This window comes from Talpa europaea (genome assembly GCF_964194135.1).
Source record: "Talpa europaea genome assembly, chromosome: 10".
Taxonomy (NCBI): domain Eukaryota; kingdom Metazoa; phylum Chordata; class Mammalia; order Eulipotyphla; family Talpidae; genus Talpa; species Talpa europaea.
The window spans coordinates 8,816,579-8,960,757 of NC_140077.1; the positions used below are offsets into that span (position 1 = coordinate 8,816,579).

At 44.3% G+C, this 144,179-nt stretch overlaps 3 protein-coding genes across 3 annotated transcripts in view; 1 reads left to right on the plus strand and 2 right to left on the minus strand.

The window, feature by feature from the left end:
- Positions 1-27,913: 27,913 nt before the first annotated feature.
- On the plus strand, positions 27,914-89,299 carry PDZD8 (PDZ domain containing 8; the record flags this gene model as incomplete). Its single annotated transcript, XM_084244634.1, has 5 exons — positions 27,914-28,779; positions 51,753-51,878; positions 60,347-60,449; positions 82,663-82,825; positions 87,099-89,299. The coding sequence occupies 5 exons, from the start codon at positions 27,914-27,916 to the stop codon at positions 89,297-89,299; spliced, it is 3,459 nt and encodes a 1,152-aa protein (XP_084100760.1).
- A 5,650-nt stretch (positions 89,300-94,949) lies between these two features.
- SLC18A2 (solute carrier family 18 member A2) lies at positions 94,950-122,875 on the minus strand (the record flags this gene model as incomplete). The annotated part of the gene is made up of 15 exons (XM_084245324.1): positions 94,950-95,054; positions 101,291-101,424; positions 101,544-101,663; positions 103,139-103,202; positions 103,848-103,899; positions 104,367-104,445; positions 111,347-111,442; positions 112,512-112,572; positions 112,641-112,684; positions 112,771-112,860; positions 113,581-113,673; positions 113,925-114,008; positions 114,191-114,249; positions 120,751-121,102; positions 122,755-122,875. 15 exons carry the CDS (start codon positions 122,873-122,875, stop codon positions 94,950-94,952), a joined length of 1,554 nt encoding a protein of 517 aa, XP_084101450.1.
- A 16,247-nt stretch (positions 122,876-139,122) lies between these two features.
- Positions 139,123-144,179, minus strand: part of KCNK18 (potassium two pore domain channel subfamily K member 18) — a gene marked incomplete at its 3' end in the record, with an annotated part of 8,984 nt that continues 3,927 nt past the window's right edge. Inside the window, exons 3-5 of the mRNA XM_084244544.1 lie at positions 139,780-140,543; positions 139,262-139,354; positions 139,123-139,200 (exon numbers count right to left, since the gene is read on the minus strand). Coding sequence (XP_084100670.1) covers positions 139,123-139,200; positions 139,262-139,354; positions 139,780-140,543 — 935 coding nt within the window. The remainder of the gene's footprint in view (positions 139,201-139,261; positions 139,355-139,779; positions 140,544-144,179) is intronic.

A 144,179-nucleotide genomic window follows, 5' to 3' on the forward strand; every position in this document is an offset into this window, starting at 1 on the left:
CCTGTGATCGAACTTGACAACGAAGGCACCTCAAACCAGTTTTCTCTGTCCTTCAACTGAAAGGGAGTGAAACAAGCACCCAGTCAGGGCTGGGATAAAATGCCCACTCAGGGGAGTCCCTCTATGGCAGGGCAGCCACAGCGAAGCCACAAGAGAAAGTCGCAGAGGCCAAAAACAGAGACATTTAAATACCGTGCAAGACAAGCAGGAAGCTCTCTGGGTCTAATTCCACGTTTGCAAGGTAAACATTTGCTTTGGCTGGGATGGAAAAGCAAGGGTCGATGAGCTTTGCGGTGAATCAATCACATCTCTTAAGATAGGGTTGGTGCCCACTTGTTCTCCCGCCTGCCCCAGGAGGATGGAGACCAGGTACTTTTCCCACCTGCATCCCTGACCCTGGGTGAGTCCCCACCCCCTCCCTGAGCCACTTCCCTCCATTCACAGTGAGAGTTTGGATCAAAGGAACACTCAGGTACATTCCAGCCTTGTGAGATTTTAAAATCAACACTGAGACCTGACTTGACTCAGTGTTGGGCCCCAAGTCAGGGCATGAGCTTTTTATGCTTCTAGAGCCTGGCCAGAGACAAATGAGGACATAGGCAAGACAGAAACTTTGGGAAAGGTGTCTGGTAGGCCAAGTCTTCCATAATTTCCAGAGAAGCTAAACATCCAGGTTTTATGCCCAATCTCCTGATCTTCAAATGATAGTAATTAATTCAAACATTGTGTATAAATGCCATGTGAGACTAACCAAAATATCTGTGAACACCATTTAGGACCCTGGGTGGCCAGTTTTAGCCTCCTAAGGGGGGGGCTGGATGAGGCAGGGAGCTTTCTGATCTTTTCAATGCTGGAGTTTTGTGACTCTCTATGGCTCAGAGATCACCGCCTCAAAGTTGGAGGTAAATTTTAATGACAAATACCTCAAGACATGTTTCTGCCATAACCTGTTGTCCAAAACCCGGTGTCACATACAGATGCACGCCGTGTAGGAAAATGAAAGACATGATTCAGAAAATAAAACGCCCCACTACAAGGACTACTCTGAGATCGTCTATTCTTTTTTTATCCTACTACATTTCTTAACATCCTGATGGCAGCCCATTAAGCTGACTTCATGGGTCAGCCTGGGAAAACATTGCTTTAGAATTCACATTCCCTTAATCCCCCCGCTAGGTTCTGCTTCTCACTTTATGAAGCAGGAACCATGGGCATGCCCATTTCACAGAAGAGAAACGTGAGGCTCAAGCATCACACACCAGATCCGATTGTTTTTCTTCTATTCTTTTAATCAAAAAAGGGCAAGAACGGGACTTCAAAGAGCAAGATCAGAAAGGAAAGGTCCCAGAGGCAAAGCAATTGGGAAGGATGTTGGGGAGAATAGAAAAACCAAGCAGGGGAAGGAGGGTCATGTGCAGTGGGACATACCTACAGCTAAAAGCACGCCTCATATATGTAAATCCTAAAGTGATAGGTATGTCTAGTTTTAACCCAGTTGAGATATATGTGAGTTGGTTATAATGCTGACAGTTCAGTTACATGATTTCAAACTTGGTCTTTTTTTCAACTTTCATTCTTAGTAATATGATCTCAGATTTAATATATTGCTCAATTTTTTGTTCATCCATATTTTCTGATTTTCCTATAAGAAATACAATTTTTGTTACATTAGAATGTTGTTTTTAATTTGGAAAAAAAAAAGGGTTTTATAGCTGAGAGTGGCTTTGGAAGCCATCTGGCCTATTGATCTTAGTTTCCAGGCAGGTAAATTAAGACCTAGAAGCTTGAGAAGCCTCCGTGAAGGTCCCCAGGCTACTTGGCAGCAAAGCCATGACAAGTGGCCTGGCCTACAAAAAAATTAATGAAAGACTGACCTCCCTCAAATCTACCACCTCCCAGTTCACCACTTATGAACTGACAAAGTCTCACGTCTTCTCCAGAGGTAAAGATCAGAGTCGACAGGAGACAGAGGTTACCCAGAGGTCAGTGGGAGGGATGGGTTCTTAAGACTAATGAGCTTTGCTCTTTGTTGGGTCAGCCAGCCCAGCCTGGGTGCTATTTCGAGCCAACCTTTGCAACCAACTGGGCCCGCAGTCAGAGGCTGCACTAGGGGCCAGCACACCGCAGCGCGGCCCCTCATGGCCAGCCTCTCTTCAGCTCCTCTGGGCTGTCCAGGCTGGTTGACTCCATCCCCATCTCTTTGTCTCTTTTGTGTCCTCTACCTCCAGATTCCCAGAGAGAACCAGTGGAGACGAGGGCCTCATTAGTAAGCCCAGAGAACAACGATTTCAAGGATGTGCATTGGGTGGCTTTCTGCATTCTCCAAAGTGCACGGTACCAGCACAGTTGCTAGGTAATGTTTAAAGCCAATAAGGCTTAGATTAGCATCATAAAAGTCAATTAACAAGGCAATTTCTTCCCTTGGTCTGTATTTGTATATTATTAATGAACAACAAGGCTGCCTAGTGCAGTAAATTAGCCTAGGTAACTGGGGAGCACAGTACAAACATTTTTTTTCCCCTTAATGGCCTCAAACATTTATCTCATACAGAGAAAACTATACACAAGCACAGAGAGGGCTCCCTGTTCCGGCGGCCGAGGAAGCACACCGGAGCGGCTCTGATAAATATTGATGTTTGTTTATCCAAGTGCCACAGACCATGCTGGCAGCTGCCCCCCTCCCACACTCATGCAGGGCTCATTATGTAAGAAGCATAGACAGGAACCTTAGCCGCCTTTGCTGAAGGACTTTCAGCCTTTGTTTCCTGAATTAAAAATAATGGGGAAACCAGTTGTCCTACAAGAGTTGGTGTCAATCAAATAATTGGTCCTATCTTTACTTGAGGAACAGAAGTATATACCCCTATGCACATACTTGGACGATCTCTGCCTAGCAGAAATGACTCACTTAGGGGGTATCAGAAAGATACCTTAAAGTGTACTTTTGCTGCAAAATCTATCCATGAAGAAATAAATTGTGCTACATAAAGTACCAGTGTGTTAACATGATGACATTTGGCATGAGCCATTCACTGCATCACCATTAATCACCTACTATGTACAGTGCAAACAATACTGTTCATTTAATCCCATTCATCTATTTCTAGGCCACACAGTTCAGTGTCAAAACATTTGGGGACTTACTAGCAGAGTGTCAGCTAATAAAGGCCATTAGGCATTTGTTTAATAAGTATTCATGGATTGTTTGTCATATTCGTGTCCAGTGCAGGCACAGAACAAAAATGGAAAAAGACACAGTCCCTTGAAGATCCAGCAACTAGTGGGGAGCTAGAGAGGTAGGCAGAGCATCCCAAAACATCAAAGAGGTGCCCCCAGACTCCTGGAACACACAAGAAGGAATGGTCCATCAAGAATGGCCAAGGAATTGTTCTGGGGAGAAGCCAAATTTACCCTACTCATGTCCCTTACTTTCCCCATACTGATGTCTGCTCCTGTGGTGACAAAATTACTTCCCCAGGTATCTTAGGTATCTTCTCAGAAGGATTGGCACACTTCAGGTGGGCACACCTCAAGTGGGTATGTCAGGTGGGCAGACCTCAGAGAAGAACACCTCCCAGGGGCACTCCTCAGATAGGCATCCCATATAGACACCTGTCAGGTGAGCTTCTCCTCATGTACCCCCAATTCTATCTTCTCCCTATTGAGACAAAAGAAAATAGCTGCTCTTTTCAGAAATAATTTTCAGACAAAATCCACTCTTTTCTGCCTGGGTCTAGTAGACTGAGCGTTCCTGGATTCATCGTGGACGATGCTGACAGAGGGCGCTCAGCCAAGCCAGGGATCTGGGAGCCTCTTAAAAGGCTCTTGGAACAATCTAGATGGGATCAGGGACCTGCAGCCTCTTGTACCTGCACAGGACAATCAAGCAGAGCTTAACCAGGGGAGTCTGCCTGGGGAGTCTGTGGGTCTGACTGTGTACACATGACCCTAATTTACATTTTATGGGTTTCTACTGGGATGGCTTAATGAAAATCTGCATACAATGTGTCCTTGGCCTGGATGTTCCCTACTCCCCACCCCTGCCAGTTTCTGCAAAACACCTATTTTCTCTTCAGATCTCAGGGAAGCAGGCCTTCCCCAGGGAAGCCTTCCTGACCCCTTGGGCTAACTGCCCCAGTTATTCACTCTCACCCAGGCTTGTACTCCTCCTCCAAGAATCTTCTCATAGCTTGCAGTTATGCATTCATTGGCAATATTTCTCTCTGTCTACCTCTCCCAGAGTTACGCCTCCATGTGGGATACACAATGCACAGTTTCTCATTTCTGTAATCTTAGCTCTCGCTCAATGTCCAGCAGTTAGTACGTGCTCAACACACTCTCCTTATCTGTTCAAAGAATTTCAAGGAATGGGACTAACCCGGGAACCTGTTTCTCCTGTTTTGTCATACTCCTGACTGGCTTGGATTTTTGTTTGGTTTGAGGATTTGCTATGCTGATTAAAAGCATTAAAATCAGGGCCTCCCTAATGGCCCAAGGGATTAAGCACTGTACTATGAAGCAATCCACAGCCTCTGCAGCACGAGTTCAATGCCCAGATAGCCAGAGAGCAACCCACATGGCACAGCAGGCCTCTCCTGTCTTACCCGCTGCTCCCCTCAGCAGTGTGTTTCAGTCAGTCAGCCTGTTCTGTTCCCCACTCTGTCTCTGGTGAATTCTCTCACCCCCCGCGTCTCTGGCCTGTACCCCAGCTCTTGTATGTATAAATAAATCTTTTTTTAAAAAGCATTAAAATCAAAGGCAAAGTTCTTCAACCTCCAAGTATCTTACCCACACTTGACCTGAAGGAGCCCTTTGAAGGCAGTAGGAAGAAATAAGAGGAATTTGTAAAAATTAAGACCTGAGTCTAAAATAAGCAAATATTTTACCAATGATCGCACATATTTGTTGTTCCAGGAGAAGATGATACTAAGTTTAAAAAATCAATAATGTTTTTGTTGCAGTGCTTAACTTCATGTTTAGAACAGGAAAAGAATCTAATGGATGGCTTTCTTCTGCTTCCCACCCCCAACCCACTGGTAATATGATGCAGCTATGCCAGAGAGAGGAGTTTGAGAGGAGTTTAGAAGGCCAAGGACATTGTCTAATGCAGGAAGGCAGATATGAAAAGGTCAGATTCTCTCTGACCTGTCAAGTTGGTAGATGGATATGGAAGGTGTCTGCCCTTGGAAGCTATCTTTGGCATTCAGGTAGAAATCTTCAAGGATAACTGGCAGCAGCCTCCTCACCCCCAAACAGAGGTCTCCAGACACAAGATCCCAACCCTGGGCAAGAGCTGATAGCACCAAGGCAGAGGGATGCCTCTCTCTGGCCACACCATTTGTCGATCTGTTCAGACCTTGAATTCCATATGAAGACAGCGCCTGTTTGCGTCACTTGCATGAGCAACCAGAGAATGGCAACTTGCAGAGAGACAGTAATGAGAGAGACCAAATGACCAAGAACCAGAAATCCATCCCTTGATCCTTATCCCTGTGAGACTAGCCTGAACTTCCTGTCCTCAGAATCCGTGATATTGCCTTGTGTCATCCTCTCCCCCAATTTTAATTTCTGTAACTTGTTTTTTCATTTTCTGGATGAAGTAATTACCACAGACTGGGTGACTTAGAACAAGAGATATTTATTCTCTCATAGTTCTGGGCACAAGAAAGTAGAAATCAAGTTATCTGCAGGGTCCAGCTTTCTCAAAAACCTCTAGGGGGGAATCTTTTCCACATTCTGGTGGTGACTGAAGTCCTTGGCTATGGCTGCATCGCTCAAATTGCTGTGTCCCTCCTCGTATGGACATTTCCTCTTCTCTGTCTTTCCTAAGAACACTGTCATTGTTTTAGGGCCCACCTCATTAATTCAGGACACTCTCATCAAGAGTTTTCACTTATTACATTTGCAAAGACCACATTTTTTTTTTTGCAAATGAAATCACATTTCTTGGAACCATGGATCAGGACTTGCCACCATTTAACTCCCTATACATTGTAGTTCGCCAAGCCCTGCACCGAGTTTACCAAATACCCCTGATTAGCTTTGCAATGTATGAATGACCAGCTGATGCACTGCCCACAACACAAACTGTTCAGAGATTCTAAAGGATGAATAAATGTATCAAAAGCAATTGGCATTCTATGTGGGAAAAGAATTTCATGTCATTTCGTTTTTTGAATATTCTGGGATGAAGTCAAGCCTTGTCTCTTGGATTTGTACAAATACAAGCATTTGTATTAATGATAACATAGTTAAAGGGTGGCTGCCGTGAATTCAGCACTTGCTAGGTAGCCGGCACTGTAGTTGGCTCTTTAACAGGGCAGATCACATTAAATCTTCACAACAATCTTCTGAAGGCAGAATAAGCATTTCCAGTGGTCGCACCCAAGCTGTCTGATAGCAACTCAGTGCTTTTCTCCATTCAGATGGCCTTTTTAGCGATCTGGAACATTTGAGGGCTGTGGACATCAAGAGGAAGAAGAGGATCTAATTTGGGCAGTATCTATGATCCATTCAGTGCTCCACATTTGTGTCTCTTCCATGAGGAAGATGGCACGGAAACTAGTGGAAAGCTGATCACATCTGCCAGGGCTTCCCCTGGACATAACCTCCTGAAGTCAGAGGAATGAATGTTCCCTGATAAGCAGATGCCCCTGCTCATAGTGCCCAGTTTGCTCAGCCCCCCACAGATCCACTCACAATGTCTTAAAGAAACATGACACGGGGAGACACCAGAATGGCAAATGTACGCCTACAGCCAGACAGTTTCTCCTGAGTTAGAATACTCTTGTTTGAGAAGCTGTTAATGTCACCTCCCAAGTTGTGGGCCTCTGTGGGGGAGCAGTTTCCAAGAGCAAGTCCCAAAAAGAAGGCTTCTTTTTGCACTTGTCTTAGGTGGGTGATTTTCCATCCCAAGCCTAGGAAAGAATTTCCTTTTAAAAGCTCACCCCAATCTCATAATCTCCCTCTTCCTCCTTACTGCCAATAATATCTTTCCCCTCCTCTACCCTTGAGAGTTGAGGACACACAGTTCAGCTTAAGATCATAATTGACCCTTCTGCCTCTCCATGTAGCTCCATCCGCATAGTCAACCAAGTCAGTCACAAGGATGTCATCATTAGAGCCTCTGTGCCCAGAGCCACCTGTCACCAAGCCCCTCCTCCCTGTCTGCCCCTCTGTGACTTCCTTTCTCCTTACCAATCATTGCCCTGGACCAGGTCTCCACCATCTCTTTTCTGTACTCAGTCAGGTCTCCCTGCCTCCATCAGCTCTTGATTTACTTTTGTTGTTCCTATAGTCTCAACTCTATCATGAACCCCCCTCCCTAACATACAGCACTGGCTTTTAAAATGTGTCTGGAGGAAGCCTGCTTATAGGTTTTGATGGCCCCAGTCAAAAAATTCTGCCCGAGTATTGAACAAATTGAGAGACCCAGGATTCAGATAGATGCACGTGAAAATATCAATTTTATTACTAAGAAAGCTATATTAGAGATAATAAAGTTAAATTTAGGCTGGGACTTACTAAATGCAGTCTGACCTGGAGGCCTGTCCCACATCACACATCTAAACCCAAGTCAGCTAGCACTGTGGGAATCATCTGTCAAGGACACCCAACATGCACCAGTCACAACACACCAGCTCCACTTCAGCTAGTTTCCCTCACCCCACCAAAGAGGACCTGCTAGCCTTACAAGGAAATCCCTGGCCTTCTGGCCAAATATGCCCTGCTTCTAAGAGGCCCCTTCCAACATACTTTCAAACTCTCTCTTGCCCCAAATACCACAGAGAAGGTGCTCTGCTACTTGTGAGGCACTGTGCTCCCCCAAACCGTGGATTCTTTTCCCTTGAATAAAGGATATCAAGCTTGTTACTAAATTATTTTAGTTCTTTTACTTGTTGGAGGATATAGCTGAGCTCTGGCTGAGCAGAAGGAAATTGAAGGCTGAGGTAATGGAGGATGAGGTAATGGCCACAAGAGCAGCACAGGTAGGATGGTTGGGGGGAGAGGTCACAAGGGAAAGCAGGTAAAAGTTCACTTTATCAGTCCTTTCAAACAGGAGACACTCCTTACTGTCTTCTTGGCATTTTGGTGGTTTGACCCAGTTCAGGGGTCTGGCAGAGTTCAAAGAGGACAGAACAGAGACTTTTCTGTGGTGGTTTTCTCCAGTCCCATTTTAAAATCGCTCCAGTTATGTCAACTTTTCACATATATGATCTCTGAACTCTGAAAGGACATGCAGGGAGGGGAGGAATTCAGGGTTATTTGCATATATATTTACATATTTCAAATCCTTTGTGGCTTTGTGGCTAAAAGTCAAGTCCTGTGAAAGGTCCTTTGTGAAGCAGACAAGCAGAACTGTTCTGAGAAGAAGGTTCCTAACCTTACATTGGAAATAGATGTCATTCTGCTCATTAGAATCCAAGAAGTGAATACTAGGCATTATGGTGGGAAATTGTCCCTGTCAAACACAACTTGGTTCCTCTTCTTTAAGACAGGGATCCTGAGGTGATGGTGCATGGGTGCACTGGGGAAGGAAACTCTATGGGGACTACACCTGAGGGGGTGCGGGGAAGCAAATATTGTTTAAAAATGAACAATGATGTAAAAAATAAAAAAAAATTAATTTAAAAATTTATTGAGAAAAAAAGAAAGAAAGGGGTCCACTCCCCAACCCACCCCCCATAGACCTCTGAGGTCACTGAAGAACATGGATGAAGAAAAGTCTGCACAGTTAGCAATTTTATGGAAAGGATTGTACTCTCATCAGCCTGGGGACACTCTTAATTACTCACTCTGATGGGAAAGACTATAAAAAGGCATGTGGTCTAAAATGGGCAGGATCGATCATCTTAAGTCAGCTCTCCAACTGTCTTCAGTCCAAAGATATTTTGGTCTGAGCCAGGAAGTGAGAGAGAGAGTAAGGGTGGCAACATCTGAAATACATGAGCACCTTTCTCCTATTGATCCAAAGGTATCAGAAGATGTAATGAGCCCAGATGTGATGGGAGGAGAGTAGTTTTAGTGAAGAGGGACAGACTTTCTTGGGGGGTTGAATGAATGTCTAGGTCAATTTCTATAGAATTCCAGGAAAAGTGGGGTTTTGACAACCAGGGATTTACTTAGTCAGTGCATTGAAGCATTCAAGAAAATTCAAGTCCTCAAATGAATTTCTCTTAAATATATATGCAAAAAGCCCCAGAAGGCTCTCAATAAACCAATACCTGCAATGAATCTAATAATTGTCAAAATTCCTCTTCAGGTTATATAAGAAAAACATACCCACATATGTGGTTTCCAGGGTTAATGGTTGTAGAATTTGAGTGTTCTACCCACAGGAGCTCATATATACCAAATACAACCAAAGCATTCATTTAACACACTTTGCATGCCTAGGCCTGGAGTTATACAGACAGATAGGATGTAATCCCTGCCCTCACATAGCCTAGCATGACAAACATATTAGCAAATTAGAAACCCTTTGGAGTGACAAAGTCAAGGAAAGAAATATTTAGTGAGAACAGTGAACTCCAAAGTAAGGACTATCAGAAAGTCTGGGAGGGGAGAGAGAGGCTTCAAGAATGACAGGAGGGAGTTTGGCAAAAAGGTAAGGACACTCCATTATGAGACAACTGCATGTGCAAAGGTCCTGAGGTATAAAGTCATAGTGTTCAGGGAACTGCTAATCATTAGGATGATGAGTATGGAAGAGAGTGGGGAGACATAAAAGATGAAGGCAAAGAAATATAGGGTAAAGCCAATCATTCATTAATTCAGATAGCATTACTGAGAACCTAATATGTACCTAGTGTGAACATACCCAGTATTTACCACTTCTGTACCAATACAGAAGTGAATAAGACAAATGCAATGCCTGCCTTCTTGGAGTTTGCATTCTGATGACAATAAATAAGTCTGTAAACAATTTCCAATAGAGATGAGTGCTAAGAAAGAAATGATCAGGAGATGATGAAACAGAGTAATGGGATTGGGGTACCACAGAAAGTATGGTCTGGGAAGGCTATTCTGAGATGATAGCCTTTGGAGACCTGAAGGATGAAAAAAACAGAGGACTTCAGTCCTTAAGGGACAGAGAAAAGAAGAGACAGCAAAGGAATACAAGAATAAATAATCAGAGATTTTAGACATTATCTAGAAGAGGACAGAACAATAGAATTCAAGGAGAAAGAAAGAATCATGAGGAGAAAACAAGCTTCCACAACATTGATTTGCCTTGCATTTTGTATTTTTAAGATAGATGGCTATCAGGTTCCCAAGGAAATATAGTGGATTGATCCCAAGCATCTAATTTTCCTCCTCTTCAAACTTCACTTAAAACAATATTAAGAGAAATTTTAGTAAGACCTAAATCCACAAAGACAGACAGCATAGGCTAGGAGACAGTATTAAAATTCTGGAAAGCAGCGGAATGAGTGGTAACTGATTTAACGGACACAAAGAAGTCAAATCCTAAACTACCTATGAGGAAAGCGGAGGGCCAACCTCTAGTTGTGGTATGTAGGGAAAATTCTGGAATTGGTGGCACCAAGCTCTTTTAGAAATGAGAATGAAGGTGGGAGACTAAAATCAAGAGAACTGGTTAAAAGTTATTGGAGAAATAGCTAGATTCCTTTTTCCCACTCGAGAAAAGAGGCTGGCCCTTTCTTACCCTGGCTGAAGATTGGAGGTATAATCCCTGGACAGAGTGAAACAGCTGAGGGCTGGGGTACTGTAGGAAAAACACAAGAAGTTAACAAATGTATGTATACCAGTTTCTGAGATTCCTCCTGATTTCTAACTCATTTAGTTCCCAGAATCCCAATATTCTTTCAAAGCAGAAGAATCAAAGAACATTTTCTGTGGAATCTTGACTTGCCCACAGAGAAATGTCTAAAGATACAATTGGAGCAATTGCCTTAAGAATGGCTGAGTCACATCATTCTACAGCAAAATCCAAAATTTACAAGTGCACCAACTTATCCAAAGATCCCATCAGCTTTTGCCCTGTCTCTGGTAAATATATGCAGACAATTAAGGAGGCCTGGCTGCTGAGAAAGAGCTTTCATATGTAAGTAGACACCAAAACAATCAGTAAAATAAACAATGAGAGGAAAGTATGCAGAGAGAAAACTTAAAAAAAAAAAAAAAAAAACCCGAGCCTTACTGGGGACCTCCCTGGTGGCTTAAGGGGTTGAGCACAGCACTGTGAAGCAATCCTCAGCCTCTACAGCACCAGTTCCTTCCCGGGTCAGCCAGGGAGATACCCACATGGCCCAGCAGACCTCTCCTGTCTCACCCACTGCTCCCCTCAGCAGTGTATTTCAGTCAGTCTGCCTGTTCTGCTCCCCACTCTGTCTCTGGTGAATCCTCTCACCCCCTGCATCTCTGGTCTGTACCCCAGCTCTTGTATGCATAAATAAATAATCTTAAAAAAAAATAAAAGTATCAACCCACTAGAAGTGGAGAGGAACTTTCTCAACCTCATGAAAGGCATCTACCAAAAATCCAGAAGTAACACCATTTAGGAAACTAAATGCTTTCCTCCTAATAGGAGAAAGAAAAGGATATCTGTTCTTATCACATCTATTCAACATTGTGCTAGATAGTCTAGCATAGACAACAGGGCAGCAAAAAGAAATAAAAGGCATCAGAATTAGAAAGAAAGAAGTAAAACTATCTCTATTTGCATATAAGACATTATCATATATAGAGACATTATCATATATAGAGAAACTTATAAGGAACTCACTTGAAAAATTTTGAATTAATAAACAATTTCAACAATGTGGTAAGATACAAGAACAATGTATGGGAAATCAGTTGTCTGCCTACACGGAAGTGCTGAATAACCTGGAACTGAAACAAGAAAAACAATCCCATTTACAATAGTGCAAAAAGAATACAACACTTAGGAAAATTTTTAACAAATAAATACAAGACTTGTACACGGAAAAGTACAAAGTATTATCAAAAGAAATCAAAGATGTAATTAATAGGAAGACATTCCCTGTTTCTGGATTGATAGACATTATATCGATAGGATGCAATAAGCCCCCAGTTGATTTACAGATTCAATGAAATCCCTATAAAAATCCCATTGCTTTTTTGACAGAAATTGACAAGTTGATCCTAAAATTCCTATAAAAATGCAGAATAACCAAAACAATCTTGAAAGATATCAAAATTGTAGACCTCACATTTGCTGGTTTCAAAATCTACTACAAAGCTACAGTAATCAGACTGTGTTACTTGCATAAGGATGGACATACAGATCAATAGAATTTAGAGTCCAGAAATAAACTCCCATATTTATGTTCAATTGATTTTTGAAAAGGGTACAAGACAATTCAATGGGTAAATTACAGTCTTTTCAACAAATGATGTAGGACAGTTGGATATAAACATGCAAAAGAATTAAGTTGGACAAAAAAAAGAATTAAGTATGATGTAACAAACACAAAAATTCATTCAAGATGGATTACATACCTAAATGTCAAAGTTCAAACTAAGAAATTTTTCCTGTAGAATACCTAGGAGTAAATCATCATGATCTTGGAGTAGGCAATAGTTTCTTAGATACAATACCAAAAGCACAAATAACAAAAGAAAAAGGCAGATACACTTGATTTCATTAAAATTAAAAACTTTTGTATTTCAAAAGGCACCATCAAGAAAATGAAGAGACAAATCAGAAGGCTGAAAATCATGTATCTGAGAAGGGACTTGTATCCAAAACCAAAAGAATTCTTACAACTTTGTAATAAAAAGTAGCTCCATTTTAAAAATGGGCAAAGGATTTGAATAGACATTTTTCCAAAAAAAGATCATAATTAGACTCTAGGAAACACACATGTAAACCACAATGAAATACTGCTTCACACCTGTTAGGATGACTAAAATGACGATGGCAAGAGATGGCACACAAGTAGAGGAACTGGAATACAAATACACTGCTACTGGGAATAAAAAACAGTGCAACTGCTTTTAAAAAACTCTCAGTTCCTCAAAAGGTTAATTACAGAGTTAACAGTTGACTAAGCAATTATAATCACAGGGATATAGAAATGAAGACATGTTCACACAAAAAGTTGTACACAAATGCTCATAGCAGTATTATTCATCATAGCCAAAGAGTATAAAAACAACCTAAATGTCCAGCAACAGATAAGTGCATAAACAAATTGTACATCTATGGGATGGACTATTTTTTAGCCATAAAACATGAAATGCTATACTACCGATGATGAAAACATTATGCAAAATGCAAGAAATCTGTCACCAAAAATCACATATTATGTGATTCCTTTTATAAGAAATATCCAAATTAAGAAAATGCATAGAGACAGAAAGCAATTATAGTTGCCCTGAGCTGGGGTAAGAGAAAACGGGAAGGAATTGCTAATGGATATAGGGTTTCTTTTTAGGATGTTGAAATGTTCTGAAATCAGATTATAATGATACAACTCTGAATGTACTAAATGTGAAAATATCTCAATAAAACTGTTCAAAATTTCATTCAGAAATACATAAACCAAACATAAAGCCATTGCTAATATTTTTCTTTTTTAAAAAAATTTATTTACTTGTTTATGTATACAAGACCTGGGGTGTAGGCCAGAGGTGCGAGGGGTGAGAAGATTCACCAGAGACAGAGTGGGGAGCAGAACAGGCCGATCTACTGAAATACACTGCTGAGGGGAGCAGTAGGCCAGACAGGAGAGGTTTGCCTCACCATGTGGGTCAGCTCCCTGGCTGGGGATTGAACTCAGGCTCAATGGCTGGCTATAGCTTGATAGTGCTGTGACTTAACCCCTGTGCCATCAGGGAGGCCCCTGTCAATACTTTTCTAACTCTACAATATGTCTCTCCTTATTCGTCAAGGCCCTGTTGGCACTTACTCAACTTGCGGTGACCTGATAAAGATCATTGATCTTCAAAAGTAAGATGAAGCAAGCACTATTTTGCAATGAGAGGGAAGAGGCACTCCAAAGTTCAGCGGTCAGGTTTTTACCCAACAGGAAAGGGATGTCGACAAGAATTGTTTCACAACACCTTACAACCTGTAATTTTAACATGCGTTGACTAACCGTTTGCACAGTGTTAATACTGTTAGAGGACAGAGTGAGGGGCGCCCCAGAATACCCATTCTAAATAGCAACCATATCAAGACAAAACACCATATCAAAATAAAACATACTCTAGATCATAAGGCCTTCAATGGAAAGGAACTTTAATGGAAAGGAACTTCCGTATGCAATATGGAAAAGGGGAAGAATAAAGTTGCCAAATCAAGCACCCAAAGTCACCCACTCCCTCGTGGGTAAACACCCAGCAACAAGTTTGGTTCAAAGCAGGGCCACTGAGCCCCAAAAGCCTGCCTCAAGTCTAAAGCACCTTTTTGTGGGGACCCATAGGAAAGGGGCAGAAGGAGCAATTTATCATTTTTTAATAAATTATGCATTTATGAGGAATATATTTTGATTTTCCCCGATACTAAAAAAGAAAAAATAGTGAAAATAGTGTCTGGGACAGAAGGAGCAAAAGCAAAATCAAGATAAAAGCTGCCATTGTTGACGTCCCCACGGTCTCTCACCCACGTCTGCTTCAACTAGTCCAGGACCAAGAAGCAAGTGCGGCTTCTTCCCATGTCTCTCTGCGCCACGTGCCTCCTCCAGGTCTCCAGGCTCTCCATCTTTGTCCTTCCCACCTCCAGTCTCCTCTCCTCCTTCCCATCCCAGCTCATCGCCACCCTCCATTGGATGGGTCAGGGATCCTGGAACCTCCCCTTTCCCTGGGGACCACCCTGTTATAATACCTTTTATTGTCTTTCAGGAAAACCTGAAGAGAAAGCAGAAGAGGGACACCAAGTCAGGGCTCCTGCTGAGGTTTTCTTAGCTCGCCTTGACAACGTAGGCCCTGATTATTTCGATGTGAGAGGGCAAGGAGCATGAGCCGAGGGACCACGGTGGTGACCAGGTCAGAATCCAGACACAGATGAACCCGACTTGGCTCGTTTTCCTGCCACTAAGAAGCTGTGTGATCTGTGCAAGCTGCTTAACCTCTCTGTGTGTCGTTTTCTCTGTAAAAATGGGAACGTTACACTGATCTCTGTTTTTATTTAAGGGTGTAGCCCATTGTGGAGAGCCCATTTATAGTACCTTTATTTTTTAATAAATTATGCATTCATGAGGAATATGTTTTAATTTTCCCTAATACTAAAAAAATAGTGAAAATAGTGTTAGCACTTTTCTAACCGGTATCTTCTCCTTTCATCGGTCCTGTTTTATTTTGATGTGTGTATTAAGTTACTTGTCCAAGCACTTTCCTGAACCTCTGCTCTCAATCAGGAACTAAAACATGAAAACATTTGACTGTCAAGTATTTTGTGCTTAACAATTGTGCCTGTACTGTTACTTAGCAAAAGCATATGGAGCAAGCCTCCATGAAGAACTCCATTGTTCAAACATCTGGGAGCCAGGGAGAGACAGTGAGGGCTGGACGCCTGTACCCCTTGGCTCACAATTACTTTCTATAACCCCATTCACCCCGGGGGATTCTTTCGTTAAACAGAAGTCTTTGTTCCAATGCAAATGTCCCCAAATGACCTGCCAGTTAACCATCCAAGGACTTCCTTCCCATACTGTCCTTACACCTGTATAAAAGAAGAGCGGCTCCCCATATTATTACACACACACATACATGCACACTCACATAGTCATACACACATGTTCACAGACTTATTAAAGGACATTGGTGTCTCTGTCCCTTGGGTTCCACTAGGCATTGGAATATCACCATCTGTAATCCTAAAATCCCCTCTTAGGGCCAACACAGTTCAGGTGCCAGAGAAAACTTTGCCTTTTCTTCTCAAAACAAAGGCTAGTGGATCTGCATGCCATGAAGGTGTGGGTTTCTGCAGCCAGCTTCAGAGAAGAACACTGCTTCAGAGTTCAGGAAGACATAAGTGGTAGGAGACCTTAGTATCACAAAAGGTAAATTGACTAACTTGTCAATTCCTTCCTCTGAGACAGCAAGAATTAAATAGGTTTTTGTAAAGCACGGTATCATTCCTTCTAATGCTGAGTATCTTATTTTCCTTTGTATTCATTTGTAGTACTTAGGGTACTCCTGAACTAGCATTATCACCAAAAAAAAAAAAATGTACATGGGCAGTGGAGAAAACATATAATAACAAGTGATTCGAATGACCTTTAAGTATATTTTGTAAGTCAAGGCATAACGTGAACGGAAATATGATGTTGATTATATACACTGGCAACAAAATTGAGAATAAAAACTAGAATTGTGGGGCCTCCCTGGTGGCGCAGGCGGTTGAACACAGCCCTGTGAAGCTGTCCACAACCTCTGCAGTGCCAGTTCAATTCCCGCCAGCCGCAGTGTTACCCACATAGCGTTATAGACCTCTCCTGTCTCGCCCGCTGCTCCCCTCAGCTGTGTATTTCGTCAGTCTGCCTGTTCTGTTCCCCACTCTGTCTCTAGTGAATCCTCTCACCCTCCCGCACATCTGGCCTGTACCCCGGTTCTTGTATAAATAAATAAATATTAAAAAATAAATAAATAAAAGCTAGAATTGTGAATAGTTTAAATTTTGTAAAAATATTAGGATTTCATTCTATTTTTGAAAGTTTAAATAAAAACTGCAGTTTTAAAATAATTTTACTTACAATTTTATAGTTTTTTGTAATTCTAATGTTAATATTTTTCATGCTTTAAAAAATAAATTTTCTCGTAAGATATTCAATTCTTACATTTTACATTCATTTTTATTTGTATTTTTTATGGAAAGATATTAAAATGAAATGTTCTGAATATAATTGTATGTTGTCTTTAATTCTTTAGATCATTATTATCAATGGCACATAAACTGCATGTTTATTTTTACTATAAATACATAATTAGTATTTTTTTCTGGCAAGAAAGCAAAAAGTGTTTTATAGAATATATAATTCATAAAATATGCCTTTATTTTATCATTCATCCAAATGTTACAGGGCATGTGCACCATAATTATTAAACTCAGTTGTCTTTGATATTTGCCAACTTTCAGTCCTATAAAATACAGTTTTTTAATTTTTTTTTAAATTGCCATTGTGTGTCATTCTTCAAAGAAATAGAACAATTATTGATGAAATTCATATGGAATCACAAAAAACCCCGAATAGCCAAAGCTCTCCTGAAAAAAAAAGAAGGGAATGGAGGCATCAGACTCCCAGACTTCAAACTATACTACAAAGCCATAATCATCAAAACTGCATGGTATTGGAACAAGAACAGACATACAGACCAATGGAATCGAATAGAAAATCCAGAAATAAACCCACAGATTTATGGTCAACTAATCTTTGACAAAGGAGCAAAGAATATGCATTGGAGCAAAGAAAGTTTGTTCAATAAATGGTGCTGGGAAAACTGGGTCGCTACATGCAAAAGAATGAAGCTTGACCACCACCTCACACCATACACAAAAATCAACTCAAAATGGATTAAAGAACTAGACATAAGACCTGAAACCATAAAATATATAGAAGGAAATATAGGCGAAACACTACGTGATTTGCACATCAAAGACATCTTTACAGACACATCACCCAAAGCAGTGATAGTGAAGGCAAAGATAAACAGCTGGGACTACATCAAATTAAAGAGCTTTTGCACAGCAAAAGAGACAATAACAAAAACAAAGAGAAACCCCACCAACTGGGAGAACATTTTTGCACCCAACACTAATGATAAAGGACTGATCACAAAAATCTGCAAAGAGCTGATGAGACTCAACAACAACAAAGAAAATAATCCAGTCAAAAAATGGGCAGAAGAGCTTAAAAGAAACTTCTCTGAAGAGGAAATGCAAATGGCCAACAGGCATATGAAAAAATGTTCAACATCACTTGTCATCAGGGAAATGCAAATCAAAACTACCATGAGATACCATCTTACACCAGTGAGAATGGCACATATTAAAAAAACTAGCAACAACAAATGTTGGCGAGGGTGTGGAGAAAAAGGAACTCTTCTGCACTGTTGGTGGGAGTGCAAACTGGTCCAACCACTGTGGAAAGCTGTGTGGAGATTTCTGGACCTACTAAACATAGAGCTTCCATAGGATCCAGCAATTCCACTCCTAGGTATTTACCCAAAGGACACAGAAACATCAATTCCAAAGAACACATGCACCCCTATGTTTATAGCAGCACTGTTTACAATAGCTAAGCTTTGGAAACAACCCAAATGCCCAAAAATAGATGACTGGATCAAGAAGATGTGGTACATATATACCATGGAATATTACTCAGCATTCAAAAAAGATAAACACATGTAATTTGCAGCAACATGGATGGCGCTGGAAGGGATCATGCTCAGCGAAATAAGCCAAAAAGAAAAAGAAAAATACCGGATGGTCTCACTCATAGCAGGAATCTAGAAAACTTAAATAAGGGACTAGGAAAATGAATAACTATAAGAAAGTGAAAATCAAAATCAACAAAAAACTATGAACCAGAGACACTTTTAGGGGGGCGGGGGCGGGAGGGGAGGGATTGGGGTCAGAATGGGGGGGCTGCAATTGTATGGGGAATATAACAATAAAATTTATTAAAAAAAATAAAAAAAATAAATTGCCATTGTGAAGCCTGTATTTGTCAATGCAGAGGCAGAAGAAAATTTTATTTAACAGCTTGATTTAGAGTTTTTAAGCATTAAGCCACTTGGTTTTTAGCCTTTACCCCACATATTTTAAAGATGGGCCCAACTGCTTCAATCAGATAATTGGATTGTTCTTTTCCTAAAATTGAACGAAAATAGTTAAATTACCGACACTAAATATGTTCCAGGCTTTATATTAAGAGGTTTGTATATATATCATCTCATTAAATTCTCTCAATAAGCCTCTGTCATAGGCAAATCAACGTGAAATTTACAACCTTAGTACAAAATGCCACCCAGATGCAGCAGAGCACACTAGGAGAGAATGTACTAGGCGAATTTGATCCAGTCTCGGAGTATCAGGGAAGACTTCCCTGAGGAAGTGGCATCTCAGCAGTCACCAGGGTGGTAGTAGGGGTTAATCACACAAAGGTTCAGGAGACAGTGTCAGGCTGGGAGCCTGTGGGTTGGAGCACAAGGATTCTGAATGGAAGCCACTGAGGCTGTATATGTGTGTGATGGTGGGGTGGGGTGTGTGGCGTGGGGTTGGAAGGTTCCACACCTTCCAGACCAGGGGTTGACAAATTACAGCCCACTGCCATTTTTGTAAATTAAATTTTATGGAAGCACAGCCACAGTTGTGTATTTGCTTATTGTCTGACTTCAAGGAGTCACAATAGACAACTTATGGCCCAGAAAAGCCCAAAATGTCTACTCTCTGCCCTTTACAGAAAAAGTTTGCAGACACCTTATCTAGCCCATGGCGGTCAAGCCTTGCAGGTCTGTTGGGGATTATGGCCTTTAGCCTCACAGCCAAGGGAAGGCATTGAAGTGCTTTAAGGGAAGAAGGAAATGGGGAATAATGGGGTCTGATTTTCATGAGGAATATATAGTATATTCAGGAGCCAAATACATACTTCCATTTCTGGGATGTCCTCGTCCCGGCCCTGCAAAGACCCCATTGAGAGAATGTTGGCATTAATCTCTTCAGGAATGGGTTCTGAGTCCTCTCTTTCCTGGGGTGGTGACCCCGTCAGCTTCCTCCTACCTAAACGCCTACAATTAGCCACAGCAGAACAGCTATGTGTTGATTCACATAACAGGAATGGCAGCAGGGAGACTCAAAGAATCCAAGAAAGAAATAAAAAAACAGAGCCTACAGCACTTGGATGAGGGATTCTCCATTTCAAGAAAAATTTTTCATTTACTTCTCATCTTTGCTTGACTCAGCTTAGCTTCCTGAACAAACAAACATTCTCCACTGGCAACTCCAAATTCACTGTCTCCCAAGGTCAGCCACCACAGCGGAACAAAGAGAATTTCCTGTGTGTATATCTTTATGGGTTTGGATTCCAACTGGTCCTATTTGAGTCCAATGTCTCTACCCTTTCTAGAGCAATCCTTGACTTCAAAGGGGTTGGATACTATAAACTGGGCAGACACGGGTCATGTACCTATCCTTAAGGCTTGAAATGGAGAATCCCAGAACAATTTAGAAGGAAGAGTTCCTAAAAGAGAGAAATTCTAGGCAGACATAAAAATTCCAAAAAACCTAGCAGGTCTGCTGTATCTGCCAGGCTGATACCCACCAGCTTTGAAAGGGAAGTCACGAGAGCTGATGACCAAAACAGTCTGAAGTACCTAACAACGGGGCATGGGCAGTGGAGCAGCTTTGAGATGACACATACGAATGTCCAGTGAGTGGCCACAAGCTAACCAATCACAACTTCTCATTTGGAAATATAAATACCAGCTCAGCAGATGACCCCAAAGGAGGGTCATTTGCATTCAGGTTGGTATTGCCAATGATCCTTAGAAACGTGTCCAGCTTTCCATGCAGATGACTCCACAGTTCTGGGTGTCCCACAGTCAGTCTCTTCGATTGAAGTAAGACTGTCCTTCCCTCCTAAGGAATGTGCTTTTCTTGATCAGCAGTCTTATGCCTTGGGACTATCTTCTGCTGCCTTTAAAGGGAAAATGTTGCTGTTAGGGGATTTCACTCAGAAAGAATTAAGCTATCCTTATTATAGACCCAACATAAAGATTCTCCTATTGGAAGGAAATGTTAGCTCTTCAGTAGCAGCCAAGAGAGTTTTAACCACAAAACTTGCCAGGGGAGGAAAAAAAAGTTAAGCAAAACAAAACTAGTGACCTACTGGGGGTTGGGCCAGAGTTCTGGGATCAGGTCTCTGCTGGGGGGTCATGGCCAAGCCACTTCTCCTTTTCTGGAAAATGAAGCATTTCAAATAATTCATTCATTCTACAAAGCCATGTGACTAGAACAGGAGTGACTGAGAAGTGGGCAGAGTGGAAAGCAGGCGATGAGGCCCAAGAGGTGATAGGGACCAGGTCATTTGGAACTTTGGACTTCACTGTTGGACTAATTTTTCCTTGTGTGAGAGAGAGAACTATGTCAGGTTTTTTGGGACTTAAGACAACACAAAGGCATTATCATGTAGCTATGGAGGTAAACAGGCAAACTCCAACAAATCTCACTGAACTGAAATCAACTTGTTGGCAGGGCTGTGTTTCTTCCAGAAATTCTAGGAAAGAATCCATTTGCTTGCCTTTTCTGCAGGCCACCTGCATTCCTTACTCTTAGCCCCCTGGCATCTTGAAAACCAACAATAGTTGAGTTGCCGAGGGCATCATTCTAATCTTTCCATCTGTCTCGATCTTCTACTTTAAAGGACTCTTAATGATTAGACTGGGCAAAGCTTGATAACCCAGAATAATTCCCCTTTCTTAAGGTCAGCTGGTTAGCAAGCTTAATTCCATCTGCAACATTAAATCTCCTTTGCTAAGTAACAATATACTCACAGGTTCTAGGTGTTAGGGCATGCTCATCTTTGGGTGCTAGGACACTTTTCTGTAGACCACGGAAACCAGTGGTGGTTTTGACTACATGGGTGACGTGAGCCTTCTGCTTTAACACAGTCACTGTGGCTATACACCGTGGTTGACAGTGTTTAAACAGCCACTTGCAAGATACTGAGCAACAAGGATGGAGGCAGAGAGATGAGTTAAGAGATTGTGCTGGTAACTCAGGTCCAAGATGGTGCATGAACCAGGATGGTGGATGTGCTAAGAAGTGGTTAAATTCCTAACATATTTTGATTGTAGAGTCAACAAGATTTATTGACAGGGTGTACATAGGTATGAGAGAAAGAGAGGCATCAAGGACAGCACAAGTCTGGGCCTGACCTGGGGGAACAGAGGCGCCATTAACCCAGATGGGGACGGCTGCCGAGGAACTAGTGTGGGGTGATTATCAGCTCAGTTTTGCACACACTAAGTCACTCCACTCAAGCAGAGATATCAGGCAGTTGAATATATGAATTTCAAGGGAGAGATCCAGACTGAATAACTACATTGGGGAGCATAAACATATGGATAATATTTGTAGCTATGAGACTGGATTAGATTACCCAAGGAGTGAAATGCAAATAGAGAAGAGGAGGCGAGTGTACCCTGGGGCCCCAATAGCTTTATTAATCTCCAAACAGTAGATCTGGACCCACTAGTAGGCCTCAAGGACTTACTATCTCCAAGCCTCTTTTGTAGCAGCCTCCTATTCTTCCCCATAGTTATTTTAGCTGCTTTGCTAGGAGAGCACAGCCAATAGCAGTGTCTCCCCTGCCAGTCTGAAAGTGCATGCTGGTGTCAGCTCGCCCCATCTGCAGCCCCAAACAAATGATCTGAAAGCTCCAGGAGGAGGAGGAGGTGACTGGAAGGTAATGAAGGAGAGTTGAAGTTGATACACTCACCAGAAGTGGAGAGTGTAACATGTAATTATACTAATTCATTTAATAAATATCAGTTGAGCACTTCCTAGGTGCCAAAGCCCATGCTTAGGAGGGGAAGCACTGTGGTTTTTACAGGAACACACTGTACAAGTATTGAAAAAAAAGCTCTATGGATACTGTATCAGAATTACATCTGATTGCTGGTATCAGAGACATGAGAAAGAATAACTTGAGCACATAAGGAGTAATTTTCTCTAGTGTAAAAGAAGTCCAGAGCTGGGGATTACAAGGTTGAGTGTAGCTCCATGTCATCTGTGTCCCAAGGTGCTTCTGTCTTTCTGCTTAACCAACTGAATATTTGGGATCTAGCCTCAAGTTTACCAAATAATCATAAGATGGCCACTATAACTCCAACCATCACATCTCTATTCCAGGAGAGGCAAGAACAAAAATGAAATGGAGCATAACAAATCAGGCGACTCTAAAGGGCTCTCACCTAACAATACTTCATGAGCCAGTCTTCTCTGTAAGGGTGGTTAGGAAATACTATATTTTTAAAGCTGAACAATTTTCTACCTTTAAATTATTCTTTGAAATGAAAGGTTAAACAGGATGTTATATGAGCAGATAGCAGAGACCCCAGTCTAGACTAGGGGCAGAGAAAGTCCCCTAGAAAGGAATAGTTTGACTCAAAAGGTAGTGGTTGCCTGCAAAAGAAGAGGAGAGAGTCTCAGATGAACGAAGTAGCATGGGCAAAGGCCTGGAGATAGGAGAAGGAGCAAGACACAGGAGAAATACAAGAAGTTCAGGATGCCTGGTGTTCAGATGGAGTGGAAGAGAGAGCAAGGACTAGATGGAGGAAGGCTGCGGGAATTCCAGTTCAGGAATCAGCCCGTGCTCCACAAGCCTATGGAGAGCTGTTGAAAGATTTTAAGCAGGAAGTAGTATAATATGACTTGGCTGCAGAATGGTGCATAAAGTGAGGAGTAGGTACGTAGGGATGGGTAGACCAAAATAGGAGATGGTGGCAGGAATTTAGACAAGAGAGGACAATGGCCCAGACTGCAGTAGCATAAGAGGACACAAAAAATAAAGGCCTGGAGAATAATTTAGGAGGAATATAAATGTTAATGAAAGCCTCATCTATCTAATAAAGAATCTGATTATAGCCATCTGTCTTAGTAAATCTGGCCTACAACAAAATGCCATAGTTTATAATAAACAGCAGAAATGTATTCTCTTTAGTTCTGGAGGCTGGACATCTGCGATCAGGGTGCCAGCAGGACCAGGGAGGGCCTCTTCTGGGTTGCGGACATCTCGTTTCCCATGCGGTAGAAGGGGCATGTCAGCCCTCTGGGTTCTCATTTATAAGAGCACTAAGCCCACCTACAAGGGCTCTCCCTTCATGAACTAATTACTCCCAAAAGCCCCACCTCTTAATCCCATCACATTGGGCAGTAAATTTAAACATAGGAACTTGGGGAGGGTGGGTTGAGGAGAACACAGACAGATAATTGCAGTGTCCTGGGAAGGACACCAATCAAAATGACCTTCTAAGAAGTCTCACTGCCCTAGTGTTTAGTTCTGTTTCTGAATTGTAATAAAGGAGAGTCAAAATTGGTAGATAGCCTCAAATGAAAGAAGTTTTGAGATTGGTAAGTGCAGTAATTACAGTGTAAAGTAGATAGATTTTAGAGTTTTTGTTAGACACTCCTGAGTGTATTATTAGAAGTAGCTTTTTGTTTCACTTGAGAAAGGAAAAAATAGCCAGTACTTAGAAGTTGAGTATAGAAAAAGGCTAGAGACAGTAAAAAGAGGACAGTAAAAAGTCCTAAAAAGAAGTTAGGACAGCAGACTTATAATCCAGCCTCTGATGCTGTCTTGCTGTGTGGCCAGAGAGAGGCCAAAGAACCCTCCGGATTTCCTGGTCAAGGTCATTTCCATCCATGGGGTCAGAGCCTACTGCTTGGTCCTCCTGTGTTGCCTGTCTTGGTTCATGGAACCCCCCAACTTCCTACTCATCCAATTACAAAACCTCAGTTGCCTTTGAGTTGCTTTCCATCCACTTAATTTCCAACCAAATTCTATTGATTTTTGTTCTCTAAAATGCCTCTTAAATCCAACCGACTGCCACTGCCAGAGTCTAGTCTCTAATCAACTCATGCTTGGGTTCTGGCAAAGTCTCCTCACAACTCTCATCCTCCTTCCAGAGAGACTCCTCTTGCAGTCTGCTGCCAGTTAGATACTAAAGCAAATCTCATTTACTTACCCACACACCCAGATATGTTGGCTTTCTCATCCTGTTTGGTGGTGACCAGGAAGGATTCAGAGTTTAGCAGCAGAAGTCGTCCACGCCTCTCTCTGATGAGAATGCAAATCTTGCAGGGACCCCCATCCTCCAGTAAGTCAACTTCCTTTGCCCTAGAAATGGATATTGCCCACAAAGACTGTTGGGACAGCTAAATTTCAGTGATGTCAGCAGGCAGGTGAAGTACTACTTCTTCCTTCAAAAATGTACTCAGACTCATACATCTTCATGAAATGGAGCAAACCCGGGTGGGGGGGGGGGGGAGAACAGGTTGACCCAGCTGGTAGATCCTCACCCAAACCCTTACAAATGCTGGACACAACCCCAAAGCAGACACATGGCAAGAAACAACAATAACAGAATTTATTTACACGGGGAGTGAGAAAAAGGAGAGTGAGAGGAGTACGTACAGGCTAGCGCCAGGCAAGATGCCATCTGTCCTCACCCAGATAGTCTCCACTGAGTAGAAACCGAGGTCCAAGCCAAAGTTGCTCATGGCAAGCTGGCAGCTTCTCCACAGACACCCCCCTCGCTACCAGTTGAACTGCCAAAGCCCCCACAGCTTAACTGCTAAAAGTCCCAGCATCCAAACTGTGCAATCTCCAGCTCAGTCCCTTTTGCCACATCAGCCCCTACTCAGGGGATAGATCTGGAAAGCTCTACCTTCCACCACGGAGTTGGTTATGAACACCACCCACTAGCTCAGATGTCGCTTCTCGCTGTTCCTCTTACATTCAGACCTGGGACGGATGGTTCTTGGTTCTCAGACTTTTGAGTTTCTTTGAACCAGTATTAATTTTTGTAAAGGTTGCTCAATTTATATTCTTCCAGGGGATGCCATTAAAAATAATAAACATCTGTCAACATAGAATTATATCCTGTTATGCACAGGCCAGTCCCTTCAACAAGAAATTGTCTCTTTCCAAATGGTAATAGTGGCATGGTTAAGAAACCCTGGGTTTGCTGAATGGCCTCGTGACAGGCAAAAGAAAAAGCAAAAGCAGCCAAGTCCCTTATCTTTGCTCAGCCACGTTGGCTTGAAGGAGTCAGCCGGCCGGGAGCCAGACTGATTACTGGAGTAATCAGTCCCGGGTGGGGGAAAAGGACAGCTACGACACTCATAAGCATTTTAAATTTTAAGTGGGATAAGGCACATAAAATTGCTTAACGCTGTGCCTGATACAAAGTTAATTCTCTATACAAATTATTGCTATGATGATGATGATGGCGACAATGATGAAATCAGTACATGTGAACCATTTTAAACACAAGGGGAAATATTTTTATCTTTCCAAAAATTATGCAGAGCTTCATGGCTTTGGAGTATGCCCCTTGGCAGACAAGTTTTACCGGTGAACCATACGACTGCGTAAGTACTGGAGAAGATTTGGAACACGATCAGGTCACCTGAGTAGGGAAGAGGTGGGTGGAGGAAGGCTGTAAGACGGAGTGTGAGAATGAGAACTCACACCTGTGAAGGTCAGTAACTTTCCTTGTGGGGGATGGAGGCGGTTGAGGAACATGTTAAGGTGTGGGGTGGGGTCAGTGTAGGTTTGAGGATTCCTATCTCAGGAATATGAAGAACTACTCCTTGCTCTACCCCACCTCCCGCTCCTGTGACGTTCACTGCAATGAGTAGTGCATGAGTGCTATGAACAAGGTTTTGGGTGGATCTACCCTTCCCATTTGGGTTGAATCAATGTAAAACTGGCACAGGAGCCCAGAAGCACAGGCCAGGATCAGAGGTGACCACAAGAACAGACGTTGCCTGGAGCTCCCAGAAATCCCAGGTGGACTTCCCACTTCCGTAGGATCTGGAATAAAACAGGGTGCCCCTTCTTACATTTTCGTAGTAAGGGAGCCATCTTGGTCTGTCCTGAGCATGAGTTAAGGAAGCTGAGCTGGCCAAGTGGCAGGAGAGACTCAGCACGGATGAAGCAGCAAGCATGCAGCCAGAAGTCATGAAGAGCATCGTCGCTGGGCAGCCTGGCTCCATCAACTCTACTCCTTTGGTCAAGGTGTTATCTAGCACGAAATTCCCTTAACTTTTTCATGAGTCCCCTCCTCAATGCCCCCCACCCTCCCTGCACCAAGGAACCCTAAGCGGGCTCCACCGTGGACCCCAGGCGCCTCCTTCACCTGTCCGCGCCAGTGCTCGAGGCTGCGAAATGGGCGGGTGTTTAACAACTGCCTCCTGGTTGTCCGAAGTGGTAACACCCTGGGGTGGGGGGTGACACCTGGGAGAACCTGACTGTAGGTCACTGCTCCTCTTCAAGCAGCCCCCTGGCAAGCTCATCTCACCTCTTCCCAGGCCTGGCTCTTTTACTTCCTCCCTCCCCACGGCCATCTCGAATACCCGCCCAGCTGGTCAAGTTAGTGCGCCTCTTGGCCTCTCCCCCTCTTTCCCAGGGCCCCCCTCTTTCCCAGGCCCCCCTCTGCGGGCGCAGAGCATCCGTGGCAGCCACCGCGGCCTCTGAGGCCGTCAGTCCTCGCGGGTCCTCGACTTGGGTCATCCCCGCTCAGCTCAACTCCCCGGGGGCAGCCCCGCGGGTCCCGGTCTCGGGGCGCCAGGAGAACCCCCCCCCCCCGCCCCGCTGCAGAGGCGCCAGGCACAGCCAGCGCGGGGGATGGGCGCGCGGAGATAACGGGCAGACGCGATTATCGCGCCGCGCCGCCTCCGCCCGCCTCCTCATCCTCCCGCTGGCGGCCGCGGTCCCCCTCCCGGGGCCCGGCGGCGGCTCGGGAGGCGCCAGCCACGTGGGTCGCGGGGGACGCGCAGGCGGGCGCGGGGGGCGGGGCAGGAAGGCGGCGCGAGGGGATGGCGTCCCGGGCACGCGCGCCGGCGCGGGCTCCACCGCGACGCCGTCGGGCGCGGGCACGCTCGTGACGCCACGTCCGCTCGCCCAATGAGCGGGCGCCGGGGGAGGCGCCGTCCGGCCCCCGCCCCCGCCCCCGCCGCCGCCGAGGCCGCCGCCGCCCGCGCCGCGTCCCCGGGAGCGTCTGACGAGTCGCGGGCCGCGGCCGGCTCGGGCGCCGCACCGCGCCGGCCGCCGCCGCCCGACGAAGCCCGGGAGCCGCTCGCCGCTCGCCGCCGCCCGATGTCCTCAAGATGGAGGCGGCGGGGCCGGCGGCGTGAAGAGAGCAGCGCGGCGGGCGCGGGGGCCCGGGCGGCCCGGGCGGCGGCGGCGCGGGCGGGATGGGGCCGCTGCTGCTGCTCCTGGCGGCCGCCGCGCTCGGCTCCCTCCTCACGCTGCTCGCCCAGGCCCTGCTGCTCTGCCGCCGGCGGCCCGCGCCGCCGCCCGACGAGGCCGCCCGCGCGGGCGACGGCTTCCGCTACCTGCAGCCGGTGCCGGGCCTGGCCCTGAGGGACTATCTCTTCGGCGGCGGCGCCGACGAGCCCGCGGAGGGCGGCGCGGCCCCCGGCCCGGGCCCCGAGGCGCCCGCGCCGCCCGCGCCGCCGACGCGGGAGACCTGCTACTTCCTCAACGCCGCGGTGCTGTTCCTGTTCCGCGAGCTGCGGGACACGGCGCTCGCGCGCCGCTGGGTCACCAAGAAGATCAAGGTGGAGTTCGAGGAGCTGCTGCAGACCAAGACGGCCGGGCGCCTGCTGGAGGGGCTGAGCCTGCGGGACGTGTTCCTGGGCGAGACCGTGCCCTTCATCAAGACCGTGCGCCTGCTGCGGCCCGTGGTGCCCGCGGCCGGCGGCGACCCCGACGGCCCCGAGGGGGAGGCGCCGCCCGCCGCGAGCCCCGAGGAGCTGGCCTTCGAGGCGGAGGTGGAGTACCACGGCGGCTTCCACCTGGCCATCGACGTGGACCTGGTGTTCGGCAAGTCGGCCTACCTGTTCGTCAAGCTGTCCCGGGTGGTGGGGCGGCTGCGCTTCGTGCTGACGCGCGTGCCCTTCACCCACTGGTTCTTCTCCTTCGTGGAGGACCCGCTGATCGACTTCGAGGTGCGCTCCCAGTTCGAGGGGCGGCCCATGCCCCAGCTCACGTCCATCATCGTCAACCAGCTCAAGAAGATCATCAAGCGCAAGCACACGCTCCCGAGTTACAAGATCAGGTGCGGGGGGCGCGGGGTCTCCGCGGGGGGCTGGGCTCGTGCCGAGGCTGCGGTCCGAGATCGGGGCCGGGAGCGCACACCCGCTCCTGGCGCACAGGGCGTCCGTGGGGGCGCGGAGCCGTGGGGGACGCCCCTGGGCTTTCTAGGGACTGCCCGCGCGGGGAGCATCCGCCCCCTGCCGAGCAGCATGTGGAGCGTGGACTGGGCCCCCCCCCCATCTCCCGGGCGTGGGCCCCGAGCCCGGGGAGACGCCCCCCGCGTGTGGGCTGCTGCGGGGGGCGGCCTGGCACCGGCCGCTGGGCCACGTGGAGGGCCCTCCCCGTCCCGAGAGGACGCGGGCCTCGGGCACCGGCTGGGCACCCCAGGGCTGGGATGCGTTGGCAACTTTCAGGGCCACGGTGGCATCGAGGTGAAGCGGAGGGCGGCGTTCCCGCGGCGCGTCCGAAACGGGGTGGGCGCCTCGGTGTCCTGCACGCCCTGTCTTAACGCCGCCTGCCCCACGGGGGAGCTGGTGCAGCCCCGACCCGGACGCGCCCCCCTCCGGGGTGGACGCGAGGCCTCCGGTCCCTCCGCTGTGGTACCTGGAATGGTCCTGCACGGGGGCTTTTCCCGACAGGCAGCGATTTTTAACTTTCTAAACCCTCCTCCAGCTGGTGGCATAATTCACGCAGCGTGCTGTTTTGATTAGCTTACGAGCTTTAGCTTTCACACACAGGCGTGGAAGGGGAGGAAGTTTGTCTGGCTTGATCCATTGGACTGGGAAGGGTTGTGCTTGGCTGTCTCTTGTAAAACAATGAGATTTTTCATCACGTGTTCTGCCTTCCCTTAATTTTGTATCCGTTAAAATGTTTGACCCTTTTGGATTTTGTCCTTTGTTATCGGATAATGTTTCCTGGTGTCTGCCTTCCAGAGTGGAAGCTGTATATTCTGGATCACTAATTTTCTACGAGTCTTAAGCATCAGCGACCCAGATAATCGCAAAATACTTTCTGTGTGAGTTTAGGGTGGATTATTGACTTACAGGTCAATAAGTAAAATGAGATTTACCTTACTAATTATGTTTTGTTTAGGCTAGTAGCACAGATGGACAACTTAAAACTGTCCAGTGGCAGGGGAAATTGACTTTATAATTGAAAGTAGTTTCATAATTTGTGGAGGATGGTTCACTGTGTTTGATTTCCTGTTCTGTGAAATAGAACATACTTTCTGAGACCTACTCTTCAAACTTTGGTGTATAAGTGACTACATTATAAATGAGTTCCAGTGTTTAACCAGTGAGAGGTGGTGGTTTATTTATAGCAGTGTGTTGCTAAGAAAGGCATGAGAAAAAGTTGATCCAGATTTTGATAGTCTGTTACAATTTCAGTTCTGATGTTTTCTAGCTTAAGTTTCAGATCATGCAGTTTGACTAAGTTTTATTTGAGGATTATTTGCAGTTGCATATTTTGAGGTTTGTTTTTTTTTTTAAAATATAGACTTGGAATTCAGTTAAATCTGAAAGAAATTATGAATAGAAGTAATGGAGCCATTAATGGGCTTATTGCTTTGAAGGAACTTTATCAGTGTACTGTTATCAGTGCACATCATCCCATTTTTAATACAGCAGAATTGCTTTTCATTTACTATAAGGAATTTTTTAAAAGCATAGCATGAGTTTGGTTATGTATGATATCAACTTTCAAACTTTATACATTAAGTTATAATTCTAGAAATGTATATATCTTTACTTTACATATATATATATATATTTGAAGGCATGTGGATGATCAGTCAGTAAATACTACACAGAGTGAGCCACTCAATCCACAAATATTTCTTGTACACCTGCTATATGCCTGTCATCACACAGGGACTTTAATACTGAAAAACCTCAACCCTTAATGGAGTCGAAGTAACTAGGAACCTTATTTTAGTTTAATGAAAGAAAATAATAGAAGTAATGGGGATGAAAAGGGCTGCTCGAGGAAGTGTGTTCTCTTCTGTGTGAGCTGTTCTGCCAGTGTTTTCTTTTCCACTGATACTGTGGAGCTGATTTAAGTTTCAGCAAGAGAGCGCATTAAAAGATTCACGATGTATTGTAGTTCTCAAAATGAGAATTAAAGCAGCTAATGTTGATCCTTTTTAATAAATGAGGGAAGAGTGCTCAGAGTAGTTAAATAACTTGGTTTAAGTCACATAGTTGTCAAGTGGTGAAATGCAGCACTTGTTGTTTTGTTGTTGTTTGTTTATTTCTAGTTTGCCATCAATATATGTGTGGGGCTGTATTTTCAGTTAACTGAGAACTCTGTGACTACAAATTTCCCCCCTACCTTAAGTTGGAAATTTTGAGCAAGGAGCCTTTTACGATCAAATCATAAGGTTAAATAAATACTTGCATGCTGCTCCATGTAGCATTTCTTTTTTCAATCCAGCAGATTTTGTTTCTAAATAGAAGGTCTTGCTGCCTTACTCTCTTTAGCCATCTAATCTGCTTAGTAGAGCTAAAGCATTAAAGGAGATGTGTCTTAGGAGCCTTTGGTGCTTTTATTTGTTATATAACAGAAATATCTTGCCAGTTAACATGGTCACTTCTGACCCCTTCATTTGTTTTTCCATTTTTGTGTTGCTAAGGAGCAGCAGCCCATTCATACTGCCAGGTTCTAATCTTTCACCTAGAGACATGCAGGAGCTTCAGGTGGCTGCTTTCTAAGGACTCAGCTGATGGACACTTCATTTTAACCAACTGATAGTTTGATAGTTATAAAATGTTGTATATGTTCTCCACGTATTATAATTTTACTAACATAATTTCAAATTTCCTAATTTATTGAAGTTAGGAATTTCTTAATTCATCCACTTCAATGTTAATAGCTTTGAATTTTTTTCTAAAAATGTATACTCTAAAATCATATATTAAAGTAGTAATTTTTTTAATTAACCCAAAAATTTGCCTTTAAGTGAGAAAGATTAGCAGCTCTCCTGCCCACCTGTGACTGCAGGTGCCTCACTTTTTCTTTCTCCTTTTCCTAATAAACCTGTCCTTTTAAAATGAAGAGAGAGAGAGAGAGAGAGAGAGAGAGAGAGGTTACCACTAAAGTTCTTGACTAATGGAGAATCCATCTTCAGCTTGAAATTTTAGTAATCGTCCTGAGGATTTTAGGTCTTAGAAGTTAAATATTTGAGATTCATACTGATGCTTCTGTTCCTAGAACATTACTGCTGTGTGACTACCACTGATTGCATACTAATGTTAGAACATATGACTGACCTTTGATACTTTGGAGAGTAGAGAAAACATGTATACTACTCTTGGTATTCTGGAATAATGCCGTAATGAGGAGCAGTTTTGTAATCCATTGTGCTTTTTCCTTGTACTGCTGCTCAGATGACAGCATATAAATGTCCTAGAGATAAATAAGTAATTTTAAAATCGTGATTTATTTTCAGAAAATATTTCCTGAAGACTACCATACTTAGTAATGTAGTGATTATGATGAAGGTGATAAAATGTTATACAGAGTTTATGCACTCAAACTAGTTAGTTTTCTGGGGGAAACCAAGAACAGTTAAAGCTCATGCAACGGCATTTGGGTATATATTAGACCTTTAGTTTTGTGAGACTCAGGACGAGATAACTATCTCTACTAAGGCAAACACCCGATTACTTTGGTTGCATAATGTGTTGTAATCTTAGGTTCCTTGTGCCCCTGAGAATAATTCATTTTAGTGCAAGATTGACTAGAAAGTTAGGTTTTCTCAAGTTGATCTGTATTATTGTGATTTAAGAATTTAGAACACTTTGCATGAAAAATAATTGTTACAGTATATCTTTTCTCTGGAAATCTGATTTGCACGTTGAAGGAACAAGACTAATTTTGAGGAGACTATTAGATTCTTATCAGTTTTGCTGATCTCTCGGCTGTCTGGTAAAGCCCCAGTTCCTAGAAATTGCTAAAGCAGATCATCATAAAGTTCACTGTATTAGGGAAGCATGCCTGATCAAATACTTAGTATTGACTTAATAATATTACTAACACTCATATGAGGCAGAGACGAGGATAATAAAATCATTTGGCTCTCTTTTTGCCAATACTGTGTGGACAGTTGTACATTTGCTATCTCCTTAATAGTTAAAACTACTGTGTGGGAGAGGTTGATATCTCATTTTTACAGCCATGAAAACTTGAGACACAGGGGGATTAATGATTTTCACAAAGTACTAAAAAGAGAGTCTTGGACTACCAAAGCTCTTGCCATATTATCTCTGCAACGATAAGCCAACTATTACTCGAATCCAGGGGTTTGGCCCATAAGTTAAATGGTTTTTACATTTTGAAAACTTGACACTTAAGGTTGTTCAAAACAGAAGAATATGCAACAGGCCATTTGCACCTACAAATTCTAAAATATTTACTATGTAGACCTTTACAGGAAAGTTTTACTAACTCCTGCTCTAAACCTTTGAACAGAAAAACCTAAAAAACAAACTGTATTCTTAAATGGCTGTAAAAAGGAATGTGTGCATGCACACACACTCACAAACACTGAAAGGTACTGTCAAATTCTGTCTTAGAGCTTTGGAGTAAGGTGTACTTGCTATAGCATGGAAACTGGAAACGTGTTAGGATTCTTAAACTGCAAGTGGACTAGTTAATCCAGATAGAAAGATGCAGCTTTGTTGCTATAAATAACTAAAACTAACATGCTGAAATAAACATTAAACCGTTTGTAATTTTGCTGACCTTTTTAGAATGTATATGGAATTGGGCTGGCTAAAAAAGGCTGGGGAACGGAGTAATTCTCTCTAGACAAAGTGTGACCAGTCTCTTTTTCCCCCTAAATCTCTTAGTAGGTTCTCCATAGCAGGTTGAGAGGTTCTGAATCGGTTCAACAGGAATATCTGTTTCAAGTTAGAGTTTCTACGAGTAAATACCTTGTCTTGGGGTTAAATAGTGACCCAACATTCCTTCCCATCACCTTCTCCATTTTCTCGGAACAATGTTATCAGGAAACAGGTGCTAGTCCATCGCCTTGTTTCTGCCTCAGACTCATGAGATCTAGCAACTCTTTTGACATGGTCTCGCACTTCACTGGAAAGTCATAAAGCAACTACCTCATCATTAACAGAAGTTTTACAGAGTACTTTCAACTTTCTTTGTTTGCCAAATTGCAAAGACTGGCTAAAACTACAATACTGTGTTTTTAGTAGAGAAAAATGAGGTGTAAGTGTTTAAATTATTTACCTTCAGATGAGTAGAATTGTGGGTGCCAAGTACGGATTGGTACTTAAGTACTATGGAATGATTTGATTCTCGGGGTTGAGCTATAGAGAATTAACCTCAGTTGTTGACTCAACTACATAGAGCTTTGGAGTAAGGTGTACCTGACTACAGACGACACCAAACTAAAAACCTTGGACAAAGCCTTGTCCTTTTCCTTTTCCTCCCTTAGTCTCAGTTTCTATATCTGTAAAATGGGAATAACATCTATCTAATTGGAGATAATAAATGTTACATATATGATACCTACTACATAAGTGTGTCTTTCCTTTCATAACTAATTGAATATGCACATATTTATTGATTATCCTACATTTACCAGACATGTGCGAGAACTGTGTGGGATATTTGCTAAGTGATACATTAAATTTTTCCCTTTCCAATAAGTGATAAGCTCATAAAACTGGATTAGAAAACAGGATATATCAAAATGAATGACAAATCTGTGATGCATTTTCTTAAAGAAAACTTAAATTTGGGGCTTAGTCCATATTTTTCTAAATATATTCTGAATTACAAAATTTACAAAAGCAGGATCACAGTTGGTACCCCATTGTTAGCACCTTTTTGTTGTTTTTACTATATCTGGGATTTTCTTTTTTTTTTTTTTAAGATTTATTTATTTTTAGTCTTTTTTTTTTTTAAGATTTATTTATTTATACAAGCATTGGGTACAGTCAGAAGCGCAGGAGGGTGAGAGAATTCACCAGAGCCAGAGCGGGGAGCAGAACAGGCAGAAGGACCGAAGTACACTGAAGAGGGGAGCAGCGGGCAGCAGGGGAGGTCTGCGCGCCATGTGGGACCCTCGCCTGGCGGCCGGGGATCGAACCCGCACTGCAGAGGCTGCGGGCAGCTTCGCAACCCAGCGCTCAACCGCTGCGCCACCAGGGAGGCCCAATATTGATTGATTTTTATACAAGAACTGGGGTACAGGCCAGATGCGCGGGAGGGTGAGAAGATTCACCAGAGACAGAGTGGGGAACAGAACAGGCAGGCTGAAGAAATACACTGCTGCGGGGAGCAGCAGGCGAGACAGGAGGGGTCTGCCTCGCCAAGTGGGACCCTTGCTGGCTGGCTGGGATTGAACCCTGCCTGCAGAGGCTGTTGACAGCTTCAGGACGCAGTGCTCAACCACCTGCGCCACCAGGGGAGGCCCGCCAGTGTTTTTTTTTTTAACAAACACTCACTTTGTGTTGAGGAACATAAAGAAGTTAAAAATGTTCTCTCCTTTTAAATTTTTGCCCCCTGGTATACCCAGTGTTGAGTTTAAGGTATACACACAAGTCTGTACACATCTCTTTTAGACTCAGGAGGGGCCTCTCTATTTTCTGCCCCTCCCTTTCTCCTTAATAATAAAATGGGGGAGTAAGATGTGAGTGTGGCCCTGCGGATTGGCTTGTGAGTGTAATATGGACATCCTTCCAGCATGGAGAGATGCCTGGGATGGACCTACGGTGCTTTCCCTGCTGTACGCTCTTTCCCTCTGGCCTGGGCTACCCTCTCTAACTCCCTCCCACTACTCTGTTCTCACCCCTTGACTGTTCTTTCTCACACTTCAAGCATGTACCTGTCACAAGGCCTTTGTTAGTCCTTCCTCGGGAAAGTTGTTCCCACTGAAGAGCTCACGTCATCACTTCATCAGGTTCCTGCTTAAGTATCCCCTTTCAAATATCCTTCATAATAAGGCTTGCTAGCCCTTTAAGTGCCAAATTATTTTTTGCATAAACTTTTCATTGAGGTGTATGCAGAAACTGCACACATCCTAAGTGTATGACCTGATAGGTAGCTTTTCATAAAATGAACTCAGCCAGGTAACTGAAGTGTTGGGCTTTGGATTCAATGTGTTTATCTGTGGATTTCTCAGCAGAATGTATGAAATACATTTTAACCTTTTATATTTTTGGTGATGATGATAGCCCCTTTCTGATAAGTAAGCGTTGCAGAGGAGTGCCTCCTCTCCCTACACGCCCCATGCACACCCTTGTGAGGTATGCTTACTGAGGCCCCCGGCCATTGACAGTACTGACTTCAAGCTCTGTGGGGCACCTTATGGACATCGCCTCTTTTTTTACTCCCACGCACAAAGAAAAACAAGACTGGATAACCTTCTCTGACATTCCAGAAGCCTTGGTTTTTAGTTTCACATTCTTAGGAAAAGTCAACATAGATAAGCTATAGTTTATACTTTACCTGGACTGATATAGAATAACAACAAAATTTATTTTCACTGGTCTAATGCATGATTGGCAACTTTTATAAAACCAGCAGAATGTTTTAGAACATTTATTTCTTCTCTGATCAGCACACTGGCTGTTTATGCCCATGAATTCTTCATGTATTATAAGGCGCATGGATAATGATGGGGGGGAGGAGTACTGAAATATCTGTTGATTAACATAATTGATCAAAAAAAAAAAAGCTACAAAATTTCCCACTTCCCAGCATAGTTCTTGAAAGTATGTACTTAAAAACAAATATGCTGGGCCTCCCCGGTGGCGCAGCGGTTGAGCGCTGGGTTGCGAAGCTGCCCGCAGTCTCTGCAGCGCCGGTTCGCTCCCCGGCTGCTCCCCGGCCACCGAAGGAGGGTCCCACATGTGCGCAGACCTCTCCTGCCGCCCGCTGCTCCCCTCAGCAGTGTACTTCGGTCCTTCTGCCTGCTCTGCTCCCCGCTCTGGCTCTGGTGAATTCTCTCACCCTCCCGCGCTTCTGACTGTACCCGGTGCTTGTATGTATGTATGTACGTATGTATAAATAAATAAATAAACAAATAAATAAATAAATAAATAAAAATAAATCTTTTTTAAAAATAAAAAATAAAAACAAAAATGCTATGATTAATACAACAAAGATGTTTTAGTTGTATTTATTCTTTTGTATTAAGTACCTTTTATGTATACTTGGTTCATTGATAAGGCAGACTCCAGTAAGTATGACCTAAATGGATTAGAAAATGGTTTTCCTCTGCAGATCAACTCAGAGTCTGACTTGTATAATCTACACTTATAAGTGACTATCATTTTTGCTGCAAGATCTTAAGCAGTAGTAACAGGGGAGGGGGAGAATATTTCAGTGGAATAGCTGGCTGCAGATGATTCATTTTGAAAAAAATGACTTAGTTCTGTTCTTAGATACACCTTTTATACAGCAGTATGTACTAGACAGTGCACTGGTGTTTGTGTTGTATGCTAACTTGTTGCCCTTTTCTCATAGTAGTCTTTCCTGCATACTAGCTTATACTTACTCATGCTCATTGCTAAGGGTGACTGTGCTTGCTGGTGACATCAACTTGCTACCTTGATGATTTGGTCACACAAGTAAATAGTGCAAAGCTTTTAGCACTGTGAAACTTACCTTATGGCTAAAGTAAGAGCCATTTCGACTAATTTCATTGTATGATAATTTTATATTGATTTTATTATTATATTCTTGCCATTATTAAGAAATTTTCTGTAACATTTAAGACAGGTGATATCTGCTCCATTTTAATATTTGGAAAGCTTATTCGTAGTTCACTTTGGATTTTATCAGGACTAGAATTGTAACTCAGTGTGTGGGAAGATTTAAATGTAGCAAATATATCTTTTTGTTTACTAATATTGGCTTGGTTGATAGTACTGATTGAATTCAGTTATGTTTTGAGATTAGTGATATATGAGGAGAAAAATTTTGATGACCTTAGTCTGTAAATAAAGTTGATAAATGCAGTTTATGTGAACTATAGGCATTTGCTTTTTTAGTAAAGTGCTTACTTAAAACGAGTTAAATTACTTAAAATATTGACTTACAACCAGACTTCTTTGCTATATACTTCATTGTTAGTAACTTTACATAGTAGGGTAATGATGATTTTGCCTTAAGATGATTTCTTTTCTCCCCACCCACTAGCCCTTAGAAGAGATTTCTGTTTACTCAGTAAATGTTTAATACCATCTTTGTCTGGGGTTGTACGCACTGCAAAGAGAATTATGCACGAGGGAATAAATAAAAGTCCTTCATTCAATTTTTAAAAAAAATTATACTGAGAAAGAATGTACTTAAAGTAAGATAATGGGTTACAAAACTTAGAATTTAAGAGACTTTGTCATGACTATGAGTAGTTACTGTCTAACTCAATGATTTTCAAAGTGTGTTTTGGGGATCCCTTTGAATCTCCAGGACTTTTATGGGGATATGGGGGTCTACCAAGTCAAAACTTTTCTAATAATAATACAAAAAATGTTATTTGCCTTTTTCACTCTCATTCTCTAACAAATGTGCAATAGAGTGTTCTAGGAGTTACATAACATCTCTACCCCTGGCAGTTAATAAAATGTGAGCTGTGAGTTCTTAGGTTTAAAAGTCTTACTTTAAAATTTCTAATATGGTAAATCAGTAGATACAACCTATGTAAACAAAAGTTTTTGGAGTCCTTAAACATTTTTTAAAATGCATTGGGGATCCTTTAAGCAAGACACTTTGTAATTAACTGCTTGTCTAATCTGAAGTTGATTTATTTCTACCATTTGTATAATGGGTACTTCTATTGCCTCATTTTTAGAGTAAACTTTAATGACTATTAGATACATACATTATTTTCATTTGATTTGTGTTATTAGTTGTACATCTTGGTGTTGTAAGATGCAAAGGGTGAGTGGCTCTGGTAGTTTGGATTTTGCCATTCATATACATTATTATGTAATGAGAATCAAGTATGTATATTAAAGTATTGTATAATTTACAGAGGTGCTAGACATATATAAAATAATTTTTATATTCTCTTAATCAGAGGCATATGTTGGGGGACCTGGTAGAGAGGAATGGGAGGAGTCTGAATTTGAGGACAGTCCTCATGATTCATACGCTTACCTGTAAGTTTTATGAAAGTTGAGAATTTTTATTTAATTGATCCTAGTCTGTGGTAAGGGACTCTCGCATTGTGCGTTGTGATTATAAGGTATGAGATTTACTAGACACTGTCAAGAGAATTACTTTGGTTCTGGAGCAGCTCATCTCATTTGACACTTTATCTCTTCAGTGCATGGGATATCAGTTAGCCCTTGGAGTCACCAGCTATTGAGTTCTTTTTTTTTTTTTTTAATTATTATTTATTTATTTATTTATTTATACAAGCACTGGGTACAGTCAGAAGCGCGGGAGGGTGAGAGAATTCACCAGAGCCAGAGCTGGGAGCAGAGCAGGCAGAAGGACCAAAGTATACTGCTGAGAGGAGCAGCGGGCGGCAGGAGAGGTCTGCGTGCCATGCGGGTCCCTCCTCCGGTGGCCGGGGAGCAGCCGGGGATCGAACCGGCGCCGCAGAGGCTGAGGGCAGCCTCGCCGCCCAGAGCTCAACCGCTGTGCCACCAGGGGAGGCTATTGAGTTCTTTTATGAGGGAGTTCTGTTATCAGTCCTGTTCAGCGTGTGCATGGTACCACTTCAGAAAATTGTGAGCCATTTTGGATAAAAGTCAGCATTTCTTATTAGGTAGAGAGTATGGGACCAGGGAGGGTGTTTTGGAATAGTATTTGTTATTCTTATTCTTACTGTTTTCATAATTACTCAGGAGTACTTTTTTCTCCTTGAGAGTTCAGAAATTAAAATCATTTTCCCGAGTATGGACTGTTCCAGTATAACGCACAACAAGGAATTCTGTAAATGGAACAGTTCTCTATGGGTTTTCTTAAGTCAGTTTCTTAATATATTCAATTTAATATAAACCTTAGTTACAAAGTTTAGTGACACATGTAGAAAGTTGATACCTAAGGTAGGAAGGCATACTGGTTATTGTTAGTTTGTTTCCTTGCACTTGCAAATTGATATACTTACAAAGTACCCCCTCCCTGTTTTTTTAATTTTACTAGTACAGTAACTGCAATTGTGGCTGTGTGTACTTTGAAGTTGAAGAAGGCAGCCGGTCATCAGCTTAAACATCATTATGGTTAATGCTGATTCCTAAAATGGTTTCTTGTGAAAAGGAGTATGCTATCTGATATGTCTCTAGGAATCTTGCTTTAATATAGATAAATAGAAAGTTTGGTAGGAAATAATTCTAGAGCATCTCACTGTACCAAATAATTTATGTGAAATATAAAATCCTTACAGTAACCTTATATGGAAGGTGCTAATTATTACCTATATACATGGAGAAATCGAGGCTTTTAACATTGAAGAAACTCACCCAAGGTCTCAAAAGCTAGTGTTAGAGCCAACAATCAAAACCAAGTACTGACTTTAAAACCTGTGTGGGCCTCCCTGATGATACAAAGGGTTAAGTTGCAACGCTATGAAGCTATCCCTAACCAGGGAACTACCCACATGGTGCAGCAGGCCTCTCCTGACTCACCCGCTGCTACCCTCAGCAGTGTATTTCAGTCTGCTTTTTCTGTTCCCCACTCTGTCTCTAGTGAATCCTCTCACTACTGCCCCCACATCTCTGTCCTGTGCCCCAGTCCTTGTATGCATAAATAAATAAATCTTTAAAAAAAAAACCAAACCTGTGTGCTTAACACTGTTTTAAATTGCCTTATCCAAAAGAAACTGAGAAGTGAGGGAGAAATAATAGGACATCTATGAGAAGAATAGGAATGATGGGTATTAAAAATGGATGTGGGATGCAGCATTGGGGCTTGAGGTTTAGTAATCAGTACACAGCTACTCTGTAAGCTATGAAAGAAGATGGAGAGAAAATGAAAGGGAAAGAATGGGAACTGAATTTATTAATCTTCTGTTTTGAGCCAGTATTATAACTATGTATTTCTACCTATGTTACCTATTGAGTCCTCACAGTTACACCATAATATTGATATTTTAGTCATAAATAAATATACATTCAAAAAGTTTACATGAATTCTCAAATGAAACCCATGTCTCTTGAGATAGAGATGTTCATGCTTTATACCACATCCAATGTATTATTTAAAAGGGAATTAATATCCTTTTTATATTATAAAAATATTTTATAATAAAATTTTTATTAAAAAATATTTTATAAAAAATTCAAACAATTCAAAGGTAGAAAAAATAGTTGAATCCCTCTGTACTTGTCATCCAGCTTTAACTCAGGTCTAGTTCTGTTTTATCTTTGACGTCCCCTGACCACCACAATCCTAAGGATTATTTTGAAATAAACCCCATATATTTCATTCACAAGTACTAAGTACTAAGTACAAGTACTAAGTATGTGTACCTACAAATGTAAGAACTTGTATTTTCTTCAGACCTAAAATAAATTTTTACAGTAATGTCTAATATAAATGTCTAATATCGTTAAATATCCAGTTAATGTTCAAAATTTCTTGATCCTTTAGGCTTTTTTCAGCATAGACTCCTTCTTTGTTTTATATAGTAGTGATCATACTCTATTCAATAATATATGCTGATTTTCCACATCTCTTTGAAATGCACATTTCCTTATATTTTATTTCAACTTTGTAAGTGGTTTTAGACTTGAATGTTTTTCTCTACCTTCTCTTAAGACCTTAGACTCCTATAGTCTTAGAAAGGAGAAAACACATGCACATTATAGCTTACATTTTTAAAAAATTACAGTTCCTAAAATAGAGCACACAAATGAAAGATTTATGGAATTTCTTTTAGAAACTTGAATTTTAGAAAAATCCAAGTGTTAAAAGTCAAGCAGCATTTCATATCTTTAAATAGCTTCTTTATTTCAATGGCTACATATTAAACACCAATTTTATGTGCCAGGCATTTTAGAAATTTAAGCTGAATATTAATAGTAATATTTATTGTTTGCTGGCATGATGCTAAACGCTTTTCGTGAGTTCATTTAATCCTTTTAACAGCACTGTGAGGTAGGTGTAATTATTATCCTCCCTTTGCATATGAGGAAACTGAACTTAAAAGTCAGTTTGTTCACAGTCATATTGCTAGGAAGTGACAGAATGGGATTGTAAGCCCAGCTGTCTGACTCTGGAGTCTGCTCTTAATAATCACAGTTCTCTATTACCTCTAATGTATGTTAATTTGCCTTAGGCAAATTACAACTTAGTTGGAAGAAGGGGGTTATGTAGGAAGAGGTAGAGACAGACACATAAACAGGGTGATTAGTGGTATAATAGAAGTGTGTATAAAACTCTTTGGGGGGGGTGGGGCAGAGAGGAGGTGACTTTGAAGTAGAACTTGAATAGAGAAAAGAAGCATACCAGATGAGGCTAGTTTTGGGGTCAGTGTGGTTACTGGCAGTTTCTCAGAAGAAATAATAGGGTAGTGCTTAATTTTGGTAAGTGTGGAGGAAATTAAGTGAATGAATTGTCTTTTTTGATATAATATCAACTGAATCATCTAAGTAAAATTGAAAATTTGATATTTAGGTCATAGTTTATACATACGAAAAGTTACAAGTATTTCCAAACACTTGTATTTTGCTTTCTTTCAAGCTTACAGGTAGTTCTGTACAGGTAGTATGCTATTCTTTGCATAATAATATGTAACATAAAAGGGTTAATTGAGGCTTTGTAAATTATATTTTTTCAAAAGCCTCAGGGGAACTCATTGAAAAGAATACTGAAATACCTCTGTACAACAATAAATGAAGAAACATTTTGAAAATCATCACTCCCACTTTATCTCGTTTAGTGTTATGTTCAGTTTAGGAGAAATTGGACCATACTTTGTTTGCTAGTTCTTAATGTGAGACAGGCAAGACTATCAGACTGATAGGCAAAAACCATGGCAGAACTCCCATTTGCCTGTTAATAGCTACTCTTCTGCTCTCTTTCTTAGGCAGGACAGAGTGTTGTTTGTATTCCTGAATCTGAAATAAGACTAGTCTCTCAGTATCTAACTTTGGTCTCTTTTTCCCAAGTAAGCATGTTTGTTGAAGAAGGAGATGGCATTTGAGCTGTTAAAGATAAGTTAATATTAAACATAGGATATGGAATGGAATTACAGTGAAGAGGACATGGCAGAAGAACAGAATCAGATCGTGGTATTGATAATTTTAAGGATACACTTAAGGAAGCTGGTTTGATAACACTTGAGCATAGAAAAGGAAAGGAAACCAGAATTTACATGCCTATTGCATGGCAAAAATTCTACTAAATTCTAAATCTAATTCTAAATCTTTGCAATAGTCCCTATAAGGTATCTTTTTCCTAAAGAAGTGATAAGATAGGGGCTTTGTTTTTGGTTAAAAGTATTCTTTTTAAAAAGAGGAAACAATTTCAAAAATCACATTCTGAGTAATCAAGGAAAACTTGAACCAGACCAATGATATAACACAGAACAGTAGAAGGGACATTTTGTTTTAGCAATATGATAAAGGCAGAATGCAGATGAAAGTGAGTGGTTGTGAGAAGGGAAAAGTAAAAGATAACTAACCGGTTTTCAAGTGTCTGAAATATATGGTGGCAGTAAGATGAAGCAGGGGAGGAGTAAGTTTTAAGAAATGCTGTTTAGGGCCTCCCTGGTGGCGCAAGGGGTTAAGACACAACCTATAAAGCTGTCCGCAGCCTCTGCAGCACAAGTTCGATCCGCTGGCCAGGGAGCAACCCACATGGCATAGCTGACCTCTCCTGACTCTAGCTGCTACCCTCAGCGGCGTATTTCAGTAGTTCTGCCTGTTCTGTTCCCCACTCTGTCTCTGGTGAATCCTCTCGCCCCCCCCCCACCCCCACACACCTCTGGCCTGTACCCCAGCTCTTGTATGCATAAATGAATCTTTAAAAAAATGATGTTTAATTCACTTAGGCATCAATATATAGAGCTTATAGAAGCAGTGGAGCAAGAGACTTTGCTAAGGAAAGTGTAGGAGAGGAAGGAAACAGGAAAAGAGAATCCAAATTGTTTTAATATACAGAACAAACTTTAATTCTTCATTGTGGAAAATGCCCCCAATTTCTGTAGCCAGGCAATCATTAATATGAGGTCACTATGATCATCTGTTCCCATATTCCAATTTCCTGATTATTTTGAAACAAATCTCTAGGAATTTGGACTATAATTTCTGTTTGTATGATTCTATTTTCTTTCATGTTCTTTTCATAGTACTTTCCCTCCTGGGCAGTCTCCTCCAACTTTCTGCCCAAATATTTCTAGAGATAAAAGACATGCAATGCGTTGAAACAACTGTGTGTGTATGTGGCAGGAGGTGTGGTCGCTGGGGAGGGAAAGAGAGATTTGACTAGTTCTAATTGTTAGAAAGTTTTCCCTTTTATTCAGCTGAAAACTCCCAGCAGATTTATTACTTGGGCACGGAAACAAGCCCATGCTGAAATCAAGAGTAGATTTAGACCTCAGAATATTTTTATATTGGGTTTATAGTAAACCCTTTTCTCTAAAGATCACAGTGTTTGCAAACAGTTTTACTGCTGCCATGTGATGGAGCTGTCACCAGCTGGCATTCAGGGTGTTTTAGAGCTGTCTTGAAGAAACATCTTAGAGAAAAACATATTTAAAAAGTTAAAAAAGATTCTCTCTGATCCACATATGAGAAGAAGGCTTGGCTTCTCTTGTAGGTGCAAAATTTAAATATACATTTTTAAAATGTTAGCAAAGTAATACACATTTTAAAATTAAACATGTTTTTCTTCTATGCTCTTATTAAAATATAACTCACCACTTAAAAAGTGTATTAATCAGAAAAATTCGTGAATTTTTATAAAGTGAACAGAACAGCATTCAGGAAAAGCAATAGAGTATCACCAGCAACCAAGAAGTCCCTCATGACTCTTAGTTACTATTCTTCCCTGCTGTGCCTAGGAGTAACTACTATCCTGACTTAATACTGCTTTTTGTTTTGATACCCCTTTAAAGTTTTATATAGATTGAACCATACTGTGTGTGCTAGTTTCTTTGGCTCAACAGCATGCTACTGAGATTAATCCATGTTATTGGGTATAGCTATAGTATGCCCTATGCCTTTCTAGATTTTCACTTCACTGACGTCATATAATTTGTGCCTTTGGGGGTTTAGGCTGCTTTTTTTTTTTTTTTTTTTTTGATATTTTTCTGCTCTTCTTGAAAGTATGTCACTTTTCTCTGAGGCTTAGTTTATTTTTCTTCATTCTTTTTCTTTTCTTTGACTTGCTTAGTTCTGTTGTTCTATGTCTAATTAACTGATTATTTTCTTCTGCCTGTTTATATCTACTGTTGAGAGCCCCTCTGGTGAATTTTTTATTTCACTACCTGTGTTTCACAATACCAGAATTCCCGTTTGGATCTTTTTTAAAGTAATTTTCTATTTGCTATAATATAGTTAGAATGCCTCCCTTTAGTCACGCTTTAAAAAAAAAAACAAAAAAAAAAACTTTGTGAACATATTTACAATGGTGTAAAAAAAAACAAAATTCAACTGAGTTAATTTTAAAGATCTTACTGACTTTATTTGGTGACTCATAAATTGGACAGCATCCCATCTAGCAAATAGAAGGAAACTCTGAGAGATTGTATAAAATGAAAGACTTAGAGGCAGAAGGAAGCTGGAACAAGGAAGTTAAACTACAAAAAGTGGATTGGTTATAGTAAGGTCACTTTCCTTGAGAAGTCAGGGGTCTATCAGGTAGATTGGTTCTGTGCTGATGAGGTAATTCATGGTGGCTTGGCTTAAGATCCTATTTCCAGGGCCTCCCTGGTGGCACAAGGGGTTAAGCACCACACTATGAAGCGATCACCAGCCTCTACAGCTTGAGTGCTATCCCTGCCTGGCCAGGGAGCTACCCACATGGCGCAGCAGACCTCTCCTGACTTGCCTGCCGCTCCCCTCAGCAGTGTGTTTCAGTCAGTTTGCCTGTTCTGTTCCCCACTCTGTCTCTGGTGAATCCTCTCACCCCCCTCATCTCTGGCCCATGCCCCAGCTCGTGTATGCATAAATAAAAATCTTTAAAAAAAAAAAATCTTATTTCCAGAAGGGATGGAAAAATAAGTCTTCATTTGTTCGAGTGGGTCTTAGCACAAGTCATTCTGTTTGGGGCCTGTTGTCTTGTTTTTAACAAAGGCTTTTTTGAAGTCTGTTTAATCCCTCTCCTGGTCACTCTCATTGGCAGTTTGTGTTGCCTGCTTTCTGAATTATACTTTACTTAGTTTTTTAGACCATTGTATTTTTAATTTTTTTTTTGTTTTATTTTGCCAAAACCCAGAACCAAAAAATGTTTTATTTCTTTTTTTCACCATAATTTTTTCTTGGAAATCAGATATTGCAAATAATACATAGTAGCAACTCTGGGTACTGGCCTCCTTCTCTTAAGACTTATTTGCCTGTTTTTTTAGTGAAGTATTTTAGTGAAGTCTACCCTACTATAGTGTTCAGTCTCTGACACTGGGTGTGTGTTTTCAGTAGTGCCCTCAAGCATAAATTGTTCTACAAACTAACCCAATCGAATTGTGGCTCCTTTGAAGGAATAGTTTCTGAGGTAAATGTTTGCTGTTTGTCCTGACCTCATAGTTCTCCCAGGTGTCATTCCTGGTTGTCTCCTGCAAACTAGGCAGCCTCAGTTTTAGGCTGTATCTTCATTGAATCTGGATCTCCCATTGTCTTCTATCTTTTGCCACAAGTTCCATTGTTCTTGATATTGCCACTAAATTTGAAGTTCTTCATATTTTCTTGTAAATGAAGCTAGTTCTTTTGGGAAGAGTTTCAGAGTTTGATCTGGCTTACTTACAGCCTTCCCTCAAATCAAAATCTCTCAGTCAGAACTCCAGAGCTAGGGTGGGCACAGTGGTTGACTTCTGTGAGGGTGACGTCTCCACTCTAGGAGGTGGGAGGTAGATGGAGTTCAGCTAGGAAGTGACCACAACCTTAGGTCCTCTTTGCTTGCCTCTTGCCATAGAACCACCACCTGTGAGAGAAGGGAAGAGCAGTTAGAACCCCAGTCTCTCAGTGCACCATACCCAAGGGAGAATCTCCACTCCATGAGCGAGGGCTGAGTTTCAAAGAAAGGAGCTCCTGTCCTTGGCCACACTTGCCTGGAACTAGCCTAAGGAGTAGGTACTGAGGGTTGAATGAGAAACACTGAAGTCCTGCTCCTCCAGGAAGAAAGAGGGTGAGGCATCCTATGTTTTTGGCAGCAGTCTGGAGCCCCGCTTAACTTGTGCGGGACAGTCTTTGTCCAAACACAGTGGACTTGTTACAGGGCAGGGAGAGGGGTACCCCAAGACCCCAAACCTGCCTGCTCTAAATAGGTTCTGCCATCTGCTGCATCAAGATAAAGTATTTAATACCTTTAATGGAAAGGAACTTTAATACAATTAGTGTGCAGTACAGAAAAGACAGAAAATATAATTTTTAAATCAGATACCCAAAGTTACCCATCCCCTTGTGGGCAAATGCCCAACCAAACAGGATTGGCCCAAATAGGCCTGAAAGCCTGCCTCAAGTCTAAAACACCTTTCAGCGGGGACCCATAGAAAAGGGTCAGAAGCAGTCAGGCAAGTCTGGGAGGAAAAGAGCAAAATCAAAACCAGTGTAAAAGCTGCCATTGGTAACCACCTCACGGGTCTCTCACCTACGTCTGTTTCAACCAGTCCAGGGCCAAGAAGCAAGCGCACCTTCTTCATGTGTCTCTTGGCTCCACATGGCTTCTCCAGGTCTCCTTGCTCTCCATCCTGCTTCCTTCCTTCTCCAGTGTCCTCTCCAGCTTCTCCTCCCTGCTCAGCTACACTCTCCCTTGGGTGGGGCAGGGAACCTGGAACCTCCCCTTTTCCTGGGGACCACCCTGTTACAGACGCTCATCTTTATTACCAGATTTTTATAGATTCTCTTGAAGTTTTTTAATTTGTTGTTTGCCCTTAGGACTATTTCAAGAGGCTTTAAGTGTTTTGTTTTGTTTTGCTAAAATCCCAGACCACAGTAATGTTTTGCTTTTTTCCACCAGTTTCACTGGGAACAGGTCAGTAGAGCTCCTGTTGCTATCATCTAGAAGTTGATCTTCCTGAGTTGGTTTTCTACTGAAGGAAGTACAAGTAATTTGTTTAAGAAGGCTAGTTTTCTGGGAACCTGATTGAGAAACAATGACATACAGTTGAAAGGTTAACAGGAGGTACTGCACGGCCTTCTCTGCAGTTTTGGTTACACAGTCAGCTGCTACAAACAAGATATTTTGGGAGAGAGAGAGACCCCATTTATATAACTTTTATATAGTATATTATTATAATTTTTCTATGTTATTATTGTTAATCTCTTACTGTGCTTCATTTATAAATTAAACCTTACCATTTTCTGCCATCTTGGACCCCATGGAGACCTGCAGGGAACAGGACTTCTCAAATATAGCTGGAAGGTTGTGGTCCAAGGCTATTTTTGCTGACTAAAAGCGGGCTTTCTGGAACCAGAGAGAGCATGTACCTCATCTTAAAATTGAAAGTGTTTATGCTCAAAATGAAACTGAATTCTGTCTATGAATGAGATGTGCTTACTTGTACAAAATAACACAGTGACTCCTGGTGGCAAATGAAATAAAATTCGAGTAAACTGGGGAAAGGTAATACGAGCTCGTGGAAACAGTGGTATGGTTCCCACCAAATTTTGAAGTAACCTTCCTGCTGAGGTCATAGGACACAATCCATGTGCTGCTATACCTCAAGGATTTAAACTTATTGAAAAGCCAATAAATAAAAGTAGATTTGTCCTCTTATATTTTGTTAGAAATAATTAAACCTTATTATAGGTATGTATGTACAGAAGAAACATAGTTTTGTATGTAGAGTTCAATACTATTTGTGGTTTCCCCAGTTCAGTAAGACTGTTGTAGGGCCTCCCCAGTGGTGCATTGGTTGAGCTCTGGGTTGCGAAGCTGCCCGCAGCCTCTGCAGCACCAGTTCAATCCCTGGTTGCTCCCCGGCCACCGGAGGAGGGTCCCACATGGCGCGCAGACCTCTCCTGCTGCCCGCTGCTCCCCTCAGCAGTGTACTTCGGTCCTTCTGCCTGCTCTGCTCCCCGCTCTGGCTCTGGTGAATTCTCTTAACCCTCCCGCGCTTCTGACTGTGCCCAGTGATTATATACATAAATAAATAAATCTTAAAAAAAAAAAAGACTGTTGTAAATGCTAATGAATTCTGAGGAAGGAGGATGAGGTAGGATGGAAAGTTAAAGGAAGGATGGAAGTAGCCTATTTCATTGTTTATATTCTGTCTGTATGGGCTTAAGACTTGAATGGAGGCTTGGCCTTAAAGGTTTTAAAAATCAGGTACCAAGTGTTCTTAGAGAAATGTGAATGTGTAGAGTATAGTGATTAGCTTGCTGAACAGTTGGCTTTATCTCCCTGTTTAGTGTTTTTTTTTTTAAAGTAAGTAGAGTACATTTTTCTGATTTTAATATATTTCTGCATATAAACCCCTTTAATACACCCCCCCGAAGCATTAATAAGTCCAGATTGACTTTACTACATATAACATTTGAAGTTATACTCCTGAGGTCTCTTTTTTTTTAATTGAATTTTAACCTTATATTTGACAAAAATAGTTGAGCAGCTGTGATTGAGCAAACTTGTATTGTCATATTCAGAGTTGCTAGTGTATATAGTAATATTTGTCATTTTTTACAGAGTAACAGGAGCCACAAGTACCAAGTGTTAAAAATAACTGAGCTATTGCATTATATTCACACCACAGATTCCAGTTTTTTCCTTTGAAAAGTTTGATGTGGGTCTGAGTTAAATGACTTTAAGTGCGCATTAAGAAACTAAAGGGAGTTTTGTCTTCCATCTAATTCAGAAGCAGGAGAAAATGAAATACAAGTCGTTTGCAATGAACACTGTCATTATAGCTACAAGTGCTTCCCATCAAAGGTTTTCTTTTAATCCTGTTCATTGGGAAACTGAAAAACTGTATAATCACTTCTCTCCCATTCCCATCACTATCTTTTAGTACAAACTGTTGTGAACTGTTAATATTTTCTTAATCTTTCTTTGTTTCTTAGTGCCGAGTTCTGATAAATCAGCTCAGTACATACTTGAGTCCTGACAGTGTGTGTCAGGAGTACAGACAACTGTGAGGCCCAGTCACACTTGAGATTTCAGGGCATAAATATACAACAGTCAAAGTGCAATATAAGAAGAATGAAAGCTGAGCAAGTGGTCTGTTATGATCTAAGACCTAAAAGCCAGTTTTGGAAAGTGAGTAGGATTTGGATAAGCTTTGAGAGGTAGAGAGGTGTAGGGAAGACCTCTACATTGTACACAAAGCCTGAAAGCTAGAATATGCATTGTAACTGGATACATGAAGGTGTTTATACGTCCTAGATTGGAAGTTTCTAGCAAGAGAAGTACCATTGATTAATTGTGGTGAACCTTGAATGTGAAACTAAGAACTTTTAACTGTCTTTTTTTGTAGTTAGTGGGAAACCATTAAAGCTTTTTGAGCAGACAAATGTCATCTCTAGTGACAGTGTTGTAGGGTGAATTGAAAATTTTTATAGACACTCAAGCCCAATTTTTTTTAAAGATTTATTTATTTGTTTATTTATTTATACAAGTACTGGGGACAGTCAGAAGTGCAGGAGGGTGAGAGAATTCACCAGAGCCAGAGCGGGGAACAGAACAGGCAGAGTGGCTAAATACATTGCTGAGGGGAGCAGCAGGCGTGGCAAGAGAGGTTTGTCATGCATGTGGGACCCTTGCTGGCAGCCGGGGATCCGAACCTGCACTGCAAAGGCTCCGGGCAGCTTCACAGACCAGAGCTCAACTGCTGCGCCACCAGGAGAGGCCCATCAAGCCCAATTTTCTCTCTTTTTCTTTGTCCTTTGTTTAATGGAGGAGTATGAATTCTGTTTCAAATTAAAGCTTTTTGAAGCCCACAGGTTATAACTCAACACAAGCTTCTCCATAAAAAGCAGGATGTTAAGGATGAGCACATAAAGGACTGAATAATTCATTAACTGAAGGGTTAGGTAGTTTGGCTTTGATGGGGTAATTTAGCTTGAATGTTGGTTTTGCCAATCACTGTAAACATTGAACAAACTTTTTAACATTTCTAAGCCTCATTCTTCATCTGGAGAAAAGAACTAGTAATATACCCCCTCTCAGGATTGTGAGCATAAGATAAAGGCTATAAAGCTCTTAGCATCCTACCTGGCAAATAATAGAAGGTTCTGAGGGACATCTTTGCTACCATTAACTGTTGTTGTTACTGTTGCTTTAATATTATTGTTGTCATTGTCTGTACTGATCTCTATCAATTATATGTCTATATGGAACAGTGTAGTCTGAATTTTGATCTTGGTCCAGAAAAAGTCTCTCAATTGCCCCACCCAAGCTTCAGGACATACTAGTGGCCTCTGGATTTTCCTTCTCTTTTAAGTGCCCTGCCATGTCAATAAGGTTGAGTGCCGTGAGAAGCACCATGTGTTGCCAATTATGAGGGAGCCTATCAGGTTTAGTTTTGTAGGCACATGCAGTATTAGGTGGTGGTTTTGTTTTATGCTTTCCTACAAGTAAATTTTGTTATTATGCTTTTTTTTTAATATTTATTTATTTATACATGCACTGGGTACAGTCAGAAGCGCGGGAGGGTGAGGGAATTCACCAGAGCCAGAGCAGGGATCAGAACAGGCAGAAGGACTGAAGTACACTGCTGAGGGGAGCAGCGGGCGGCAGGAGAGGTCTGTGGGACCCTCCTCCGGTGGCCGGGGAGCAGCCGGGGATTGAACCGGCGCCGCAGAGGCTGAGGGCAGCCTTGCAACCCAGCACTCAACTGCTGCGCCACCGGGGAGGCCCCTAAATTTTGTTATTATGCTTTAAACTGTGTTTTTATTCAGAAATTTAGACATATCTTTACTTTCGTAGGTTTAAGCCATTTTTTCCATTCCAAACCTTGCAAGGATTTGAAGATGATGATGAAGAGCATATCCATATACAGCAATGGGCACTTACTGAAGGCCGCCTTAAAATCACATTGCTAGAATGTAGCAGGTATGTAACTTCTTTGTTAATATCATTACTGCATTATGGGAACAATGTACAGTGCTGATGTACTGTATTTATTCTCCCTTTATGTTTATGTTGTATTATCTGTAAGTTCTTTAATCATAAATTTCATTAAATAGTTCTTTCCAGCTTGCAAAAAATATAAACCATACTTTAGAAAGCATTTGAATGGGCTTGCGGGAGTGGACGGTGGAATCATTTATTCTGCAGTAACTCTCAAACTTTTTAGATGTACCATCCTCTGTGGGCATATTTCTAAATTACTATAGTATAATAGTAATTTATGAGAAAGATTTGTGATTGGGGATACTCTGGCAAGCTGCAAAACTAGGTTTGGAAACCCATGTGGATTCTTAGATTTTTTTCCCTGACATATACCAGGAAAGTCCTACTTCTTTGTTCTAGTGTTACTGGTGGAATTATGGATTGATTTTATGTCAGTTGCTCCTGGTGATTTAACCGCTAGCTATTGGTGTCACCTTTGCGCACCATTATCTTGCTTTATCTGAGATACTACTCACTTAAAGTCTTGCTGTCCGCCTTGATTCAAAGACTGCATGAAAGCATTGAGTAGTTAGGTATTACTTAGGTCATGTTGAATTGAGATAAATGATATAAAGAAAAGTGTTAAAATTTGTGGAGTATTTATATCCTACATTATTTTAATGAGTAAATACATAATGAATTTCTGAAAGAATATGCAGGAGACCCATTCAAATTCTTACGGGGTAAAGGGAGGAGGAGAAAAGTGGGTTAGTGATTCTTTTTACGCAAACTTTTTTTATTGTTTGATTTTTGTGATGTATCACCTGGTTGAAATAAAGACCAGAACTTCTAGAGAGTGCATAATTGAGGTAAAGAGAAAAGCATGGAAAGTACTTCTTTTTTGTTAGTCTTAAATTAATCTGGTAGACTTGGGTTATATTCCCAACACCTATCACCAGGTGACAGCCTAACCTTGGGAACAAGTACACTATCTAAAAGAGTTTTCCGGTTGCTATCTTTAAAAACCAGAATTTGGAAGATTACTTAGTATATGTAACTTAGCATAGTAGCTGTGTTGTTATTCATATAGTTTAAGGACAGCTTAAAGTTGTTTATAGATAAAACAAAGTACTATTATCAATTCATCCTGCTTTTTGTCTTCATATCAAACTCAAAACATTCTTTTCATATTCTTATTAAAATCTTACATTATTGTCTTTCTTGTAAACTTTTTCTCTTAATATGAAAATAGAACTCTCAGCTCAGATAGATTACATGTTTTTTAAGATTCAGACTAAAGAGGACATATTGCTGTAATCCATTGACCATTCTCCTGCTTCTGAATATAAATACATCTTGTGGTTTATTGAAATCTGTAATGGAGAAAGAAAGTGACACCGTAGAAAATGGAAGGCAGGGAGGGTGCAGAAGGAAGGACCAAGAAAAAAGATGATCATTTCAGTTTTGGAAACAACGTAAAGACTTAGGGTTTTTGTTTATTTTTTCCACTGTGACTACTTTACTTAGGTTTGAAAGACATAGAAATTATAGAATGATCAAAATTTTTAAGAAAGTTTAAATCAAAAAGAAAAAAAAGGAAGTTTAAATCAATTAAATGAAACCATTTCTATAACACCATTTGTGTGTAGATAGAATTGTTTTGAATTAGTATACTCTTGGGAGTTGAAGTTACTTGAGCTTTTAGCATTTAGGCACTTTGCACTCTTTATTTCTAGCTCTCAGAACATCTTTATGAGATTTAGTATTCTTTACAATCATTTTATAGATGAAGACTTGAGATCTGTAAGTTACTTGCCCAGGACTCTGTAGTTGGAATTTGATTCTAGGTTATTCGTTCTTTATTATCTTCATATTCTTTCTTTATTTTTAACTTATGGAAGAAAAACATGCTTCTAAAATTTTTCTTTTTATGTTAGAAATACACATATTTTGGGAATGTCTTGTCTATTTGAGGGCAGGTCTTTATTTTTTTAAATAAGTTTTCCAGTCTATAAATTAGGGTAGTAATATTACCTGTTTTAGAGTTATGGTGAAAATTGAGTGAGATAATAAATGTAAAAAGTCTTAAAACTGTCTGACAGTAAATATTAACTGCTGTCACTACTGTTGTTACCACCAGTTCCACCCTCAGTAGGGGAGGCATTTTTATCTTAAGTGTTATGGTGACTATAGAAGTGTGAAGTCTGCCCTCTAGAAACTTAAAATGTAGTTGAAGCTAACAAACTTGCAAATGCAGCACACATAAACAAGTGAACTATGCAGACTGTCTCACTTGAATTGAGAATTGGATATAAATGATATAGAAATTTAGTGCAAGGAAAAATTATTTTGTAGATGAGGCTGGTACGGAACACTTCATGAATAAGAGTTGTATCTTCCAAGACAGTGGTAGCTTTTAGGTAATTGGCAAAAGAGTCAATGCATTAAAAGTGAGAATTTGTTAAGTATTTTTAGGACGTGTCTAGAGTATAATGTTTGATGTAAAAAATCAGTGCCAACTTTTCTAACAAAAGAAGTCAAGATTGTTATCCTTTAATCAGAAGGAAGTTATAAAGGTTTCTGAAGGTAATTTTAAGAAACATTTGTATTCAGAAGATTGTTATTTATTTGATAGATTGCAGAGAGAGAGAGAGAGAGATTGAAGCCCCAGAGAAATTAAGAGGTGGTGTAGGTAAGTGCTTGAAAGACATGACTTAGTAGGTACAGCAAGGAAGGAATTATAAAACAGGGTTTCTTGAGGAACTGAGTATGTGCAAGTGGAGAAAGACTGAGGTTTTTGACTAGGAGGAGAATTATGGCACCAGTGACTTTGATCTGGGCAAGTATTGATTATTTTCTAAATATTGGAAGATACAAAGAGCAGAACACAGCTCTGCCTCTCAGGACTCTTGGGGGAAATGGAGGTGTAGGTGTGTTTGTTTCAGAGGCAGGTTAATTTGATTGTATATGTATTTAGTAGTTGAGTATGGTTACGATTTCCCTATAGAAGTCTTCTGCAAACTTGGGGTTTTAGAAATGAAGCAGGAGTTAGATGAGGACTAAAGGTTAGGTTTAGAGATCTTTGTTCTGTACCAGAGAATTGAGTCCAGGGTGCATATGGTTTCTGAGGGGAGGCGTGCAGAGAGGACGTCATCGTGCGTGGGAGGTCAGCCAAGTGTGATACTTCTCCCAATCAGTGAGCTGATAATTGACTCCCTTCATGTGTGACACTCTCCTTTCAAATTATGTATAAAATTTTTAAATTTTAAAATTTTTTTTTTTGTTTTTCACTTTTGATTATAAAAATGACTTTCTTACACAAGACAGAATGGGAATTACTTTCTTTCCTCAGTGGTTTGATCTTGAGTCATACAAATTCTACTCTTTTCTTAGTTTCTTGATAGGTAGTATTGGTGCTTAATGTTTAACATGAGGTCTCAGTATACCTTTGCTTTTAAAATTAAACAGGTTGAACTTGGAAAGGACTCTCAGAGCTAACAGCTCTTTCAGAACCGGTCTAAAGGCAGTTTGCTTTGTCTTTGTTGTTTAGCAGAATGGCATTCTCCTCCCCTCCTAGGAGATAATAATAGTAAAGTTTGTTTGTACTCATTTCTTAATATTCAATATATATTGTTTATTTTGCTCAAAATATTTTTCAGCCAGTGATTGGTTATCGCCTATTTCTGGTGATTATATAATTTTAGTGAAAAGCCTCTGTTATCTCCAGATTAAACTGTAAATGCATGAGGCATAGAATGAAAATTGATTTTAAATAGTCTGCTCTAAAAACTAAAGCAAATGCCTTCTAAATTTACTTTCTAAATAATGTTTCCAGTGGAACTTCTTTCCAGCATTTCTCTGAAAATTTACATATTTTTTCTAAGTCTCAAGAGATATCATTCATAAAATCAGGAAAATGGGAATGTTATCATTCTTCTAGGAGAATTAAAGCTTGAACAATCATTGTAGAATTCACTACTGATTGAAGGAATTCACTGCTTAAAAGTCAAAAGCAGGCACAAGAAATACTAAGCAATCTCGTAACTTGTCCTGATTGCTGCTAATGATGAATCATTCTTGACAGCAAAATAAATATTGATAATTTTATGCACTTAGTAAACTTTATAAAAATCCTAAGAAATACTTTTTTTCCCCCAAGAAATAACCAGTTTTTAAAACAAAATAAATCCTTAAATTGGCATTCATGATACAAGCTTCTCTATAGTATTGTAAACTGTTCTAGGAGATTCTGGCATTACCTTGTTAGAGTTATTTTGTTTGCTGACTTTTTCCAGGATATGAATATTCACCATAGGCTACAGTTGTATATAAGCACTTAACTGAAGAAATGTAAGGAGAAGATAGATGTGAATATTGTATAATGCTGTCACATAGAATCAGAAATTGATCTAAAGTCAATTTATAAGAGCATTTCAGGGCACGTATTCAGACAAAATATTTTCATCATTAAAAAAAGAAGTAAGCTTATCTAACACAACATATGCCTTAACTTTCAACTTGAAGGTGTTTTTGAAAGCACTTAGACAAGTCAGTATCACTGCAAAATGAAAAGGTTTTCTACAGTTGAAGCGTTTGTCACAGAACAAAGATCAGGACTGTCCGATAGGACAATTAATGCTTTAAAATGCCGTTAAGATTGATAACTATTAAATGTTATTTGTGGTATTCCAATATTTTAAATGATTTTTATTTGGATTAATTTTCTTTTAAGGTACCATCTTTTAATATTTTCTGTTATCAAAATGTCAGCATCGTAAAAATCATTTTTTCATTTTATTAAAATATATAATCTTGTTCAATTATATTGATTCATAGAAATGAAAAACCAAGTACTTGTATCTTTTCATAAAAACCTTTTAAACTTTCAGTGTAACCATAACAATATACTATTATGTTCACTCATTATTCCTTTTTTTCTTTGAACAGTTTTATTGAGATATAATTCACATACCATAACATTCATACATTAGAAGTGTACAACTTAATGAGTTTTGGTATATTCACAGGGTTATATAAGTATCATGACAATCTAATTGTAGCACACTTTTGTTCCTTTCAATAAAATTCCGTTCCTATTAGCAGGCAATTCCTATTCTCTTTAGTCCTCCTCCCAAAGCTCTGAGTAATCACTAATCTACTTTTTGTCTCTATAATCTGCATTTTGTCTCTGTTCCAAAGATCTCACATAAATGGAGCCATGCAATATGCCCCTTCTTTCATGGAGTATGTTTTCAAAGTTCATATTGTAGCATGTATCATTACTTCATTTCTCTTATAGCTGACTGATATTCCATTGTATATATATGTACATATATATACATATATACATATGTGTGTATGTATGTATACTGTATTTTATTAAACTATTCATTGATTGATAAATGTTTGAGTTTTTCCACTGTTTTAATTATTAATTATTATGAGTAATGCTGCTGTGGAGATTCATGTCAAGTTTTTGTGTGAATGTATACTTTTCATTTCTCTGATTATTCCTAGGAATGAATTGTAGGATCATAGTTAACTAATTATATATCAACTTTTTAAGGAGTTTGTGGACTTCTAGTGAGTCCGAACCTGGGACACGACGGGGAGGGAAATCAGACATGGGGGACTGTCATGTCCAGCATGCAGTAAATCTTTATTATTTTAGTGCTCATTATCTACTATTTTAATTGCAGCAGGTGTAACATCAAAGCATACCATATAATGATAACATGTATGAGTGATTAGTCTATTTTCTTACTATTATCTATTTACTTCAGACAGTAGGGTACCAGGTGGTTAGTTCTCACACACATAATCTTATCGCCTCCTAGCCAGAGCCTGGGAAGTTTGCTCATTATTTTGTTGTTCTCAAACTGTGGAGATGTACGCAGTTCACTTCCAGGCTCTCAACACCAAGTCCTGTCACCCAGAGGTTTTCCTCCGAGACGCATGTGTTTTCACATGCCTTAAGGACTCAGGTCAAGGCCCTTCTGCTCACTGCGCAGGGTCTCTCCATTTTGTTATTCTCATACTGTGGAGATGTAGAAGCCCGACTCCACGCAGGTCACTTTCCAGGCTCTCAACACCAAGTCCTGTCACTCAGAGGTTTTCCTCCAAGACACATGTGTTTTCACATGCCTTAGGGACTCGGGTCAAGGCCCTTCTGCTCACTACGTGGGGTGGCCGCCTCCAACAGGAATTAAACTGTTTTTCAGTGTTTGCACCATTTTACATTCCCCCCTGCAGTGTATGAGGATTCCAGTTTCTTGTGGTACTCACCAATAACTTGTCTCTTACTGTAGTCATCCTTGTGGGGTTGAAGTAGTATTGCATTGTGGTTTTTATTTGCATTTCCCTGATGGCTAATGATGTTGATCAAATTATCATGTGCTTATTGGCTATTTGGATATACTCTGTGGAAAATGCTTATATCGTTTTTCAATTTTCTTAAAAAAAAAAATCATTTATTTATTTATTTATTTACTTACTTGCTTACTTATTTATTTATTTATTTATACAAGCACTGGGTACAGTCAGAAGCACAGGAGAGTGAGAAAATTCACCAGAGCCAGAGCAGGGAGCAGATCAGGCAGAAGGACCGAAGTACACTGCTGAGGGGAGCAGCGGGCAGCTGTAGAGGTCTGCACGCCATGTGGGACACTTGCCTGGCAGCCGGGGATTAAACCGGCGCTGCAGAGGCTGCGGGCAGCTTCGCAACCCAGCGCTCAACCGCTGCGCCACTGGGGAGGCCCTCGTTTTTCCATTTTAAAGTTGTGTTATATAATACATAACTTGAAAATATTTTCTCCCAGTCTGTGAATTTTCTTTTTATTTGTTTGATGATGTCTTTTGAAACCTCCTAATTTTATCTGTTTTTTTTTTTGATACTAAAACTTTTGGTGATGTGTCTTAAGAAACCATTGCCTAATTCAGGGTCACAAAGATTTGCTTTTATGTTTTCTCTCTGACATTTAGGTTTATAACATTTTGAGTTAATTTTTGGTACATTTTTTAAAATGTAAAAAATATGTGTTATGAAAAATATAGGCTAAGTTATGATTTGGGGGTAAAATTCCAAAAATGGTATTTTTTCATTTCTGAATCCTGAGGATTTGGGAGCACTTGTGGTACCCAGGCCTTTTCTGTATAAGTAGTTTGCTCTTTTGAACAGATGGTGGCAGCAAAGCTTTGATGAATTATTCTTGTTGAAATTAGTATTTCATTATATTAAAATTATTGATATTATTAATAATGAATCTTATTAATGTTTCTACCTGCCATCTTTTTGGCAGTAGTAGCTTTTTAAGCCCTAGTTTAAATTTTTAAGATTAAAAATTATTTACATTGAATTTTTTTTGTTTCTATTCATAGGTTTTTCCATTTATGACTAGTTTGTGAGGAATGAACGTAATTTGCTTGAGGTTTCCAATCTTAGAATTTGATTTTCTCATATTACTATAATATATTTTACCCACTTTTCTTCCATTATCTTATTCCTACCCCTGTCCACCTCTTGTAGAGAGAAAGTAATAACATACTAGCCAAAATGTTGATTAATGCTCAAGTTTTTGTCAAGCTATTTCTGAAATACTTGAAGACTTACGTTCTGATTTAGAAGACATATAATACACAAGTTGGACATGTGGGTAACATTTTTTCCCTTTTAGTAATGAAATCATCTCAAGATTGCACCAGAGATTTTCTTTCCAGATCTGAATATTAAACACTAAAATTAGGGGATATGATTATTTTTTGACAGGTGTTTTCAAGATATTAGAAAAAGCAAACATTTTTGAGCACTTACTGTTTGCTAGGCTTTATGTGTGCTAAATAAATACCTTGCATGCATTGCTTCTTTTACTAACAACAGGTCTTAGAGATAAGTACTACTTTTGCTTTGAATTTTTCAGAGAAGATGAGTTTAGAAAAGTTAAATAATTTCCCTTAAAATTACTTTAGTAGGGGTGTGTGTGTGTGTGTGTGTGTGTGTTTGTTTATAAAGTAACTATACTGTTTTTACAGAAATGGTACCATGCTCGCTTGCTCTCTCTCTCTCTCCTCTCTCTTTCTTTCTCTCTCTCTCTCTCTCTCTCTATATATATATATATATCACTCTGCAACTTATTTGTTAAATTTAATAATCTAATGTGAAGATCCATAGCTCTTGCTGCTTGCATGTAGCTGTCTGGTCAATTTGTTTATCTCATATATGCATACTTTCTGTTTGATTTAGATAATTTCTATTTGATTTTGCTGATAAAGGAAAGCTTTTCCTGGAATTTCACCTAATTTTAGCTTTACTTCATTTCTCCACTAGAGGGAGCCCCAAGTGTTTGATTGCATTTTTTTGTTACCTGAACAATAATAGTAATGGAGCAATTTATTATTCTTGAAACAATGATGAAAAATTTAAATATATACAACCAGTATAATAGTCTATTTGTTTAATTTTTATACTGCAGGTTACTCATTTTTGGGTCCTATGACAGAGAAGCAAATGTTCATTGCACACTTGAATTGAGCCGTGGTGTTTGGGAAGAAAAACAAAGGAGTTCTATTAAGACGGTAAAGTGAATATACATCGTTTCACATTTGAATAAATTTTTTTATTCTGTAAGCATGTTTTTATTAATAGCTCTTTATTCTCTTACTTGTCTTATAGTACAACATCAGTAAATATGAGTCACATGAAACTACAGTATTGAGATCATTGGCTTTCATAAAAAAGCTAACCTGATTAATTTTCTACCCAGAACTTTAAAATTGTTTCACAGTTATAAAATTAGAAGGAAATAGTTCTAAATACCTTAGAAATATGTAAATTCAGTGCATTCATTCATTCAACAGGTATTTTAAGGAGCACTGACTTTGTGCTAGACACTGTTTTAGATGTTGGAGAAACAGTTCAGGAAAAGACAGGACCTGTTTTTGTGCTGCTAACATGATTAGAAGCTTGGTGTGAGGGTTGTAATCAAGAGGGGAGAAGTGAATTACACTTTAGGATAGAGGTAGAACTTAGCAATAAATGAGTAAACCAAGGAAGTAAACAGTAATTTTCAAAGATTAACAAGTACTGTGAGGAAAATAGCTATAACAAAGAAGTTAGGAGTTAGGACAAAGGACACTGTAGATCTGGTCACAATAGGGAAAGCCTCTGAAGAGATGCCACTGGAGCAGATTTGCCAGAGAAAATACAAGATACCCAGTAAATTTGAATTTCAAATAAACTTGAAAAAAAAATTTTTTTTTAAAGATTTATTTATTTATGCAAGCACTGGGTACAGTCAGAAGCACCGGAGGGTGAGAGAATTCATCAGAGCCAGAGCAGGGAGCAGAGCAGGCAGAAGGACCGAAGTACACTGCTGAGGGGAGCAGCGGGCAGCAGGAGAGGTCTGCGGGCCATGTGGGACCCTCCTCCGGTGCCCGGGAACAGTGGGGGATCAAACCAGCGCTGCAGAGGCTGCGGGCAGCTTCGCAACCCAGCGCTCAACCACTGCGCCACAGGGGCGGTCCGGAAAAAAAATTTTTTTAACATAAGTATATCCCCCATTTTTATTTGCTGAATCTGACAACTTTACATGGGAAGTGAGGCCCACATCATAAAGAGGAGAGAGGCCTGTGTGTAAGTGAGAGTGAGTGGAAGGCGGTTCAGGCAAAGGGACCAACAAATGTCTAAAGATATGTTAGTTTGAGGAACAGAGATAAGGCTGGTATAGCTGGAAAATGATAAATGAGGCTGATTCATGATTGATCTAGTAGGGCATGATGAGGTGTTAGAATTTTATTATTTGTAGTGAGAGAGTTTTAAGATGAGAAGTGACATGATCTTATATACATTTTGTGAAAAATGTTGTGCTGTGTAAAGGATTGTAGAAAGAAAGGAGTAAATGTAAAGAGGCATCAGGTAGACATTTTGAGGAGCCATTGTTTATATTAAGTAGGTGGAAGCCAAAGAAGTAGAAGGCAGAGGATTAATTTGGTTGTAAACTTTAGGTATTTGCTTTTAGAATTCTGTTGCTGTTGTGATATCTGTTAAAACAGGCTATCACCTAAATTGCAAGACTGAAAAATAAAATGTAAAGGCCTTTAACATACTCTTAAGTACTATAATTAAAATAAAAAACAGTGCTTTGCATTATTAACATGTTTTATTTGGACTTGTTGGGTTATTTAGATTCTTAAATGAATAAAAATTTTCTCTGGTTATTCTTTTCAAAGTTGAGTTGGTATTTTCTGAATACTCTGCATAGCAGCTTTTATAGCAGTTATATAATGCTTCTTGGAATTTACCTAAATCTAATAGTCTGTTATTGATTTATACCATAAGATAAAATCTTATTTAGTACATTGTTAGGTTTTGCATAAATTATAGTTGCATTCTTTAAAGATGTATCTAATAACAAGTATTTAATATTTTCTATCACACTTAACTCTTCATGGCCAATCCTGTGATAATTGTAGCCAACAGAGGAACCATCTCTTACTATGTCTTCATTATACTGATGAGTAGGTACTTTTGAACTGTACTGGCTACCTGTTTTATAGTGGTAATAATGTTCTTGATTTTTCTCTAATAGTATGTAATTAATTGTTCATAGCATTTTTAAAAAAGTCAAAATTCCCATTTTCTTAAATAGGTCATTAAACATCACCATGCTTTTGAAGAACATGACTTATACTGGCTTTGTGATATTTTAATGGGAATTCCTAACTTTTCAGTTGTTTCCACCTTTTTTTATGTAGCTACTGTTGTGAACATCCTTAACATAAACATTGAACAATGTGAAATTCTTTGGGGGTAAGTTTGTTCAGGACAGGATAGTAGGGACAAGTAAAGGTGGGAAAAGAGGATCGACTGACCCACAGAGTGTGCATTTAAGAAATGGTTGGGAGCTGTTGGAGATTTTGAGCATGAGAATGACATGGTCAAAATGTGATTTTTCAGAAAACCTGCCCTTTCTTTGGTGGTTGTTCATGTCTCACCTTTGTTTTAATTTTCATCTCAAGCAATTTGAAGCAACTCCTCCAAGGAATAAAATCAGCAGCTTTACAGTTTTATCTGAAATACATAAATACATGAAAAGGCATTATTTTTTTGTCCAGATATGAAATGATCATAACTTGACTTTGCTGTTGGCATTTTCAGTTTCCTAATTATATTTGCAAAGAGATGAGACTAGACAGCTTTAATATTTTGTAGCAAAGGTTACTGCGACTTTAATCTTGAATCATTATTTCAGATCTTAGTATATGTCATGGATAGTTTTGGGAAAATAATTTTAGGTTACTAATTATATCATGTTGAAAGTGTCAGCAGCAATAAATGTCTACAGGTGTTAAATTGCATATGTCTGAATTTTATAACTGGGGAGGGCAATTGAAGTTTTGTTCAACACTACAAAACTTTGCAGAACAAGTATCCTAAAGTATAATGATTTTAGAAACTGTCTTTAAATATAGTCTTCAGGATTAAATCAATTTTTTAAATGTTGAAATATATTCATTGGCGTAAACCACTAATGTCAGTGAATATGCAAAATGAAAGAAACTTAATTCCTTCCATATTAATTATGCCTTCAAGTTTTTGAAACATGTACTTTACCATGCTGTTAATAGGGAGACATCATTAATAGATGGGACAACTTTAGATTTGTAATACCTACACAGATTCGAGGGAGTAGTTACAATGCAGTAACTGCAAATGTTAGCAAAATCCAATGAAAAATGGCTTAGCAGGCCAAGTCTTTTCACATTGATGAGCCCTGGGTTAGTAAGGCAGCTCAAAAATATTGCATTTGTGGAGCCTGCCTCTTACTGGCTTCCTCCTCTGTCAAGCTTAGCATTGAGTTTCTGTCCTCCTGGTTGTCAGATGTCTGATATGCCCCTTGGTATTCACCATTCAAGAAAAAGATGAGGTCTAAGGCATTTCACAGGTGAAGCACACCTGAGCCAGGTTTTATCCTTTTGAAATGCTTTTCTGGAAACTCCTCTCAAAGATTCCTTTCTGTCTCACGGAGTAGAACTGGGTCATATGGTCTTCTCTAGCAATAAGAAAGTATGGAGTCATTTCAGTTTTTCGACCTTTATAAAAGAAAGTAAGGGGAAAGGGTGTTATGATTACCTTTTGTGGCCAATCCATTGTCTTTTTTTTTTTTTTAACATTTATTTATTTATTTATACAAGCACTGGGTACAGTCAGAAGTGCAGGAGGGTGAGAGAATTCACCAGAGCCAGAGCGGGGAACAGAGCAGGCAGACTGATGAAGTACACTGTTGAGGGGAGCAGCGGGCAGCAGGAGAGGTCTGCGCGCCATGTGGGACCCTCACCCGGTGGCCGGGGATCGAACCAGCGCTGCAGAGGCTGCAGCAGCTTTGCAACCCAGCGCTCAACTGCTGCACCACCGGGGAGGCCCCCAATCCATTGTCTTACCACAAGAAAAAATTCAAATCTATTTGATGAGTTTTTATTTTTAAGGTAATTTTTCTTAGAATCAACTCCAATATTAGGGAAAAGTTAAAAAGAGTAATTTAACAAGTATCCTGTGTAAAACCTACTTTCTATCTTATTAGACATCTATTTAGGGAAAAAAGAAGGCATTGTGAAAACAGACTAAGGAACTTCTGAATTTGGGAATTCTGGGGTAGAGGAAAAGGCATTGGTCAGATGGCATCTGACTGTTCTGTCTAGCTCTTTCCCTTGTTCTCCATTCTGGCTGAAAGGGTGAATGGAGCTTTAATTAATTAATTAGTTAGTTTATTTATTTGTTTAAAAGATTGATTCATTCATATACAAGGGCTGAGATATAGGCCAGAGACGCGGGAGGGTGAGAGGATTCACCAGAGACAGAGCAGGAAACAGAACATGCAGACAACCGAAATACACTGCTTGGGGGAGTAGTGGGCGCTACAGGAGAGGTCTGCCATGCCATGTGGGAATTGCCCTGGCCGGCCAGGAATCGAACCCACGCTGCAGAGGCTGTGGACAGCTTCACAGCACTGTACTCCACCCACTGTGCCACCGAGGAGGCCCAGGGCTTTGATTTTAGAAACAAACTTTTTTTTTTTTTTTTTTTAAATAGAGGCATGTTTTATTTATTTATTTGTTTGTTTGTTTGTTTATACATGCACTGGGTACAGTCAGAAGCGCGGGAGGGTGAGAGAATTCACCAGAGGCAGAGTGGGGAGCAGAGCAGGCAGAAGGACCGAAGTACACTGCTGAGGGGAGCAGCGGGCGGCAGGAGAGGTCTGCGCACCATGTGGGACCCTCCTCTGGTGGCCGGGGAGCAGCCGGGGATCGAACCTGCGTCGCAGAGGCCGCGGGCAGCTTAGCAACCCAGCGCTCAACCGCTGCGCCACCGGGGAGGCCCTAGAAACAAACTTTTTAATGTACATTTTCTGATGCTGACCCTACTTCTTCTCCTTCCAGTCTACCACACTCAGCACTCAGACACTTGATTATAGTTGTCCTTTGTAAGAGACCATGTCTTTCTGCAATTAGAGATAGAAAGTTAAAAATCCAGTAAGTCTTTTGGATCCCTGAATAGGCAGTAGATTGGCAGAAGAAAACTACTGGAACAGTCTTTTGTTCTGTATAAATAGAAGTAGAAGCACTTCCTATAATATGTACCCAATATACAGGTACCAAGAGAACTGTGGTTAAAGGCATTAGGAGATGTTATTATATTTCAGGTCTGCCTGAAAAATTAGAAGCATTAAATCTCTGAAGAGCATTCAGCTAGCAGTTGAGAAAATCCATAAATGTTAATTTGGAACTCTTAAACAAAATGAGTGTATTCCTTTTAGAGAGAGGATTATATGATGTTGACTGGACGTTTGCAACTTGCAGCTGCTATAACAAGGACTTTAGATAGGATCAGCCCACAGACCAAATTACAAAGTCAGGAGAATTCACCGTCTAGATGCTGGACTTTGTCTTTCTGTTTGACTTAGTGGTACTTTTCCTTTCTTCCACTGCTATCCTTATGAAAGCCTCATTTTTTTTTTTTTTTTTGAAGAATCTAAATCTGAAAGATCATTTATTTATATCAGGCTCCTTTCATTTTTCTTTTTGAACACACCCTTGCAATTAAGGAGATGGTGCCTACTTTCTCAGAACTACTGTCATGGTGGGAAAAAAGGCACAAAGCCAAACATGTAACATATGTAATGCTTTAGAGATCCTGAAGTACTTTACCATTTACAAAGAGCCAAAGTCTTCTGCCTAGAACATCTGTCTCTACTTACTCCATTTAATCCTACTAACGAAACTGATTGTCAGCTGTGGACTGAATTGTCAGCTGTGGATACTATTATAATAATTAAAAGACAGTTTGGGAATGGTGCTGGTGGGATCATTCTAGAGCAGAGGCAGGGGGAGCTCCAAAACTATGGCCTGGTAGGGCTTGAATGGAAGGGCCTTCATGATAAGATCAGCCATGTTCAGTTGCCCAAGATTGAACCTGATTTATTATAGGGCCAGTGAGTTTCCTTTGACTTCCAGAGTGAAGGTTAGAGCAGCTGAATACAGGGAACAGTCTGTAAAGAGAGATCAGTTGGGAGGAAATTTAATATATAAGGAAATTATTTCTATCAAATGCAGATACTGAACAAGAATATAGAAGAAATGGAAACAGTAAATGCATTTTCAGCCTTCAGAAAGATCTCAATGATTCTCCATACTAAAGATTCCCAGGTCATCTAATTACCAGGAGAATGTTTTGTCAAATAGATCTGCCTTAAGGATATGGAAAACAGGGTAAGGATGACCAGATGTAAATATCCTAAATGATTGTGTCCAGTACTTTGATCAGATTTTACAGTTGATCTAAAACAGAACTATAGAAATACAGTGTATAGAAAGAGTATATAAAGTGTATATAAAGTATATATAAAATTTAAGAAGTTGTAAAATTTCTTGAATTTCATAAGTGAAATTAATTTTAGTAATGTTTTACATGATTCATACACCCAAAACATTTCATTTCAACATGTAATCAACATGAAATTAAAGAGATATTTTGTATATATTTTCACACCAAATCTTTGAAATGTGGTATATATTTTACTTTCACAGACTATTATAGTTCAGCTAGTGACTGCTGTATTGAGCAGTATAGAACAGAAGAAGAAATGTACAATATAATGTTCAGATTTGCACATCGCTCTAAACTTTACTAGGAAATGCCAAGTTACGAGCTATAAAATATGAAAAGAGCTTTCAGAACAATAGGGAATTCTAAACTATGGTTAAAATAGTTGAGACTTAAGATACTTAAAGAAATAGACAATATGGGCCTCGCCAGTGGCACAACGTTGAGCGCTGGGTTGCGAAGCTGCCCGCAGCCTCTGCAGCGCCGGTTTGATCCCCAGCCACTGGGCTAGGGTCCCACATGGCGTGCAGACCTCTCCTGCCGCCCGCTGTTCCCTTCAGCAGTGTATTTTGGTCCTTCTGCCTGCTCTGGCTCTGGTGAATTCTCTCACCCTCCCGTGCTTCTGACTGTACCCAGTGCTTGTATAAATAAATCAATCTTAAAAAAATAGACAATATGTTGTGCCTACAAAAAAAGAAATTCAATTTTTAATGAAAGTGGGTGGCACAAAATGAACATGCTTATTTAAAAGCCATGAAATTCTCACAGAGAATTATTTGTGCATTTCTGTTTTTTATAATACCCAAAATTTATAACAGCAAGATAAGAGGGGGAGAAGGAACTAAAATTAGCATGGACATCAGATAGCTATATAAAGAAAATGAATGGGAAAAAATTAATATTCTTCAGCTGAAAAATCAAAGATGGGTGAATGATTAATGGAAATATAAATACACAAAGTAAACAGAACGGTCAGCAAATTTACTGAGCAAGGAACTAAGTCTTTGAGACTCTGAAGACAAATCTCATGTCCGTAGTGATAATCAGATGATAAATGCTAGAAGAAAGATATTTAAGAGGTCTTTAATATTACTGGCATACTATGTACTCGTAGACTAAACAGAAGCACGGATATGCTGGGTGTGTGCTCTGTGTCCTACCCCTAGAGGTTCCTGGCTTGTTGGGCTTGAATGAGCATTGTAGGAGGGGCCTGGGAGGGGAGGACCGTAACTTTGAAATACCAGTCTGATCCTGTCGGTTCCCTTAATTTTCTTAATGATTTCTTCCTGCTCCTAGAATAAGGACAACTTCCTTGATTTAGCTGACCAAACCTCCCTTGCCTGGTGTCTGTCTCTTCCTTTGGCTTCTCATTCTGCTTTAGCCATGCTCGCCACCTTGCGTTCCTTCATCCTTGCCATCCTCTGTCCAGCACACGGCCTCTGTATATGTGCACCCCACCCCCGGCACGTTTTCCTAGCCCCGTTTTTCAGATCTCTTCTTGTGCTGCCCCTTAGCTTGTTTACCCTCAGATACTTCTCAGGCCCTTCTCTTGCACCTTGTCATGAGAGGGCTCACCTCCAGTGACTATTTCTAAGGCTTCGGTGTCGGCCAACTTCCAGCTGACCAACATGAACGTCTGATGGGAAATGAAAGTGGACTGGGGAAGCCAAGGTGTTCTTCCTCATTTTCTCTGCTTTGGATAACATGTCTGGTAGCTGCTGTTTCTCCTCCGCAGCTTCATGCTTCTCACAGGATAGGTCCATCATGTTTCCAGCTTCTGCTAATACTCCAGCCCTAGCCTGTATTGATCCTGCCTTCTCACTCTGTCCTCCCAACCTCAGGTCGGTAGGGACTTCTGGCTCTTGCTAATGTCTGAATTACTTGACTGTCTCCTGTTTGATTCTCAGTTCTTCCATCACTAGACATTCTTTGTTTAAAAATCCCTCTGTTTGAAACACTGGGATGTTTTATTTCCTTATCAGACCCTGACCAGTACACCAACTGATGGATCATCAGACCACTGGAAAACCTTCCCAAATGAGCATGAAACTCTTTAGTGATACCAAGATTTCACATTTATATTTGTATAATGATTTCAATCGGTGTCATTTCTACCAGTATCTTCCTTTATAGCAGGTACCATGATGTTTTATTCACAGCACTTGGCATTTAGTAGGTGATCACTGAATGTGTCTGGGGGTTCTGAACCTTGATGTCTGGCTATGAGCCTCCATTTGCCCATAACCCTTTTTCTTCCAGACCTTTGGGTTTCAGAATAACTTAGTCACATTTCTTGCTCTTCAAACCTGTCTTTGATGTGTGTTCTAACCAAATAAAAATGTTTAAAGTTACTGTTCAATATTCCTTCTGTTAAAAGCCTGTGATTTTAGAGTGAGGATTTTAGTTCACAGATATGATATATAATGGTATAATGACATTTAAAACATCAAAAGAACTTCTTTATGTACATAGGACATTCTAGTCTAAATAAAATGACTATCTAAAATTTTACTTGCCTTACTTCCCTAAGTTTTGGAGAATTTTAGAAGTCTTGCTGAATAATATCTATCCAGATCTATTCATGGATGTACATGCAAAGTACTCTCTAAAGCACTACTTTCAAATAAGAACATTTGAGACAAATTTATAAATACATTAGACCAGGTGCTTCAGAGTTGGCATTTTAGTGTGTTTGTTTAAGACCAGATACCTTGCAGATAGCATTTTGGTACTCCTGTTTAACCATTTGCCATTTACAGTCTTAATCTTATCAAAAGGAAGAGAAAGATTAAAGCAAATAAGGCATTTTTGAAAATGTCAGTTTTTATGAAAACTCTGATTTAATTCAATTTGATAATATTTGCGAATGCAGTAGGGACCTCAATGAAATTTTAACCATATGTAATCTTCTATAATTTCACTTCCTAAATAAACTAAAAGTCTTTGAGCTTTAGTAGCAAATCCTATTGTAGCATTTCCACTCTTAAAGTTTATCTTGGTTAAAAATGAGGGATGCATTCTCTGTTACTGATTGCTAAGTATGTTTAATAATATGATTGTGAAATAACGTGAACAGAGTAGAAACTTAGATTAAAATATAGAAACATCAGCTCTCCAAGTCAAATTAATGTAAAACACTGAAGATGAGAAAGAAGAAACTGAGTATGAGGCGTAAGGTCCTTTCCCTCAAGGAAGGTAAGCTGCGGGGAAACAAGGTCAGCAGTACATTGAGTATCCATATTACTATAGCATCTGAGCTTGCTGAGAGAGTTTCAGAGTAAGGTTCTGATGAAGGGGAGGTAGCATTCTTTTAGAAAAATCAGGAAAGACTGTGTTAAGAAGGTGACATCTGAGACAATTCTCAGAGTATATGTAGGATTTTGACATAGAAGGGAGGGCATTTCAAGTTGGAAGACATGGGCAAACCCAAATAAAAGAGAATATTGAATATGTTTAGGGTACAGTGAGTTGTCCAGCTTGGCTAAAGAACATGGTAGTGTGGAAAAAGTATGTAAAATAAGAATAAAAGGACTGGAACATGTTATAGAAGTGCTTTAAACATCAGGTTAAAAAAATTTGAATATTATCCAGAAAAATAGGAGTTTCGAAGACTTTTAGAGTGAAATCTCATCAGAATCTTGCTTTAGTTAGACTTGGCTTTGGATTTGAGTCTTAGCTAGGTCACTTATTGTTGACAATGTCACTAAGTCCCTCTCAGCCACAAGTACTTTCTCTGTAAAATGGGATTAATTGTGCTTCAAATGGTTGTGTGAGGGCTAAAGGAGACTGTTAACTAAAATGTGTGGCACTATACCTGGCATATCGTAGGTGGTAAGTAATAGGTTTATCAAACCTGGCAGCAAATGGATAAAGTCACGGATGATTTGACAAGGGAGACTTGAAATAGTAAAGGTGAGGGGTAATGAAAGTCTGAATCAGATTGATGGCAATGAAAATGCAATGTAGAATCAAATGTGGCTTAATTTAAAGTGGATTGTGAGAGAGGAATTCAGAAAGACTGGGGCCATGAGGGGAGAAAGAAGATCTCATTCAGAACTTGTTGGCTTTGAGCTGCCGTTACTGTCAAAGATCTGTCCAGAGATGATTTTTTTTTTCACATGCTACTTCAGTTGACTTTTTTCTTTTTACAATTTCAATGCTGTTGAACTCTTGAGCAGCTTACTGTCAAGTTGAACACTTTTGGGGTGGTGTATGCTCTTTTTAAAGATCTTTTTTGAGTAGATTCTATAAATGTAGACTAAAGATCAGCAGAATCATTTCACAGTAAAGTCTCAAGACTCTAAATATCTTTTTTATTTTATTATTTATTTATTTTTAAGGATTAAAATTTTTTTTTTTTTAAGATTATTTATACAAGCACTGGGTACAGTCAGAAGAGCGGGAGGGTGAGAGAATTCACCAGAGCCAGAGCGGGGAGCAGAACAGGCAGAAGGACCGAAGTACACTGCTGAGGGGAGCAGTGGGCAGCAGGGGAGGTCTGCGTGCCATGTGGGACCCTCGCCTGGCGGCCGGGGATCGAACCAGCGCTGCAGAGGCTGCGGGCAGCTTTGCAGTCCAGCACTCAACCGCTGCGCCACCGGGGAGGCCCAATTAAATATCTTTTTTAAAAGACCTTTTGCAGACAGATTAATGATATTAGTAAACTAAAACACTGTTTTCTGATTCCATTTGTCAGACCCTCCAGTTTACTACAGTCCGCATAGAACTGATTCCAGTCTTTACTTTGTTATGAACTAAACATCCTAGTTCAGTAAGGCATCCTTCCTGTAGGAACCCACTAAGCCAAATAACTCGTTTTCTGAATCATATACTCATGTAGGATCCGGAACCTGGAGATAAACCATTTAGGAAAGTGGTAGTTATTACTAGCAGTAGTATCCAACTCCTGGCCCACACTGACTCCAGTGGTAGTTAGAAATGGTAACAATATATGAGTAGCTTATTTAATTTTAAGACTTTACATGCATTTACCATTTAATTCTTGTTAACAACCCTATGAGAATAGGAACTATATTATCTCCATCATATATGAGGAAACAGACACATAGAAAGTAACTTATCAAAATCAGTCAGCTAGCAAGCAAGTGGTACAGTCCGTATATCCAGGCAGTGACACCAGAGCCGGTGCTCTTAACTACGTCACCTCCACGCATGGTGGGTTCCAATCCAAGTTCCTTCATTCTAGTTTTATGACTATGAGCAAGTTGTCTTGTAATCTTTAAAATAGAGAGAATAGGGCCTCCCCTGTGGCGCAGCGGGTTGAGCGCGGCGCTGTGAAGCTGTCTGCAGCCTCTGCAGCTCATGTTCTATTCACGGCTGGCCAGAGAGATTCCCACATGGCGTGGCAGACCTCTCCTGTCTTGCCCACTGCTCCCCTCAGCATTGTGCTTCAGTCGATTTACCTGTTTGCTCCGTGAATCTTCTCACCCCCCTCTCCACCTCTGGCCTATACCCCAGTTCTTGTATGAATAAATCTTTAAAATAAAATAGAGGGAATACTAATAGGATAGAAGGGTTACATTTCTGTAAAATACTTAGCACTGTATCTGGCATGTAATAACTTTAATAGCAACCATTAGTGAATTTGACCTACTTATTACCTCTTTGGTGCCTGTGTTTATATGTTACCTGATATTTTGTATCGGATATTTTGTAGAAAGGGCAGCAGCAGCAACACTTAATTTGTCCTATTAAATCAGTTCTTAGTATTTCCATAGGTGTTGCATATTCTCCACATAAATATTGAACAGGAATAGAGTTTAAAGTGGCTTTGGGAACAGCAGTGTTTCTCATTTGTAAGTATGTTGATTTACATTGATATTGGATTGTACTAGGCAAATAGGTGGTTATATTTGAAAGCTGTTACATATAAAACAGTGTGCTCTATACTGGAAGAGATAAGAATGTTTCATTAATCACTGTAAATAAGACTGCTTCTGGGTAATTCATTATATTTCTTTGAAGGTTATCAGGTGACTCTTAGAGTGTAGACAGATGGTTTGTTTCCTAAATGAATGATGTGTGAATTACCTTTTGTAACACTGAGAATTTTGTCAGAAGTCTAAGAAGGAAGCCAGGAGCAGACAGAAATAGGTATCATGAAGCAGAGTTTATATTTTGTGATGATACTCTCATTTGTGAAGTTTGAGGAGACCTGCATATTTTGGCAATAAAATCATTAACTGCTATAAGATAAAAGTGATAGTGTCTATAAATGGTATGAGCTATTATTTCTCATTTAAATAAAATTCAGAAAGCTATAAAGAAAACTGCAAAAATGAACCATAATCCCACTACCCAGAAAAACCACTGTTAATATTTTAGAAAAATGTATAAACACATGGATATACACATTGTTCAGGGTGTGCTTATGTGCTCTTTAAAGAATAAAATGAGGTCATCTGTTTTATAACCTACCTTATTCTTACTTAACAATGTACTGAAGGCATATATCTAGCCCCCATATACATGTATGATCGGTTTTTTGTTTGCATGATATCCCACTGTCACCGTATTTATTTAACCAGTTACTTATTGATGAACATTTAGGATTTTTCCTATTTGTTATGTTGTAATGAAACCTATAATTTATGTCAGGGCATGTATATTCAGTATTCCATGAAGTTATTTTCATAACAACAATCGGTTTGTCTCGAAGGTTCTCACACTTTTGTAATACGATGGATATCACCCTGCAGAAATACAGTGATACTATATGAAGCTGAGGGTTGGCTTGGTCATTCAGACTCAGAGCTATTTCTGTTTGACAAAGGAATTAAAAAGGGCAATCCTGTTCCACTCTATTGTTTCCATAACAACCTTAGCCTTTGCATACTTTTCAGAGCTTCTTATTCCACTGGATTTGCTGTATAAAATTTAAATTACTTTCAAATCAAAACATTAATAAAGACTTCAATCAGATTAAAAAAGAGAACGGAGAAACCTAAGTGTACGGCAAGGTAATCATTCAGCTGTAATATTTTCTGAACAGCCTTTTGAACCTGGGCAAAGGATCATTTTCATTCTTTAGATCTCTCAGGTCAATTGTATTGATATAGTAGACTTTACTTTTTCCTCATATTTTTAGGTCTTTGTTGTATCTTTGATGAGATGACCAAATGATGAAGTCCTGTTTTCCATCTAGTTGCTTTTGAAACCTTTCAAAGATTGAAGGGCCTCACTTGTATTTTCATCCAAAAAAGTCCTCCTGATCTACTAGAGGAGAGAGCATGGGAGTGCTTGGATTCTGCTGACATTTAGGTCCATCGTTTGTTTAATCCTGACACCAGCCCAGTGTGGTGGTCATTATTAGCATTCCCTTTTTACAAGTAACATTCACAAAGGCTAAACCACTTACTTGTCTGAGGCCACAAAACAAGTAAATGTTAGAGCTAGAATTCAGACCAAACACTGAATACAAAACTATCCCAACTCTGCAGGTTTTCTTTAAAACAGAATTTTAAATCTGGCCTCCTGCTGAGGAGGAGCTGACTACAGTGTTGTTATTTACTACCCAGTAAGAGATGATTACTGAAAAATATAGACATTTTGCTGACAAAATGTTTACATGTAGAATCTATGCAGGAGAATTGGGGATTTATTTCGTGTATTTTTCAAATCTGCCCCTTTTAAGAACTTTTTGTTTTAAAATTTTTGCATAAAAGAACTGGGGTGCAGGCCAGAAGTATAGGGGGTGAGAATATTCACCAGACAGAGTGGGGAACAGAACAGGCAGATTTACTGAAATACACTGCTAAGGAGAACAGCGGGCGAGTCAGGAGAGGTCTGTTGCGCCATGTGGGTCACCTCCCCGGCCAGTTATAGAACTCAACCTGAAGTGGTGATAGCCCTGAGACTTAACCCGTAGGCCACCAGGGAGGCCTAAGAATTTTTTTTTTTAAAAAAAGATTTATTTATTTAATTAATTTATTTATACAAGCACTGGGTACAGTCAGAAGGTAGGAGGGTGAGAGAATTCACCAGAGCAGGGAGCAGAGCAGGCAGAAGGACCGAAGTACACTGCCGAGGGGAGCAGCGGGCGGCAGGAGAGGTCTGCGCGCCATGTGGGACCCTCCTCCGGTGGCCGGGGAGCAGCCGGGGATCGAACCGGCGCTGCAGAGGCTGCAGGCAGCTTCTCAAGCCAGTGCTCAACCGCTGCGCCACCGGGGAGGCCCAGGCCTAAGAATTTTTATAAAAATGTTTTTTGTATTCATTTGGGACAGTTAGGATGTGAAAGTTTACTTCTGCAGTAGTATGTCTCAGCTAACAGATTATTTTTCATATATCTGGCTTAAGGGTTTGAGATCTGTTTTAATTTATACCTTTATGGATTATTAAACTTTAATGACTGGCCTTTGAAAAGTTCTTTGGGAGTTGATAGTAATTTTTATGTCAGTAGATAAAAACAACACATTTGCCATATGTCTGTTTCAAGTGTTACACTTTCTATGAAAAGGGTGGTATGAACATGTGCATCCAAACTGAGTTCTTTTTTAAGCACCAGCAGTTTTTACAATACAGAAAATGTAAGCTGAAATGTTTCACGGAATCCTTGGCTATGGAATAATTATATTACATTGCTTCCAAGGACTCAAATAAATTCTCGGTCATCTTCATTTCAGACCCGTGAAACTCCAACAGAACAAGGAAGGTACTAGATTGTAAATTTTTCAAAATAGTCTTTCATCAGGAAAGAGCATTCATACATGCTTCTCCTTATGAGTGTTTAGCGGGGTACTAATGGAATTAGTGGGCTCATTGGTCATAATTGTGACTTTTAAATGTGATGGATGGTAAAATCTGAAATATGGCCCTAAAATTTTTAACAACCTTGTTGCTGCCTCCCTTCAGCAATAACAGTACAATTTTCTGGGGTGGTTAATAATTAGGAAGTGAGGATGAGCCCTAGGTGGTAAGAGTTTTTAAAAAACAGTGGGGAAAGCAAAACTCTAGCCTGTGACAAAGTCAGTGAGGATAGAGCGCTGCCCAGTACTGAAAAGAGACTTGGAGAAGAAAAAGATAGAGGTGTTGATTTGACAGGAATATGGCATTTCCCATATGGTAACTGAAAGTTATATGTTTGCAAATTTTTAAAAGTCTATGCAATAAAATCAGTGTAGCAATAGTTGGAAAATACTGCAGTAAGTGAGAAATGCTCTCCCCCCAAAATTTAATGAGGATTACACTATGAGGGAGGCCTTCTTCAAGGCCTCCCTCTTCTAGAGCCACATGCTGTTTTGTTACTTGGCCATCTTGCATCACCATGCTCCCCAAAAAAGAAAGCTCCTGTGAGAAGTCCTTCTGCGGGTCCAGCCATCACTGTCTGCAATGATCCAGTCCCTGGCCACCTGAAAGAGCCGTGTTCAGTGTGATTTCTTTTCCCTGTTTAACCTTGTTGTCCTGGATTTTTGGTGAGTGGCTTGGGAATCTTTATCCATTACATGGAAGAGGGAAGAATTGAGAAAGGGAAATTGGGCATCAGTTTTCCCAAATGAGTGGAAAAAATATAGTTCAGATACCTTCTTCCCTGCGAAATGGGCCCTGAGATCAGGCAAGTAGCAAGGCTGGGTCTAGCCACCTGGAACTCAAATCTAAAACTTTGCTGCCCAAGTCAGACCTATTTCTGTGCTTCATAGCATTTTGTCAATTACAGTCAGGCGTTCAGAAATCGAATGTTCTGTCTTCATAATTACCAATAGGGGTCGGCCTGAGCAGTCTCTCCATCTCACCTGTTCGCTCACCTAAACCACACAGTTCCCTGGAAAAAAACAAGAACTTCTTGCTCTCATAAGGCCTCAGTGTTCATTTAGTGAATTATGACGTGCGTCTTTCTCAGCATTCAGGTTTGGTTGAAATAAATAAAATGTATCAATGGGAGAATCTCTAGAGTTGTGCTTTATAGCTTTAGATTTTAAGTTTAAAGTACTTGAGCTTTGGGAATATGAATAGTCAGGTAGTGGCCTCTGAAAGAAGCATTTAATTGTTTACAAATACATGTATTTTTATGAAATGTTTTATAAAGGTTTTGTTTTATAGACAGCAACCAAAATGAAATGCATTTGTCTTTTTGGGTTGGTTTGTTTTTTTTTTTTAAACCAAAAAATAACCTTCCTCTTAGGTTGATATTTATGAAATTGGGATTAAAAAAATTTTTTTAGAATGGATCAGAGTAAGTGTTAAGCATCACTTGCATTCAAGTTTCCGGTCACATTGCAGCATTAGCTAATGCTTTCAGATGTCTTCTGTGCCTCAGGTATCATTTATTACATGATATAAATAAAATTAGTTATGGGAATAGTATCATATTGCTTCTTTCTTTGGAAAGATCTTTTAGTTGAATGAACCAAGAGTGCCTCCTTCCCTCTTCACATAGGCAGAACTTGTCACATTGTTGTTACACTGAGCACTCTTCAGATATTCAAATACACCATGCAAGCTCTCCTCTCCTCTCCTCCCTTCCATCTGTTAGATATATTGTGTCTTCTCATGACATGGCTTGCAAACACCTATTCATTCTTCAAATGTTGAGTTTATTTTTTTGAAAATTTTTTTTTCTGCTAAGTGTCTGCCATTAAGTTACAAAAAAATATGTAATTATTAGCTCGTGCTTACCTCTGCTGCCGCCTTGAGGCTAGGGACACTTATCTGTGCTGTTCATGGCTTTACCCCCAGATCTAGCACACAGTTCCCAAGCAATTGAATGAATCAGTGAATCAGTTAGTGTAGTACTTGTCTTCCTTAATAACTTTGTTGTAAGTGATAGAAATTGTGTATTTCTTGGGTCAACTTCGGTATTTTTTGAAAATGTCAACATTTGGAGAGAGAGCCATTATAGAATGCACTGGTGTGTCTGAAGGTCATGTGCATCTTTTATCTTTTAATTGTGATATGAAAATTCTGGTAGAATAGTTACTGGTTTATATTATGGGCCAGGAAGAGTGGGAATGGTTATCTGCATTTAAAAGCCTGCTGTTAAAAGTTCAGTTTTAATACTGGTGTTGTGTATATAGATGTACTGATGATTGTGTCTTACGTCACACCTCCCTCTTACTACTTCCATTGCAAAGGGAGTTGGGAAATAATCTTCATGATGCATTGAGAAACTTTCTTCATGAAAAAATATTCAGACTACACCTGGTCAAAATAATTTGGGATCTTTCCCCTTAATAATTCTTTTATTCTTTCTTGCATTTTTACTTTTTTTCTCGGTGTTATGAGCTCACATAGGAAAGAACCGTTTGTAAAATAAAAGAAATATATCAAAGTGTTATTAAAATATATCCTCTTTCTTACTCGTTCTGTAAAATTATGTCCATGTTAGGAAAAGATTAAAAAATCAATATGTTGTTTTCCCCCCAGGTAAAAGTAAGGCATCCCAGCTGGGCCCCACAAGGCTAAAAGGATGTCAGAGTATCAGAGCTCTTAAAGGCTATCTTGGTGTTTTTACTAAATTGCACTCCACGGATAGATGCACATACTGCTAGAAATTTTAAACCTGTGCCTGACATTATTGATGAAGTTAAATGTAGGCTGTCTGCAATCTTGTATGTATTACTTGTGATGAGCTGTCATGTAATTGCTATTTAGTCAGCATCTGTCAGCAGTTCTAAACAATTGATAAACTACTTTCTTCTATGTCATATAAAAATTACTGGAATGGTATCTCTATTTCAGTAGAAATTTACCTTTTGTTTTCAACAAAATGCGGATCAGTTGATGCAGGCTAAGCCACAGAGAAAACACTTTACATTCTTTCTATCTTTGTAATTCACTTGTAACTTTACATTTTAATAGCTACGTTCTAATAAATACAGCACACTGGGTATACTGTAATATTGTATGACAGTGTAACACAACACCTGCTAAGCAAGATCATGTTTGAAACCCACTAAAACGAAGTTAAGCAAAAAGGGATACTTACTCGGAGGATACCAGGGCATTTCATGGATCCTATGGGCAGATGTCAGGGCCTCTGTTCATATTTGTCAGAGTTAGAGCCACATATTAAAGCAGGAGTGCATCCAAGCCTTAGAAATAAATTCAGAACAGAGAACTAAACCACTGCCAGGCCTCTCTCTGTCTTCTTTGTTCCTGACTATTTATGTGCTTTATTCTTTGCTCTGCAGACTGGCTTTTTTTACTTCCCAAACCATATGAAGATACACAGATGCCTACAGTTATATTTGTGTTTAGTCCATTCAAGGAATTTCTGAATGTGAATTTCCACAGTTCAGGAAGGAACTCTTGATGGGTCCAGCTGGGTCAGTTGTGTGCCCCTGAACCATCAAATGAGGCAGAGCAGCAGAGCCATGTTCCCACTCATTGCACTGGGGGTCGGGGGATTGCAGAGACACTCAAAGAGAGGGGAGGTTGGCAAGCATTAATATATGTTTTGCCAAACATATAGTAAGTTTTCAATAAGTATTATTAATTTCATTTCTCCTTTTATAAAATATTAGTAATGCCACAAGGTACATGTTTAAGGAACATGTTTATAGTAAACAGATAATAGATTTTGCAAACTACATACATATATATAATATATTGCAAGTTAATATATTAGAGGACTTTTTAAGATTTATTTATTTATGCATTTAAGAGCTGGGGTACAGGCCAGAGGTTTGGGGTGAGAGGATTCACCAGAGACAGAGTAGCGAACAGAACAGGCAGACTGACATACATTGCTGAGGGGAGCAGAGGGCGAGACAGGAGAGGTCTGCTGCGCCATGTGGATTGCTCCCTGGCCAGGGATTGAACTCGTGCTGCAGTGGCTGCAGATAGCTTCATAGGTTGCATCTTAACCTCCTGCACCACCAGGGAGGCCCTGGAGGACTTTTTTAAGATAATCAGAATATGTAGGATTCTATGAGATGTCCTATGAGATGCTACTGCTATTTCCCAGTAAAACATGTTCTGTTCTAAGCGAGTTAGGAATTTTCACTTCTATTAAATGTCAGTTGACAATCTTGATGATAGTTTTAATTTTCTGATGTGCCCTGAGAAGTGTCTCCATCTCTGCTCTAACACTCTCACCATGGTCTAGAATGGTAACCACTCCTGCCCATCCCACACCTTCCACTTTAACCATGATTAAGCTCAAATTCTTCTCATGATTTAATTCATAAATTAAATGCCATCTCCTTACGGAAAAGCTTCTCAGAATCATTCACCCAAGAGCAGTTTTTACTTCCCCCACATTCCCATTACGCCTTGCATACCTGTCTTGGAGTTTAGTTTAGATGTTCTCCACAGTAGTGCTAACCAGTAAGTATGTAGCTATTAATTGCAGTGCTTCCAACCTGTGGGGAAAGTAGGGTCCTGTGCTCTCAATGGCCTCAGGACCTTGGAGTTTACATAGCTTACATAGATAGCCATAGATTTGGGGATTTGGCCTAAATTTAGAGACAAATTCTATAGCTGTTTCCAGATGACTGTTTAAGAGGGGATAGTGTTGTGATAGAAATCTCTATCCTCACTTGGGACACTGTCGAAACAGATTTTCCTTGTTCTCTAAAAGAAACAAAAGCAAATGTTCGCTGTTTGCAAAGATTTATAGATGTTAACTTTGCCTTAATTCTATCTTATTTTTTGGAATAGGGTAACACTTAGATTTTGATGGAACTTAAAAGCATCCATCTGAGTTTCTGTGAGGACAGAAGTTAGTATGTGATGTTGTTGGAATTGACAGCACGCAACCTATGTCTGTGTGTGTTTTTGCTTCCAATGGAGATGTCAGATTTGTTCCAAAATCATGACTCATTTGGATGATCTTATAACCTCATCTTAAATTTTACATTAAAATAACATTTTTGTTATTTTACAAGCTTTGTTTTTTCAGGCTTTTAATTAAGAGGTGTTTTAATACTCTAAAACATTTGAATCGCTGTCAGAACTTAATTTTTAAGTTTCTGTTTCAGTGTACGCTTAAAAGAAAAATAACTAGCTTATTACAAAAAAGGAAGTGAAGATAGTATCTTAAGTTCTGTCCTGTATAAGCATAAGATTAAGAGCATCTGTTCTAACAGTAGTAAAAATGGGAGGGGGAGTTATATTTGCCTTTATTAATTATTCCTTCTAAAAACCTTACCTCCTCTTCCATCTGGAAAGTTTACATCAAGATTTACTTGAAGTGGGCCTCCCTGGTGGCACAGCGGTTGAGCGCTGGTTTGCGAAGCTGCTCGCGGCCTCTGCAGCACCGGTTCGATCCCCGGCCTCTGGGCGAGGGTCCCACATGGCGCGCAGACCTCTCCTGCCGCCCGCTGCTCCCCTCAGCAGTGTACCTCTTCAAGTCTGCCTGTTCTGTTCCCCGCTCTGGCTCTGGTGAATTCTCTCACCCTCCTGCGCTTCTGACTGTACCCAGTGCTTGTATAAATAAATAAATATTTTTTTTAAAAAAAGATTTACTTGAAGTAAGAAAAGCAAAGCAAGTATGTGATTTGTAGGCAGTAAATAAAGAAACCTAATTACACTAAAACCTGTTTAGCCTTGATTCCTTTCGTAACTCCATTCTCCAACCTCCATTCCTCTTCAGGAACAAACAAAAAATCACAAAGAACACATTCCAAGTCCAGCCAGTTAGCTTACACAATTTGGTTTGTCAGACTCACGCAATTTGGTTTTTCACACTTGCTGCTGTTAAATTTTTGATATTAGAAAAATTTGCATTCTAAATTTTACCTTTGGCACTATGTTCATGAATTTGAGAGAATGTGTTCTTAAAAGCTTTTGTTAACTGAAAACCATTTTTAACATAAGGTATTTACTATAGCATAAGGCAAGAATATGGACAAATGTTTTTGGAAGTTTAAAGACAGATGATGGTTTTCATAAGGGCTGCTTTGGTTGGTTCTTTAATCAAAAACTTGACTATATTTCCCATTTCTCCGTAATTCTAAAAGCAAATTTACAAAAATCTATTAACACCCATATTAAAGAACAGCAAGGGCTCTTTCACTAGCCAATATTAATAGGTAGTATTGGATTTCTAGCTTTTAAGTGAGAATTATATATTAGTACAATATAGGCAGTGATATTATTTGGATATTAGGTTATTTAGCAGAGTTTTTTATGAGATATTCTTGAAGAACAGAATTAAGAAATGTGGACTGGTTGATAATACAATTAGACTGACTTGTAAGTTAGCTCAATAAACAGAGATTGAATTCTTGTCTTCTAGAGAGAAGTGGCATTCTGTCCTTTCTATTTTTTTTTCAATCAGTGACTCAAAGACAAATAGCATGTGTTGTGTGTGTGCTTTTTAATTCACAGATAATATGTGATTAAACTGGCTGGAATTTTTTAGAAAACAAATGACCTTGATGAGTTATAATAGGATATCTCACTAACAAGATAACTCTTCATCACACAGAAATGTAAACTCTTGTCCTTTGCCCCTCCTAACAAAAAATTTAACAGTAAACCATAAAAGAAGTTCAGAGCACATGTGATGATTTAGTTTATTCCCATCATATTTTTTAAAAGCAAGATATAGAATTATATTCATAATGGGATCTCAATTTTGTGTTAAAATACATATGCTGTGTATACTAGAAAGTACAATAACAGTACTAGATATGGTGATTAGGAGTAGTTTCATTTTGCCTTTGTGTTTATTTCCAAATGTTCTATTATATGATGAGCATGGATCTTTAATAAGACACACTGATGTTAAGACAATGTTTGTTTTGAAGGTCCAAGTGTGCGTTCTGAGCATGTTACTTTAAAAAGATTATTATAATAAACATTTCCTCCCTTCTTTGTTTATCTGGAATAATAGTGACCATGGTGCAGAAGTCAGCAACAGTTGTAGTGTTCCAGCATGTTACTGTCCTCTCTCCAACTGCTATGAAACTATTGAATCTATTTTCATTTTTTTCCTCCTTACCAAAGGTTGAATTAATAAAGGGGAATTTACAGAGTGTCGGACTTACACTTCGTCTTGTCCAGTCAACCGACGGGTATGCTGGACATGTCATAATTGAGACTGTGGCCCCAAACTCGCCTGCTGCAATCGCTGATCTTCAACGAGGAGATCGACTAATTGCCATTGGAGGTAATTACAGTAGTATGCAGTATACTTTACTTTTACAGAGAATAGATGCAGGAGTTTTTCCTCTCTTCCTCCTTTATTTCTATAAACATGTTACTTTTATAATGGAAAGAAAGTAATAACTTTGTTATAAAAATCTTGAAGCCTTAAAAACTAAATTTAAAACACATGTCATTTTAATCATAATCGATGAATCTATAGTACTTTCTACTACTTTTCTGTAACTTCCCTAATTTTTCTTTCCTTCACACCTACTACTCCTCTAATTTTTATTGAATGTGAAAGAAGGGCAAGAAAACAGTCACCCTTTCTGTATGACCACCATCGTCACTACCTGGGGCCTAAAATCGATTGTGTTAGTACTACTACCCCTATCACTTAGGACTAGGTACTGAACAGGAGAGAATAATAGTTCTTATCCAGGAGGGTATTTGAACTATCCTGTTACTCCCTATATTGGTGGCCCCATATTGTCTCTTAATGACCAGCCATTTATTCATATGTTGTCATTCATAGTGCAGCCTAATTCACTGTTGCTGGAAGGAAAATATGTCACTAGCATCTCTTCCTGCAAATTGGATTGCTGACCACAAAAACTCCGTAGATAGTCATGTTATATCCTTGGGTGTTTGTGACTAAGCATTAGGACTCTACTGTGCACACCAATGGGGTAAAAATGGAGAAATCCTATAATGTGAGAAAATAAACAAAGATGTTTAAAAACAAAAAATATAAAAAGTAAAAATCCAAACCTTTTCAGACCTTTGTAGCATCTGGTCCACATGTTCTAAGTTTGTCAAGGGACTTTCTGAACACGTGGATGAGCACAGTGCTCTTCTGAGGGCAGAATGGTGTGTCTTCTTACAGCGAACACAATAAATGAAAGATCAGTTCCTGAACCAACAAGCAGTTATCCTTAGATATATGTCAAAGAAACTGTCTTTGATTTAAATCCATCATAATAATAAACTAAGGAAACTTATTTAGTTGCATACCTTGGAACCCAACTGAGTCAACATTTCTATATAGAAATCCCTGATTATGTCATAAATTGCACTTCTCAAACTTTTCTTGTATATTCCAAGAACCCATACATGTATTAAAATGTGAATCCTGAGCCAGCAGATCTTGTGCTGCAGCTCAGGATTCTATACCAAACAAGCTCTCAGATGCTGCCATTGGTCCATAGATTTTGAGGCTGGGAAGGCATAAAATAGACCTCATCTGTTACTCAGTTGCTTAACATAGACGTTAAGAAGTATTCCTCCTCAGCTAAAAACCACAGTTCAGTATAAATTTTTATGTCCACACATACCCTGTTTTGGTTTCACCTACAGCATGAAGTTAATTTTTCTTTTTACATCCTTTTTTGAAAAGTTTTGTTTTCACTTACACAAGTAGTAACTATATATTACTAAAAATAAATTCAAGCAATGTAAATATATACAGAATGAAAAATCACTTATCCTTCATATCTAACACTTAGAAAAAAAGTAATTTGATAGAGTAGGTATACACATGTATTTTTTAATAGCTATAATTTGTTTATATGGAGATAAAATATTTTTTAAAATATTTAGTAATAGCATTGGTGATAGCAGAAATTAAGATTGCCCCAAAATGTTTGTTATATTTGAAGCTCAGTGATTTGAAGCTTTTATTGTTTCTTCAACTTTTACATGTATTTTTGAAATATTCCGAAAGGAAAGAAATGCAAATTTGGCCATCCAGTCCTCAGAGGCAGAGGGGCATCTCTACAAATTTCCTGGTAGTGAGGGAAGCGATGAGATGAAGGCAGGAGTTAAGTCACAAAGAAGGGGTTTAGAATGAGTTGTTTTGGCCTACTAGAGCTCATTAGCTGGGTTTATTTTTCATTTATGCCTATGTCAAACTACAGTTTTGCTGGGACATAGTTAGAGAGAAGTAACAGAAGTAATAGAGAGAAGTAATAGTGCTGGGTGAATCATAAAGAACTTCTTTAGAAAACTCTGGATTTCAGTGTGATGAGTTTGTGAGTTAATGGTTTTTGAGACACAGCTTTAGGAAAACTGGGGAGCAGTGTGTTTGGTGATTAAAATAAGTAAGGTTTGAGTGAGGGATCATAGTGAAGGTCTGTTAATTAAAGCCAGTGATTAAGAGGTTCTGAACAGGGAGTGAAAATGGACTAGGACTCCAAGTGAGAATTGACAGCTGAATGGAGTCATCTTTCTCCAGGATTCAATTTGGTATACTGGGAGAGTGACTAGTTGATTCATGGACTAGTGAGGGCAGGAGAATGAGACTGGCAGCGAGGACTTTTATCTACACTGAATTTGTGGCACCAAAGAAGCATCAAGATGGTGATATCCAGAAGGGGTTGTGAATGTAAAACTACAGTGAAGTGGAGACAAACCAAAGAAGTTGGAGGTCGAAACTACTGAAGTGATTAGAGAAAAGAGCTGAAAGAACTGACAGGCAAAAGCATGAGAACATTTGTGTTTAAAAGGCAGGTGTAGATGATGACAAAGAAAAGAAAGGTGAGACAGAACCAAATTAGTACAGTGTCGTGGAAACCAAGGCAAAGGAAAGGAGAAAAATAAATAGGCAAGAATAATTAAAGAAGCAAAGTCCAGAAGCAGGTGGGGTACAATAAGATCCAAAGTCCATGTAAAGGGATATATCTTATCTTCTCTGATAGAATCATACTAAAAATGATTGGCAGGGAGAGAAAGTGGCTTCTTGTTGATCTTGTTAGAAAATAAGATGATTCATCTATAGTGTAAAAGAGAGTAGGGAGGGAGGGCTTCAGGGCAATAGAAAAGGGTTGAACTGGTGTTCTGGAAGCACAGCTGTTTGGAGAAAGCAAATGAATGCCAAAGCAATGCTGAACACCATGTTGAAAATAAAAAGATAACCTTGGTGCCCGGTTCAGGTAGTAGATGGTGGGGCTTAACAAAGCTGGAGAGCAGAAAGATAGGTAGACAGAAGAAGTGGAAAGAGCTAGAGCTGGAGAGCAAACGTTTGAGGAAAGCATCACTGAAATCTGGAAACCTAACTAAGTAAGCGAGAAAAACAAGTGACATCAGGAGTGGGAACCTTGAGAGCACAGAAGGAGTGACGGGACATGGAAGTTCCCTCAGAACACATCCAGTTACCAGATGGGATTGTAAGGGTGAAAAATAGGAGCTTATTATCAGATTAATTTCTAAGTGAAAAATCTTTGATGTGGCTATATCCCACGTGACAGACAGGTCTAACACATGATCTCGCCCAGGCAGTTGAAGTAGAAGAGGGTGGAAGTTGAGGAACGCTGAAGCCAGGTTATTAGATGGGGGCTGATGTTACTTTGATTTATTTAGGATGGGCCTAAGACCTTTGGGAAGCAAAGACCCCTTCTCACCTTTCTCTAAGTCCTACATAAAGGGATAGCTTGGGTAAGTACTGTCTTTGGGAGGGTGGGAGAGGGCAGGAGACATACAACCTTTAAATGATAGCACACCTAGAATCTCTGTAGAACACACACGCTTTTAGCTCTGAGTGCCTCAGAAAAGGGACAGTATGGCCAGGAGACAGAGGGTGTGTGTGTGTGTGTGTGCATCTTTTTGTTCCTGTTGAATTTTGAACTATGTTAATGTAGCCCATATTAGAAAATAATGAAATTTTCGCTATTACTGATATATATGCAGATAGTAACCATCTTGTTGAACTTTGAAGCAGTTGATGCCTTCCCTTTTTTCCAGTTCTGAAAAAGATTAGTTTGATGAGTAGAGCTAATAATAGGAATCTGTAAAAGAATCCATTATTCATAGTGTAGTCTTTTGCTAAACGTATTTCAAGCATTGGCCTCCTAATTGAATCATTCATTGCCTAATTTATAATCCCTGGATTATTTTAGCATTTCCTTCAATAGAATCAAAGTTTCATTCTAAAGTCAAGTTTAATCTTAAAATCCTTTCCTATTTCCCACTCTGCTCATTTCCTCCATTCAAACTGAAAAATAATGGCAGGGATGAAAGAGATGAGAAGTTATTAGGAGCTAGAAGCCTGCAACAGAATCTGTGGAGTTTCATGTAATCATTTGGTTTGAAAAGAGGAACCTTTCCAGGATACCAGCTCATTCAGGGTTTGAGAATCAGTACACTGATGCATCCAAAAGTCAAATAATCTATATTGGAAGTTTCCCTATTGTTTTTCCATTACTTAAATGATCGTGAGTAATAGCAATAATATCTAGCAAATTTAACTAATTTTTTATTGCAGTAATTTACATATTTTCCCTTTTAAAATCTTAAAACAGGTGTGAAAATCACATCTACTCTGCAAGTGTTGAAACTTATCAAGCAGGCTGGTGACCGAGTGCTGGTATATTATGAAAGACCTGTTGGCCAGAGCAATCAAGGTGCAGTGCTGCAAGATACTTTGGGACAGTTAGAAGAAAACTTTCTGTCAAGCTCATGCCAAACAAATTATGAAGAGGAAACAGCTGGCTTGGCAGTAGATGCTGAAAACAAAGATCTAGATTCTGAATTTGAAGACTTAGCAAGTGATGTTAGAGCACAAAATGAGTTCAGAGATGACACACAGTCAATAAGTCATAGTCCCAAACGCACGCCGACCACACTTTCTGTGAAGCCCCTTGGAACTATATCACCTGTTTTAAATCGCAAATTAGTTGCTGGAAGTCACCCACCACTACCAAAACTTCCATCCAAGGAAGGAAATAAACCCTTAACCCTAAAAACTTCTGAGATAACGGACCCAGCACAAGTGTCAAAATCCACTCAAGGATCCACTTTCAAACCACCTGTGCCACCACGACCACAAGTGAAAGTTTCTTTGCCTTCTGCTGACATCCCAAATCAGGCAGAACCAGATGTTCTTGTTGAAAAACCAGAGAAGGTACTACCTCCTCCAGCAGTAGATAAATCCGAGAAGCAAGCAAAAAATACGGATCATGTAGAAGATACAGGTACACCTAAGCAGTTTTTAGCAAAGCAAGAAGTGGCAAAAGATTGTATATCAGAAAGCTCTTGCCCTGCTAAAGATGCTTCTGATGACCCTCAGACTTGGGAATCGCCAGAAATTCCTTACCGGAATAAGCTAGGGAAGTGGACAAGAACTAGAGCGACCTGTGTCTTTGACATAGAAGCCTGTCACAGATACTTAAACATTGCACTGTGGTGCAGGGATCCTTTCAAATTAGGGGGTCTCATCTGTTTAGGACATGTTAGTTTAAAACTTGAAGAAGTGGCTTTAGGATGCCTGGCGACATCAAATATGGAATACCTTTCCAAATTCAGGCTGGAAGCGCCGTCGCCAAAGGCTATGGTCAGCAGAACCGCACTGCGCAATCTGAGTATGCAAAAGGGATTCAATGACAAATTTTGCTTTGGTGACATCACTCTTCACTTCAAATATTTGAAAGAAGGAGAAGCAGCCCACCAGACAGTTACTAACGTAGAGAAAGAAAAAGAACTCCATTTGGTCGAAGAGCTCTCTCCCCTACCTAAAGAGGAACAGCTTGTTGGGCAGGTGGGTTTCGCAGAAAATAAACACAGCTTCCAGGATACTCAGTTCCAGAACCCAACTTGGTGTGATTACTGTAAGAAAAAAGTTTGGACTAAAGCTGCTTCCCAGTGTATGTTCTGTGCTTACGTTTGCCATAAAAAATGTCAGGAAAAGTGTCTAACTGAGACTCCCCTTTGTGGAGCAACTGATAGGCGGTTAGACCGGACCCTGAAGAACCTCAGGCTGGAAGGGCAAGAAAGCCTCCTGAGCCTGCCACCTCGTGTGGATGCTGAAACTAGCAAATCAGTCAATAAAACAACAGGTTTGACAAGACATATCATCAATACTAGCTCTCGTTTGTTAAATTTGCGTCAAGTCTCTAAAACTCGCCTTTCTGAACCAGGAACTGATCTAGTAGAACCCTCACCAAAACACACACCCAACACATCCGACAACGAAGGCAGTGACACAGAGGTCTGTGGTCCAAACAGTCCTTCTAAACGGGGAAACAACACAGGGATAAAGTTAATGAGAAAGGAGGGAGGTCTGGATGACAGTGTTTTCATTGCAGTCAAAGAAATTGGCCGTGACCTGTACAGGGGTCTCCCTACAGAGGAAAGGATTCAGAAACTAGAGTTTATGCTGGATAAACTACAGAATGAAATTGATCAGGAGCTGGAACATAATAATTCCCTTGTTAGAGAAGAAAAAGAGACAACTGATACAAGGAAAAAATCACTTCTCTCGGCTGCTTTGGCTAAATCAGGTGAAAGACTACAAGCTCTAACACTTCTTATGATCCACTACAGAGCAGGCATTGAAGATATGGAATCTTTAGAAAGTCTGTCGTTAGACCAGCCCTCCAAAAAAATGAGCAAGTATACAGATGATACAGAAGAAGATCTTGATAGTGAACTAAGCCAACTAATCGAGGGTCAGCCATTCAGCAGCATGTCAGATGACCTCTTCGGCCCATCTGAGTCTGTGTAACAAGTCTGTTTAAATTTTCAAGTGATTGAGGAAAAGGTGCATCTGAAGTAGCACAGATGCCACCATGTTAAGCCCTCTTGCACTTCGGCCTGCTTCTCCACAATTATTTGCTTGTGTAAGAACAAAAATGAGATAGTTTTCTAGCAGAAACATTACCGGTTCACTACATTGGTTGTTTCAGATTGCATTTATAGCTATGCTTTTTGAGTTTACACTGGGAATTTATTTTTACTAATTTATTTTTAACTTTTTCTAATCGTGAAATTACGTAAGCTAACTTTTCATGTTTATGTATGTGTAATGTCTCATTATTTTCCTCGTAGTTTTTGAATTAGTGTTAAATAGAATACCTACAGATTCTTGAAATATTTTCATTTCCATCATGACTATGACAAGAAATTTGCTGCATGCCTGAACTGACTACAACAATCATTGAGGGAACAGGTTTTGAATCTTACTTTATGTTACAAAGTTTATCATCTCTACTTGCTTGACATTTTTCTTAATTTAGGGCTTTGGGGGGTGTTTTTTGTTTTGCTTTTGCCAAATGTAACACAAAAGCAGATGCTGCAGCTTCAGTAAAAATTTTTTTTTTTACATATATTGCTTGCTTTCTGTGCTTCTGTGAATATTTTTGAAAGTTTTTGTAAAGTTGAAGTATAGGAACAATATAGTGATTAACTTGAGGAGCTTGCATTGAAAAACATGACATAATAGGAAGTATAGAATGCAGTTGGTCAAGAGTTTTGTAGCGAGGACAAGATTACTGAAAAACAAACTGTAATAACCATTACGAATTTGAAATATAATCTTTCAAAATGCTGATGCTTTCGTTTTAGATGGAAGTTTAAACACTTTGATAATTTTTCATCTTCAGTTCTGCCATAGGAAATAAAGCATGTGGAAGCTTCAGAAGACTGTTCTTAAAATAACCATGTAGATATCTGGGTTTTGCTGTTTTGTTTTAGAAACATTTTCATGCAGGGTAATTTTGTGAAGGAGAGGAGTCATGTAAAACTGATGTATTGCTTTGTCTGACATCCTGCAGGCTTAAAGGAATGGTGATCATTCTGAGTGCTTCTCAGCTCAGACTGTCTTCATTCATTAAAAATAGAGAGAGAGAATAGACAGTATACATAGGAATTGGGACCGGTTCTCTGAAAATGAAGATCTACTCTGATACTCGGTCTGTCGCATGGATCCCAGTAACGCATTGCTGAGGGAAGACATGTGAGCATGACCTCTGTTGGTACCATAGAAGTTTTAACTTTTTCTATGCCTATATGAACTAGATTTGTGTGTATTTTCTCCCTTTTGTAGATAACTACTATGATAATTGACAGTGAAACTGACATGAATTTAAAATTAGATGGAACAGCTTTTATAGCTGGCTGGAAAAGACTTAGTGTAATCTGAAAGGATGTCAAAATAGAATTCTGGCCTAGGAATCCATACAGGTGTTCTTCCATTGGCCATTACTGAACTGTGTAACCACAGGCAAGCCACAAAAAGGGCTCCATGCTGGTAGAAAACATATTTTGTCTAACTACGTCACAGGATTGGTGTGAGGAAAACAGTAGCATGACTGCAAAAGTGCTCTGAATAGTAAAAATCTATTCAAAAAAGGGGATGTATATGGGTGATAAAAGCAATTCTGAAGATAGAAAAATTGTTCCACTTTTAAAATCAATAGCCAATTCTCATTCCTGCTAATCTTCTTATTAAGTGAAATATAGCAAACTAAATAACTTTCTTGGCCAAGTTTACAACAAAATATATCTGTGTATATCCCTCATTTTGTTATTTAATAAGCATGCTTGCATTTTAAAATAATACTCCTATATGTCTTTATATACAAAAACAAAATTCTCTGGAAGCTAAATTGTTCTGTAACATAAGCTTGAAACAGCCTGCCCAGTGTAATAACCAACTTCCATCTTATCAAAAGATAAAGAAATAACTTACCATTGATAACCTGGAAGACGGAGTGTTTGTTAGTGGCTGTATTTATGGATTATATCATGGAAGTTTTAGTGACATCCAAGCATGCTGCTGAAACTGATGCATTTGAAAGAGCTGTAGAAATAATGCAAAACTTCGTTTCATTAAAAAAAAAAAGTTTTTAAATTATGTAGAACCACAATTATGGAAGGCTCAGTGATGCTGCTAATGTTATTTGTAAAATATACCATTAATGTAGTGCAATATTTTTATATCCACCGGGAGAGGCAGTTGAGGTGTCACAGATATACCTTAGTGCAACAGGGTGAACGCTTCAAGCAGCCTAGGGGAGAGAGGTCTAAAGCTTCAATGGGAAGAGCTGTGTTATATTACATTCCTAATGTAATCTTGCTACTATGCTATGTTATCAATAGCTTAAAAATAAAAGTAGTAAAAAATACCCCAGAAAACATCTTCATTTGATGACTTCTGAAAAAAGATGATTGCTGCATCTGTATGGAATTAGCACCGGATATAATTTGGCCATTCAAAATCTTAACAAAGTCCACTTTTGTTAAACAAAATTGCTATTTTGCAGATTGCCTAAAAGCATTAAGTGTTGGTCTCACTATTGCTATAAGTTGTCAAATACTAGATTTATGGATTTGCTTCTGCTAGCTGTTAGTAATTAGGACTATTCAATGTGTATTTTCTATATTGGTATTTATATGAATGATTGGGTTGAGATATTCAAGCTGAGCAACATCAGCATTAGTTTGGAATCATGGTTATATTTCTTAATATCAAGTCTTTTATTTTTAAATATCAGAACTAGTTGAATGACTGTGTGGCCATTTTGTGATTTTGAAAGAAAACACAAGCTAAAAATTTTTGGAGAGCACTATCTAGTTCTAAATTTAATTAAGAATATATGAGTTTTGGAAAGGCAACTGAAAAATATTTGACTCTAAAGGTAATAAAATCTTAAGTCCCCTAAAAGTCAATAAATTTTAAATCACTTTAATTTTAAAATGTATTGTCTTTATTTCAAAATTGACATCATAGTTTTCCTTTAAAGAAGGGGGTAGAAAGAGGTTTCCCTAATCCTTTTTGAGTCACAGGTTAAAACTATGGACTCTCACCTCTCAATTCGCAAATACATACCCTAAGTCTGGTGGACTTTCCAGGAGCCTGTGGGCCCGCGGTCAAATGGCTGCACGTTACAGATATTGTCATTAGATACTTGTTCACAGCAATCAGGAAAACATTTTAAGTTCAGAGCTGCTCAAGGATAACTGAGGAGTTTTTCCACATTGACATGATGTGGCTAGTTACACATTTCAATTCAAGACAGATTTTGCAAAGCCAGAAAGTATGGTTCAAACTAATCTTAAGTATTATACCTGATGCCTGTAAGCAGAGAATAGTTTTTAATTAAATAGCCACAGTCTTGTATATGTTATCCCAGTGATCATGTCTGGTTCGTAAAGGAATACAAACAGCAGAGTAGTGTTCAGAAGATTTATTAGGTAAACTAGCTAAGACATGACATTGACAAATACACTCAGCAATCAAAAGAACATCCATTGCTACCTCATTAAGGTTTTTATATCTGTTTTGCTAGGTACAGATAGAACCCACTTCTGCTCAAAATAAACCTTCAGGGAGCTGCATGTTCTTTATTCTGATACAAAAAAAAAAAAAAATTTAAGCCTCCCTTTTCAGTCTTGCTAATAACCCCAGAATACTAGTCCAAAAAGGCCTTACAACTTTTTTCCCCCTCAGATACAACTGATCTCTTTTGCTCCCAAAACAATTCTGAGAAACACTTTTTGTTATCCCTAGGGATCAGCAGCATTTAGGCATGTTTTTGCCAGTCTTACTTGAAGAGACTGAAGCTGTTAAAGGCAAAAATAAATTAGGAATGAATTGTATGGTGTTGGGGGTGGGGAGAACAACAAACCTGCTGAGAGAAATGATCTGTTACACATTCTTTTTTAAGACTACCCTATGGAAATAAGAACAATCCTGCCTTGTTCCTACTTTGGCCACATGAGTGCCTCCAAAGCCATCTTCCAAAGTAGCAGACCTGTGTAAGTTGCCCCTTGCAAATAGGTGAGTAAGAAGCTTGTTTGCTTCCAACACTGCCTTGAAAACCAGACTTGAAATCATTTCAAAGCCCAACAGAAAGCTTCATAAAGCAAAAGGAAGTATTGCTACTTTCCTGGAGAATAAGATTGAGTCTTTATTCTAATGTTCTTTGCTCTTGATGTCCAAACTAACAAACACAATTTTAGCTGAACAAAGAACTGACTTTAGGTAGCCTGTTTACAGTTACAGAACTATAGACTAATGCATACTATTTGAGACATTCCACACTATCTGCACACTCCAACCATATCTCACACAAAACTTGATATAAACCGACAATGTTCACTAACAGTAATTACTGTTACACTGAAAAGGCACATCAATGTTGTCATGCTCAGAAAACCACATTACACAAGCACTAGATGATGAAGTAATACATAGACATTTAGATGGATTTGGGGTTTTTTTTTTTTTGTTTATAGTTTTTTGCCTGTGGAAGGGGGTGTGTTCCTGACCACCCAATTTTTTTACCTGATAAGACAATTTCATTCCTTCATCTTCTTTTAAAATTTGTTTTCATATTGATGTGAACAACCTTCAGAAGTCTAGAAAATAATAGTTTTAGATAACACGAAATTAATAGATCCCTAGAAAACACTGGGATGACCTCCAAACAGGTCAGAGATACTAGTCTCAGTTTTTCATGTCACATGAGCTGTTATCCTTTTAAATTTCTAAAACTTGAACTAGATGTCACTATATCTTACCTCGCTTAAACAATCTTGACAGTATAAGATAAATCTTTCATTTTTCTCTCATCCATTAAGACAATCAAGTATATATCTTAAAGGGAAAACTTCTAGTTTATATTAAATGTGTTGGGTGCTTTTCTCTGCTTTCAGAATATTTACTGGTTTTTCCTTACTGGCTTTAACGTTTGCTATCAACCACATGACATGTTAACATAATTTACAACTATCTGTTTCCAGGTAGGTAATCACATAGAAAACTAATACCAGCTAAGATAATACGGATAAATCCAAAAGATGACCAACTCTGTTCTTGTCCTCTGCACGTGTGATAACTAGCTTGTAACTCAGACCGATAGTAGTTACAAGTTAAATAACATTCAGTTTCACTACATAATATATGCTGTCTTTCTTGAATTCTGTTTTGCAGACATCCTTCTAGTTTCTCATTGTCGGAAGTGTCTCGGAGATAATGTGTGCTTTAGTTTTAAACACTCATTACCAATATTCAGAAAAAATATAAGATTTTTTTGCCCAAGTGTTCGTGAATGTAAGTTAAAAAATTATATTTGATTTGGATTCAAATATTTATAGATTTACACTATATTTCGTCAAAATATATTGTATAATATTTAATAAAATCAAATACATAAAATAAAGTTTTCAACACTATTTATACAAACCCCTAGAAAAGCTTCTTTTTCTTTATAAGGCTGTTGGCAATCGATCGTAACCATGGAAAAGAAATAATAGCCTTTGGTTGTTTACTCTTTCATCAGGGATGAATGGTATGACTAAGACAGTTCTGGGTGAGTCATTTTACTGGAAACACTTATACAATTAAATGCTCTTGATGACTTTTGAGGGTGTCAGTCACTTTCAGATTCTTCATCATCACCTATCGGGTACGACTGGATATTATTCTGAGTGTACATTTTTGTTTTAATGGGGCAGTTGTGGTCCATGAGGATGGCCTAAAAGAGAGCAAAGTGCAGATAGATTAACCTTGTTTTGTAAAGATTAGATGGTTTTAACCTGCTCTTAAAGATTACTTAGCTGAAGGCTAGATACAGCACACCCACTGTTATCCGGTCATCTGGGACAACTGCCAGGTACTGGCCTAGAGGGCGACGAGCTCCACACGGAGCCGTACAGCGCAGGAAGTAGCGAGGCAGTCTCCACGGTGTCCCCATCACACCTGCCAGTGGCCATGCATCACTTGGAGGAAAACTGCACTAAGACGCTGGGATATGCAGGTTAGGGTTAGGAAGAATGACAAGGAGCATCTTGGAATGGGGGAGGGGTCCTGGCAGTCACCCATTCCAACTTCTGTTCATAGAATTTACTGAGGCAATACCCTCAATACTGCCATGATCTCCTGAACGAGGTGAGCTCTTGTGCTAGAAAGGGTCCTGAGGCTGGACTAGACCCTGTCCCCACTGTTTCTGTTCACAGATCCAGTGCTGATAGCAGCCATCTTCAGACTGCCTTACAGTATTATAAGACCTTTACCATGGTCCCTGAGATTTTTCTTAGACTAAACATCAGAGGAACCTTGACTTTTCACAAATGGGATTTCCACAGCACCTCTCCCCAAATCCTGCTCAAATCTATGATTTAAAAAAAAAATTTCCTCTTATAAAAATGTGTGCCCTTATTAATGAAATTTGAACAAATGTGTGACCAGAAAAAGCAATGCTTTCTTTACAAATTGTGTTCTCAATCAATAAGGACTTAGTCACTCCTGGAAGTTCCAGACCAAGCACGTAAGTCTTTTAATACCCATAATGTTTATCCTGCCAGGACCACACTAGCATTTTCAATGCAATACCTCAGCTGCACAGTAACTCTGTGGTAGGCTGACAGCTCTCTGAGGTTAAACAGCCTGGTCAAGGGATGGGCAGCTAGAACACAGCAGACATAAGCCCAGGCAGCTGGCCCCCAGAGTCGACCAGGATGAACTCTCCCTGCTGTCCTTGGAGGAGGGCAGTGGTGGGACACTGGGTATAACTGAAAGGAATTATCTCATCAAATAGGTCTCGGAATTTTCCTCCACTTATCCCACAGTACCTTTTGTGCAGTTTGAAACTAAATGGAAATACTTATCTGGATTAAGTTTTATCTTACACATTGGCGTGTTGCATCCTATCTTGTTAGCTAAGTTCTTGTACCAGACTTGATAAGCTTCCGTGACTCTACTCTGCACCAAGCCCATTTGCCACTTCCCAAAAAGCTCTAAGATGATCTGCCTGTGACACGTTCAGATAAGGACTTCTTTGACCCTCGAGTTAGGCTGCCAGCTCAAATTGTCAACTGCAAATTTAACTCCCATCTTTTTATTACGCTTCTTGCCAAGCAAATAAAGCACTCAGTTTCTAAAAAGTAACTGAGGTAAGAGACATAGTACCCTAGGGCCGTCCTCCCATTGTGGACAAATCGTCGTTTTACCAAAGATTTCGACCCTGAGAAGCTCAATGTCTAGTCTCCCTAGATTAGTGATCTTCAATGAAATTCTCAATCACTTGGGGAGAGAAGGGGGGCAAATTGAAAATACAATCCCAGGTCCTTCACAGGACGGTGGTGTCAGCGTGCTAGGAGACCCACATCCTACTTGGCTGGCATCAGCTATACTAGAGTCATCATGTAGATCTTTCCAGATAACACCTGGGCCCACAGAGGATCACAGGGCTGATGACAGCTTCCTGGGAACCAACCAGGTATGTATTGCCATGCCCTGATAGTCCTACACCAGCATCTTAGTTACCCGACTGCATGAGGAGAGGCGGGTTCCACAAGGCCTCGGGGAATGCTCACCGTGGGTGAGTTGCTCAGGACAGGCTGCATGGGAGAGAAGGAGCTGAGGTGACACTTGAATGACAGGAGCTGCACGGTGAGGGAGCTGGGAGTCTGGATTATATATCAGGGACACAGCAGGCCAGCCTGGCCACCGCAGAGCTCTAAGGGTGAGGCCCAGTGAGACATTAATGGGAAGTCCCGCAGGGGCCACACTGCAGCCTCGTGTGCCAGGCAAGAGGTCCAGACATTCCGTGGGCCCACAAGCCGCAAGGCAGCCATGGAAAGGGAGACCATCGCTGCACCTCATGTAAAATTGCCTCCTGCCTCTTGGCTTATCCACCATAGGCCTGACTGAGTATATGCAGGTTTCTCTAGGACCCCTGGAATCAAGCACTGGGTACCTAATAAAGACTCCAGTGAAGACTATATCGCAAGGAAAGAATTTCAGTCACGCCATTTGGCATGACACAGGCTTAAATAGTCAGGATTTTTCAATTCAGCCAACCACATTTGTTGACATAGGCTGTTTCACATGGAGAAGTTTTTCTTCCTTAAAATACTGTTTGATAGCTTTTAAGACCTAACTAACTGGCTTCTGAATCTCTTAAAGGATTTACTGTGCAGTAATTTTTCTTTCAAGTTGTATATAATTCAGTAATCCAGATGGCAGATACTATTCCAAAAGTGCCATGAAAAGGGGCAGGAACAGGTGTGGGGGGGGTAGGTCAGGTGCATGGGGGATGCGTACGAGTGGCTGGGACCGGCAGGTACTTTAAGTCCACACTCCATGCATCACTGTGGGAGGAAAGCGTAACTGAAGAGAAAATAAAAAGATTTTAATTCAGAGGAAAGGCTAAGGAGGTACACTCGGGTCTGCCAAATACCTGCTTTCATATCAGACAGAGCAAAGTCAGGATCCCCAAAGTGGCAAGAACAGGTAGGACTAATGAATGTAAAATCAAAACAAATAGGAAGCTGGATACTGAAACAGATCATTAAAGGGTAAACGCCCCAGGCTTTGTGACTCTGAAAGACACCAGGCATATCTGAAAAAGAACTGATGGCGGTTTTACATATCCACCATGTATATGCCCCACGAAGGGCCAAGGTTCTATCCATTATAATACACAGAGCATACTCAGTCCCCTTGGCTTCAGATATGCAATCCTTGCCCTACCCATGACCTCCAAAGGCAGAGCAACTGGAAAGACTATGGAACAGCAGAGACTCAGAGTCACCCAAAAAAACGCAAGCTGCTGGTGGGCGTGGCACACAGGGCACACGGAGGAGGGGCAGGCCCACTGCACTAGCCACAGAGCTGGAAACCAGTGCTGCCTCGAGAAAGAGAAAGAAGGCAAAGTAATGGATGGGAGGCAGGGAAGGACTGTCCTCAGACCTCCTACTTTCCTGGGGCCTCCCCAGTGGCGCAGGGGATTAAGCACAATGAGGCAATCTGCAGCGCGATTTCGATCCCCGGCTGGCCGGGGAGAAACCCACATGGTGCAGCAGACCTCTCCTGTCTCGCCCGCTGCTCCCCTCAGCAGTGTATTTTGTCAGTCTGCCTGTTCTGCTCCCCACTCTGTCTCTGGTGAATCCTCTCACCCCTCAAACCTCTGGCCTGTTCCCCAGCTCTTGTATGCATAAATAAATGAAACTTAAAAAAAAAAAAAAACACTCCTACTTTCCTGTCTGGGCAACACTTAGAAATGTCAAGTGTAAGATATAAGAAATGGGCCCTATCTTCTAAAATCTTCAACCTGGATAAAATTCCACAGCAGAACACAACCGAATATTCTGAATGATGGGCTGCTAGTGAGTGTCACGGAACTGAAACACAGTTTTCCTCAAATGGCAGTCCGAAGACTCCGTAGACCTGCAGAGGCACCTCACTGCCAAAAAGATTTTTTTCTCCCCATGTATTATAACTCAACATTGATTATGGAAAAAATAAAAAAAAAAACAGAAATGGAAACAAATGGAAGAAAAACTCACTAGCTCACAAACCCATGAATCTACAACCTGGGATTCATGAAGGCAGCATCGGCCCTCTCGATGTAGAGATACAAACTTAATCCAAACTCCACCTCCTCAGACTGCTGCCTGACGAGAGAGACCGTCCGCCTCGTTCTGGCTCCACGTCCTGCACTGCGGAGCTAAGTGGACCGGCTCTCGTCCATCGGATTTTCTCAAGTGGACACTAATCAGCTCCTTCTCCTCCACAGCACACTGCTGTCTCGCCACCCTCCCCCTTATCATTAGGTGCTGCGGGTTTCCACCCGCTTCTTCCTGCTCCGCTGGCACAAGAGGCAGCAGCTGCCACCGCCCCCTCCAGATCTGCCTGTTACACCCGCCAAATGGCCCCTGATGTGATGCCTTCGATTATGGCGTCAATTATGGGCAGCAAGATGCACATTTCCCCCCTAGTTTTTATTGATTTATCTTGTTAGACAGAAGGATTTTGGCATTTTAAAGTGAAAACGGCTTTCTGGAAACCTGTCATTCTTAATGCTTTGACTTTTAGGACCATCTCTTCCACTTCCTTCAGCATTTTTCTTTTTAAATGAACTGAAGCCGTGGTTTAAATGTGGAGAGAGGTGGGGGACTGAGGCCTGCCTTGTGGGCTGTAGCAATAGCTGGCGGGCAAGCCTGGCCCCTCTCCCTCCCCCTCTCATCCTCTGGCCTCCCTCACTTCCTCCGGGACCCCAGATAAGCCATCACGCTGTGCTGCTGCCACCACCGCAGGAACAGATGATACAACAGCCACCAGCATCTCGGGAAGCCGGAGCAGCAGCTCCAGGCTGGAAACAATGAACAATGCAAGGACGCTCGTGCCTCAGGGGGGAAAAGGCTGGAGGCTCCTGGGGCAGCACGGGGCTGACACAGTAAGTCAGGAAGTGGGATAAAAACCAGAGCAAAGAGCAGTGTGATGCCGGAACAGCAGCACATTTGTGGCGAGTTCACTGTGTGCCAGACACAGGCTAACCAAGCCTTGCGTCCGGGTGCTTTTCCTCGACCATGTTCCACACTCGCCCTTCACTATGCCAAGAGTATCAAACAATCTCCTGGGCGACAGGTGATCTTTCTTTCCCCCTCCCCTTTTTTGGGGGTCAGAAAAGGTTAGGTGTCACCTTCATTCAACCTTATACTTATGTGGTGGCAACACTCGACAGTTTTTCATTGAAAATCCTATGCGAATTTTCTGAGCCTGACCTAGGCAAGGTTCTGGGCTGAGGTCAGACAAACCAAGATGGTTAGCAGACAGGTGAGCCCCGGGAGGTGTTGATGGAAGGGCTCAGGTGGCTGAGCTGGAGAAGCAGCCAAGCAAGGGGAAGGGAGAGGGCGCCTTCCACGCCTCTTCTTTGAGTCAAATGGGTCATGAATAATTCAAAATTGTCTAGTGAAACTCTACAGAATAAAGGGCACAGACCAGCGCTCAGGGCTGGATACATTTTTTTAAATCTATTGAAAGAACTAATGAATGCAAAAAAATGCCTAAAACAAATAAAGGCTGCACATAACCTACCCTTAGGGTCTGCCTCTGTCTTTAAATCCACTCTTGGAGGAGAAGCTTGAAAGGGCAGTTGGGGAAATGCCAACGCACTTGAGACCCAGTTGAGTGCAGTTCCGTCAGAAAGAAGTGACGTCCTTCCCAGGGGACAGAGGGGGCCTCGTGTCCACTCATAGACACGAACCACCATCTCCCCTCCCCTGGCCTGTTCATTCTGAATCCATGACACTGTCTTTCACCAGGGCCAGCGTCTGTGACTATTTAATCTTCTTAAGAGCAATTATCAGAAAAGTTAACATGGATGAGGTATTCCAACATTCAAATCTAGAAGTGGTAAGTTGGAAATTGTTCAAAGGGGAACACACTTTATATTCAATACTATGTCTTGCCAATATTGCGATCCTGGTTGTGATGCTTTGAACTGAAAGTTTACACACTCTCACACGCTCCCGGGGGTTACCCACCCTAAAATCACCTCCAGAACTGTGTACAGTAAGAAGAAAGACACCACGCCTGAAAGGATAAAGGTTAGCAGAAAAGCAAACCACCAAAAATGGCTAATCTTAGGAGTAAGTGCAGAAGGCAAAAGAAAGAGGTCCAAGATTTTTAAGAACTGTAGAAAATTCAGTTGAACGCTCCCTGTTTTATATTTGCTTGACAAAGAGTTATACTGACTGCTCACCTATATACAAAAAAAATCACTTTTCAAATGTGTAAATATACTACTCAATACAGTAGAAGAAATAGCTGCCCTTAAGGAATAAGGGGTTCCAGAAAAGGAACCCCTCCCATTTTGAGTTCTACCCAAACACAGCAGAAACACATTTCAGAATCAAACCAGAGGAAACCCAGAAGACCATGCCCGAATGATCAGGAAACACTCCATACCTCTTAAAATTTTCTTACCATTTTTTCCTCCTTGGCAGGTAGACTTCGAAGAAAAAAGCAGAGAGGGGCAAAAAGAATATCAATTATTCCAATGATTGTCATGAGCCACGGGAATCCAATTGCCTTTGCGATTGCTCCACCCGCAGAAGGACCTGCCGGGAAACAGACTCAGCCAAAGCTCTGCCAGGGGTCTTGCAGACAGAAAGAGGCAAAGGTAACAATAATGTTCAGGGGCACCCGTCCCTGCTGGGCGGTGGCAGGCGGCACTTACCTATAGCATAGCCCATACAGAAGGCCACGTCGGCGATGGCGTACACGCTCCCGTACACCGACACGTGCCGCAGGTCCACCAGGTGGCCCATGATGGGCATCATGGACGAGTCCACCATGCCTGCGGACAGTCGGGCACAGTCTATAGAAAACTGGCATGAACCGACAATGGGCTTCATGTCAGGACCACGGCCCAACCTCACCACCCAGCTGGCTCTTCACTGCCACTTGCAAGTCTTGAGGCAGCCGCCCCACGGCACCTCTCACAAAGGACAGGTGGCAGAGAGCACCTGGCCGGAACCCAGGTCACTGCCTGATGCTACCTGCCTTGCCCGGGCCCTCGGCTCAGTGGCCTGAATTCCGGGTGAGGCCTCAGTCCTCTCGGCACCCCACACGCTTGCCCAGTCTCTTCCCCAGCCTCACTGTGGCCTCCCACAAGGACAGTGAAAATTAAAGGTGGAAGGTGCCAGGGAGGATCAGTGGGTTCCAGACCTGAAGGCGTCAGGGGGGCCACCTGGCCCTGCACAGGAATCTAAAACGCAAAGAAGTTTGCTCATGACCACCACCACCACCTAGACCTGTCCTGGAATCTCCAGCCCCTGGGATATTTCGGAGGGGGCTGGATCAAGAGCGAGCACGTGTGTTCAGTCCTGGATTCCAATCCCTGGCCAGGTGAGCAGGGCCACGCAGTAGCTCTAGGAAGATTTCTCGCCTATAAAATGGGGTTTCCCATCTGTAAAATGGGGCTGTGCATGACTGGCTAAAATGAGACCATTTCTGTGAACACACTCAGCAGAGGACTCAGTATTAGCGCCCCCACCTCGCAGGTGTCAGAGGCAGGTAGACGAGGGAAACGCCTCTCATTAGAGTAGCATTTGCTGCTTGTTTAATATGTGTGAGGTGCTGGGGATACAGGTGAGCAGACCAACATCTGAGTTGGATGAGTTTAAACAGAAATTGGAAAATGAATTTGGATTGTGACTGATGCCACGAAGATGCTGCAGGACAACACAGACCCCGGGGGTTGTGAACTGCCTAGGGTCGGCAAGGACTGCTCCTTCTGCTTTCCCACTCACAGGTGAAACTCCTGCCCTTATCCTACGGCTGAACGAGCATTTGCTTTTGCCATGATATTATTAATGCATATTATTAATATGGACCTGCACGTTATTAATAAGGGGGAAAAGTATGCAAGGATCTATCCCAAATGTTAACAAACCCCAGCCACCATTTCTGAACCAAACCTCAAGTCTTTGTAGTCTGGCCTCAAACAGAAGGTCTGTTCACAGATCTGAGACCAAACAAATGCGTTCCGAGGGAGGGATTCGCTTGTTTGCCCAAAGCACAGTGCAGTATCTGTTTGCTTCTGTAAATATCAGACTTTCAGAAGGGCTGGTTTTCAGGAAATAAATGACTAGCATGTGGAAGCAGGCAGCTTTCTGAGGGTGACGTGCAGGCTGTACTTGAGCTCAGCTGCCCACAGCTCCTCTCAAGCTTCTGGAAATGTCGGGGTGAGTAACTCCCATAAGAGGAGATCTTGCTTTAGTGATGAGGAAAACCAAGTCCTCCCCTCGGGCACAGGCTTGTGAGACTTACCGATCGCAAAACCAACTCCAAAGTTGGGAGCAATGAGGCCATAAATGTTTTTTGCAAAAGGAATCTGTAAGAGGAAACAAGCGTCACCCTAAAATAAAACAACATGAATTCTAAAGCGCCTTGGAAAGTCTTACAAGTATATGATCTCTGGTCTGCTGTGTGTTCCCTTCTGAGAGAACAGGAGGAGGCAGAATGGGGTTTGGGGAGAACTGAACCCCCAAATCTCTACAAGTCGAAGCAGAAACAGGTTTTGTTTTGTCAAACCACAAAAAAAAAACCTAGTTGCAGGTGAAAGTCCAGTCAGGTCCATGCTCCGTTTCTGACAAGAACAAGAAGGCCTCCCTGGGGGTAGACACTGACCAGGAGGAGGAAACGCTTTTGATTCTAGAAAAGCACCGTGTCGTTATTTCGGGCTAGTCGCCGTAAGTGTTTAAGATGTAATAGTTAAGATGTGGGAAGGAGAGTGAAAAGTAAACATATAAACTATCTTAAAAAACTTCCAATTAAATAAAATAAAATGCACCCCTCGGACAGTCCGTTCCAAAAACGTTTAAGATGATTGTTTAAAGAGAAGAAAAGGAAAATTCTTAGTAAAAATAAATACAAACAAATTTCAAAGGACTGTAGATTATTTCTTGGTGATTCCTGCCCAAAGCAAAATTCGATTCATGGTTTGTTTCCACTTGTCAAACTGTCCTCTTTTACTCACACATAAAATGCTGATTCCGACGATGACCAGTCCCAGAAGTGCACAAAGCCACCTGCCAAAAAAACAAAAGCACACTGGGGTCCCCTTGGTAGCGCAGGGGTTAAGTCTCAACGCTATTAATCTATCACCAGCCACTGCGGCACGAGTTCAATCCCCGGCCAGGGAGCAACCCACATGGCGCAGCAGACCTCTCCTGTCTCCCCGCTGCTCCCCTCAGCAGTGTAGTTCAGTGGACCCCCCTGGTCTGCTCCCCCACTCCGTCTCTGGTGAATCCTTGCAACCCCCTAGCACCTCTGACCTATACTCCAGTTCTCCTATGCACAAATAAATAAAAATAAATCTTTAAAAAAAAAAGCATTATCTGTAGATAACTTTTAGAGAAATAAAATATTTCCCCCCGGTCCAAATTTCCACTGGAAATCAAGACAAGCCCTTCTCACAGCTAAGGCAGACACACTTGGAATTTTTTTAACTGCCCGTCTCCACGCATGGAGGCGCTCGGCTGTCATCTCATCTTACCTCCCCATTTTGTGTGCGAGTGTCCCAAAAATATTGGTTCCAATGAGATAAGAGATACTAGCTGGCAAGAAAGCAATGCCTGTGAATTTATGAAAAGGACACCATATCAGTACTGATATCAGGCAAATGTTAGAAAAACTAATAATTGTCAGACACCACCGCGTTGATTAGAGCCGAGAAACGACACCCTGGGCCAGCACCCGCGCAGCTAATATCCGGTGGCCAGTCCTGCCCCCGGGGCTGGTCCATCCCCACGAAGCTGCTGCGACACTCCAGAAATGAAATTCATTTCTCTATCAACGGCTTCATCTCGCCCCCAGCTCTGGCCGAGAGTGAGCTTCCCACACGGGGCGACAGCAGCAGCGCCCAGCTCCCTGGCCGGGCAACTGGCCGCTGGCCCCTGTGCCTGCCCTGCTGCTTCGTTATTTGAATGACAGATGAGACAGGGGCGTTGGCAAAATCAGGGAACATGAAGCAGCAAGAAAAAAGTAAAGACGACCCTGAAGAGCCTCTCCCAATCGGTCACTATCCCACAAGCGTTCGTTTATAAACGTCATTGCGTGTGCACGGGCTTTTGTTTTTCCAAAAACCAAATGGCATCATACCTACCAGCCTCCATCCTCCTTTGTCAATCAGCTCATGCACACCTTTCCACGACAACAAAATAATCCATGTCTCCATGGTCATTTCTGGCGGCCATGTCCTAAGTGCCCGGCAGTTTCCAGTGCAAGGTTGTTCGCCGGGACAGGGACCTTGCATGCCTGGGCTCGGTGGGCACCTGAGCTGACCTCCTGCTGCTGGCGTTGAGCCCTCTGCGTTGAGCAGAAAGCCACTCAGTCTCGCAGGCTCGGCGGCCAGGGGTCTGTCCACATCGGCTCTCTGGTCCCCACCCTTGGCAAGGACAAGACAATCTCTTTTCCAAAGACAGTTCATTAATGTGCTTTTTTTCCTTGAAGCACATATACGAGATTTGATTCTAACCCTGGCCCACAGATGGTGAGTGGCTTTATTCTCAATCACGCAGGTGCATGAACTTGCTACCCACGGTAGATACTAGACAGTCAGTGTGTGCCCGCGGCGCTCCAGATGCCTGGGACCAAGGCCTTTCTAGTCCAGACAGAGACAGACACACCGCAGACGAGCCTGCCCTGCCTCTTCCAGGAGGCCCTCGCGCCTCCTCCCAGCCCCCACCCCAGGCCTAGACGCATCCTCCCCTCCCCAGGGCTCCAGAAAGGCTGAGCCTCGGGCACAGGACACACTTCCACGTGACTGTTTCCAGGAGCGAACCCAAAACCAAGTCATCCCAGACTTGGCGATCTGGGCAGTAACAAGAAGAGCAACCTCATTTCATGTTCCAGGAAACCATTTCCGTCACTCTGAGCCACATACCCGGGTCGGGTAATTGTCAGGCGTATGAGGCTCGGCAAACACTGCTGACAGCCTGTGCCCGGCCCTGTGCCAGCTGCAGCAAAGGCAGTGCCCACAACATGGCCCTGATCACAGAAGCTTTATCGAAGGAAGGACTGGGTGATGCCTGGCTCTTGCCATGGCGTCATGAGGGACGTGACAGAGCCACCAGCCTGGTGCTCCGAGGACCCAGCGCCGGCAGGCGCCCCGGAGCAGCGGCGTGGATACCTGACCTTGCTGGCTGTGCCGAGAGAAGCTAGTCTGGACAGCCTGATTCAGGACGAGCGCCCGGGGGGACAAGGGAGGCAGGAGCGGTGCCAGCCAAGTACAGGAGAAGGGGCAGCAGCGGTAGCCAGACAAAGACCCCCCGACATTCAGCCTCAGAGAAACAAAAGGAAAACAGAGGAGGCTGTTAAGCAGCTGCCGCCACCCTCTCCAGACACTGGCTTCCCTGGAGGATTGCCGTCCCAGATCAGAAGATCTGGTTTTCTTCGTTGAAATCACCTCATTTTTAAATGTTGGCAATTGAGTTTTCAAAACATTAAGCCCATGTCGGCCATTGTTGTACCAAAGGGGTGATCAGCTTTGCTAGGAGACGCGGGGCCTGGAGTCCATGACCTTCCAGACAGCCCCGCCCCACCCCCACGCCAGCTCCTACTGGGAGCCCGGGCTCCTCACATGCCGCCTTCCCCATCTCTGCTCTTGGTTTGTGGTTTGGGGCCGAGATAAGACGGCTTGGACCTCCTCCCCGCACCAGTGAGACGCCACCCCACCGTGACCTGGCTTCCCAGGTGTAGGGTAAGGTAAAAGGTATCAGGCTTTTCTGCCCTCTCGCCATCAGGATAGATGAGGGAACCCTGTGATCCTGAATGCATGCCTGATGGCGGGCACCTGAAGTGGGTACACCTGCGCTAAGACTGTGCCTTTAAGGGCGGCGTCACGGGGACGCCAGTAGAAACTGAAAGAGAAGCCGAGAGAGAAGTAGCAGAAGCCGAGAGAAAAGCAGAGAAGGCCGGAGAGCCCAGAAAGAGTGAAGACTTGCTGGGGGCTGGGAGGCCTGCCAGCCTCCTGGCCCCCCAGCACCCCTGCCTGCCATATGTCTGGTGAGCCCCAATAAAAGGCCTGCAAAAAGCCACTAAGGACTCTGATCCCTCCTTTACCCAGTCTGCATGGGATCAGAGAACCTGCACTGTGGTCATTCCTGCCACTACACTAGGTCAAATGCCAAGGGGCTCTGGGGGTGTCAGGGTCCCGAGGTCAACACTCCACACAAGAGCAAGTAATTTATCTTGAAACATGGTGCCCAGAACTGACCCGGCCCAGCGCTGTGATGGGCACGCGGCTCTCAGGCAGGGATGGGATGAGTGAGCCTGTGGGCGGCCCCCTCATCACTCCCCTACCCTAGGCTGGCTCTCGCCTGGGCCGGCAGCTCCAGCCCTCGCCCGCCCTGGTCCTCTTGAGTGCACAGTCCTGAGCGCCCACCAGGCCCCCCACGCCAGGACAGCGCATCTGCAACCCTGGCTGGGTCCACGTCCTCCCCACCACCCTCTGCACCCCAGGACTGCACCCCATTCCTTCAGGCCTTCGTTTCTGCCTGTGGAGTGAAATCCTTTTGGAATCTGACTCGCTGGCCAACTTAATCCCTCCCCAATTTGCACCACCTGCAAACGCAACAGAACTCATTCCAGGCCTTTCTCCAGCTCACTGGGAAAGTATTAACTGGGGCTGTTGTAAAAAAGTGCCCAGGATGAGACTCGAACCTTCACAAAGCCCAGGGTTAGTGCAGGGTAAATAAAATTAAATTAGGCCTTTTTACGCCCTTCTGCCACTCGTCTCTACGGCTACCATCTGCGGCCTCGACTGTGTTAAGCAGAAGGCCCTTGGAGGCGTGAGTGTGGACACCTGGGCCCAAACAGCAGGGGCGTGTGCGCGGGTAAACAGGAGGGAAGGTGGCGGCAGGACGGGGAGGGGAGGCTGGCTCTGAGGCGAGACCAAGAGATGAACACCAGAGAGAAAGCCAAAGAGAGCCCGGGGAAAGCTCAAAGTTTCCTTGGGGGACAGGGGGTGCACTGCAGGGTACCAGTGCTGGGGGGAGGAGGTCCGAGCCAGAAGTCATCCAGGGCTTCGCAGCAGCCAGAGCGGGTGGGGGTCCCGGTGGGCCCGCCCAAGGGAGGGTCAGGGGGCCAAGGCCTCACACCCCGGACCCACGGAAAGTCGGCAGTAACCACCGTGTCTGCTGCGACCCAGCCAGGCTGGCACAGGACAGGCCGAAGGTCATGGCTGACTGGGGGCGCAGCTAAATGGACCCCTTTCCCCACCCCACATCTCATGAGAGACAAACGGGCTGGCAAAGCCAAGAGGAAGTCTGGCTTCGGCCCTTTCCGCGCCTGCTGCGCAGAGCCCAAGCTTCTGGAGGGGTCTTCGCCTCACTGCGCACTCTGGGGCCCTGAGCCTCGGTGTCAGGGAGAGGACATTTGACCCAGGACCTGAGAGAGAGAGAGAGAAATGACTCCCTCTTCACCAACCCCAGTGCAGGGCCAGCCCCAAGGGGCAACACGGGCTCTGCAGGCAGCTGGCAAGGAAGCCTTCTGGGCTCTAGAGGGGCTGCCCTCTTTACCACTCCCAAAAGTCATGGCCCCAAGCCCCACATTTGCCAGAGCAGTCAAGCATCGCCAGGCAGTGCGGAGGATGGCTCTGCCTGACGCCAGGTCTTAGGCTCTTTCTCCAGAACTGATGGGGGAAGGGAGGTGGAAGGGCTTCCCTTGCACACAAGGCTCTGAACAAGGGACCCCAGTGCCGGCCCCCGGCCCCCGACCCTGCACGTGCTCTCCTAAGGTTCAGAGGGCCCTGGGGGCTCCCGGAGAGCGGCCCCATCTCAGGCGGGGTGTTTCCTCTCCCACTGGTCTGGACCTGGGCTCCTCTTGAAAAGCCCCCGTCCACCCCGGGGCGAGGAGGGCTGCTTCCCGGGGGACACGTGCGGAGCTGGCGGGCAGCACGGGGGTGGCGACAAGCCCTGCAGGACCGTCTCCTGACGAAACCCAGGCGCCTGGGCCTGCTGTCTCACTGGTGGCCCGGGCTCTCTGACCGGCTGTGTTTCAAGCCCTGGGCTGTGTCTGCAGAGGAAGAGGGCAGAGCAGCTAAGTGCCCTGCTCGGCCAGGACGCGCTCAATTAGGGCGGTGAGTGGGTTAAGTGGCGACATCAGACACACCAGAGACGCAGCTCAGCCCCGGAGCACGTACAGAGCCAGCTCTGGACACAGGGTCACGGCACCTCCCGGAAGAGCCTGGAGGCCAAATCACCACCAGGACCAGAGGGAAGACCCGGCAGCCGGGCCGGGTTAGCCGTGGGCATAAGAACAAGGCATGAAGAATGTCTCCGTCTTTTGCAAAACTGCTGTTCACCAACTCGGGGTTAGTAAAAGCCCACCCCTGTGCAAAAAGGCTGGTCTTTTGTAGGGGGTTTGAGGGCCTTGGGGTTTCTGCTGCTGCCCTAAATGCCAGGAAGCTCAGAGTTAAGTTTTCTGGCAAAGAACTAGCCTTAGTTCAGCAACAAGAATCTCTGCTCCTTGGCTGGATGACTGCTCTTGCTTGGGGCTTGTTTTGGCTTTGGGAACTTCAACCACCATAAAAATCACCCTGATAAAAGGCACAGTTGAGGGGTTTTCAGTCTGTCCGGGTGGTTGTATACCATCCCCACTACTGAGCTCCCGAATATCTTCACCACACCCACCGGCCTCCCTCCCCATCTCGCCCTAGTCATGTCAGGCTTTTTAATAAAGGATTATTTGATGCAAAAACACAGCAATTCAAACCGGAACCAGAGGGCATGGTCCTCGGGCCAAGCTAACTGGTTGAGGAAGAGGGACAGGCCTGACCAGGGCCAGAATCCAGCAGGATCCCAAACAGAGGGAACAGAGGGCCGGGGCGGCGGGGAGAGAGCACAAGAAGGCCTAGTTCAGAACCCAGACTCTCTCCATCAACAATGACGAGTGAGTGAAAGAATTAGGAAAAGAAAATACGTCTCTAGGCAGGATAACCAATAAAATCTTTGAGGGTGTGTGACAATGGAATACTACTCCGCTATTATTAAAAACAAGATGAACTCTGGCCATTTGCAACAACGCGGAGGGAACTGGAGCGGAGGATGCAGAGTGAAATAAGTCAGAAGGAGAAAGAAAATATCAGATGATTTCACTCATCTAGGGAATATAAAGAAATAAAGGAAGGGACAGACAAAACTATGCCAGGGCCAGCCCTAGAGATCTGGGGTGGAACCCAGGCTCCCAGACAGGGAGGGTGGGGTGTGGTGTCAAGGGGAGAGAGGGGGAGCACTGGTTTGTGATCAACACTAGGGGGGCCTGGGTGGGGGCTCTGGTATAGTAACATATATATGAAGAGAAATGAACCTCCACCCCTAAACCACATACGGCATTGTAAAGCAACGCTACTGCCATCAAATAATTTTTAAAAAATAAAAATGAAAAAACTAGGGGGTGTTTGTGCAGGGACTCTCCTTCCAGATGTTAAACAGTTTTCTAAAGCTGCAGGAAGCAAATAGGAGGGTAGAAACACAGGCGTACAAGCGGACCAGGGGGCCAGGAAATTCCAGAAAAAGACCCAGGAACATACAGTTATTTTGAGCATGACAAAGACGAGAAAATCTAATGGAGCATTATGGGGGATACCACTGCTGGGACAACGGGCCGGCCAGGGGATAGCAGTACCACCAGATCCCTATCACACTTAGGGCAACATTAATTCTGTGTAAATCCAAGATTTTAATGTAAAAAACAAACTACACACCTATTCAAGGAAAACATGGGTGAATTAAAAAAAACCTTAGCTGCGCAAGACCCTTTGAACTTGATATGAAATGCTGATGGTGAAAGGGGAAGACAACTAAGTCATTAAGGATATTTAAATGTTCTGAGTAATTAAAAAAAAAAAAGCCATCCATCAAGTCTCAAGACAGACCACAAAAGCAGGGCAGCATTTGTGAAATATCTGATGCAGAAGTATTATCTTAATATACAAAGAACTCTTAGAATCAACAAGAAAGAACAACCCATTCCAAAGAAAAGCAAAGGATGTCAATAAAAAATTTATCAACGTCTTCAATAAATATGAAGTTTTTAAGATCTTTGCCTCCTCAATCTATGTGCTTTGATTTTTTATAAGCATTATTTTACAATTTTAAAAAACTTTAAAAATTCCTCCTTTTAAAACCTAAGTTTGTTGTTAGGTCTCTTCCATATAAATTCAGTTACTGTGCAGACATTGAATATAACTAGTCCGCCTCAGAGGCTTGGGGAGAGGCCAGATGTATTTTTTTCTTTGTCATCCCTGCCCGGAGTGGATGCCTCCGTAGTAATTCTGCATTCACTGGGGGTGCTACAAAAACTGGAGCCCAAAATGAGACCCCAAAGCTCATTGCTGCCCTGAGCACTTGCCCCATTGAGTGTCAAACAGAAACAATCACTTTATCATCTACACAAGCAGCTCAACAGAGTTACCGGGAGGGGCCCCACCTGGGGAGGGAAATTTGAGAACCAAAGAGCCCGCCCCAGCCTTACCCAGCTGCCACTTCCGGGAGCACATGGTCTCCATCATCCAGATGGGCAGGGCCGGCTCCAGCATGGCGATCCCCATGTTTGCAAAGCAGATGGCCCCTTGAGAGGAACAGGAGGTCAGTGAGCTTCGGGGTCTCAAGTATCCCCTACCATTTCCAAACAACTCAACCCCTGGGGCTCAGAGCGAGCACAATCAGCTCAGATACCCACAAATTCTATCAACTTTTGTTAAGAAAAGAAAAACAGCTGGAGGAGCCAGTAAGGCTCACTGTTGTTTTGTTGTTGTTGCTATTAACAGGTCCGATCCCAGAGTCATAAAGTTTGAAACGAGAGGGAGCCTGAGCAAACCTTTGGCCCACGTATTAAGGAAGAACAAGGGTTCAACTCATTCCTGAGCCTCCCGCTCGGGGCCGCCCCTCCCGCCCCAGGCAGCCGAGGCTCCTGCACCAGCCCAGGTACTTGCAACGCCGCCTGCAAAGCCAGCGCCCCCAGTACGGGTGCTGTGAAGGGATTTCTTTTTTAAAATCAACTGTCCATCTTGGGTATCTGTGCAAACAGCTGCTGTCATCCAGGCCAGAGACACACACAGCCGCCCCCAGTGTTCCGGGGGCTTCCTGGGCCGCAGCCCCCAGAACCAAACCTCTAGCTGGCTGGAATCCCAGCAGGATTCCAAAACCCAGCGCTGCCGTCACGGTCAGGTCTCACATAATGAAGTTTTCTCAACCTCTGTGACACAGGCAGAACGAAGAAAGGATGTTGACATGACTGGGCCCCCGGCCCGCCTGTTCCGCCGCCTCTGTTCTCACCCGCCAGGGCGCGGCAGACCCGCCGGAGACACAGAGTGAGGCGCGGGCCGCTGCCGGGAAGGTCAGGGCCCGAGACACACAGTGGACAAGCTCAGCCCCAAATGCACCCCTGTGGCCGGGATCTCCACGCCCCAGACAACTTTGCCCCCAAGGAGACACAAGAAAGGCACCCCGGCCGAGACTCAGAACTCGATGGCGGGAAAGGCACGTCTTGGGACGTAAAACCTTTTCGTCTTTTATGTTTTTCTGTAGCCGGTTTCCAGCAGCAAAAGGAAAAGCGGTCGGCGCCATCCACCCCCAAGTCCCACGACTTTGCCTGACCTTGAGGCAGCAGAACAGGGTGGGCGTGGGAGGGGCCCCACCTGCCGCGATGAGGATGTAGGGGTCCCTCAGCAGCGTGGTGATCGGGGTTCCCTTCTGGCTCTGTCAAGGGAAACAGGGGTGAGGAGGCTGGAGGGGGCACCACCTGCCCCCCTTTACCGGCAGCTCACCTCCGGCTGCACCTGGGACGGCTGGAGCACGAAGAGCTGGATGGCTGCGAGAGAGGACAGTGTGGCCTGAGCACCTGCCGCCCCGGTGCCCAGGCCGATCCCGGGCCGCGGACCCCGCGTGCTCACTCACCCCCATCCAAGAGCACCAGGACGGCCAGCACCAGGAACGGAGCCGTCTTCCCCACAAACTCGTAAAGCACACTGCCAAAGGGGGGGCCCACTGAGGGAAGAGAAGGAGGGGCCGGGCCTGTAGGGGTGCCCCCCACTAGAACCACCCAGTGGTTTCTTGCCTTTCTCTACATGGACCCAAAGGCATAGGGGGTGGCCCCCCACTTGCTCCACAGTCATATGAGGTGGCCTGGACACTTCCTTCAGGTTTGCACCTCGGATGTAGGCACCGATCTATTAGCAGCACCCCAAAAGCAAAGCCCAGAAAGCAGCAGGGTCAGGACTGGGAAGGGCTCTGTTCGGGAGCCCACGACAACAGTGGGAGGGCTCGCTCCCCGCAACAGCACTTCGGGACCCAGGGCCAGCATTGTGGGCACAGAACCCACACAGAGAGGCCTGAGCGCCTCTCCAGGCCCAAGGTGCTGGCCAGGGAGGTGGGAGGCAGGGACAGAGGACAGGAAGGTCCTCTGCAGTCACAGCTCAGAGAATGTTCCAGAGGAAAGGATCTCGGCAGATCCAAAGCTTGTTCAAGTTTGGTCTCGCATCTGGGCCAGGAGGTCTGGGGTTTCTTTGCTCAAGGTTATCCAGCAAGGTAGGGGGAGGAGGAAGGGCACCCGGGGTCCTCCCAGGTCAGGACCCTTCCCTCCAGCTTCCTAAGACTCCATGAAGGTGGGGAACGAAGAGGGGGCAGCATGGGCCCATCAGCGTGGCCGTTTTCTCTGTCCAGCCAGGTGGGGCCCCTCCAGTCTCCTCCACAGTGGTCCTCACCCACCTAAGACCCCCATGGCCAGGCCTCCCAGGGCGATCCCCATGGCGTTGCCTCTCTCCTTGTCGTCCGTGTACACGCTGGCAAGCATGCCCAAGCCTAGGGAGGAAAAGAAAGTCAGGAGCCAAGTTCTGGAAGCAGCAGAGAATCACAATCCAGGACTCGCCTTCCCCGCCCAGCCACGATCTTCGCGAACCTGCCAGATTCAGGAAGACCACGCAGCATCCAAGGAGGCAGTGGATGCGTCCTCCGGCAGCCGCACCCCACCCCAGCCCCGGCCAGGGCCACGCTGGCGGTGCCCGGCACACCCAGCCCCTGGGTCACTGGTTGGCTGGGGCCTCCAGACCTACCAGCCACGGAGGAGCAGGAGGACCCGATGCCCTGCAGCGACCTGGCGATGAGCAGGAGGGCGTAGCTGCTGGAGAAGGCGAACACTGCGGGGAGAGCAGCCCCTGAGGCTGCGCCGAGTCCTCCGGGGCGGCCCCTTCCCAAGCCCCCCTTAACCGATGCCAGGTTTCCACGCGAACCGCACGCCCCCGCCCCGAGGGCATCTTCTGATTCCGGCCGTCAAGCCCGCCCGTGACCCCCCACTCCAAGGCGAACATCGGACACTTACTGATGGTGGAGACGAACATGATGCAGAAGCCCGCGAACATGGGGATGGGGTAGCCGATTCTGCAAGACAGAAGCAAGAGAATCTCTGCTTACCCGGCGCTTCATGCTGAGGCCACTGCCGGCCCCTAGGATCAGGTGGGTAGGAGGCTGCCCCGCCGGTCTCGAGGCGCGCTCAGCGGGCGCTTCCTGCCTGGCCCTGGCGCTTCTGGCCGTCCAGGAAACTGAATGCACGTGGACCACCACACCAAACGGAAATTTTTCTGGCATAAACATGAAGACCACATTGGCAAGTACCCCGGAACACGTCCAGCACCCCCGGCCGGGTTCACATCGTTTCTTCTCATCTTTAATTAATCTTGGCTAGAATATCCCCAAAGGGATAGCTGCAATCAAATGACTCCGGTAAAAGGTCATCAGGTGACGCCATGGACAGCAGAGGCATGGCCTCTGAGGGCATCAGGCAGCAAGGAGGCTTCCGTCTGTCTTCATGTCCACCCAGACGTGGCCACTCTACACAAACAGGCCTGGTTTTCTGTGCAAAAGCCCAATATCCCAGTTGCTGTGTAAAAAAACCCTTCTGTCCATGGCTCTGCCACCAGGCCCATGGGTGGGGGGTACTGTTGGTGAGGGGAGACCCGGCCTGCCAGTACCAGACCCCTGGCTGGACCCCATCCTGCCACTTAACCCAGGCAAGTCTCCCCCCAGCACCACTGAGACCACCTCCACCTGCCAGAACTGGGGTGAGCGGAAATGAGACGCGGCTGATGCAGAGCTCCCAGGAGACCTGACACATGGCGGGGAGGGTGCCCTTCCCCTGCCTCCCCCTTCTTTCCACTGTTTCTGTGAACTAAGTGGGCAGTTTGGTCCCTGAAGAGGGGGCTGCAAGGGTGGGGGTGGTTCCTGCACCCCTGCCCTGAGAGGAGGGCCAACGCTGAGCCCGTGCCCTCCGGGAGGGCTGCATCAGCCCAGGGCATCCCAAGCATGCCCAGGTCTCCTCCCTTGAGTCCTGGACCGTCAGGGTCCTGGCAAGGAAGCAAAAGAGCCCACGAAGGCAGCAGGACAGGGCATCCGAGCACAGCACTCGGCCTGAGGCTCTTGTGGTCAGGCTTGCCTGAGCGTTGTCATGGCGACGCCTGCACTTAAAGGTCACCGTCAGTTCTCTGAGCATGCACACCCCTCAGCTCAGTGCTTGAGAAGGGCAGTCAACCACCTCCCCATTTTACAGATGAGGAAACTGAGGCACAAAAAGTGGCCTATATTACGTCCTAGGGCTAATTTCACTGGAGGCCTTTCTGTCCAGGTTAGGGCTTGTCCCTGCAAATTCTACCGGCCCACCAGGTAGTCAAAGGGCACTAGAAGCTTTCAGAAGGTTCAACCAGAACCTTTCCAAAAGTTCTCCTGGTCATGCTCCTATTTTTATTTTGAACTACATCATGTGCATTCAGAGAACAAATACTAAAGATAAAAGCAGCATCTCCCAGTCGCAGACTTCCAGGCAGACCCCCTCTGTAAACCCAGGCAAAGACTCACTGGTGGGGACCTGGGGTGAGGCTGTAACTCACAAAGGGGGCTTGAAGCCCATCGGGTGAACCAAGAGAGATACTGGGGATGCTCTTGTCTCCACGCCCCTGCGGCTGCCTCTCTGTGCTCCTTATTCTCGTAGACACAAGAGCCCCATGCACGGCGCGGTCCTGCACGGTGCCAGGCATGCTGAACAAGGAACCCTCCAGCTGCTCGGGGGCAGCTCATTGTTCTCAGCAACTTTTGCAGATGGAGATGGGGCAGCTCCCCCACGGGCGTGGAACAAACCAAGAACACCGGGCAGCCCTGGACTCCACTGTTTCCTTCTCCTTGGACACAAGTGCCTGACACTTTCCAGAGGCCCAGCACTGACTGGGTGCTCAGTGGAACATGCAGGCAGCCCTCACCCTCCTCTGCCCCTGACCACACACCCCAGAAGGTGGGTGGTCCACCAGGTCACTGAGTGGTGGGCAGGTCGCCCGTGTCCTAGTCTCCCCATAATGTCACACACAGATGGAAACTCAGCTGACATCCGTCACAAATGCCGACCGCGGCCTCTGCCTCAGCCGATGCCACCGCGGTGGAGGTTTTGCTCAGAAGAGCTAGATCTGATGTGGCGACCTGCTAACGGAACAGCCACCACCCGGGCCTGTGAGTCATGCAGCCCACGGTCAGCCCCCTTGCTAGCGCCTCAGGGAGCCGTTAATTCAACTGGAACAAGAGTCAAAGTCATATATTGAATTCCTAGAAAAACGTACAAAGCGGAGAAGCCGCTTGTGGCCCTGAATCTCCCCTGACCATCACACGCTCTCTCTAAAGCTAGCAACTGGCTTATCTTTGTCTTCGGCCTGATGCCAGCTCCATCCGCAGGCGTGCTAAGATGGGGTCCCCTGTGCCACGGTCAGTGACAAAAGCGAGGACACAGAGGGGGAGCCCCTCGGGGTACAAACTACCAGCAGACGAGACGAGAGGTGACGGCCCCCTCTTCCATGATCTCAACATGCTCCTAAAAGGTGGCGCAGTAAATGAGTCTCAGGCAATAGAAAATTTCACACGAGCTAGGGTCCCCACATGTTACCCCTATTCCCTGGTGCTCAGGTAGGGGCTTTGCCCCCATGAGAAATGCCCAGTTCCATTGCCAGCTTCTACTTCTGTTCCAGAAGCCAAGCCTCCTCACATCAGATCTAGCATGCTAACGACCTCGAGGACGGGAGGACCCTTTCCAGAATAGCTGGTTTCCCTGTCCGCAGAGATGCTGAAAAGGTCACTGCTTATTCCTGCAAAGCCTACTGCAAACCCACAGGCAGAAGCTGGAGGGAAAAAAAAACCGCCACAGTAGATTTCGTAGAGATTTCATGCCCTCTGGCTTCCTCCTGGCCGTTCAGATGTTAGCTAAGATTCTGAGGCAAAAATAACTGGCTTTCAAATATACTAGGTAACTATGGAAATAAATTAAGCCACTGATGCTGCTTGAGAAAAAGCAGACCACTGAGACAATGACAAGACGAGGAGGAAGCCACCGGCACCCGACTTAACCCTTCCTTGGCTGCCGCTCGCTGAAAGGAGCTTCTGGGTCTAAAGATGCCACCCTGTGTCCACCTCAGGTGAGGTCAGCGAAGCCCGTGATGCACGTTCTTAGCAACCTGGCTCCTGGCAGAGAAGGCAGAGGTGGGGCCACGGTACTGAGCTGCCTGGAACATTCTTCTCATGTGTGTATCTAAGAGTTCACCGTCCAGACCAAGCTATGCTGGTGCTGCTCGTCTAATTCCCTCTGCTCCCTTTTCACACACCACTGCAGCCGCGAAAGGAAGTTAATCTGGAAAATAAAGTAAGCCCCAGGAGCCCTCCCGGAGGACAGCACGGCACCAGCTCTGGAAAGCGTGGGAGTGGACACGTGAGCACTGCGCTCGCCAGAGTGACATGACCTCTGCTCCTGGCCTGTCCCATCGTGCTCAGTAAAAATCCAGCAACTGAAGCAGAAATCAACCGAGAATGAATGGCCGGTGAGGGGCCTTCAACACCCCCCAGGAGGTTGATTTCCTGGGTTTGCATGAAAGCTTATTCCATGTTCAAAACAGCATGGGCAGCTTGCCTCCTGGTCCAGCCGCCCACAAAAGCTGCTCAGTTGACAGCATGTGCCTGCATGTGGGGGGCCAGCTTGGAAGACGGGTTCAGGTGTGTGACACCAGGCGTCGCCTTTCAGAGTGGGTCCCACTCGTGGCAGGACAGGAAGGAGCGGCACTGGGCAGCCTGCCTCTGAGACCTAGGGAGCACCCCAGCTCTTGGGGAGCGGGGGGGGTCCTTTCTTTTCCCCACTGTCGCCAGCACTGCAGAGATGCTGGGCAGCAGGTCCAGGGAGGTAAGGAGGGCTCATGGCCAAAGCCAGGCTGAATTTTTTTCTAAACTCCCTGCCCATTGGTTAAAAATAGCCAACAACTCTGTGACTTTCCTCCCCTGTGATATGTCAGGACTGGACCAAAGCCTTGGTTGAGGGCTCTCCCAGCTCTGATGCACCGTATTTTTAAGGACTCTTTAATCAGAAACACATTAACTCGCTTTAAAATGCTGTTTTAGACACACTGGTTTACAAGAGCGAGCACGTGAGGTTTGAGCTACTCTTTGATGGGAAACATATTAACCCGCTGCAAAACGCTGTCTTCAACACACTTGTTTACAACACTGAGAACGTGAGTCACACATCTTGTCAGTAATTGAGGATGTGATTGGCACAAATTACATCAAAAGACTATTTGCAAAGGCTCACGGGGCAGATTCTGGAAAAGGAATTGGACTGTATTTATCGCTTCTCCAAGCAGAGCCTTGGGGTACCCAGAAAAGTGGCGAGTCTCCAGCCTCATGTGGAAGGGGCCTGGGAAATATTTAGAACAATGACACCTCATGATCATTTTGGAGGGACCACAGAGTTCGCGCCACACTTCTGCTCACATCAATATTAAAATCTGTTTGCATTTCCAGGTTACAAGAGAGTGCCAGGAGCTAAGAGCTATCTTGAAATTTGCTGGGTGGATGAGGGAACCAGTCAGGCATTCAAATTTTGCTCTGAATAAATTTCAAAGTAGATCACTCAACATAGGAATAGACTAAATTTTACAGGCCACAAAACAAAATTAGGTTTCTCTTGGAAGACAAGATTTTCTGGAGCCGTGGTGGCTGAGTGTCAAAGCCTCATGTATTTAACAGGGAGATGGTGTGACTGGTTTTCAGAGCACTTCCTCCCAGGGGCTTCTGCTAAGCACAGAACATAAAAATGGGCTTCGTAAAAAGCTTGCTCATTTTCTGTCTGCATTTGGAAGACTGAAATACATCGTTTCAGCCCCGTTTTTACTCTCACACTGCGGGTCTAGCATGACCCGCAGCCCATGACTGGCAAGGCATTATTACCATAATGTCCTCAATTTTCACTTACAGTATCTGAGTTATTTGCTTTCTCAGAATACAAAACCCTGAGTTGTTTGCTATAATTACACCAGATGCATCTAAGACACACTCTTAGTCTTGCAAAGAGGACAGCAATCCTGCAGGCTCTGAGGTCTGCTTGGTTTTCCTCTTGAAGAACAGAGGCTCCGAGAATGTCACTGTGATAGTGGGGCTTCTGTGGTGGGCTCACAATCAGGCCCCCAATTCTGGGCTAATTTGCATAGCCCGTTTTCTGTGGCAGGCTTGTCATATCTCTCGGTGCAGACTAGAGGACGGAATATGGCTTGGGATTGTTAAAGTGGATTCAGAGATCCTGCTGCATCCAGAAATTCAAACTGCAAAGTTTAAAATGTGTTTCCCCCCAACTGGAAGTGGGTATGTTAGCAGCACCTGTCAGTGTCGGGGGGCAACTGGCGCTGGGGAAGCCAGATCTGGACTGTCTCCGTGCCTTGGCCTCACACGCACAGTCTTCCCCATGCTCCAGAGCTGGTCCCACTCTCAGGAGGGCCCCCAGCTTGGCTTAATGCCCTGCTGTTGCCATCTTGAAATGCTGACTCATGCCTGATCAAAGGGCCCTGCTGCCCCTTCCCTAGGCCAGAAGTCTGGAACATGGGAAAACCTTCCTGCTCCCAGGCTACGTAGGCTGCTTGGCTCCCGGGCCCTCCGGCTCGGCTTGGAAACCTCCAGTGGCTTCCAAATGGTCTGGCAACAACCCCGCCCCTGACTCTACTCTCTACCTAGAACTCGGGGCTCCTTATAGCCTCACCATCCCGACCCCCATAGCCCCAGCCTCCTTTCCAGCCCCTTCCCACGTTCTCTTTTCCAGCTCTAGGCTTTTGCTGTTTCCGCTGCTAGGTCTGGGAACAGGTAGGACTCTGCCCCCTCTGTGCCAATTTGTACATTTCTGCCCCTGGGACTACACAGTGTCCGTGCAGCCCACCACCACTGCCGACCACCTCTGCAGCTGGCATCTTATTGGCTCTGCCTGTGCTTTCAACCCCCAAGTACCAGGCAGAGTTGGTGCTTGCTGGGTGGACAGCAACAATGGAGGCTTGAACCATTACTCAAAATAACGTGGGTCCAAGAACAAAAAATCCAGCACTTCCATATTCATATAAGGCTGGTCTGGGAAACCCAAATTACTCAGAGGACAGGCTCATTTCTCTTCCCTTTGGGCACAAGGACACAGCTTGTACCTGGCTGGCGAAACCTGCCTCATGGTCCCTGGCATCAGCGTTAGCAAGTTTTGTCTACACAGCAGGATGACCCATCTTTTCCATGTTCCCCACCCAGCTACCTATTTGGGTCTCCCCTCCCCCCGGGCCAGCCCTAAAGGAAATTGCCTTGGTGTTCTCTAAGGAAGTGCAAGACCAGAGGTGGAGGAGACACCCATGGCACACCCAATCCCACGGTGAAAAAAATGGAACAAGAAATCGTGATGAACTAGGGTCACAGACACAGGGGAAGGACACTGGCTTTCCCCGGCTCCCCCACCACTGGCTTTCCAGATTCTGACACCGGGTGGAGACACAGCAGGAGGTGGGAGGATCAGCTCAGAAGCAGGTACCTATAAAACCCTCTGACCAAAATAACACGGCATACCTGTTGGTCAGCAGCCCTATGAACGGGTTGGTGAGGAGCTGGACGGTGGCTTTCGAGGCGAACAACAGGCCCACTTGCACGTTTTCATTCAGGAGCTCTTTGTCTTCGCTGGGACAGTCGGAAGGGGCAGCAGACGTGTTTGTCACCGGGTGCTGCGTGGTGGCCCTAGGCAGCAGCCCCCCCTGACGCTCCCCAGTGTGGTTGCCGGTGGCCATGGTGGAGTTGTCATAATAGGAGAAGATGTTCTGGAAGCTGCCCGCGGTGGAGGCTGTGAACACGGGCCTGGCGGTCTGGATCTCTGTAGTGTTCTTCCCATGCTTCATGCTATACAGGTAACTCGGGATGATGGGGACTGCGAGTGGGAGCACAACAGGAAGGCGGCAGTGACCGCACCGAACCCTCCCCGGGACAAAAGTCAGCTGAACGGTGGTCACCTCAAATGCCAATTAGGGGCCCAGGAACGGGACTCCGGCACCAGGCAGCCCCTAAGCTCACTGGAGGGAACAAGGGCAGCCGCCCCGCTATGAGCCCCCGCTACCCTGGCCAGGGCTGCCCACCCCACACCTGGCTTCTCCTGGCAGGGGCCTTCTGGGGGGATTGTAGGGAAGCAGAATGTGGGCTGATGTCTGGTCAAGGCCGATGGGGGGTTGACCAGAGCATCTCCGAAAGAGGCTCAAAGACTGTCCAGTGCAGGAATCAAGCAAATGGAAACCTAAATCTCATTAGAAAAAAAACAATAAACTTGCAAGCAGCAGTAATTTGGAAATTCTGCAACTGCCCTACTTCACCTTTTTATGATCTGAATCGGAATCTGTGTCACACAACCTGGAGGGTCTCAGGATTCCTCAGAGTTTCGTAAAGGAAAAGAAAAATGGCCGTAATAGAAACTTTGGGGGTGTGTAGCAGAGAACATTCCCCACACGGGAGAAGGGCTTCTCTTACCAAACTCAATGAGCTCCACAGCCCTGACCGTCCTGGGGAAGGAAACCTCCCCAGGTGAGGCGCTGGAGACTTCTGAGGGAGAACCCCGCTAAGGAAAGACTGAAACAAGCCACCCCATTGTTTGTCCAAATAAAAAAAATCACTTCATTGAAATTGGGGTTCTTTAAGGAGAAGCCCCCCAGACACTTGGCTGTTGATGGGGCTCATTTAAAGCCCGAGATTTCAATGCTGAAATTAAAATTAAAAACCATCCTAGAATGATGCTCAGTGAAATAAGCCAGAAGGAAAAAGAAAAATATGGGATGGTTTCACTTGTCATAGGAATACAGGGGAGCCCAATAAGACATCAGTGTAAAAAAAAAATAATAATAACAGTACAAGCAAAAACAGACAATGATAAACCACAGCCATCCTGCAGGGGGGGAGGCGGGAGAGGGATCCAAGGGAGGGAGGGAGGCCACAGGGGGCTGAGGGGCTGGTGCCTGGGTGCCTTGGGGAAGGAGGTTCTATGGGGGCTCCATCTGAGGGGGTGGGGGGAAGCAAATATTGTCTAAAAAAATGTAAAAAATGATAAATGTTAAAATAAAAAAAGGAAAAAGAAAAAAAAATCCTAGGAAAAAGGCAACACCCCTCAGTGTTGAAATTGCCTTTGAAGTGGGTTTCCAGCTCAAGTGTCACTGCCTTTTTTTTGGGGGGGCGGGGGTAACTACTTGTTCCGTCAGGTGTTACACCCCTTTATTATCCCACCTTTTTGGGTGGCATAATATTTCCTATAAGATTATGCTGACGCCTGACAACTGCTCTTCGTCCATACAAATCCCTCACCGCCAGGAAAGAAGGCTCGGGGAGGCAGGGAATTATCAGAAGGAAACAGAAGTTCTGGGTCTCATGGGATGTCACATTTTTTGACCCGACCACCAGGAAAACGAAGCCACGAGGGGCCTCCGACTCTCCGGGCGCCTCGCTCTTGGGGTGTGTATATTTGCAAAGTCTATTCTCTAGCTCCCCCGGGCCGGGGCGCCCGGGAAGGGGTGCGGGCGAGGGGCGACCCCGCGCACCTACCCACGACGGTGAGCAGCATGTTGTCCAGCAGCAGCGCCAGGAACACGATGAAGAGGATGAGCTTCCGCGAGTGGCGACTCTCCCGCAGCCAGCGCAGCGGCGCCCACTCGCCCAGGGCCATGGCTCTGGGGGGCAGTGCGCGGTGAGGGGCCGGGGCTCGCGGGCGCGGGGGCTCCCCAACCCACCTCCAGTCTCAGACTTGGCGAGGCGCGGCAGGCGCCGTCGGGGAGACGCGCGCCCGGGCGGTGGCGGGCGGTCCCGGCGCCCCCTCCTTGGCGCACCTGCCCGAGCGCGCCCCGCCGGCACCTGCGCTCCCGCGAAGCCAGCCCGCGGCGCCGTCGGGGAGCGCACCTGGGGCTGCGGGGCTGCGCCCGGCTCCCGGGCCCCCCCACCCCGAGGTCGCACGTCTCCGCCTGCGCGCTGGGCGCGAGCCTCGGGGTCCGCACCCCGCGTTCCGGGCCGGGTGTGTGCTGGGCCGCCCGCAGCCTCGCGCGCGCTTTGGGGGGCTCCCCCGGCGCCCCGCCCAGCCCGCTCTCCCAGGCCCCCCGGGCGATCTCACCCCCGCGCCGCGTCCCCCGGCCAGAAGCGGGGTCGGCGCTACCTCGGGGTGCCTGCGGCGCCGGCCTCTCCCGCGCGGGCTGCGTCCGTCCGGGCGGCTCCGGGCGGCGATCTCCGCCCCGCGCGGCCCCCGCGCTCAGTTTACCCGCTCCGGCCCTGACGTCACGGCCGGCGGGCGGGGGCGCGGGGGGGCGCGCGGGGCGGGGGCGCCCAGGTCTCCGCCCGCCCCGAGCTTCCCGGAGCAGGGCTGGGGGCCGCCTCTCCCCGCCCCGCCCGGCCGCCGCGCGCCTCGGCCCCCCGCCAGACCCCGCCCGCCCTGCGGGGCCCCGACCCCGACTTGCCGGGTCCTAAGCACCCCGCCCCCGAGCGCCCCGAGCGCACCTGGGCCGGGGGGAGCAACCGGGGAGCAGACGGAAGGCGCCAGGGGTGCCGGAGCCAGGGATCGAGGACCCCGGTGAAGGGCCCGGGCCACAGCCAGGAATCAGGGGTGGCCGGGGCTGCTCTCTGAGCCTCGCTGTCCCCGGGGCTGGGCGCGAAGGCGCGGGGGCTGCGGAGGGAGCGCGCGGGCGGGCCGCGGAGAGCTGGGGGCCAGCACAGACGCCTCTTTTTTTTTTTTTTATGTCCAGTTGTCCTAGCAGCACTTGTTGAAAAGACTGTCCTGTCTAAATTGAATTGCTTTTCCTTTTATTTTATAAATTCTTACATCATTTTGCATGTTTGCACAACGTATGCATTTTCATCTTGGTTATAGTCCCCATACAATTGCACCCCCCCTTATTTTGACCCTAATCCTCAGAAGCCACCCTGTGCCCCTCACCCTCCCGCCCATGCGAGGTCTTTCCCTGGGATCCTTGGCTCTGCCCAAGACCGAGGCAGGGAAACCCTGGAAAGGGCACATCTGCCAGGGTCACCCACAGTGGGCATGGGGGTGTGAAGGCCCCAGGCCTTATAGTCGGGGTCCAGGGCCTCAAGGATTACCCACACCCTGGACAGGAGATACCAGAGTCTAGGGCTCTTTTTCCAGAAAGCTCCGTGTGCAGTAGTCCCTCTCCCCTGCCTGCTTCAGCCCTGGAGGCTGCTTACCGGATGGGATGGGGAAGTCAGCACAGGGCCTGTTTGTAGCTGCTCCTGAGCCTGATCCTCACTCACTACCAAGGGATGAATCCACCACTGATTTCTAAGTGCCTCCATTTTATAAAGAAAGGGCAGACGGACACCCCTGACATGGCCAGGGCATTTTGCAGAAGATTCAGGAGCTATTTTGTTGGAAAGTCACTTGGAATAATGTTATCCCGCCACCATCTCTTGGTATTAGATCCTCCTCATTTTATTAATGTTGATTCCTTGTCAAAGACACTGCTCAGAGCCCCAGAGTGGCGCTTGAGGCTCCCCACTCTCTCCACCTCCCGCCTTCCTTCCAGACACCCCCTGGGCTTCCCACCACTGCCCCTGATGTGTGAGAAAGATGGCTGGATAAGTAAGTAGGTCAGTAACATGGGGATGTCCCAGGGTGTGTGCGATTTAAAAATTAAACAGGGCAAAGAGAAGGCAAACCAGGCAGGAGGAGAGAGCAGAGGGCAGGGAGCAGTTAGAGGGCTGGGCTCACTCCTGGAGGGCCACAAAGGGCCTGCAGTTTCAGAACCCAAAGGTGCAGGCCCTGCCTGCAAAGAGGTATCGAGGTCAGGATGCCTGGGTGCTGGTCTGCTCCTTCCTTGAGTTTAGCCTTGGTGGCTTATGTGTCTTCTCTGTGCCTTAGTTTCCCCACCTCTGAAATGGGCATACCAGTCAGACCTGCCACAGGGCTGTTCTGAGGATTAAATGGGAATGCAGAGGCAACCCTTAGCACAGTGCCTGGCACAGAGTGAGAGCTCTGGAAGTGTCAGGCATTCATTCTTCCAACAAATACACTTGACCCTGAACAGCACAAGGGCATAGGGGTGGTGACCACCCCACCCCCCAGTTGAAAAGCCATGTGTAACTGACTCCGCCAAAACTTAACTGTCATCATTGGTTTCAGAATCCCCTGCAGATACCGAAATTCATGGATGCTCAAGCCCCTTATACTTGGCAGTCTATTCTATAGCCAAAGATGCAGCCAGCCAACATCTGTGAATACAGGAACTGTGGACATTGTCAATGCTCAGTATAAATACCTGCATTGTAAATAACGGGACAGGTAGGGTTCCCTTGTGGAGGACCAACTGTGTTTATTGAAAAACTCCACCTAGGGCCTCCCCGGTGGTGCAGCAGTTGAGCGCTGGGTTGCAAGCTGCCTGCAGCCTCTGCAGCGCCTGTTCGATCCCCGGCTGCTCCCCGGCCACCGGAGGAGGGTCCCACATGGCGCGCAGACCTCTCCTGCCGCCCGCTGCTCCCCTCAGCAGTGTACTTCGGTCCTTCTGCCTGCTCTGCTCCCCGCTCTGGCTCTGGTGAATTCTCCCACCCTCCCGCGCTTCTGACTGTACCCAGTGCTTGTATAAATAAATAAAAATAAATCTTTAAAAAAAAAACTACTATTAAAAAAAAAAAAAGAAAGAAAAACTCCACCTATAAGTGACCTATCAGGGGTCAAGCGTTTATGCTGAGTGCTTCCTGCGTACCAGTCACCATGGTTGATGCTGGGAAGTCAGTAATGGCCCAGACAAAATCTCCATTCTGGTCGCAGCACCAATAGTATGAACGCAGGAAGCCACACTGAACCCTCCAGTCACATCACTCCTTTCAGTGTTTCTCTGCCCCAGGGCCTTTGCACATTCTGGTCCCTCTGCCTGGGAGCTTCATCCTCTTCTCCTAGTTATCTCCTTCTCTTTCTTCATGTCCAGACCTAACATCACTTCTTGGGGGACACCATCCTTTCATGGGTCCCACTCCCAGTATCAGACAGATTTATCTCTTATAAACTCTCATGAAGCCATTACTTCCCCCCAGACCTATAACCTTGTTATATCTGACTCCCCGGGTATCAGGGCTGGGGACATTGTCAGTGCTCAGTGCTCGTTATAAACGCCTGCATTATAAATGCGTGGACAGGTAGGGTTCCCTTCTGATGCAGAGCTGTGGGAACCAGAGAGAAACACACCTTCCTCAGAGGGTCCTTTGCGTTCTTATCTCTCTCTCTGCCACCAGAGGTCATTCCTCATAGACCAGACTCTGAGGCTGCCCCTCCAGCCCCCACCCTTGGACCCCAACTGCTAAGCTCTGTCTCCAGGACCCCTGCCTGCACCACTCCCATCCTCTTCAGTCATGAGGGATTATAAGGGACAAAGGTGCCACCTGGGTGGACTTTTTCACTAAATTTCAATATTTAGGAATGATAAGATATGGAGTCCCCTAGAAGAAAGCAGTTACTTGAAATGGGCATTATTTGAGAAAACTACATGACAATGAGAGCTAGATCATGTCCTGGCTGGGTCTCTTTTACAAGTTCTGTGAAGTATTCAGATAATTTTGAAAGGCAAGAAGAGCAGACAAAGCCAAAAAAAAAACCAAAAAAAAAAAAAAAACCCAAAAAACAAAACAACAACAACAACAAAAACAGGAGTCAAGTAGGAAACAAAAGAATAAGATGAAATCTATCAAAAACTACATTAAATGTTAACAGAATGCAATGGAATACTGTTCGGTCATGGCAAAGGAAATCGTGCCCTTGGCTGCAACATGGAGAAATCTTGAGGACATTTTGTAAGTGAAATAAATCAGAGAAGAAGACAAATCCTACAGAATCTCACTTCTAGGTGAAATCAAAAAAGGCCGAACTCTGAGAAACAGACCTTAGAGTTGTGGTCAGCAGGGGCTGCTGCTAGGCGAAATGGAAGCTATTGTCAAAAGTACAACCTTCCACTTATAAAATGAACAAATTCTAGTAATCTGATGGACAACATAGTGATTCTATCCAGCAACACTGTGTTTTATACTTGAATGTTGCTGAGAGTGGATCTTAAATTTTCTCATCACCAAAAAGAAATGGTGGTTATGTTAACAGTGGAGGTTAAGATATGTTAACTAATGCTACAGTGGTGATGGTTTTGCACTAAGTAAATGCAAATCAAGACATTATATAGAGATGTAGCCAAACAACACATCACTCACCTTGAACTTAAACAATGTTTTATGTCAGTCATATCTCAATAAAGCTGAGGGTGGGGGTGCTAGACACAAAAGGGTTCAGAGTATGTGATTCCAATTATTTGAAATTTTGACAGAAGGAAGATTAATTCATAGTGACAGAAAGCAAATTAATGTTTCCCTTTGGTTGGGGTAGAGGAGGGATGCCAGCAAAGACACATGGTGAATTGGGGGAGGGGGTAATTTTTTTTTTTGGCATAGAACTGGAGTACAGGCCAGAGGTGTGGGGGGTTGGGGGTGAGAGGATTCACCAAAGACAGAGTGGGGAGCAGAACAGGCAGATTAACTGAAATCCACTGCTGAGGGGAGCAGCGGGCGAGACAGGAGAGGTCTGCTGCGCCATGTGGGTATCTCCCTGGCCGGGGATGGAACTCAGGCCGTAGTGGTGATAACGCTGAGACTTAACCTCTAGGCCACCAGGGAAGCCCAATTTTTCTTTATTTTGACTGGGGTAGTAATTACAGGAGTACAGTTTTGCTCACTTAAATATGTATACATAAATATTGTGTTTTCTTGTATGTAAGTTACATATCAATAAAGTTGATTTAAACTGTTAAAATAAGTATAATGAGCACTACAATGGAAAGACAGATGGACAGAAAAAAAAATAAAAATTTTTTTAATGACTCTATGGTGTTCATTGAAGACATTCTTTAAATACACAGATCAGGTTGATGGAATGTAAATGCGTGGGAAAAGCACATTCGGGTCTCCCTCAAAGGACAGAAGTGGCTATATTAGTATGTGATAAAATAGAAAGGAGGAGCTTTGATGGTGATAGAAGGTGTCAATTTAATCGGAAGACTTTACTATCATACCCTCATGCTCCAAAAATAGAACTTCAAAATAAAGGAAACAAAAATGGACAGAACTAAAGGGAACATTCACCAAGTCTGGGAACTGAACACCCGCTTCGCAACAATAATAGATCACCCCTACAAAAAGTCAGCTGACATAAAAAAATCAAACACCGCTTGGCTTATTGGCCATTTATTTACCCTCAACAGTAGCAGCCTGCAATGGCTTCTCAAGAGCTCAGGGCCAGACTGTCAGGATCGTCTCCTTCAGTTAGAGGCTTATTTTGTTTCCTGAAGGCAATTCTATTAGGAGTTTAACATGCATGTAAATAATGAGGCATTAGGAAAAAAATGCTTTTCATTCTCATGCTTTTCTGAAATATTTTGCACAGGCGACACGAAAGAACATTTTCTATGTAAAATTTAGCCAGGTCGACCATCCTGGCTTGCAGAGAGATGGCAAAGCACCTGTCAATTTGCTTGAAGGATGCCTTGCTGCCTGCCAATGAAATTAAGTCATAGATGCTCTGACTTAATAATTCAATTACTGAATTAACTGGCTTCATGCAGCATTATCTGTAAAACGTGGGTCTCCAGGTTTGGCCACTTTAATGGAATCACTAACCTGTCTGAGGACATTTGCTGTAATTGAGGCTGCAGAGGAGACAGCAGGCTGTGAAGAGCAAGCCCTGGTCTTGACTCTGCGGTTTTACCTGGTGGCTGGGGAGCAGGGCCCATTCTGCGCCTGCCCCTGAGGCCTCAGTTTCCTCCTCTGTGCCAACAGAGGGTGAGCCCACTAGACCGGTCCTGTCCTATCAATAGCCCAGAGGGCCATGGATACTTACAATGCTATGAGGCTCTTCTGACACCCACCATAAGTCTAAAACACACGGAATCTCAAAGACAGAGTAGAAAAAGATGTAAATGTCTGTTTACAGGCTGAAGCGATGACATTCCAGATACATTTGGGTTAAATTAAATATAGTATCACAACTAATTTCTCCTGTTTTGTTTTTGTTTTTGTTTTACTTTTTGTTTTTAAAGTGGAGGCCATCCCATTTTGAGTTTGCCTGGGTGGTTCGTGTTCTGTTTCTCTTGGGCAGTGCTGGAGAGAATGTCAGTGCTGGCAGAGACCTTTGACTATTTCAGGGCTGCCTTTGCCATGCAAGAAAGGTCACACGGGAGTGAGGCCAGGGCAGTGAGGACAGGACTCTGCTCCCTGAACCTGTGTGGTTGGGAGCCAGCAGATGAAGGACACCTGGTGTAGACAGGTGGGGACCCGCAGGTGGTCCTAAGCTGCAAAGGACAGCGGGAGGAGCCTCAGACTTAGGACAAAGCCCAGGGGAGGCTCCGGTCCCCCACTCAGTTGTATTCGCCCACTTGCTATGCTGACTGCACACCCAGACATCCGCGAGGCAGGGTTAGTGGGTAATCAATATCCCAATAGGGCCAGGCTGCAAAGACCCAAACCTAATTATTTTGTTCAGAAACTTGTCTGTAACTAAAAGGCATCTGAGAAATCACTGTCACCATCTCTGAGGGGAAGAGAAATCCAGTCATTACGTCCAATTGGATTTATATTGACTGTTGCCTTGTAGAAGATGTCATTTCTCTGCAAACCATTGTTTGGGTCCGTGGGACACACACGCACACACAAGCACTCTCTCTCTCTCTCTCTCTCTCTCTCTCTCTCTCTCTCTCACACACACACACACACACACACACACACACACACACGCAGAGTCTTTGGGGAAGGTTCTGGTCCACCAAGCTGCTGTTGCCAGGGTAACTTCCTGGGTCTCATCTTTGAAGTTCCAGAGTCTTTTCCCTAATTCTTCTGAAGAGAAGATAAAGTGAGTCCCAAGAAAATGGCAGCCTGGAGAGGCTGAGCGTGTCCAAGCCCCGCATTCGCCAAGCCTCCCAAGTGCAAGGAGACACTGAAGGGAGCAGACAACTTCAGAAAATTAGTTACAACATTCAGAGGTCAAGACATTTGTGTGACTTCAGAACTGCAGAAGGAAAAATCTGGAAAGCTGAGTGTCTTCACTTTGGGGTCAGTCTCAAAAGTTGTGTGGCCGTGCTTCAGGTGAGATGCCTGGTGGCTACTTTAGAAAGGTAGGTAGCCTGTGTTTATGGAAAAACATCCAAGATCTGTCATCGGGCCGTGAAATCAAAGCTCATAGGACCACGTGTCTGTTGTCACCCAGTTTAGGGACAGGTTTGTTGGAAGCCCTCTACATGCCGCACTGGCGTAAAAGAGAGGCAGTCACTGCTGCTGGGTGTGTCAACGCACATGGTGTAGACAGCGAGTGAAATAGTGGGGCACAGAGAGAAGTATAGGAGGGTAAAGGCTTTTATTTCCATTTATAATTTTAAACCCTTCCATAATTTTTGAGGTGTTATTTACCGTTTACCATAAGCTTCTGTTGCTGCTTTTCTGATATTTTTATGATGAGACACAGTATCCCGACAGAGGCAGGCACAGAACATATTTTCAGTGTGAAGAATAATTGATCAGAGAGCCCCAGTGTGACTCCCCGCCCACCCCAGGTCAAGAGATAAACCCCAAGATAGAAATGCTAGAATCCATGGGTACCCTCCAGCCCCATCAACCACTCTCCCGTCTTGGTGAAGTTTGGAAATCACGTTGGGCGCCAAGCTGTTATAGGGCAGCCCCGATATTGAACAGGGTGCCTGACTGTGGGTCCTCACCCGCGCGCTTAAAAGGGACTTATGAATACTCCACTGCAGGCACACACAAAAGGTTCATAAAAGGTTTATTTACAAGGGAAAAGGAAATAAGGAAAATGTACAACTCAGGGAGAAAATAGGGAAATAAAGTCTTTCATGCGTCCTACCCGATCCGCCGACCTGGAAACCCAAAGTCACTCTCAGAGCTGGCCAGAAGTTGCGAGCTGGCAGAGAGCCAAAATGGGGGGCCCCCAAAGCCCACGTGTCTGTCTTTATACTCACTTGGCTGCTTAACCCCACCCTCAGGTCCCAGCCACCTTCCCTTTGGTGGGGATGGGATGTGGAGTTCCCAGTGTCTTTGGCTTTGGCCTGGGGTGGGGGTGGAGTCCACAAAGCCTGTATGGAATTAGCTTGAGGACAGCCTTTCCCCCTTAACAGTTTGACCTTTCCTGGTGCTTCTTTATAATTTTGCCACTTATGGCATTTCCCTAAAAATATAATTGAGGTTTGTTCTGTTTTTTTTGTTTTGTTTTGTTTTTTTGTTTTTAATCTGCCCCCAGGCTCTCCTGCATTTCAGAAGAAACCCTGGGGACCCCAAGTTATCCCAGGCAGGTGTGTGGAGGCCAGGATGGGGAGGGGGGTGTCCAGGGGAGGACAAGGCCCAGGCAGAGCTGGGTGAGAAAGTGGTGAGACTCTCAGGGGGCCCCAGAGCCTGAGAAAGGTGGATGCCTGCTTGCTCTGTGAACTTGCTCCGGAGACCTCTGCCCTGCTGGGGTTGGGCACCAGCAAGAGAGGCGACTTCACAGAGATTCCCGGGGCACGTGCTCATCACAGAAGATGGTGAAGCGGGGCCAGTGCAGAGTTTTTATCCCCCCCCCCATCCTTTGTCCTGTCTCCTCACCCCCTTTTTTTAAGTTGCAAATTGTCTTCAAAAAAATGTTAAGGGGGGGGGGCCTCCCCGGTGGCGCAGCGGTTGAGCGCTGGGTTGCGAAGCTGTGCGCAGCCTCTGCAGCGCCGGTTCGATTCCCGGCTGCTCCCCGGCCGCCAGAGGAGGGTCCCACATGGCGCGCAGACCTCTCCTGACCTCTCCTGCCGCCCGCTGCTCCCCTCAGCAGTGTCCTTCGGTCCTTCTGCCTGCTCTGCTCCCCGCTCTGGCTCTGGTGAATTCTCTCACCCTCCCGCGCTTCTGACTGTACCCAGTGCATGTATAAGCAAAACAAACAAACAAACAAATAAATAAAATAAAACATGCCTCTAAATAAATAAATAAATAAATAAATAAATAAATAAATAAATAAATGTTATGGGGAACATAAAAACAGAACAAAGCAAAGGTCCTCAGGCCACAAATGGAGGAAGGGCCTGGGACCTTGCAGGATTCAGAAAACACACTATGAAAACTGGCTGCTTCAGCCCCCTTGATGTACACTGGGGAAACTGAGGCCTGGAGGGGGAGGCAGTCCTGACCACAGGCTCTGAGAGAGCAGAGAGCAGAGCCCCACACGGAGTCCAAGCTTCCCAGTTCTGGCACTTAGTAGGTGCTGGCTGGCTCGCGCAGAGGGGACCCCTGCACAGGCCTTGCTCCCTCTGCAGGTCTCTTGCTTTCACAAGGGACTAAAAGGAGCTTCCACCCTCATCCAGGGCCCCTCGTCGCTTGTGTTTGGAAATTACAGCATTTGAAAGGGTTTTGCTCTCTGATGTAAATGGCGAGAACCAAAGAATGACAAGATGTCACAATTTGCATCCAAGAGGGTGGAGCCCTTTGTTGTCTGCATCCAAGTCAACTTCAAAGTTCTTTGCTGATCAGCTACATGCGCATGGGTCACCATGACAACCCGGCAGCCCCAGGCCACCCAACTCTGGACCACCCAGGGCAGTCACAGCTTCCTTCCGAGAGCTGGGTGGGGAGCGCAGGGTAGCACAGTGGGTGGAGTGTGAGGGCTGGCTGACCTCGGCCCCTCTGATGTCCGCCTTATTGGTTCTCTGTTGTGTGTGGGGAGAGGGAGGGTGGATGTCTGGGTCACCTCCTTGATGGGGGGCACTTGGCCCAGGAAACATGCATGAGCACCCACTGGGTGCCCGCTCATCAGATGTCCCCCAGAGGGCTAGACCTCCCTCTAGTGCCTACACACGGCAGTTGGTGGCCAGCGAAGGTTTGTGAATGAGTCCCTGAGTGCCCAGTCCTCGGGCACACCTGCCCGACCCCACCTGGAACAGGCCGCACCTGAATCTCAGGGGGAGGGGTTAAAGGCCAGGGGAGGGGCTTGTTAAAAACTGCACCTGAGCCCCTCAAGTCTGAGTGGGAGAGAGAAGAAAGCCCAAGTTAAGACAGCCTTCCAGGTATCTGGCTTGCGACCCTGGAAGACTTGGGGCCAGAGGGAGCAGGAAGGGTCAGATTAGAGCTGGGTCAAGTTGAGTCAAGCTAGAGGTGCTGGGAAAGCAGGCGTGAGCTTGGAGTTCTGGGGAGCAGCCAGGACTGGAGATGGTGTCTCTGTTCCCCAGAATGCTGAGACCAAAGGGAGGGCGTGGAGACAGTGAAGAAGCCAAGGGCGCAAGGTGTAAGTCCTGGGGCACCCAGGGAAGGAGGTGAGGCAGAGGGCGCCACAGGTGAGGGTGGTATTGTTAGGGGGAAAAGGCTGTCCTAAAGCGAATTCCATACAGGCTTTTTGGGCTCCACCCCCACCCCAGGCAAAGCCAAAGACACTGGGAGAGACAAATCCCATCACCACCGAAGGGAAGGGGGCTGGGACCTGAGGGTGGGGTGAAGCAGCCAGGTTGGTATAAAAGGCAGACACGTGGGCTTTGGGGGGCTCCCCATTTTGGCTCTCTGCCAGCGCGCAGCATCCGGCCAGCTCTGTGACTTTGGGTTTCCTGGTGGGCGGATCGGGTAGGACGCATTAAAGACTTTATTTCCCTATTTTCTCCCTGAGTTGTACATTTTCCTTATTTCCTTTTCCCTTGTCAATAAACCTTTTATGAACCTTTTGTGGGTGCCTGTAGTGGAGTATTAATAAGTCCCTTGTAAGCGCGCGGGTGAGGACCCACAGCCAGGCAACCCGTTCAATATCGGGGCTGCTCTATAACAGTATTGCCAGAGGTGAGAGGAAGTGACCTCCAAGCAGGGAGAAGGCTACAGCCAAGCCCGGGGACCTCACCCATCTGAGCTGGGGTATTAGCTCCAAAGGTGTCTCTGTGGTGGGGGCTGCCAGGGCCCATGGGATCAGGGCCACTCTGGAATGAGGGGGAGCTCAGTGAGAGCATTTGCAGGCTGATGCTAAATGCACCCTCTCCCCAATTATGGGCAATAACAATGGGGGAAGGTGGCTGATTTTTTTGCCTCCTGATCACAATAACAGGACTGCTAGGGCTTTATAGAGCAAAACTATTATCTGGTCTCATCCTCCCAGCAAGTCTTTGAGGTGGTTACTACTTTATGTAGATTGACAGGTAAAGACACCGCAAGTCTGGACCACCACACCTTGCCTCGACTTCCCCGTCAGCACAATCTTGAGCATACTGGGGGGCGTTTCTGGCTGGCCAGGCCACCTCCTGCTTCCTCTTGACCCTTCCTACTGGTTGCCTCGCAGGGTGTGTCTGGACAGTGGGCAGTTCCACCAACCGGCAGAAGCAGGGCACAAATCTGGTGAGTTCGTGTAAGGTCATTTATGGTGTGTGCACAGGCTGAGGGGCCGAGGGGACCCGGACCCAATGGGAAGCTGCTGGACCTCTGTCTGGAAGCACATGAGGCAGGTCACATGAGGCTGGTCTCAGGAACTGTCCCTCTGAAGGGCGGTTCTTCTGTTCTGTGCGTCTCCACTGGGCTGTGGGGTTCAGACTTTGTGGACATGTATTCAATTTCAGGGGCCCTCTTTAAGAGAAAAGATACAAACGCCTCTTCAAAACTTGGTATGAACATGAATGTTTATTTTGAATGAATAAAAATGGTAACAAAAAGTACAGCGCTAACAAATGCACAAACTTACAACTGCAGGACCCAGTGTCAGGGCTTCTCCTGTCCCTGCGAGGCCCGGGAGCCAGGGACCTGGGCTGAAGCTCGTCAGCTTCCAGATAAATCACCTCAGGGACTTGGCCCAGCTAATGGACATCTCTGATTCTTTTTTCAGTGATACCTTCTGGGGCTCAGCCTGGCGCACCCCAATAAGGGAAGGATGGTGTTAGGGAAGGTTCTAGCAGTTTTGAGCAGGGCCCACCCTGGTGGTCTGGCACTAATGTTTATCTTCTCTGTAAAAGATAAAATCATGTAGGAATTTATTCACCCAGCAGGGTTACAAGCGCCCCTGCATGCCAGCAGCCCCCCGGGCCGGCTCTGCCTCCGTGAGCATCAGGGCTATACAGGTGTGAACGTGTGACATGGCAGAGAGCCTGGCACGGCACTAATGTGGGTTTCTCTCCCATCTCCCCCAGGCCAGGCACCTGAGAAACAGAGGCAGTGCCTCCTGCAACCTACCTATCAGTGTCCTGGTGACCAGGTGGCTCCCCCCCGCTGGCTCCCAAGGCAGCAGGGCGCAGGGGTGCTGGGCCAATCCTCTCCTCTCTGAGGAGACCCTGGGGCCACCTCCTCTTGTCACTGGGCTGGTCTCCTGACGCCAGCGCCTCTGTCTCTCACAAGGCACTAAAGACCCCCTTCCTCCTCCCACTCGCCTGGCCCCTTGGGTCAGCGCTTACACACCTTCAGTCCACTCTGTATCCTTCCAGGGCCTCCAGCCGGCAGCTTTGGGGGTGTGGCGGGGGGCCACTGCACGTGTGGAAGCTTAGGGTGTCCAGAAGGTCCTGCGTCTCTGGGTGAGGCTGGTGGATCAGAGAAGGAAGCGTCCAGGATGAAGGGTGGTTAACAGGGGTTACTGACAGGACCCACTTGTCACCTGGGCGGTGGGTGGTCTCACCTCAGGCAGCGACCTGAACTTGGCAGGACATGAGATTTGCAGGACAGGGGACAACTGTTCAGAGTCCTCCAGACCACAGCCAGGACAGCAGTGTGAGGCGTCCCCTCCGAGAGGGCCACGGTGGAAGACGGGGGTCTGAGACTCCCCTTCTGGAGAGAGGGATCAAGGGGGAGCCCACTTTTCCCCAGGCCCCATCCCCACTGGCACCCTGTGGGCCACCTGCTGGCTCCCGACGCGGGCCCGCGCGGGCTGGTGGCGCCACCTGGTGGCCTCTCGAGGAAGCGTGGGCCGGCCTCGCCGCCTGACACCACCCTCAGGTCTCTTGCCCCACCCCGACCCCTCCAAAACCCTACAGGACCCAGCAGTGTCCCTGGGACCCACTGCCCTCCTTTGACAGCGAGTGCTGACCCCCGAGTCCTAAGAATTGGGCGTCCCGGAGCAGATCCTCTGTTCTCCACCTCCCTCATTCCCTGTAGCTGCATCGTCTTGAGCCAATGGTTTAAAGAGCTGAACTTCTCTGTCTTCTTTGCTGGGGAACAGGAAACCTCAACAACACCACATTCTGGACTCGTGGGCAACTGGACAGGTTGACCCCCTCAGGTTGACCCCTGGAATCAGGGCCTCCCACGAAAGACTTTGGTTCTAGTATCTGAAGGTCACAGATAATTGGGGGTGGGGGACAAGTTCAAGCTTCTGGGCAAGTTGGGGCCTCTCATTCCCAAGGCAGACGTTAGTCAAGCCCCTCTCAAGAGCAGGGTCCAGCTGGGGTCTTTGACCAGAGCCCCAAAGTGAGGCCCTGCCAGGGGGGGAAGCAGCCTCCTCTGATCTCCAAGAAATACCCTGATTTGGGGGCAGACAGTGTTAACTCTTACTGGGATGGGTGGTCCCAGTGGGCAAGACCCCTTCCGCACCCTTCCCCTTGACCAGCAGCTGGGACCTCCTGTCTTCTCCCAGGTGACTGTCCCACTCATGGTCCCCACACACTGGCACCACCCACGAGCCTGAGCAGAGCTGTGGTTTTCAAGCCTGAGACTCATTCAGAATAAAACATCAGAAGCACCTGCCGGGCTGGTTAGACCATAGCTGCGCTCACCCTCTGGCAGTTTGACCCAGAGGTCTTGGGTAAAGCCTGAACATCTGGGTTTCCAGCAAGTTCTAAGAGGATGCTGGTGCCGGCAGTCCACGGAGGGCACCTGACTTCAAGTCCACATTAGACCTGGTGGTGAATCCTGGCTCCATCACTTACTAGCATTGAGTCCCTGAGCTAGTTCCTTGGCCTCAGTTTCCTCACCTGTAAAATTGGGGCAATTCTCTGAGCACTACAGAGAGCATTTGATAAGACAGTGCAGATGAAGAACTCAGCGTGGGGGCTAGAAGTGGTGGTGGTGCAGTCAGTGGGGGCTGCTCTTGGGATTCGTGAGCCTAAGTTCCACCCAGAGCTCTCCCATGAGTGACAGACACTGCAGAGTTGGGCCAGAAGATTCGAAGGGCAGAGAATGATTATGACAAAAAGAGTCAACCATTTTATTTGGGTGGCTGAGAGCTTGGAGAGGACTTGGTGACAATCCTACAACAGGAAGGGTGCAGTGGAGCATGGGTGACCATTTCCAGGAGTCAGGGGACCCCACCCAGAGGAGGGGACGCGTTGTCTGGACCTCGAAGGTAAGCGTTCCTCCATGCAAGAAAGGAGGCATCAGGCTGAGAGTGCAAGTGTTGAGATTCTCAACTCTGGCCATGCCTCAGGCTGACCTGGGGTCCTTTTCAAAATCCCGGTGCCCAAGTGGTTCCCCAGATCAATGACTTCCGAGTCTCAGGGGGAGGGGGAGTAGGCGACACATAGTTCTTTGAAGCCCCTCGGTGTCCGTGTAGAAGCCAGGCGGAGATCAAGCAAAGGCTGGGAGGAATGAATTCATGTTCCTGCTCTGGGGTGGGGAAGTGAAGAACCAAGGTGGCTGGAATGTGGGGTGCATGAGGCAAGGGGCAGCAAGAAGGGAGCAAGAAGGCATGTTGGGCCATTTCCTTAGACCCACAGAAGAACTCTGGCTGATGAATGAAACAAGCAAATGACCGGGGCCTTTACTTTGCATAATGTGCATTCCTGAAAGCTCCATGCTCACGTGTGAACAGGACTTGCTATTGCACAGGGAGGGAGTGGTTGAGAGGCTCAGCACCACCTGGGATTACCTCCAGGTGCTGAGGATGGAGCAGACTCATCTCTGGAATTGTCTTTGAGCCTGGAAAACTGCAAGGACTCACTGCATGTCTGTTGGACGGAACTTGAGCAGCCCTTGGTCCGACCCGTGCTCTTATTTGGTAGCCAGCCTCGATTGCCTTTGGGCTTGGGGGCCTTGCTTGGCTGTTCTGAGCTCAGGGAGGTGAAGAAAATCCACCAAGGACCCAGGCTGGAAACCCAACTTTTGCCTTTTCATGTCATTCTGTGTCTCACGCCACCTTGTCAATTCCATTTCCTGAGGTAGGTCGGAGTTGAAGGCGCAGAAAACCTAATGGCTCTTGCAGGGAGGAGGAAATATCCAGAAAGAAGACCTGGAATCTAAGACATAGAAATCTTGACAAACGTGTCCTTTCTTTTCAAACTGGAACCTCCCAGCACTTTCCATTGATTCTTATAAGTTGGTGTTTCTGGCAATCGGGGACTATGTCCTGGAGTGAGTCTCAAGGTGCTAATTTTGCTAGCCACGGGACACAGGTTGATTTTTCCAACATCCTCTCAAAGACACTTTGATTTCTCAACTAGGACATTTCTGATATGCGCCAGGGGAATAGTAAGACCCTCCTGCGTGCACCAAGCGGCTCACACACCTTGCCACATCCTCTCCCAGCAGGGATCCCCGGGGTGACTCCGAGAGAGGATCTGTGTGAAGTGGGTTATCTGAACATGCCCCAAGGGGGTGGCAAAAGGAGACAGGGGAGTGAAGGAGGCCAGCACCAGGTGTGCTAGTGAACAGCCGGGCCCGTTCCACGGGGGGACTTGGGGAGACCGTGCCGTCGTGGCCCAGAGCTAACTCAGGAGAGGGTACCCTCCCCCCTCATCCTCCCTCCTCATTAGTTGGCAGCAGCTCCCAGAAGCCTTAGTGCCAGGGCTGGCTAGCCTGTTCTGCGCATGCACACGCTTGAGCGGCAGGAGAACATTCCCAGGCCAAGGGGAGCTGGAGAAGCAGGCCTGTGGGCACTTATGGCATCTGCCACACAGACCAACCCATGCACATGCCAACTCATCCCTGCACAGCTCATGAGTGCATCCACCCACTGAGTGTGCACCTTCCATGCCAAGCCATTCACACGAGTGTCAGCTCGTGTGCACGCCCACACTTCCAGGGGGTGCCAGTCAGGGGCCGCTCAGTGAGGACGCCGATCTGCACAGAGGCAGGCACTCAGGACCCAGCCGGGTGCCTGGGAGCATGGGTGGCAACTCACTTGGCGACGAAGTTGCACTGGAAGGGGGCTGGTCTCACGTGCATTCATGCAGCCACTCAGGAAGAGGTTGTCCAGGCTGTGCTGGTTCACCAGCTGCAAACAGCGAGCCACACGGGACCATCTTCATTTCCCAAAAGTACGAATTGCAAAAATAAAGTTTCTTTTCTCGTGTCACCAGTGACATCCATCCACGAGGTGGTTTCATCTGCGTAAGGTGGGACTTTTGGGAAATAAAGACAGGGGAAAGGACTGGGCTTTGGGGGATGGGAGGATGGAGCCCCCCTTTTTTTGATGTCCTGATACGGAGGACACGGGCTGCGCAGCCCCAAGACTGAAATGGGCTCTCATGCAGGAGTCGTTGCCAAGTCCCGAGGTTGCCAAGTCCCACTTGGCTGGCAGTGCTGCCAAGCGGTGTCCAACCTGCCCCAGAAGACAGGCCGCATGAACCCGCGCGCCTGCACCTGCCGCCCGAGAGGAGACCGGGTCTTCGTTCCCTAACAAGGCGGCAAAACTCTTGCAAAGAACAACATGAGATTTTTGTAGATGAGAATCAGCCTGTTTTGCACCAACTTGAAGGCGATGCACACAATCTCCATCCCGACGATGATGTAGATGGAGAAGAAGAGAAAGAAGTGGGGGTGTTCCAGAACGATGTCCCCAAACCCGATGGTGGTCAGCGTGACGAAGCAGAAGTAGAAGGCGCTCTCGAAGTCCAGGTGCTTCTCCCAGATGGGCAGGATGGCGGCGGCGCAGGAAATGTAGGCGAACACCAGGAGGGCGATGACCGGCAGGGGCACGTCCAGCCGCTCCACCTGCCGGCCCACCTCGTCCAGGTTGCTGATGACCGAGCGCGACAGTCTCCCCAGCAGCAGCTCGGGGCACGAGTTGCTCCTCTCCACGCCGCGCGCTGGCGCCTGCAGGGTGTGCTGCTGCTCCTGAGCCAGGAGTCTCTCAAACAGCTCGCAGTTGTGGCTGGAGGCCGGGGGACACAGGTCCGCTTTGGGGCCCGGGAGCTCTTGGGCGTGGATGACGATCCTCGGGAGCGTGTCTTCCGCGGGCTTGACCTCGGGTCGCCTCCGCTGGAGAAGACGGGGCCGCCACGCCGAGAGGCGAGGGCCCCGCAGGCAGAGTTGGCGCAAGCGATGGTAGGACTTGGACAGGACGGTGGCCAGGACGTCGCCGGTGTCCGTGAGCACCAGGAACATGAGGGGGATGCCGAAGAGCGCGTAGAGCATGCACAGGTACTTGCCGAGCTTGGTCACCGGGTAGATGTGGCCGTACCCTGAGAAAGAGGGGAGCCCGGGTTGCTGTCCGGCCCTCGCCCGCCCAAAGCGCTTTACAGACACCTGCTGCCACCTCCCCACCCGTGTGTGTGCAATGCCGGGGACAGCGCCGCCTGTAGACATTCACCCACTCGCTGGGGTGAGTGCGCCCTGGTGCCAGGAGCAGGGGCTGGAGTCCGGCTTCTCTTTGAGCGTGGAGCTGTCAGGACATGGGGGAAATTCTGCACCCCTCTGGGTTCTTCTGAGATGGGGCAAATGAACATCAGACAGAACCATCAGGAAAAACCATCTGGTCACATACACGTGGGGACATCAGTGTGTCTGTGCGTACATGCCTGGCCGTGCATTGTAAAGTAAAATGGGGTGAACCAGCAGTTTGGATCCTGTACTAAGGGACTTGGGGCATCAAGAAAAGAGGGGGTGTCATATGAGATATATATATATGTGTGTGTGTGTGTATATATATATATATATATATAGAGAGAGAGAGAGAGAGAGAGAGAGAGAGAGAGATATGAACGGGATGCCTTCATCTTCATTCTAAGGGTAAAGGGTAGTTTCTTAGATAGTGAAGACGTGTTCCCTGAGATTATTTCCTCAACTGGGAATAAGCAAAAGAATTAGGAGAAAGACAAGAGCTTCTCCTTGGCCTCCAGGGCCTTGAATGATCTTTGTTCCAGATAATGAGGCCCACTCTGGACGTCTTGGGAAAAGGCCCTCTGACTCCTTTTAGGGACTCCTGTTGAGGAGTCAACTCATGTTCAGATCTTTTTTTTAATATTTATTTATTTATGCATACAAGAACTGGGGTACAGGCCAGAGTTGTGGAGGGTAAAAGGATTCACCAGAGACAGAGTGGGGAACAGAATAGGCAGATCTACTGAAATACACTGCTGAGGGGAGCAGCAGGTGAGACAGGAGAGGTCTGCTGTACCATGTGGGTAGCTCCTGGGTGGGGGATCGAACTCGTGCTGCAGAGGCTGTGGACAGCTTCATAGGTTGCGTCTTACCCCCTTGCACCACCAGGGAGGCCCTCACGTTCAGATCTTTGACTCAGAATGTTCCTGGGGACAAGCATGCACTTAGGAGTGAACTGTCTGCCTTGTCTTCTCTGGCGGCTACGTCTGAGCATCGGTGGGTGTGAGGGTGGGCGGCTCCCATAGGGGCAGGGTGAGTGCAGGTGAGGGGTGTGGACGGCTTTGCAGTCTTGCTCACCACTGCCTTCAACCTCCAGGGAGACACCTGGTTTTAAGAAGACACCTTTGTCCTCCCTGGGATGTCTGGGCTTCTCAATTTATTTGTTTCTACAAAATAAGCAATTGTTATATGCCAGTGGTGTGCACAACATTGCACACAGTATCAGGACCAATAGAAAGATGGAGGATGAATAAGTTGCAGTTGCTGCCCTGGGAACCTTACGCGACTTAGTGGATTAGGTAAATATGTTCCTACATCGTAGCGCGGTGGTTAGTTCCCAGTACCTAGAATCTTACTGATCTCAGTTCAAATCCCAGCTCTGCCACTTAGAAAATTATTTGACAGCTCCCATCTTTGGGTTTCTTAATTGTCACATGGGAATGCCAGTCTTTGTGCACTGATCAGCTGGAGGAATGATGTGAGCCCAGTGGGCCACTGGTGAATGTTGGTGTTCCTGCCCTTGGAACTAATAGTAGCTGCCTTTGAGCCCTCACTGGGGGCCAAGTAGCAACCAGCTTTCATAGGCAGGTATGGGTGTCACCATTGACAGATGGGGAAACAGAGGCTTATAGAAATGAAGCAACCTGGCCAAGAGCACCCATATGCTCTTGACTCCCACAGTGGAGCTGGGAGACCAACCCCAGCCATCAGCGTCCAAGTCTGTGCTCTCATCTCCACTGGGACAGGAGCACCCAGGGGAGCAGAACCCTCCAATCAGCCAGAACAGGTCAGCCAAGCAAAGGGAGGAGTGGTTGTGGTCCCCACGCTCTTCAGGAGTCCCATCTTGCTGTTCCCCCACCAGTGTCGACAGAGGGGCAGGAGCAGAGACTTTAAACTTGAGGCGCACGGGCGACTGGGTACTTCTGCCATGGGAGAACTCAGTGACTTCCATGCACCATGGGAAAAGCTTTTGCATTTAATGCCTGCATTTAATTTTTTATGTCATAAAACATGATTAATACAGAAAAACCCAGCCCAATTATGTAAATTAAGTTGGAGGCAATTCCTAAGCTGGCTAAGCCCCAGCCTCCTCCAGGCTGCAGCTCCCTGTGGGCTGCTGGCCTGCAGGCACAGGTGGGCCTGCCGGGACCCCTCCTGGTGCCTGTGGTTGGATGGTGGGGGCGTGTCACCTCTGTCTACGCCGGGGACACGGTGAGCAAAGTATGGGATCCGAGCTGGCGAGTTTCTGGTCGAGTGGGGGAGGCAGGCCTGAATCACATCTGTAACTACTTGGGGGTCAGTAACAGGGAGTGAAAGAGCAGCCTCCATCCTGGACTCACCTTCACGGAGCACCTGCTTTATGGCAGGCACTTATGGGCGGGGCTCACTGGGAACAGGCTGAGGGTGCCCCCGGGAGCGCCTACTAAGAGGAAGCAGGACCTTGAGCCCAGTCCCTCTTCCATCCAGCAGGTGCGGCCAGGACCCCGTAGGCCTCTGCGTGGCCTCAGAGCACTTGGTTCAGTCTGTGGGCAGGACTGGTGGAGGGTGAGGGCGCCGATTGCCCCTTCCCATCTCTTTTCTCTGAAGCTGTCCAGCAGCCGGGGCCTTGCTCAGGGAGCGGAACAACAGCCCTGTCTTCGGGGCAGCCTCTCGTCCAGGCTTCGGGAAAGCTCAGAGCCACTGAGGAAATGGGAGGCAGGATCTGCAGGAGGGGGCAGCAGAGGTGGGCATGCACAAGATGACCGACTGCCCGGGGTGCCCAGGACAGGGGGTCTCTCAGAACACGGGACTTTTGGCACTAAGACCCTGGCAGTCCTGGGCACAAAGGACAGTTGGGTGCTGTAGCCAGGGAGGGGGACTTCTCTGGACAGGGAGGATGGGCGAGCAGCGCGCTGGAACCTCTTCCGGCGAGGCAGGGACTCAGAGAGGCCCAGCCAGGAAGTCCCGGAGGCATCCAGGCCTGGGGGTTCAGCAGCTTCCTGGTCCCCACAGAGCCATCAGCCCTTTGGAATGTCAGCAGCAGTCATGGGGAGCCACAGATGGGGTACCCTGTTTTCCAGATATTACATAAGCCCCCAGTTTTTGTGCCTCCCCTAGAAAAGTCAGGAGAGGATCCCCGGTGGAAACCCCTTAGCCTCCAGGATGGGGTTCCAGGGTCAGATATTTTACTTAAAGAAAATAGTGTCCTATTTCTTACAGGATTTCTAGAGTAAAGTACGTTTTGGAGTCAAAATTCCCTGGAGAGCAAACACCCTAATTCTGGCAACCACTGTGACTGCCACATTTAGTGGATTAGGAACAGGAAAGCTGGGTGAGCTGGCCAGGCCCACAAGGCCCACACAGGGGTATGCACGTCCCTCCTCCCCCCAAAAAAACCTTCCCCTAGGCACATGCCCAGGCTGAGCTCTCCTTGACAAAGGTGGGCTAAGTGGGTTATAAAAGAAGGCTTTGAGGCTGCCTCAGGGTGGGATCTGTTTACAATCCAGAAAATCCTCCAC